At 44.2% G+C, this 121896-nt stretch overlaps 1 protein-coding gene across 3 annotated transcripts; it reads left to right on the top strand.

Moving 5' to 3' along the window:
- Positions 1-1376: 1376 nt before the first annotated feature.
- Positions 1377-84717, top strand: NDFIP2 (Nedd4 family interacting protein 2). 3 transcript variants are annotated; one of them, XM_075918832.1, is made up of 10 exons: positions 1377-1604; positions 30980-31066; positions 38548-38701; positions 43526-43659; positions 44419-44478; positions 49841-49928; positions 63341-63465; positions 68274-68340; positions 79625-79730; positions 82851-84717. In XM_075918832.1, exons 1-9 carry the CDS (start codon positions 1578-1580, stop codon positions 79726-79728), a joined length of 846 nt encoding a protein of 281 aa, XP_075774947.1. In that variant the 5' UTR covers positions 1377-1577; the 3' UTR covers positions 79729-79730; positions 82851-84717. The 3 variants fall into 3 exon arrangements, with proteins under 3 accessions (XP_075774947.1, XP_075774948.1, XP_075774949.1); XM_075918833.1 differs by lacking the exon at positions 44419-44478 and having other exon boundaries at positions 1400-1604; XM_075918834.1 differs by lacking the exon at positions 30980-31066 and having other exon boundaries at positions 1408-1604.
- Positions 84718-121896: the final 37179 nt, after the last annotated feature.

The raw sequence follows: 121896 nt of genomic DNA, 5'->3' as shown, positions 1-121896 counted from the left end.
TCTAGACGCTCTTTTCCGGCTTTTTTAAAAGCCGGAAAAAAGCGGCGGACATTTTTATTTAAATGCCGCGGGGGATATTTAAATCCCCCGCGGATTTCCCTACGACGACTGCTGAAATTTACATGCCCCTTCCGGAAAAGGGGCCAGTGTAGATGTAGCCAGCATGTCCCTGCATTTACGTTGCCCCATCTCTTGGGAAGGGAGGGAAGAGCTGTGCAGAGGAAGCTCCTATTGGCCAGATTCTGCACAGTGCTCTCCCTCCCCCCAGAAGCTTTCCCCTTTGCTCCCATGCCATGGGCTAGATTCTGACCCATGGGAACAAAGGGAAAAGCCTCCAGGGAGTGCTGGGAAGCTGTCTAGGGGGTGGAGTAAAGGAAATGGCAGCATGCACAAGCTGCATCTAGCAGGGAACTTGGGGGCTTTCTTTCCCATGCACTGATTTCCAGATTTCACTGTTGTAGAGAGACACTGGGCTAGGAGTTTTAAAATGGGAATTGTCCTGGAAAAACTGGGACATATGGTTTGCATAGGCAAGAAGCCACAAAATGAATTTTGGAGGATTTCTGGTCAAAGAATAACTAATTATATCAGAGGAAGTTTATAAAAAGGCCTCTGACTGAAAGGGGTGAATGCAGTTGGTTTTTCAATTAAAAAAAAAACACCAAATCTTTCCTAAAAGGAGTCGTCATGGATCTTTTCACCCCACAGGCTAGTATTATTTTCTATGTAAACCTTTGGCTGCAACAAAAAACAGGAAAAAATAAGAAGGTTGTAAATCCTATCTGGATTAAGACTGGAAGTTAGGATGAACGGTCTCAAATTGTTTTTAGCTGAAGTCAGTGATAGCAATGGCATCACCTGTTTGTTAAAAGGTATAAAAAGGGTTCATTGCTAAATATATTGGAGCAGACCAATGTGCGTGTGAGTACCACTGGGTTCAGCCATTTGTGAGTACCTTTAAGTACTCATGAACGCTTTTTTTCATGAACGTTTTGTTACTGTTTGTAAATTGCTTATGCGTGAGGCCTGAAACCTGTTTAGAGCCAATGCATATATATGTGCAAGAGCAAGCTAATCTGCATAAGAGGTAAAAGGCCGGGAGTGGGTGCGGGGGCAGCGGAGTACAGGGCGCGTAAGCGCTGCGGCGATTGGTATCCGCGCTGCGGCGCAGAGCGGGGTGCCGGGAGGCTCAAGCAGCGGGGCAGGGCGGGGGGGCAGGACACACGCCAGTCACCTGGGGGGCGGGGGGAGAGCTGCAGGCAGGGGCCGGGCGGTGGTGATGCGTGTACTCGCTTCCCCTCCCCCGCCTCTTATTACGTGCGTCACGGGGAGGGGGCGGCGCCTTAGTGCCCCTCGGCCGCGGGGGGAGCGGCTGTCGCGCGGCGCCCGCCCCCGGAAGGCGGGTCGGAACCCAGGCCGCATCCGGAGGGGGAGGGGCGGTGGGCGGAGGAGGAAGGTAGGGCCCGGCCGCTGCGGCAGGGACCCAGGGCGGCAGCCGCGGAGGGATCGCGAGCAACGAGCGGGTGCGGAGGAGTCGGTGGTTGGGCCGCGCCTGTGTGTGTCCGCGGGCGGCCGGGATGGAGCCCGCCAGCCGTTACCAAGTGGTGAGTGACTGGTCCGTCTCCTTCCGCCGCGCGGCCCGCGACCCCCGTTGCGGCCCGGGCGGCTCTGCGGCCACCGGCCGGAGCCTGCCTGCCTTCCCGGCTGTGCAGAGACGTGGGGCCCGCCGCCGTGGGGACTGTGCACAGCGAGCCTGTCACGGAGCAGCCGGCCTGGGTCGCGGTGTCGCCGCCGGGAGAGGCGGGGAGGGGTCGCTGGGCCGGGGTCGGGGCGGTGAGTGCCCAGCTCCCGCCAGCCTCGCGCATTTGGGGGCCTCAGCGAAATGGCCCCGCAGCGCTTAACCTTGATCCCGTATCCGTGCCCCGGCCGCCCGCCGAGGGGCTGGCACTCGCCATCGCCCCGCTGGACTCGGCCACTCTCCCCCTGGCTGCCGGGGCGGGGGGTGACTAGTGCAGGTTAACTCGCAGGCCCACGGCTGCAGTCGACAGAGCTTTTATCCAAAGGGGAAGGAATCTCAAATTAACGACATTGTTATGTCTGCCCCACCCACCTTGAGAACATGGAAGGGAAGCGACGAGTGACGGGGTAATTTCCCCAGTTCCTTCCTATGTGGGCTGGCCTGAGGTGGTGCATTTTTTTTTCTTAAACGCTCTTCTGAGTAATCTGTGGTTCTCTGGTTTGGGGATGTAACATGGGGTGTAATCTCTCCTTGGGAGACCCATTCTCCAGTCTTTCAGAGAATCCCCTTCATTAACTTCTAGGCGTAATGTTCCTTTCCCACCGTGTGGCTACTTCCTTTCCCAAAGCCAGAATCACAGATGACAACCCTTCAGTCATGAATTGTGTTGTCTTTCTAGTCACAGTACCTATATTTAACAGCACATAAATTACAGTTGTGAAATGGAGGCTCAGCAATAATCACAAGACTGACTTAGAGGAAGTTTTAACCTTATTGCCCTTATCCATAGTCTTGTGTTTCGTGGCTTTTAATCATATTTTTAAAGGACCATAATGTTTTAAAAGGTTAATTTGTGTGACCAGTCATAATTCAAATTAATAAAATGTAATTTTATATTCAAGGTTTCAAACTCAGAAGTAAATAATGAAAACAAGTCAGTTACACATACTTTTAGTCCATTTCCTCATCTTTCTGGAGCACAAGACCTAACCTGTTTGAATGTAAACATTTCTTGTGTTTATGTAATGGAAAATAATTACAAATATTTGTTTAGGTATTTTTTAGGACTGCATCAAGGTTGTTTGTTCAAAACTTACAAAGTGATAGTTAACTCTTCCTTTGATGGTAGCTGTGCCTTTCATGTTTTACTTGGGTGCTTACTATAGGGCTGTGGTCACCAACCCGTCAATTGCGATCTACTGGTCAATCCAGGGGGCCCAACTAATCGATTGTGAGGCTTTTTGGGGGGGGCTCTCACGGCCCCCACCCCCCAAGATGAATGTTGTGCTGTTGCTATCTCCAGGAACAACGGAGGTAGCACGGACTTCCAGCGGGGTGGGGAGAGTTGAAGTGTGCGGACTGCTCTTTCTCTCCCCCCCCCCCCCCCCCCCAACAACCGGCACCTAAAACCGGAACCTAAAATGCCGGTCCATTGCACGCTGGGGACTTTGTTCCCCTGCTGCCTTCCTGCACATGGGGAAGGGGTTGGGTGTCTTGGACTGTGCCGGTTCTGGCTGCTCAGGCAGCGCTTACTGCCACGCGGAGGGGAGGAGTAAGGCGCAAGCTTCGTGAGAGGTTGCAGTCTGGGACTCCCCCCTCCTCTGCAGGCAGGCAGCAGGAGAATAAAATCCCCAGCATGCTGGCTCCAGCTGCTCAGGCAGCATGTGCTCCCCAAGCAGCTGGAACAGGCGTGCTGGGGATTTTATTCCTCTGCTTCCTGCCTGGGGGGGGGGGGGGGGGGGAAACAGGCTCGGAATGGGGAGTCCCAGATCACACCAGCCCCAACCACTTGGGACGCTCATGTTGCCTGAGCAGCCAGAGCTGGCGCAGTCCCAGACCCCCTGCTGCCTTCCCGCACGCGCGGAAGGGGTTGGGTAACAGTCCCCAGCGCGCGATGGACTGGCATTTTAGGTTGGGCCTGGTGCGGTCTGGGACTCTTTCTTCTCGCCCCCCTCCCCTCTGCCCTCGCCCTCCCCCTCCCCTTGATGGAGTTTGTGCTGTGATTGGCAGGTGGAAACTGTTGGCTTCTAATTAAAGTTTGAATTCTAGAAGCCTCTGCTGATTGGCTGAGCCTTGGTAGGGGGAGGGGCTTTATAAGGCAGTGGGCAAGTGACCAAGGAGCTTGCGAACAAGTGATTGCTAACAGGGAGTTTTGAGAGGGAGATTGGAAGGGGAGAGGGAAGGGTGGGAGGTTCTCTTGCCTTTCTTTTTAAATCCATTTTCCAGGACAGCAGCGATAGTTGGTGATGGGTCTGCGGTTGTTACCTGCACAGCGTGTGCCATGTTTGTCTTACTCCCGGAAGAAAGAACGGATTTCATCTACACCAAGTGCAAGCTGGTCGACACTTTGGAAGAAAAAATTAGAGGACTGGAGGCCCAAGTGTCGACCCTACGCTTGATCAGAGAGGGTGAAGACTTCCTCGATAGAAAGCAGCAGTTAATCCTTCAAGCACGGCAGGCAGAAGAGCCAGAGAGGGCAGTACGTGACCAAGAAGAGAACTGGCAGCATGTAACTTCTAGAAGGGGAAAAAGGCCAGCACGGGAATCCCCCGATGCTATAGAGGTAAGCAATCGCTTTCAAGCTCTCTCCGCAGGCTCTGAAGTGCTGAAAGCTCTGGAAGGGACCTCACAAGGAAGAAACCAGAAGGGAACACCATCTACTGGAAGGCATGGGATGCGTAGTCCTACGGATGGAGGTTCCACGGCCACCACGCCCAAAAGGAAACGACGGGTGGTGGTGGTCGAGGACTCCCTCCCAAGAGGGACTGAGCCATCCCTCTGCCGTCCGGACCTGGAATCTCGAGAGGCGTGCTACTTACCGGGAGCTCGCATTCAGGATGTCACTGAGAGGTTTACCAAGCTGATCAAACCTTCGGATCGCTACCCCTTCCTGCTTCTCCACCTGGGAACTAATGATACAGCCAAGAATGATCTTGAGCGTGTTACTGCGGATTATGTAGCGCTAGGAAGAAGGATCCAAGAATTTGGAGCGCAAGTGGTATTCTCCTCCATCCTCCCTGTTGAAGGGAAAGGACTGGGCAGGGATCGTCTAATTGAGGACTTAAATGCGTGGTTGCGCAGATGGTGTCGCAGAGAGGGCTTTGGTTTCTTCGACCATGGGACTCTGTTCCGGGTGCAAGGATTGTTAGGAAGAGATGGGATCCATCTAAGGAAGAGAGGAAGGAGCATCTTCGCGGGCAGGCTTGCAAACCTAGTGAGGAGGGCTTTAAAGTAGGTTCGTCGGGGGACGGTGACCAAAACCCTGAGGGGAGTGGGAAAGTCGGATACCGGGAAGAAATGCAGAGAGGAAGGGGCAAGAAAGGAGGACCCATGTTATGAATGGAGAAGATAGGATAATCAACTGGTTACCTGAAGTGTTTGTACACTAATGCGACAAGCCTGGGCAACAAACAGGAAGAACTGGAGGCCCTGGCCCAGACCAAGAAATATGATTTAATTGGGATAACAGAGACTTGGTGGGATGACTCGCATGACTGGAGCGCTGTCATGGAAGGGTATAGACTGTTCAGGAACAACAGGCAGGGGAGAAAAGGAGGAGGAGTTGCACTATATGTAAGAGAGCACTACGATTGCTCTGAACTCCAGAATAAAGAGGGAGAAAAACCTGTTGAGAGTCTATGGGTTAAGTTTAAAGGAGCAAACAACAGCATTGATGTTGTGGTTGGTGTTTGCTACAGGCCACGGAATCAGGTGGATGAGGTAGATGAGGCTTTCTTTGGACAACTGAGCGAAGCTTCCAGATCGCAGGCCCTGGTTCTCGTGGGGGACTTTAATCACCCTGACATCTGCTGGGAAACCTATACGGCAGTACACAGGCAATCCAGGAAGTTTTTGGAGAATGTTGGGGATAACTTCTTGACACAGGTGCTGAAGGATCCGATCAGGGGCCGTGCGCAGCTTGACCTTCTGCTCACAAACAGGGAGGAACTAATAGGGGAAGTGGAGGTGGGTGACAACCTGGGAAGCAGTGATCATGAGATGGTAGATTTCAGGATCCTGACGAAAGGAAGAAAAGGGAGTAGTAAAATACACACCTTGGACGTCAAAAAAGCAGATTTTGACTCCCTCCGAGATCTGATATGTTAACATCCCAGGGGATTCTGCCTGAAGGGGAAAGGAGTCCAGGACAGCTGGCAGTATTTTAAAGAAGCCTTATTGAAGGCACAGAAAGAAACCATCCTGATGCGTAGCAAGAGAGGCAAACCTGGTAGGAGACCGGACTGGCTTACAGGGGAAATCCTTGGTGAACTTAAGCACAAAAAGGAAGCTTACAAAGAGTGGAAACTTGGAAAAATGACCAGGGAGGAGTTTAAAGGTATAGCTCGAGAATGCCGGGGGGTTATCAGGAAGGCGAAAGCGCAAATGGAATTGCGACTGGCTAAGGATGTGAAGGATAATGAGAGGTTTCTACAGGCATGTTAACAAGAAGGTGATCAGAGGGTGTGCGGCTCCTAATGGATGAAGGAGGTAACCTAGTGACTGATGTGGGGAAAGCTGAAGTACTCAATGCTTTCTTTGCCTCTGTATTCACGGACAAGGTCGGCTCCTGGACTTCTGCGCCAAGTGACACAAGATGGGATGAAGATGGACAGCCCGTGGTGGGTAAAGAACAGGTTAGGAGCTATTTAGAAAAGCTAAACGTACATAAATCCATGGACTTAGTGCATCCGAGGGTACTGAGGGAGTTGGCAAATGTCATTGTGGAGCCTTTGGCTATTATCTTTGAAAAGTCGTGGAGATCGGGAGAAATCCTGGATGACTGGAAAAAGGCAAATGTAGTGCCCATCTTCAAAAAAGGGAAGAAGGATGATCCAGGGAACTATAGGCCGGTCAGTCTTACCTCGGTTCCTGGAAAAATCATAGAAGGGATCCTTAAGGAATCCATATTGAGGCACTTGGATGAGAGGAAAGTGATTAGGAATAGTCAGCATGGAATCACAAAGGGCAAGTCGTGCCTGACCAATCTGATTAGCTTCTATGATGAGGTAACTGGCTCGGTGGACATGGGGAAGTCAGTGGATGTTATATACCTTGACTTTAGCAAGGCTTTTGATACGGTCTTCCACAATATTTTTGCCAGCAAGTTAAGGGATTGTGGATTGGATAATGGACGGTAAGATGGATAGAAAAATGGCTAGAAGGCCGGGCCCAGCGGGTAGTGATCAATGGCTTGATGTCAGGATGGCAGTCGGTTTCTAGCAGAGTGCCCCAAGGTTCGGTTCTAGGACCAGTTTTGTTCAATATCTTTATTAATGACCCGGATGAGGGGATGAATTGCACCCTCAGCAAGTTTGCGGATGACACTAAGCTGGGGGGAGAGGTAGATACGCTTAAGGGCAGAGATAGGGTACAGAATGACTTAGACGAATTGGAGGATTGGGCCACAAGAAATCTGAGGTTCAACAAGGACAAGTGTAGAGTCCTGCACTTGGGACGGAAGAATCCCAAGCATAGTTACAAGCTGGGGACCAACCGGTTAAGTAGTAGTTCTGCAGAAAAGGACCTGGGGGTTACAGTGGATGAGAAGCTAGATATGAGTCAACAGTGTGCCCTTGTAGCCAAGAAGGGCATATTAGGTTACATTAAGAGGAGCATTGCCAGCAGATCCAGAGATGTCATCATTCCCCTTTATTTGGCTTTGGTGAGGCCGCATCTGGAGTATTGTGTCCAGTTCTGGGCCCCCCACTACAAAAAGGATGCGGACGCATTGGAGAGGGTCCAGCGGAGGGCAACCAAAATGATTAGGGGGCTGGAGCGTATGACTTATGAGGAGAGGCTGAGGGACTTGGGTCTGTTTAGTCTGCAGAAGTGAAGAGTGAGGGGGGATTTGATAGCAGCCTTCAACTTCCTGAAGGGAGGTTCCAAAGAGGATGGAGAGAGGCTGTTCTCAGTAGTGACAGATGGCAGAACAAGGAGCAATGGTCTCAGGTTGTGGTGGGAGAGGTCCAGGTTGAATATTAGGAAAAACTATTTCACTAGGAGGGTGGTGAAGCACTGGAATGGGTTACCTAGGGAAGTAGTGGAGTTTCCATCCCTAGAGGTGTTTAAGTCTCGGCTTGACAAAGCCCTGGCCGGGTTGATTTAGTTGGAATTGGTCCTGCCTAGAGCAGGGGCTGGACTTGATGACCTTCTGAGGTCTCTTCCAGTTCTATGATTCTATGATTATGTAACTTTCTCTCTCCTAGGACGTGTGTGATTGATACTGTTCTTTCTGCACCTCCCTTTCTGTCATCACTTCTGCTGGGCTGTGAACAACTAACTGCTGGGTAGGATTTTGTCATCCTCTCCTATGAGGATATGACATCAGAGATAAACGAGCCAATTGTCACCCTTTTTGTGTGTGCGCTTTCCTCTTCTCCCTTCAGTATCTTGTAAACTGCAATATTACTGGTTCAAGTGCTTCACAATTCTAAAGCCTCATTATGCACATGAACAGCGCTGCTATGCCTTTTCCTGTTTTGTCTGTCTCCCTTTTTGCTGCTCTGTTCATTATTAGGTAATTGAAGTCAGACACAAAATTCCACTAGGATTGAATTCAAAAGGAGACAAATTTCTTTAGCTATCAGTTTTCCCACAATGTCACATTCGTATGTTCTTCTGTAATTTGGAGGTTATCTGGTGTTAATTGGCTTTTAATTTTTGTATTCAAACACATTGCAGAGATGTGATCTGAATGAATTTTTTTTAGTCATATTAGAGGAGAACAATAGAAATGGAGTAACTAAATGCAAATGAATAGACGCAACAGATCAAACGTCTCTAGTAAGACATCCTTGGGGCCTGACTGATGCCAAACTGGAGAGTTGAGAGTTCAGTATTGTCTAGGAGCATTACCGACACTTGCACTGTTTATTGGGCTCTTAGAGACATATGGGCCGTGTCTACATTGGCATGATTTTGCACAAAAACATGCTGTCTACACTGGTGGGGAGTTCTTGTGCAAGAACACTGACGTTCTAATGTGTGAAATTGGTGCTTCTTGCACAAGAACTATGATGCTCCTGCTCAGGAAAAAGCCCTCTTATGCAATTGTTTTGTGCAAGCGGCCAGTGTAGACAGGCAACATGAATTTCTTGCTCAAGAAAGCCTGATGGCTAAAATGGCCATCGAAGCTTTCTTTCAAAAGAGAACGTCTACAGTTGAAAGTAGCAGGAAGTTCTCACTGAACCCAGCCTTCAAGCAACTAAAGAATATAAGGAGGCTTAATTAAACATTTCACTCTTGCTCATTAAGGGCCAAACCTGCTTGAGTGCATAAGTAAACCAATCTCGTTGACTTAACTGGGATGACTTAAGGGAGTAAAACAAACCCAGTTTGGCTCTATGATTGTGAAGAACTCAAGTCAGGAACATAATTTTGTTTTAAAAATATTTGCACATCTATGTCATTATAAAAATAATAAAGGCTCTGGCAAAAGCTCTGCTCCTGTAGATTAGTACGCAAGACAGGTCCTGGAGTCTTTCTCTGGTCCTTTTTATAAGCTCTGTAGTTGTGGTTGTAACAGATACTTGTGCCTGTTAGAAATTCTAATCTTCCTGGTGATCAATTCCTTTGTCTCAATTTATCCTCCTGTCTTCCAAAAACTATAAGCTGGTGCTTTCTTTCATGGAGAACAAACAAACAAAATACATTTGGAGAGCCTGAGTGCAATGGGGCTAATCCCTATGGCCAGGAGGGCCATAACCACAATCCACCGGGAGATTTTTCTAAGAACAACCCTAGCCTTGGAGGCAGCTCAGTTGCAGCCCAGACCTGGAAAGAAGGGTGTCGGGGTGGTAGCTGCCTGGTAGGCAGAACCAAGGACAGCTCAGTTTGGGGAGCTGTTAGAACATTGGTGCCTCTAAGGCTTCTCCTCCTGGAGACACACTCCTTCTGATTGAGAAAACCAACTGATAGAATGAACTGGACTATAGAGGGTACCAGGATGGGCCTCTGTTAGAGGTGAACCCCAGATAGGGTTGTGATTCCACAGTGTGTTGCTTGATGGGAGGGCTGAGTAGCTGCAAGGCTTTTAAGATGGACAGAGTGCAGGAATCTACCCTTGGCCAAATGGGAGTACTCTCGGGAGGTGAGTGCCAACCCCATTACACTAAGCCAAACCATTTTTGAAACCGAGAACTTCACATTTACAAACACATCAGGAATGGAGATTGTTCATAACCCTTAACAAAATATTACAGTTAATTTAAAAGCTTAAATCTGAACATTAAATTAATAAAGCTTTGCAACAGCAGTAATCAGAATAAAAATGCTGCTTTCCCTTTTTTAGTAATTTATATTTAGCATCTTCTTATACTGTATTTTTTTCCCCTCTGATGTCTGATTGTTTACTTAATGTCGAATAAGGTGTATGATTGCCTGATGAGTGTAACTCTGAGGTTCTACAGTATGAACTGGGGAGGAGGTTATTTTAAACCATGACAAGCCTCTGTGTTTTCATACTTTCAAATCCATCATCCTGTAACTTTTAGTTAGCTTAAAAGTATTTAAATCAATAAACTATGGTAAAGTACTATTAACAGATTTTTGGAGATGTAGTAATAACAAAAAACCAATGCACTACTCATGTAACTGCTTGTTATGAGTTTATGAAATGGTATTGGTTGTGGTTCTTTTCCTTATTTTAATCCTGCAGGAAGATAGACTGCTTAGGTTTCATACTAAAGACAATTACCTATCAGATGCAAGTTAGTAAATGTAGACCTGTAGATTGACTACAGGTCTAGTTTGATATAACCAGTCTAGTTAAGACTTGCTAAATATAGCTCAGAGTGCCCCCGTGGGCTCCCAGAACTCCTGCTTCTGCAAAGAGTAAGGGAAGCTGCTTGGAGCATTTGCTTTTGTTGGCCTCTCACTGTGGGAACTGGGGTAAACTCAAAGCAAGGTTTGTCAGCTCCAGCTATGTAACCTTTCATTTTATCGTAGACCTGGCCTAAGTCAAGTTAAAATAGATCCTGGATCTCAGTATTAACTAGTTTGCTACCAATGAAGCCAGTATGGCCATCCCCTGCCTCTTGCAAACTCCAGTGTTTCAGAATTGTTTTTATTTCTAAGTATTTGAATGTTCCCCAGACTTATAAACTACCCTATCCCCCTATTTTTTTAAATGTTCTGTTCTCTTTCCCCAGATACTTTTATTTCACAAACATTTACTTGACACATCCCAAGAGAAACTCTGAACCCCAGCATCACAGAGATACTTGTTGATAAACAATCAATCCTCAGTGTGGAACTCTGCATTTAATGAGTTTATAATTTTTTCACTTACCCAGATTGTCTGCCTGTCAAAGGAATGTGTCCTCATTGAGTACTAAGTGGGTGGGTGAATTTTATGTTAACTGGGGAGCTTGTTTTATTGGCATGTGTTTTTAAATTGCAGTGTAACTCCACTTGATCTTGCATAAACTTACCAAAAATATTTCTTCAGAGGCTAAAATATGAGAAGTTTCAGCACAGCCTTTTTATTGAATTTAAATGATTAGGATAGTGTTTACAGTTGGACTCTGACAGTGTTATTGATTATAGGTTTAGGGAAATTAATCATAGAAGCATAGAATACTAGAACTGGGAGCAACCTTGAGAGGTCATAGAGTTCAGTCCCTTCCCTCATGGCAGGACCAAGTACTGTCTATCCAACCTACTATTAAATATCTCCAGTGATGGAGATTCCACAACCTCCCTAGGCAATTTATTCCAGGGTTTAACCACCCTGACAGGCAGTTTTTCTTAATGTCTAGCCTAACCCTCCCTTACTGCAATTTATATCTATTGCTTCTTGTCCTATCATCAGAGGCCAAGGAGAACAATTTTTCTTCCTCCTCCATGTAACACGCTTTTAGATTCCTGAAGACGGCTGTCATGTCCCGTCTTCCTGCTCTCTCCCCTCCCCCCCCATCTTCTCTTCTCCAAACAAAATGAGCCCAATTCTTTCAGCTTTCCCTAATAGCTCATGTTTTCTTGAATCATTTTTGTTGCTCTTCTCTGGACCTTCTCCAATTTCTCCACATCATCTTTGAAATGTGGTGCCCAGAACTGGACTCACTGCTCCAATAGAGGCCTAATCAGCACAGAGTAGAGCGGAAGAATGACTTCTCATGTCTTGCTCACAACACTCCTGTTAATGCATCCCAGAATCACATTTGCTTTTTTGCATCAGTGTCACACTGCTGACTCATATTTAGCTGGTGGTCCGCTATGACCCCTAGATGTACTCCTTCCTAGACAGTTGCTTCCTATTCTGTATATGTGAAACTGGGTGTTCCTTCCTAAGTGGAGTACTACGCATTTGTCCTCATTAAACTTCATCCTGTTTACCTCAGACCATTTCTCTAGTAGGTCCAGATCATTTCGAATTTTGACCCCATTCTCCAAAGCACTTGCAGCTTGATACCATCTGCACACTTAACAATTGTACTCTCTCTGCCATTGTCTAAATTGTCAATAAAAGTATTAAACAGAACCTATCCCAAAACAGACCCCTACTTGTTGTTCCCTTCCAACATGATTGTGAACCGTTAGTAACTACTCTCTGAGAATGGTTATCCAGCCAGTTGTTCTGCGAAGAGTGTCCCTGTGGGTGCTCCACCTTAGGTGCTTTAGCACTGCTGAGCCCAGAGACAGAGACTTGTGACAGCCGTACTCCTGGCCAGCTGCACATGCGGAGTTAGTGAGTGTTCTGAGGAGGCAAATGCACACGTGCAGCCATTTCCCTCCTCCTTCCCCCCCCCCCCAGTTCCTTCTCAACTTTCGCAGATCAGCAGTCTCCCTTTCATGTAATTCAAGACTTATTTCCTCATAGTTTATACAAGTTCAGTTATAGTTTACATTCTCAGAGATAGTGATAGTTTCTATTACTAAGGCTTTAAAAAAAAAAAGAGAGAGAAGCGATGATTGCTTCATTACACTAGCAGCGCATAACAGCTGCACACTACTGCTGACCCTCTGGGAGATGCTGGGTTTGCCTGGATTCAAGCAGTGTACCATCTGCAAACTTGCCTTTTCAATTGCCGATGGCCACGACCAGTGCCTCCGCTGTCTTGGGCAGTGTCACGTATCAGACAACTGCCCACATTGCCTGAAATTGACTAACCGCTCTAGGAGAGCGAAGGGGCTGCAATTAAAAATGTTCCTAATAGAGAGTAGCTCAAGACAGCCCACTGACCCTGATGGATCCGTCCCTCCCAGACAGAGATCACCTGGGATGGGGTCGGAAAGAGTGGCTCCTCCCGGGTTGAGCCCAAAGGAGTGGCAAAAGACTAATGTTAATACAGTAAAATTCCATTAGTCCGGCATCCAATGCTCCGGGACTCCTGATGGTCTGGCACCATCAGGAACCCGGAAGTGCTGGGGCAGCCGGACAGGCTTCCCCCATTCAGCTGCTGCTGAAACTGACCAGCAGCTGAATCGGGGAAGCCGGGAGCAGAGCAGCTGGGGTGCTGCCGGGTTGGTCTGGTAGCGCTACCTTTCGGCGCTGCGGGACCAACCCAGCAGCACCCCACCTGCTCTGCCCCAGGGGTCCCCCATTCAGCCGCTGCTGAAACAGATCAGCGGCTGATTCCAGGAAGCCCGGGGCAGAACACCTCTGCCCCGGGCTTCCTGGATTCTGCCCCGGGCTTCCTGGAATCAGCCGCTGATCTGTTTCAGCAGTGTCTGAGTTGGGGACCCCTGGGGCAGAGCAGCTGGGGTGCTGCTGGGTTGGTCCCGCAGTGCCGAGGGGCGGCGCTACGGGACCAACCCGGCAGCACCCTAGTTGCTCTGACCCAGGGGTTCCCAAGTCAGCCGCTGCTGAAACAGATCAGCGGCTGAATCGGGGATCCCTGGGGCAGAGCAGCTGGGGTCCTGCCGGGTTGGTCCCACAGCGCCGCCCCTCGGCGCTGCGGGACCAACCCGGCAGCACCCTAGCTGCTCTATTGCAGGCATCCCCCATTCAGCTGCTGCTGAAATTGACCTGCAGCAGCTCAATCAGGGACGCCTGGGGCAGAGCCGGACTATCGTAAGGGGGGGCTATGAGGAGTCTGGGGTGGCATCCCCTCCCACCTCACTCCAGACCCCTCATTTCCCCCCTTCTGATAGTCCGGCATATCTGATAATCAGGCACCCCCTGGGTCCTAAAGGTGCCGGATTATCAGAAGTTTACTGTACAGTGAACCCTCGTTTATCGTGGTAGATAGGTTCCAAACCCGACCGCGATAGCTGAAAATCCGCGAAGTAGGGACACCATATTTACGTATTTATTTAACATGTATATTCAGACTTTTAAAACCCTCCCTTTACGTAGTACTGTTAACAAACCACCCTTTAATGTACAGAACACTTAATGCATGTACTACTAATTATTAATGGAATTAACGAAATATTTGGGGTCTTCATATATCGCGGCTATTTTCGAAATTTCCGGAAAATCCGCGATATATTTCTTTTATAATATATACATACGTAATGAAAAAAGTCCGCGAAGTCGTGAATCCACGATGGTCGAACCGCGAAGTAGCGAGGGCTCACTGTAAATGGTCTTGCTCCTCCTCGGGTACTGAATTGCCATCCATCAGTCTGTGCTAATGCTGCACCTCTACCACAAGCAAAGGTGTTGGACAAGCAGCAATCAAAAGACACTGGCACGTAGAAGAGCTGGGATACCAAACAGATGCACTGCGCATCAGACAAACCACTGACAGAAGCGAAAAGTATAGCCTCATTGTCAGCACGAGCAGGGAAACCCACGCCGACAAGTGAGGCGTGAAACAAGCAGCATTTGCACACAGCACCGAGCTGGAGCGCATTACTTGAGGTGGCACTGCTGAAATAACGTGGTACTGATAGCTCATGATGTGCAGCCTCCCTTACAATTAATGCTGCCACAAGCGCCTCCCACCCTCCTGTACTGCCTGCCCCTCCCCAATGCCTCAGTTCACAACGGCAGCTGAACTGACACCAGGAACTTGGTACCAGGAACGCACCTATTCGGTACCAATGGTACCCCAAACACTCAGCGGGGCACTCTCTCTCAGCCACTCCAGCCAGCTCTATAGCAGCAATCGTTAGTGACGATGAGGAGGAGATACATAATCCATATCCTGCATCAAGGCATTCTTCTCATGACAGGCTCAGAAATGGCAGCCACCACAAGGTATGCTACCACCCATTACGCCTAACTGGCCATGCTGGGATCCTTGGGCTCTTTATAGGTAACAACAGGTTACACAGCCTCCCATGACACCATGGTCCCATTCATCAGTCAGCCCATAGAGCATAACAGCTGTGACACGGAGGACCAGGATGGAGATACCACTGGGGAAGAGCACAGATCACAGCCTTCCCCACCTGCACATACTTCTGCCGTGTCTACAGACAACATGTTAATGCCTCCACAGTCAACAGCAGGGGAGGATATAAAATGGTTCCAGGAGCTTTTCAAGAGAATCATGAATGCCCTGGAGATCCCTCTCTCAGATGCTCCGCAGTTGCAGCATACACTCACAACTATTTTACACACATCTCTTCAATAAAAATTAGCCATCCTCATGAATGAGGCCCTCATGGATTCAGCCAAAAACATATGGAACCCTCCGGCCACAATTTCATCAACCTACAAAAGAGCTGTCAAAAAATAGTTTGTAGCACCTAATGGAGCAGAATTTCTGTTCTCCCACACAACACCAAACTCTTCGATTGTGGAAGCAGTCAATCAAAGAGGGAGGCAACAAAATACATACACAGCTTCCGACGACAAGGATTAGAAGAGGCTGGATACTATGGGGAAAAGAGGTGTATTTCTTAGCAAGCCTGCAGATAAGAATAGCTAACTTCATCACATTATTAGCAAAATACACACACTGCATATTTGACCAGATTGCATCCTTTATTGAATCTATGGCTGAGAGAACAGAGAGAACAGTTCAGAGCAAACATTAAGGAAGGTACACTGATAGCTCGCACAGCCCTCCAGACTATATTGCACTCCACAGACATAGCAGCCAGATCTTTGGCTTCAGCAGCGGTGATGAGGAGGGCATCATGGCTTCAGCTCTACCATTTTCTGAGAGAGGTCCAATTCACCGTTGAAGACCTCCCCTTTGAAGGCACAGAACTCTTCTCTGAGTCCACAAACATGTCCCTCCATACACTTAAGGGCTACGTCTACACTGGCCCCTTTTCCAGAAGGGGCATGTAAATTTCACCAGTCGTCGTAGGGAAATCCGCGGGGGATTTAAATATCCCCGCGGCATTTAAATAAAAAAATAAAATTTTTTAAAAGCCGGAAAAAAGCGGCGGACATTTTTATTTAAATGCCGCGGGGATATTTAAATCCCCCGCGGATTTCCCTACGACGACTGGTGAAATTTACATGCCCCTTCCGGAAAAGGGGCCAGTGTAGACGTAGCCAAGGACTCTAGAGCCACACTTAGAACATTGGGCATCCAGGTACCTGATATAAAATGGGGGAAAAAATCCAGATCATTCCAACAAAGATACAGACCTTCATTGTTTAACAATGGCAGTATGACAACAGGTGACGTCAGCGACAGACCAGACATTGGAACCATCATCCACATAGCAACCATGGACATCCAGACAGCTGTTTTGAAGTCCTGGTCGAGGGTCAGACAACCCCAATATTTCCAAGGCAGCAGCCAGGATCATCAGCACCATTTGGCAACAGACTAAACAATGTCTATGCAGCCTGGTTGAACATCATGACTGACAAATGGGTGCTAGAAATCGTAAAAACCGGTCGTTGCATCCCATTCACAACCATTCCCCTTACCCCCTTATCCCATCCCTCAAACTGTACTTTTTCAGGGATCTCTCTCATAAGCCTCTACTTCTGCAAGAGGCAGAGCACCTCCTTACCACGGGGGCTATAGAAGAGGTGCCGAAACAACATGGGAAAGAGTTTCTATTCACATTATTTCCTTACAATCAAGAATTCGTGCAGATGGAGACGTATACTGGATTTCTGTAAATTCAACCGCTGTGTCAAATACCAATGCTTCAAGATTGTTACCCTTGGCTACAATTATACCTTTCTTGGAAGAAGGAACATGGCTATCTACCCTCGACCTCCAGGATGCTTATTTTCACATCAATCCACCCGTCACACAGAAGATTCCTCCATTTTATTATCAAGGACAGGCACTTCCAATACACAGTGCTACTTTTCAGACTGTCGACCACACCTTGAGTATTCTCAAAAGTACTGGCAGTGGTAATGGCGTAGTTACACAAAAAACGAATTACAATTATTTTCCTATCTAGATGACTGCCTAGTAACTAGACCTACACAACAAGAAACACAGCAAGTAGTCTCACCAATCAGAATCCTCTTTGCCTCTCTGGGGCTACTTCTAAATGTGGCAAAATGTACTCTCTCCCCTACTCAAACTCTAGAGTTCATAGGGGTACACACAGACTGTATAAAAGCAAGGGCTACTTACTACGCAACAGATGGACCTCACTCAAGCTCTTGAGAGAAACAGCATGGTCAAGTCCTTATATAACATCACGATTATGCTTGCAAATACTGGGGCACATGGCAGCAGCCACACTTGTAGTACCACATGCCAGATTACTCATGTGACCATTGCAAGCATGGCTATGCACAACCTGTCAGCCTCACATCCACCCTTTGAACAAAAGCCTATCCATGCCCAACAGGATAAAATCTGCCCTTACATGGTGGACAATACACAACAATGTATGTATAGGAGTCCCCCTTTCAACAGATTAACCCCTCCCCCCAGGTTAGCAACAATTACTACAGATGCTTCACTACTGGGTTTGGGGGGCTTTCCTACAACAAGAGCTCGTGCAGGGTCAATGGACCCACGGCGAGACCAGGAACCACATAAACTTACTAGAACTAAGGGCCATAAGGAATGCTTGCATGCACTTTCTTCCAGTGATCTGAAACAAAATGGTACAAATACTAACAGACGACATCTCCACAATGTATTGCATTGTGGCAAATGTCATTGCAACGCCTTTGGCCATTATCTTTGAAAATTCGAGGAGATTGGGAGAGATCGCGGATGACTGGAAAAAGGCGAATATAGTGCCCATTTTTAAAAAAGAGAAGGACGGTCCAGGGAACTACAGACCAGTCAGCCTTACCGCAGTCCCTGGAAAAATCATGGAGGGGATCTGCAAGGAATCCATTTTGAAGCACCTGGAAGGGGGGGGGGGAGAAGTGATCGGGAATTATCAACATGAATTCACGAAGGGCAAGTAATGCCTGACCAATCTGATTAGCTTCTATGATGAGGTAATGGGCTCTGGTTATGGGGAAGTCAGTGGATGTGATATACCTTGTCTTTAGCAAAGCTTTTGATACAGTCTCCCACAATATACTTGTCAACAAGTTAAGGGAATATCGATTGGATAAATGCAAGGTAAGCACTTCTCAGTCAGTGCCTGCTTCCCACCCTCTCTCCCTCCTCTGCCCACCTGCTTCAGGCCACCACCCAAGCACTCTGCACCCCTTTAACTCCTTCTGTTGTGTTTATAAGAAGCACATGGGATCTTTTTCAGGGGAAAAGGTAACACGCCACGTTAATTGAGAATATGAAGCATTTGTTAACTGTTTTTCTACTGTAAAGACAAGCCCTCCTCCCAGTCTTATCACTGCTTAAGGTTACCAGTCTGTTGCTCACATTAACTTACTGTCCAGACAAGTTAAATGTGAGGGAAATGAGTGGGGGCTTCTCTCAGTCCAGACTGACGGTCCCATGTTGACAAGACGAGACCCAGAGATCTTTGTACCAGATGCTCCATCTTTTATAGGACTTTTCTCCCATTCAGGGCTAAGTATTTTGCTTTGTCAGCTCTTAAACAGATGTTAAAATGGTGATGGATTATCTGAAAGTCGTTGTTCTTTGCCATCTGACATCAGTAGGTTGATGATGTCTTCTTCCGAGTGTTATTTCAAGGCTGTCTTGTTTGTAACAGAGCACTTGCTTCTTAACAGTCCAAAGCCATCCATACATCCTCTGTCAGTGTGCTTTGCATTAGGCCTCAATTTTTGGTACCTTGATGCCTCTTGAGTCTTTGAGCCCCTTCCCCATTTCCACTGTCTGGACTCTGAAACTGTTGAGCTTACAAGTTATCTGTCCAAACAGTCACATTTCATTCACTCCCTCTCACCAGGAACTACACAATCATTTCACACATGGGAAAAGGGATACCTTTTGTATGAACAATTGTATCAACCTAACTCCTAATACAAAGCTTCTATTAGTACAAACTTGTAATTCATTCATTCTGTTTTCTTTACAACACAATCTATATTCTAATGACTCAGAAGAGCAAGTGTGAGCATGCTGATTCAGAAGATTCCTTTTGTCTCTTGATATCAGATACAAATACAATCAGTTTGCTTGATGGTTCTTTATTAAGCGCCTAGAAGACTGTTCTTCCCTGTTAACCAGAGAAAGGGGGCCAGCAGAGTTATAGTTGTTTAACATTCATTCTCATACTGCTCATTAAGCACATTTTATAAAACTCAGTGGTCTACACTTCTCCCAGGTCACAACTCCCTCCCAAACTCTGCACCCCCTCCTACACTCCTCTCACAGGCTAGAATCCTCTCCTGCACCCATAACTCCTCCTTGACCCTGCACGCATTTCCCTGCCTCTTGGTCACCACCCAAATCCTCTGCACTCCCTTCACCCAGGTCACACCTCCCTGCCGGACCTTGCACCACCTCCTAGAGCCCTTCTCCCAGGCTAAAATCCTCTCCTGCACCAATACCCCCTACTGGACCATGCACCCCAAGCCCCTGCCTCAATCATAGCCTCCTTCACCCAAACTCCCTCCTCCACCCCAGTCCTCCATCTCAAGTTCCTTTCTTCACCTAGTCTTCATCCCAGACTGTACACCCCTTCCACAGACATGTGGCCCTTAGCCCTTTGCCAAAATCTTGGAATGGCTCCCCTTTACAGATTTTTGCTCACCCCTCCTTTAGCAACAGTATCTTTTTGATCCTAGTATTAGCAGGGAATTAATGCTTTGGCAAGGTCCAAGACCAACATCCCTGGATATTGAATTCTTTTTGTTCAATGAACAAGTATGAGAATGTAAGGTTTGCCATAGTAGAACAAGACCAGTGGTCTCTAACAGTATCCAGTACTAAGTGGTTTAGAAGAATGTGTATTGGACTGCTAGGAAATAAATTGTAAAAGATGAGGTTTCTTCATAACTCCTGTCAATTAGAAACTATCTACACTGTAGGGCTGCGTCTAGATTGGCATGATTTTCCGGAAATGCTTTTAACGGAAAACTTATCCATTAAAAGCATTTTGTGGAACAGAGCGTCTAGATTGGCATGGATGCTTTTCTGCAAAAGCACTTTTTGCGGAAAAGTGTCCGTGCCAATCTAGACGCGCTTTTGCGCAAAAAAGCCCCGATCGCCTCTTTCGCGATCGGGGCTTTTTTGCAGAAAACAAATCTGAGCAGTCTATACTGGCCCTTTTGCGCAAAAGCTTTGTGCCAAAGGGACTTTTGCCTGAACGGGAGCAACATAGTATTTCCGCAAAAAGCACTGATTTCTTACAGTAGGAAGTCAGTGCTTTTGCGGAAATTCAAGCGGCCAGTATAGGCAGCTGGCAAGTTTTTCCGGAAAAGCGGCTGATTTTCCAGAAAAACTGGCCAGTCTAGACACAGCCTAGCTGAATGAGTATTTCCCAGCATGGGTAGACAGACATTAGGGATGTTAAATATAATTGAATAGTCGATTAACAACATAAATTCTTACCAGTTACTTGACTATTCTATAGTCCCCAGGGGTGGGACTGGCAGCCAGTGGACTCTGAGGAGCTCCTTGCCAATCAACACTGCTTCCTCTGTGCTAGGCAGTAGCTGGTCTGAGAGGGGAGCCAGTTTAAAAACCAGCTCCCCTCGCAGACCAGCTGCCTGTTGCTCTGCACTGCTACTTCTGATACAGAGTCAACAGCATGAGGTGGCAGCCGCCCCTATTGAAGGGTGCGAGGGCTGAGCTCCTGGACCTGGTGCAAGATGATGCTGAGCCGGGCTGCCTGCTCAGCTGGCTCCTAATACACTTGAAATACAGAGCCACAATGGGGGGTAGGTCCTGGACCCGGTGTGAGCCAGAACTGACCTGGGCTGCTGGCCAGCCTGCTAAAAATTTAACTAGAAGGAGGATGACAGAGAAGGCATGTAGTCTATAGCATTACCCAATACACAAAAGCTTATGGGTTAATTGACTAAATTATTACATCCCAGCAGTTACTGGCTAGTTTCAGTCTCATGCCTGGCTCGTTTGGATTTAAACGCTGCACCTCATGTAAAGAGCCTATCCCTATATCCAATGGGCTTTCACAATGCATCCACTGCCTCGAAGAGCAGCATATCTCCCAAAAATGCTCTCATTGTGCAAAGTTGAAATTGAGGGCGCGGAAAGACAGAGACCTCCGTCTCAAGCTATCTTTATTTGAAAATTCTGTCAGACCAGCTTCAGCCGTGGTCCCAACAGCCTGAGGAACATAAACAGCGGGGAACCAAAAAGCCCACTGAAAAGTGAGCCGCCTCTCTACCGCGGGGGGCTACAGCACTGAAATGGACATCTCTCTCATGACCGGTGCTGAGTGGGGTGGCGGCACCGTGCTTCAGCACTTACGACTCACTGGGCATCTCAGGAGTCACCCATGCAGCTAACAATCAGATATGCGCTAAACTACACTCTAAGGTGTCAGGCTTCGAGTTGCCTGCCTCATTAGCTGCAGTAGCATCTGGCACTGTTACAATCTTGCTAGCGCAGTGTAAGAGTGCGCACCAACCATATCAACAGGCGCCTCTGCCTCTACCACAGAGATGCCTAATGCGGCGCTAGTCTCTCCTCGGCACTGAGGCATGATTCAACACCTCCAATAGGTTTCATGCCTCCCATTACAGCACCTGGGTACTACACTCAGCACAGAGACTTGTTAATCTCATCTACCTTTAACTCACCATTTTTAGACCCTGATCACTCTCCTGCTATGTTAACATCACAGAGATCACTTTCTCAGGAATGATTTTCATCCGAATCTGAAGATGAATTCTCTAGGGGTTTTTCCCCAGAAAATTCTCCTTTCACAGATTGGACTGTTTACTCTTCCAGACATCACCAAGAATTTGTGAATATGCCTTCATATTATGGCACTCTCTGGGTACCTCTTCCTCTTCCCCATGCCCCCTCCCCCCATGCCATACTCCCACTGGCAATACTAAGACAAATGGCAATATTATCAAAAGCACCAGCATAGCTGGAAATGACAGAGTGCAATATTCCTCTTCTAAACAAATACACAAAGGGGACCCACCCACACAAAAGGGGGGAGCCTCTCTGGGCCTAAATGTTCTCCCCCACCCCCACAGTGGAGGGAGGGTCTGTGACCCCAGCAACAACTACCTCAGATGACGTTGCACATTTCCAAGACCTTTTAAAATGTGTAGCTGCTGAATTAAACCTTCTTCAGGAGGTTGTGGAAAATCACCATGAGTTAACTGAATATTGCACTCAGTAACACGGTCTAAAATAGCACTGCCAATTAATCCAGCAATACTGGAATTGGCAATGATGGTGTGGCAAACTCTGGCATCCATCTCTTCTACTGCCAAGAGAATAGATGAGAAGTATTATGGTCTACCTAAGGCATATGAATTTTATTTACTCACCCAGTACCTAATACCCTCGTAGTGGAGGCGGTACAACAAAAAAAACCAAGTAGCAACAATTTTGGTCCACTCCATTGGACCATGGTAGCAAAAGACTTGACTCATCTGGATGCAAAATATACACTTCTTCCACTTTACAATTTCACGTTTCTAACTATGCGGCTTTATTAAGCAAATATGACTACAGAAATTACACCAAACTTAATGACTTTATCGCCGATATTCCAGAGGCTACAAGACAACAGTACAAAGCACTGGTATCGGAGAGTCACATGATTGCTAGGACAGCATTGCAAGCTGCATTAGACGCTGCTGACATGATCCACAACAATAGTCATAAAAAAACGCGTCAAGGTTTAACTCCACTTCTCAGACAGATTCAGTCCACAGTGGAAGATTTTCCTTTCAACGGTTAAAGTGGTTTGCAGCTAACACCAGCTACATTCTCTACTCCATTAAAGACTCCAGAGGAATGCTGTGGTCCCTGGGAATCCTCAACCAGGCACCTAGAAGAAGAAAATATAGTTATCAGCCCTACCTGAGATCTCGATACCCTACATATACCCAACATTACAACAGGCGAGATCAACACCAGTAGAACTAAGGAAGAGGCAAAATATAATGACAACACCTTTCTTGTATCAACTCCCAACAGTTGCAGCAGTCCAATAAGCAAATTTGAACATGAGGTCGAGGGTCATAAGAGCCTCTCACCTATTCCAGCGCTATTGTCGCAAGCAAACTTGTTCCATCACAAACTGCTACCCTTCTTTAACAACTGGCAACATGTAACCTCTGACAGATGGGTCCTCCAGATAACTGAAAAAGGCTTTCTTACCCCTTCATGTCACTACCCTCTTCCCACTCCCCTTCATGGTCCCTATTCAGGGACCCCTCTCACGAAATTCTACTTCACGAGGTAGAGCACCTTCTGCACATAGGTGTGATTGAACCAGTCTCCCCACATTTTAAGGGCAAGAGTTCTACTCCCATTACTTCTTGACAGAAAAGATCAGGAGGTTGGAGACCAATCTTAGACCTTCGGGCCCTCAAATTCTTTCAGAAACAAAAATTCAGGATGGTAATGCTTGCCACTACAGGCAGTCCCCGAGTTACGCGGATCCGACATATGTCGGATCCGCACTTACAAACAGGGCTTTCTCGCCCCGGAGCTCGCAGGCAGCGGGACCGCCCAGAGCGCAGCGGTCCCGCCACCTCGACCTCCGGGTGCCCCTGGTCTGCTGGGGACCATCTCCAGCAGACCAGGGACACCTGGAGCAAAGCCGGGGAGGCGGAGGGGTCCAGCGCCTCTGAGGCTTTGCTCTGGCAAAGCCGGGGAGGGACGGGACTCCGCCACCGCTGCGGCTTTGCTCCCCGCGTCCCTGGTCTGCTGGGGGGGAGAGGGGGGGCGCAGCTAGTAGCCCCCCCCCCCAGCAGACCAGGGAGACGGGGAGCAAAGCCCCGGGCCTGTGGTAGAGCAGGTGGGGTGCTGCTGGTTGGTCCCGCAGCACCGCTCCTTGGCGCTACTGGACCAACCCGGCAGCACTCCAGCTGCTCTGCCCCAGGAGTCCTGATTCAGCCGCTGCTGGTCAGTTTCAGCAGCGGCTGAATCAGGACACCTGGGGCAGAGCAGCTGGGGTGCTGCTGGGTTGGTCCAGTAGCGCCGAGGAGCGGCGGCGCTACTGGACCAACCCAGCAGCACCCCAGCTGCTCTGCCCCAGGCGTCCCCAAGTCAGCCGCTGCTGAAACTGACCAGTGGCTGACTACAGGAAGCCCCTGCCCTGGGGCTTCCTGGAATTAGCCGCTGATCAGTTTCAGCAGCAGCTGACTTGGGGATGCCTGGGGTTCTTAAGTTGAAACTGTATGTCAGTCAGAACTGGCGTCCAGATTCAGCCGCTGTTGAAACTGATCAGTTTCAGCAGCTGCTGAATCTGGAGGCCAGTTCCGACTTACATACAGATTCAACTTAAGAACAAACCTACAGTCCCTATCTTGTACGTAACCCGGGGACTGCCTGTATATTACCAGCATTGGAAAAGGACGATTTGTTCTTGCAAGATGCATATTTTCACATTGCCATCCACCCTGCTCACAGACATTTTCTTCGTTTCATTGTAGATTCTCAGCATTACTCATACAAGGTGCTTCCACTGATTCTATAGCCCCTAGGGTGTTTTCAGAGGTCCTGGTGGTTGTCACAGCATATCTGAGAAAACATAAGGCGTGCTCACACAACGATTTCTGCCATTCTCTGTCAATCACAAGATACCTATTTTGGACACCTTGGCTTCCAAGTGAACAAAACCAGATTGACACGGTCTCGTACACAGAAGATAGAATTTATAGGTGTATGCCTCGACTCAACAAGGGCCACTATCCCTCCCTATGGACAGTTGCCAAAAAATTGTGGCCTCAGTAAACACCTTACAATCCAGTCCCCACACGACGGCACTTGAAAGTCTTCAGATGTTTAGGCACATGACAGCGTGCAATTTCGGCGTCAGCAGCGCTCGCCTTCACATGAGATGTTTACAGAGCTGGCTGAGACAGGTTTACAGACCCAATGTCCACCCACTATATTCAAATCCCTAGTAATTCCAATGATGGTAAAGGAATCCTTACACTGGTGGCTAAATTTGCAGAAACTTTGTTCCGGAGTCCCCTTCTACCTACCAGAACCATCCATCTCCATGGTGACAGATGCATCTCAAGAAGGATAGGGTGCCCACCTATGATATCATATGTTCCAGGGTCTTTGGTCCAGCACCGACAATAACCTACGTATAAACATCCTGGAACTTGCGCAGTCAGGAATGCATGCATCAAATTCCTCCTGTTCACCACCACCAGCCATGTAAGACTATTCATTGGCAACATCACAGCAATGTTTTATAGAAATCATCAGGGAGGAGTCCAATCTCGAGCACTTTGTGCAGAGGCCATAGCACTTTGGAACTGGTGCCTGAATACAACATAAATATTACTGCAGTACACTTTCCGGGCACCCAGAACACAATGGCAGACACACTCAGCAGAGCCCTTCCGACTGAACACAGTGGGAATGAATCCACACGTATTGGCAGACATCTTCCAACAGTGGGGTTATCCCACAATAGATATGTTTGCCACACAGTCTAACAAGAAATTTCCCGTATTCTGTTCCAGGACGGGCATCATCAAGAGATCAATGGGAGATGCCTTTTTCATCAGCTCGACATCCCACCTAATGTACATTTTTCCTCCCAAACCCCTGTTGAACAGGGCAATCCACAAGGCAAGGAGAGACAAAGCTCACCTAATACTTATAGCTCCAGCATGACCACGCCAACCATGGTTCCTCTTCCTAATGGCAATGTCCTGTGCACCACCAATGCATCTACCTTACAGCAAAGATCTCCTTCAGCTGGGCCCCCACGTCACTGAACTGAATCTTCACTCACTACACCTGAAGGCGTGGCTACTGGATGGTTCTCTGAGTTAGAACTGACTTGCTCACAAGTATAGTAGGGTGCAGAGCACCCATAAGACATACCTTCAGAAATGGAAAAAGATTCTCAACGTGGTGTGTACACCACCGGGTACCTCATTCAACAGCCTCCTTACCTACCACCCTTGACTATCTTCTACACCTTAAACAAATGGGCCTTGCAATAAATTCCATTAAAGTTTATCTTGCTGCTATTACTACCTTCCACTCTAAGATAGATGACTTGTCTGTATTTGCACATCCACTCACCAAGAGGCTTTTAAAGGGTCTTTAGGTACTCAATCTAGATATCAATCCACCAGCACAACTGTGGGACCTGCATTTAGTATTGAATGTTGTAACTCGGCCGCCTTTGGAACCAATGGCCACCATCTCCATTATTGCACTTATCCATGAAAACTGTTTTCCTTGTAGCCATTACCTCACTGAGATGGGTGGCACAGATTGCAGCCCTAATGGCTGATCCCACATACACCACCATTTTTAAAGATAAGGTCACTCGACCTATCCATCCCAAATTCCTCCCCAAGGTATGCTCATCTGTCCACCTCAATTAGACGATACACCTTCCCACTTTCTTCCCCAAACCAGTTTCTTCAAGGTGAAAATGCACATCCTTGACCTGCGTAGAGTGCTCTTTTTACTTGCAATGAACTAAACCTTTTTGAGCATCTCCAATATTATTCGTATCGATAGCAAACCGCCTCATCACATAGACTATCCCACTGGATCTTGGATTGTATCAAGCTCTATTACTTAGTCAGATGTGCCCCCTCCAGACAGTATAAGGGCACACTCCACCAGAGCCAGGGCTACCTGAGTAACATTCCTTCACAAAATACCCAAAGAGACACTTGCGCAGCTGCTACACGGTCCTCCGACCACACGTTGGCAAAGTACTACACGCTTACACAAGGACCTCTCTCTAACCTGAAGCTAGCTAAGGTGGTTCTTTCCACCGCTTTTCTGGCAGATCCGAAGTCCCTGTCTCCTTAAACAGAAATAGCTTTGTAGTCATTTAATGTGGGGCACCCACAGGGACGTGTCTCTCTCTCTCTCTCTCTCTCGGAGGCTACTCACCTCGGCAGTAGCTGGTGTTCTTCGAGATGAGTGTCCCTGCAGGTGCTTCACAACCCTTCCTCCCTCTCTCTCCTCTACTTGAGGATTCTGGCTTCCTCATGGCATTATTCTGGGAACTGAGTGGGAGGAAGGAGGCTCGTACATGCATGATGCTGGCAACCTAAGAGTGCGTGGCCCCAGGGACGCTGCTCTGAATTCTCCAATGTTAGATCGGTGCACCGCCACCGAGCCTTATGTGAAGCACCCCCAGGACACTCAGCTTGAAGAAAGTCAGTTACTATCGAGGTGAGTAACCTCCTTTTACACTGTGTAACTGGATAGTGTTAATTATTTTGAATTGTATGTAGTAGCTCATTTGGACCCAAATGTACTAAGGGATGACCCATCCAGTTTTAAGCCTCTAATTGATTATAGTAGCAAAAGTGATAACATACAGTATCGCATTATGACAACAGGAAAATGCTAGTGTTTGAAACCATGTTAGAAGCAGTTTGAGGACAGGCTTGACAAGTGACAACTAAGGCTGTTAAGTGGGTAACTGACTAATTGTGTCCTCGATACGATTTGTATCGAGGACACAATTAATCAATAGGTTGCGGTTCTTCAGTTTAAATGTAGTAGCACTGCTCTCCCCCCCTCTGATAGCGAGGCAACAAGGGGAGAAGAGGAAGCGAGTAGTTGAGTAGTGACTCAACTAACTCAGTAAGCTTAAGCTTATTGGGTAGTCCACGACCCTAATGACAACCACATCCTGTATGACTTTGTAATTAGTTAGGAAGATAGCAAAAGTCTTGTAAAGTATCAGAGGGGTAGCTGGGTTAGTCTGAATCTGCAAAAGCGGCAAGGAGTCCCGTGGCACCTTATAGACTAACCCAGTGTTTCCCAATTTTTTTTGACCACAGAACCCTTTCAAACTCAGAAAAATTTCAAGGAACACCTCCCCGCCCCCCCCCCCCCCCCCCAGCCAGGGATTAAAAAAACAAAACACCCAAACACACCCAAACTGCCAGTACACCACAATTGGTAGTAATAAGATGCTAAATACGGTCATGAGATCACCATTCATTTAAACATATTGAATATACGTATTGAATATAACACCATTCATTTATATTCAACAAAAATCATATTAAATATGTAGAAAAATAAAACTATCAAATAATATTAATTATATTCATAGTTTTCAATGCGAAGAGTGGTTTTTCTTCTTTTCTTGCAAATTCTTTTTATATTTGGTTTAATACTAAAAAGTTGGATTCGCATATCTGGCGCAGCATTCAGTCGACTTCTGTATTTCGTTTTCGTTGCTGCATAGTTCGAGAACCCAGTTTCGCACAAGTATGTACTGGCAAAGGGTAACAGCTGACGAATTGCGCGTCTTGATAAAGATGAATATTCTTGACTTTGACATAAGTCATTCCAAAATGTAATCAGAGAAACTTCTTTAAATTTTTTTATTAATTGGCCATCTGAAGTGATTTCAATTAGGTTTTCATAATCTTGTATAGAAAAACTGACTGGCTTTTCTGTTAAACATAATGGATTTCGAATCCAGTTATTGTTGTCATTGATGTTTGGAATATACTTAATGATGTTCGTGTATAAATCGCGGAGATGATCTGCAATGTTGCTGCGAATATCTTCATCAAGTTTGTATCCATTTTCTTCAAGGAAATCATTCAGAGTTGGTAAACAATCCAAATCATTTCGTCCTACAGACGAGATCCAAAACTGTAGCTTCCGTGACAATGACAAAATTTTCTTTCACATTAAAAATATTTACATTCTTTCCTTGCAGTGACAGATTTACTTCATTTAGTTTTGTAAAGATGTCTGCAAGATACACAACTCTCGATAACCACAAAAAGTCTGTTAAACGATCAGACAGTTGGAATTTGTGATCCATCAGATATGCGGAGAGCTCATGACGCAACTCATATAATCTAGCCAGCACTTTTCCTCGTGATAGCCACCTGATTTCTGTATGTAGAAGCAGGGCTGTGTGCTGACTACCCATATCTTCACACATAATTTTGAACAGTCTTGGTTGTAATGGTTGAGTTTTTATATAATTAATAATCTGTACTGCTTTGTCCAACACATTTTTAAGAGAGGGAGAAAAATTCTTAACTACCAGAGCGTGTCTGTGGAGAATGCAGTGACTGCTGGTGCAGTTTGGTGCTACATTTTTTTATTCGTGTTACAGCGCCAGCCACTGTTCCTACCATTGCTTTGGCACTATCACTGCACACATCAACACATTTTTCCCAGCTTATTTGATGAGTTTTCATAAAGTTATAGATACAATTAAATATATTCTCACCAGTTGTATTGGTTTGCAAAAATTCACATAAAAGTAAGTCGTCTTCAATAGAACTATTAAAATCATAACAGACAAATACAAGCAGAACTGCAAGATCTGCAATGTCAGTGGACTCGTCTAATTGTAATGCATATGCATCACATAAATGCAGCCGAAAAATAAGCTCCTTCTCGATGTCAGCAGCAAGATCGTGAATACGATGTGTGACAGTATTGTTTGATAGTGACACAGCCTCAACTTTTTTACTAGACTCCTGATCGAACATACACATTACAATATCTTTTGCACATGGTTTTATGAGTGATTCCCCAATAGTGTGTGCTTCTCCAGCGAGTGATATACGATAGCTTCCTTTGTAAGACGCCTCTTGCATTTTCATTATCAGATTTGGCATGAATTTTTGACATGAAGAGTTTACTTTTTTCAAGCAATTCAAGCTTTTGCTTAAACTGTCTTTATCTTTGTGTTCTGGATGATTTGTTTCAAAATGTCTTCGCAATTTAGCAGGTACTAAACAACTATTAGATAATATTTTGTTGCACACTACACACTGGGCACCTGGAGCATCTTCATTTCCATTGCTTGTGAATCCAAATGCCAAATAGTCCTCACAATACCTGCATTTCTTATTAGTCAGCTGAAATTTTTCATAATTAACTTGAGCTGCCTCAGTATTTTTCTTGCTGGTTTCAGTAAAAATATTGGAGTTTGAAGTACTCCCTTTTCTCTTTAAAGTTCCTTCTTTTAACTAACGATCCATGGGGAATTTTGATATTAGATTGAATTCTTAAACTTAGTCTCACACAGGAGCCACGTGTCCTCTCAGTGTGTATGGGGATTTGTTCCGATCCTCACAGTGAATAGGAGTTCTGGTGTTCCACTCAATGATAGTACTCTTCCCCCCCCCCCCCCCCACATGCTGCTTTTACCAAGGGACCTAGCAGCAGCAACAGCTGCTTGTCCCGCTTCTGCCCGATCAACCCAAGATCCCTGTCCCGCGTCCCCCGCTGCCGCTCTGCTTTTACCACCAGACCTAGCAGCAGCAACAGCTGCTTGTCCTCCTTCTGCCCATCAACCTGATTCTTCTCCTGTGTTCTCTGCTTTTTCCAAGGGATGTAGTAAGTGCTGCTAAGTGCTAGGTCCCTTGGTAAAAGCAGAACGGCAGCGGGGGATGGGAGATGTCTGAAAGGGCAGTGGGGAAGGAGCCAGCGTCTTTGCGCACTGGGCTCCTCTTTGTCTCTTTATGTGCGGGGGGAGGGGAGCGTTCGGGTTCTCGTGGAACCTTTATGTTCACTTCGCGGAACCCCACGGTTCCGCGGAGTACCATTTGGGAAACACTGGACTAACCAAAGTGTTGGAGCATAAGCTTTCATGGGCAAAGACCCACTTTGTCAGATGCATGTGATACAAGATGAAACCTTGTAAATATCAATGATAACATTAATCTCTGCAACTACTAGCTCCAGTGTACTTAGATGTGCCCCAGTTCATCCTCGTGTCACAGGATATGTTCAGTTTTCTCATTGTATAATTCCTCTGTATTTTTTGGCTGTCAGAGGATGTAATTGTGCTTAAATCAGCAAAGCGTCACTATTCTCGAGAAGCTGAGAGTTCAGTGTACTTAAATGAGATCCTCATTCAGCTGCATTGTTCTTTCAGCAATCAGTCAGCATTACAACAGAGGAGAGGCAGACTCAAAATATGCAAGTAATGAGAGATACGCAAAATGCATGCAACCTTCTGAAGGTAAATGAAAGGTATAGACAGAGTATATGATGTAGATGTTTGGTTTGTATGTAGAAGCAGGTCATCGGCAGCCATTTCTTTTTCTTCCTTCACCTCCCTTCCCCACTTAAAAGATTTCTTCAGGAGTAAGCAGATGCCATCTTGTGTATCAAATGTTCTATTTGAAGTCATAAATCACTTGATCACATCTGGTTGCTGTAGAAATATGTGTCAAATAGAAAATGAGCATGTCAGTTAGCAAATATAGTAGAGAAGGAGATGCAGTGTTTTTAAAGACACATGATTATTGTAATCAGAATTGAAGTGCAAAAATCACAGGTAATATTCTTGTCATAGATTTTATATAGTGTCTTTTATCTCAGAAGATTGAAAAACACTGAATTTCTCTCACTGAAAAACGACCTGGCCTGAAATTGAGCATGGCTGATAATTTTAAGTTGTGTGAGGTACACGTTTTAACCAAACTTAATTATTCAGAGGGGAAAAAAAGAAACTAGTTGTGTGTAAAAAAGCTATTTTATGGGGTAGAAATGAATTATTTGTACTGTATATTGTTCTGCAGTGATCTTTCCATTGTCTCTGAACCTTTGATCCCAGAAGAATGTCTGCTACACCTAAGGGAAGATTCATTTCGAGATTTTAGTTTATGTAACATGACTGACGCCTTCTGAGCATGCAACTTGTGGCTGCTTTGAAAGGTGGATTGTAAATCAGGCATCATATACTCATACAAAAACAGTGTCAGCACATTTAGTTTCCTCTTGAAGGGGGCATGCTCTCCTGTAACTGTCAGCTGACTTTATACAGTCAGCAAGATATCTTAGTATGTGACCTGCCATAATATGCTTATTAATTGTTGTCAAGCAAGTTGATTTGTATAAAGTGGCAAATTTAATTAAGGTTAGGAAAACAAAACCATATTCTTTTATTTGCTGCTTTTAACTATGAGAAAAATGTAAACTTGACAAGAGAGGATACCACTGTTCAAAACTTTTACTTAAAATGCACAGAAAAAAATCTAACTATATTTGTTCCTGAAGTTTTTTTTTTTTTTTTTTTTTTTTTTTTTTAAATCATAGTGGATTGACACAAAATGGTTAGCACAGAAAATAATCTTTGTAACTGCTTTTATGATGGTGAAAATAAAATCTGGTTTCTTTTAATAGGAATTTGATTTATGCCATTCTATTTTAAAGAAGTATTCTAATGTATTTCTGAAAAATGTTACTATTAAATATTAACTTACTAGAAATTACCGGTGGCTTAGCCAACAGAGGAATTGATATACCATATCTAATCATTTAGCCCAGGAGGATACTGTGTCTGCCAAGGATGGCTTGAAGTGCTTCAGAGAAGGTGCAAGAAATCCTGTGGTGAATCATCACGGAAAAAAGCATTGCCTTAGACTTCTTGAACCAATCATTAACTGATGAGGATTATGTCTTGAAGTATAGAAGAGGATATGATTGCATACCTTCAGATTTTTCTGGCTAATTCTTTTGATCATACTAAGCTCTGGCCTCCGTGATACATTGTGGCAGTGAGTTTTGTAGGCATTGCTTATTTAAGTGTGGCCTTGTATAATTTGTTGTCTTTCAATTTCATAGACTGAGCCATTGCTTTTATAATAAAAAAGAAGATAGATGTGTTGAATGAATGAGCAGAAAATTATATACCTCCATTATGCCTCCTCAAAACACTGAATAGCTGCAGCCTTTTCAGTCTCTTTATAGGGAAGTTTTTCTTTGTTGCCTGTAACGTTTGACACCTTTGTATTAGACACCTCTTATTTTCATTGGTTTTTGAGCTAGGATCATCAGAACTGCACAGAGCATTCCAAATGCGGGTATACCATCAATATCTACAAAACAGATTTCCTGTATTTCCCAACACTTTTTCTTCCCTTGGAACTCTCTCCAATATAGTACCCAGATATTTCTTCTGAAGTCAGTCAATTCAAATCCTAGCAATATGTATTAGTACAGTCTGGTTTGTTCCGCTTTGCCCTAATAGTTGTAATAATAAAATTTTGTTTTTCAGTTTTCTCCCATATACATAAGTTGAGTCATTCTGAAGTTCCACAGGGTTTTTTCGAGTCCTTACTTAGAATCCTAGAACTGGAAGGGACCTTCAGGTCATTGAGTTCAGTCACCTGCCCTCACAGCAGGACCAAGCACTGTCTAGATCAGTGGTTCCCAAACTTTTCAGCATCACGCCCCCATTTTGGTTTTTGAGAAACCCTCACACCTCCCTCCCCAAAATAATAGCAGCAAAATTTGGGGTGGGATTGATGGGGAGGGTGTGGCTGGGTCGCCTAACCCTCCTCCCTCTCCTTCCCCCCCCCGGAATTTCTTCATCCTCCCCAGGGGGGCACACCACCCAGTTTGGGAACCCATGATCTAGATCATCCCTGATAGATGTCTGTCTAACCTGCTATTAAATATCTCCAGTGATGGAGATTCCACAACCCTCTAGGCAATTTATTCCAGTGTTTAGGAAAAACTTCCTAATTGTCAGGATGGTCAGTGTCCTACCTAAACCTCCCTTGCTGTAGTTTAACCCCATTGCTTCTTGTCCTACCATCAAAGACCAAGGAGAACAATTTTTCTCCCTCTTCCATATAACACCCTTTTAGATACTTGAAAACCCCTGTCATGTCCCCTCTGTCTTCTATCTTCTAAACAAAACAAGCCCAGTTCTTTCAGTCTTCCATCATAGGTCATGTTTTCTAGACTTTTAATCATTTTTGTTGCTCTTCTCTGCACTTTATCCACATCTTTCTTAAAATGTGGCGCCCAGAACTGGACACAATACTGCAACTGAGACCTAATCAGCACAGAGCAGAGCGGAAGAATGACTTCGTGTCTTGCTCACAGCACTCCTGATTCTGGGATGCATTAACATGTTGGCTTATTTTGCAGCCGTGTCACACTGACTCATGCTTAACTTGTGGTCTACTGTGATCTCTAGATCCCTTTCTGCAGTGCTCCTTCCTAAACAGTCGCTTCCAGTTCTGTATGTGTGACTTTTTTATTTATTTTTTTACTAGGCTAAATAATGTTGTCTTCTGTATATTTTTCACCATAATAGTCGTTCACCACATGTGACGAACCCCCGCCCCCCCATGCTTTATGAAATGGACTCATGGACATGAATATATATAACTCAAAGGTGGTTTGTGCAAATTATTTTATGTAAGCCCATCGATCTTCATGTCATGATCTGCTGGCTCTGTTTCTTACGCTGTTGTATGTATCATTTGTGTGCGTAAAATTAGAGACATGGAGTAGGGAATACTTTGTGAGGTTTCAAATGTGTGAATGGGAGACATGGAAGGTGTTTCCTGTATCTTCTAGATGTGCCACTGTTAAACAATCTTTTGTCCTTAAGTCTGAGCAGTGGTTGGTAGGAGTGGCCTCAACTCCTTAACAAAAGGACTAGGAAAGGAGAGGCTGGGGTCTTTTGGCTGGGCTGCACCTGGAGGAAGGGCCGGGGACCCCAGGGTGTGGAGGAAAGCCCTGGTTTGGAGGGGCAGCTGGAAAAGAAGTTTTACGGTAAGTTTGATTGTACTGAGGTTTCAATGTAGAATTAGCCAAGCAGTTTTGTTTCTTTTGATTTGTAACCTACTTTGCTCTGCCTGTCTTCACTTATTACTCCTTAAATCCTACTGCTTAAACTTAATTAAACCATTTTTATTGTCTATCAAACCCAGTGTAAGCAAATGTTACCTTTGGGGGAGGGGGTAACCAGTGTGCACATTCCCGCTTTCATTGTTAAAGGTGGCTTACTTAATTTTTTGGGGTATGATCCCATCTGGGGAATGATAACCCCAGATGGGATAGGCTGGGCCCTAAACTGCGCACTCCTTAGACCTGAAGAGGTTTGGTGTCTGTACTGCTTTTCAGTGGGGGCAGGGACCTGAGCTCGGGGCCTTTCTGGAGGAGACCAGCGAAGCTGGCCCAGCGGTACTGGGCAGTGAGGAGCCCCAGAGAGCAGGAAGGCGACTGTCAGTGGCCATGTCAGCACCCTGGGAGGCACCCCGAGAGGTCATCTGTGACCGCACCCCGTCACAATCCAATCTTTTAGAACAATAATAAGATACTGCAAGTCTTGCAATATATCCTTGTGTACCCTAGTATTAATCCTTTGTCATAACAGTTGATTACATTACTAGAAGGAGACAGTGAACAGTTAACTAGCATTACTCTTTCTTGTTGACCCTCCTTATCCATTAAGCTCTGATTGTGCTGGTCCCTGCGACTCCAGTCTCTTTCCCTTTAATCCACTAATTTAATTTTAATCATCTGAACAGTTAACTTGTAAAATTATGTTTATATCCCTAATTCTTACCTATTTTCTGTTTTTTACCCACTTCCTAATTCATGATGGTATATTTACTTCTCATCTGATGCATAAGTAGGTACTTAAATAATAAGTCGTGAGGGATTCTTGACCAAGGCTTATTTTGAAAATCTATATCAAATTTTATGAGTTACTTTGTGAAACATTTTAAGAGTTTTAATAGTTTTCCTTTTCTGAAATCACACTAGCTTGTCCCTGTATAATTTTCTTCAAGGTGTATTGAAATTCTTATTTCATACAATGTACCTGTAATGGAACTAAGTTTTATTAGGTAATATTGGGGGCATTACAGACTATTGCCTTTAAAAAAAAAAATTACTGAAGCAATATTTGCATCTCTTTAGTACTCCATGGTATATTAGGTGATGTCTTTTATTTTTAAAGTTCCTCCAAATGTTTGGGGACTTTGTTATCCCTTACCAAGTTTGTTCAACAACCACCTTTTTTGACACATCTATCTCCAACAGCACTTTTTCTTTCTTAAGAGTAAGACTGAGAGCCATCTCAGCAATCTATCTTGCGTTGCAGACTGAAGTAAAGATGTAACTTGTCTTTGTCTTCCTTATTCTGTTAATCCAAAAAAACCTCACCAATCTTATTTTTTGCTTTTTGATATAGTTTATATCATATATTTGGTGTCTCTTTAGCTTTTTGCTCTTCAAATCTTGTAGCTCTCCTAATTCACCTATTCTGCCTGCCTGACACAGAAAGGACAGCAAGCTGTTAAATTTAACTTGGATTTTTATTTTCTGAAGAATACTTGTTTTTTGGCTCAAATCACCAGGATGATTTTTTTCTACTTAAGGGGATTAGCGCAGCATCATGGCCAAATAGGGTTTACTCTTTTTTCTTAAGTCATTATACTTTCCCACGCAAATTCATTTCTTATAGATCCTGTTGATTTGTGTACTTTACTTTAATATAGCTCTAAAATACAAAGGGTTTTTTTGGGGGGCGGGGGGAATCCTGCTATGCTTTAGGTGTTGACTATAAACGTATGTGGGAAAGATTATTGGTAGAGGCAGTGTCTTTAGTAAGACAGTTGACTGAGAACTTGAGAAGACCATAAAACAAAATATGCAAGGATTCCAATCCCAAATAGTCATAACAAAGAAACAGACTAGGGTGTATTACCTATCTTTGTATTAATATGGTGAAAGGGTAAGAGTTGTTTTTTGTTTTTAAATGAATTCATTTTGTTCCTCTACACCATTGGTTCTCAAACTGCAGTCCGCAGACCCCCACCTTCCAGGTGGTCTGCAGCCCACCTCCTCTTTGTGCTTCCCCTTGCAACAGAGAGCCTGTGCCAATGCTCCAGCCTCATGGCCTCCCCCCCTCCCCCAAGTTGGGATGCCAGTTCTGGCTTCCCGCTGGTGAGGCAGGTAGGAGAGAGGAGACAGCCCCCAACTTTCCTTCTGGATCTAGCTCACAAGGAAGAAGCGGAGCCAGGAGCAGCTCTGTGTGCTGCTGCTCCCTCTTTTCAGGTGGGGGGAACAGCATGGATGTGCTGTCTGGAGGCTTTCTTTGCTACTCCTATTGGCGGAATCAGGGACGCATGACTGGGAGCAGCGCAGCATGTGAAAGCAATAAGTGTGTCCCCCATCCCCCCCCCATTCTCTTATGCCCAGACTCTGTACCCCTCCCCCTTTTTGCACCTTCCTCCCGGCCAGACATTCTACCCCCAGCCTGCTCCTAGACCCTGTTCCTGGCCAGACACCCTGCTCCCCAACCTGCTCCTGCATCTGACCTCCTACCCAGCCCTTGCACCCTCACCCTCTCCTGCACCCCACCTCCCACCCAGATCCTGCATCCCTATCCCACTCACTGGCAGCCCTGTCCTGCATGCTGAACCCGTCATTTTTTGTCCCCATCCCAGAGCTGAGGGGGGGAGGGGAGAGAGAGAACACAAAATCCACTAGCCCTAGAACCCTGGAAGAGTAAATCTGACCTATGGGCATAGGCGTGTGGAGGGGGTGTGCTGGGTGTGCCCAGGCACACCCTAATGTCTCAAAAAAAAAAAAAGCGGCTTTGTGTTTTGTTTTAATTGCACGATACGCTCTTTTAAATAAAGTTTAGTTGTTTAATTTTAAAAAAATTAAAGTTCAGTTGAGTTTAGTTTCTTTAGTTTGTTTGATGAATAAAAATAATGTCCTTTATGACTGAGTATTCAGGAAATGTTCGCCTTTTAAAAATAAAATTCCCTGGGTTCACACCCTAATGAAATGTGCTATGAACACCTATGTCTATCGGAACACTGAACCGCAGTCCTCCCTGTCTCTCCCCCTCACCCTATGGGGCTAGAGCACCTGAGGAGTGAGGTGTCTCAATTGGGAGCCATATGAGTGAGGATTGGGGATTTTTGGAGGAGTTTTGTTTTTTGTTTTTTTGTTTTTGTTTTTTTTGCTTCTCACTTATGTGGTTCCCATCTGATTTTTCTGTTGGTCAGTGGTCTCTGCCATAAATAAAGAAGACATTGAAACATTTTGTGTTGGTCATGAATTAATATTTTTCTTTGGTTAGTTTCCCAAACTTCATTTTAAATAGAGTTAACACTTCATCTGTTTAATATTTTAAATTAAACCATTCTCTCTAGCTGCGTCACTCGCAGAATGGCTTGGGCATAATTATGTAGCTAATGGAGAGTTTCCATTAGTAACTGGTGGTCCGTGGAAAGGTTTGCAGTGAGCCAAGTGAGAACCGCTGATCTACACATCATGAATTCTTTAATGATTTAGAATCTTTAATACTTTAAAAAAAACAAAAACAAAAAACCAAGGCTTTGCACTTCAGTGTTTAGTGAAACCTATTTTAAGTTTCAGAAACTAGCAGGATAGGCTTTAAAATAGAATGGAATTGTACTGAACACCTGAGGTACTTTTGAAGTGATTGTTTAAAGGTTACTTTTGGAAGCACTTTGATAAAAGCGTCTTGTGTCTGTTAAATCTTAACTGTTGGGTATATTAGCATAATCCCTGAATTTATTAGTAGAAGCTTTAAATGATTCCAGTAACCTAAAAATAGTGGTAAATTGCTATTCTTCAATAAAATCTGAAGAGGTTAATGTCAACATTTAACTTGTATGTAAAGAATCTTCTGAAATGTGGATTTTTTTTTTAAAGCTTCACAATGAAGATGATCCTCCAGAATCTACAGTTGAGCAACCATCCACTTCTACAGAGATTGCACAAACTTCTCAGCCAGCAACTTTATCTGAAGCAGATGTTTCTCCTCCACCTTACTGTAGTATTTCTGGAGAAGCAGCTGTGACCTCAGGTACTTTTTCTTGGTTATGTAACCGCTTTAGCTAGTAGTACTGTTTGAGGATATCTGCATCTCTCCATCAGCTACTCATTGTGGGGTAATATGATCCCATCTTTTTCATGCTTACTATTATCTGATATGTGTATACTTTTAATTCCACAATTGCTTGTTCGCTCTTGTTCAGAGTAGTCCCGAAGTATGCATTGCGGCCCTGATCCTGCAAACATTTCCCCTGTGAATATCATGAATATGTGTCTGCACATAGGAAGTATTTGCAAGAGAAACACCTGTGCTACCATCACTGTCAGCTGCAGAAACCTGTTATATGCTGATGCTGCAGTATAAAGGAAAGCAAATCTATACATTTTCTAATATTGCTTGGTTTTGCAATGAATTAATATTTTGTACACTTGGGTATATAAGTTAAATATCTTGAAACTGTTGTGTTTGTTAGTATGTGAATATGGAGCAAATTAAGGAATCTGTAGTGCAGGAAAGCGATACTCCATCTTGCACAGTACTGCAAATGGTGTTCATCTCTGCTGACACAGCTGTGAGAGCAACTGCAACATCTATTGTGATGAGGCATGTGTTGTGATTACAAGCAGTAAGGGTCCCCAAAGAGCTCCAGACCGAAGTGGAGGATCTACTATTTGAGAAAGATAAGCTCTTTGTGAAAAAAAATAGATGAAGTCTTTCACTCCAGCAAGGACTTGCAGACCACCTTACACACTTTGGGGATGTATATGCCCCCATGTCGTAGGAGACGGTGTACTTCCTGCCAGAGAGAGAGAGAGAGACTTGACATTTGGTAGGCAGCAATATCAAAGGCCATTCGACTGTAATCGCGCCAGGAAAAGAAACCAGCGCCAACGAACCAATAACACTCATCCAACCTCCAAGCAGCAGGTTTGAGGCTTTGGTTGGTGGCCTGCACAATCTCTCCACTCAACCAGTGTCTTCTGAATATGCCATATTCCATCACCATTTGTGCCCTTTTTACATCCAGTGGGCAGCAATTACCACTGACCGCTGGGTCCTAGAGATGATAAAGTGCAGATATTCTATTGCTCTGATTTCAGTTCCTCCAACCTTCCCCATCTCTCTTCAGAGATCCCCCTCTCGAATTCTGCTCCTTCAAGAGGTGTCCTACGCATAGGAGCTATAGAGAGGGTACCCGGGCAATATCAGGGCAGGGGATTTTACTCAAATTACTTCCTCACAGAAAAAAGAACAGGCATCTGGAGACCCATCCTTGATCTCCGCCATCTAAACAAATACTTCCGCAAACAGTGATTCAAGATGGTCTCACTTGTGGCAATTACCCTGGCACTGGAGGAGGGAGACTGGCTTGCAGCACTCGACCTCCAAGATGCGTATTTTCATATAACCATATATCAACTCTCAGACACTTCCTCCACTTTTCTCTGTCTTCAGACCAGTTACAGAGTTCTGCCTTTTGGCCTTTCATCTGCTCCCAGAGTCTTCTCCAAGACCTTGGCTATAGCAGCAGCAAAGGCATCATTATATTTCCATACCTAAAAAATGTCTCATTTGCAGCCCTTCACAGGAGGCCACAAGAGATGCTCTTTACCAAGGGCTTTTTCAAATCTCTCGGCCTGATTATCAGTGAGCAGAAGTCTACCCTCTGACCGACCCAATCCCTAGAATTCATAGAGCTTGTCTTGATTGTACCACAGCATGAGCCAAACCAACGCGTTGAAGCAATAAAAATCTTGGCTCCAGCCAGGGTATTGAGTCCCACGATCCCAATACTTACCTGCCTTCAGCTTATGGCACACATGGCTGCTACAGCATACTTCATCTGACATACGTGTCTGCACTTCAGGTGCCTTTAACGCTGGCTTGCCTTGGTCTGCACGCTGTCCAAACACTGTGTGCACAGTCACATCTCAGTTCCCCTGAGTGTCGTTTTGTTCTTGCACTGGTGGATCAATCTAAGGAACCTCATACCTGGTATCCTATTTCATGAGACACAGGCATCCAGCCACATTACCATGAATGCATCGCACTTCGGCTGGGATGCTGTTTCCAACGTCGCTTTGCTTAGGGCAAATGGTCTGCCAATGAGTCCAGGCTCCACATCAGTCTTCAGGAGCTCTGAGCTGTGCACAACACCTGCAAACACTTCCTTCAACACATCCAGGGTTCCATGGTACGCATCCTTACAGACAGTTTCACTACCTCGTTTTACATCCATTGACAGGGAGGTACACATTCTTGCGCTCTGTTCAGAGACTGTATGCCTGTGGAACTAGTGTATCCACAACAATCTTACCATCACCGCATCATACCTACTTGGCGTCAAGAGTGTTATTGAAGATACCCTTAGTCACCAGTTTGCAATAGAACATGAATGGGAAATTCATACTAGGATCCTGCACAATGTCTTCCACTGATGGGGTTGGCTGTTGGTAGACCTCTTTGTAACATGCCACAATACCAAGTGCCTTCAGTATTGCTCCAGGGTAGGCATGTTACCCAGATCTTTGGGAGATGCTTTTCTTATTCCATGGAATACTCACCTCGTCGACACCTTTCCTCCCATCCTGCTCATCCCCAGAGTCCTCCACAAGATAGTCAGACAATGCCGTAGTCATCCTCCTATCCCGGCATGGGCCAGACAGATCTGGATTCCCTGTTTCTACCCCTGTTTCTCCAATCTCCCTACCCTCTTGCAACCTGCCCAGATCTCCTTTCGCAGAACAGAGGCACCCTTTGCCACCTGCAACCACAGACACTACATCTGATGGCATGGCTCCTCTCTGGTTCTCAGAGGCAGAACAAAGGTGTTCATAATAAGTAAGGAATGTCCTACTCCACCGTAGACATCTGACCACTTGCCTCTATAAGTGGAGGCAATTTATGGCCTGATGTGAGAGAAACTACATCCAAGCCTTGACTACCTCCCACCATACAGTCCTCGACTACTTTATGTTCCTGCAACAACATGGTCATCAGTTTCATCACTTATGCTTGCAGTGTTCCACCCTCCAGTTGATGGTTCTCTGCCCTCTTCCTTCCTTCCTTCCTTCCTTCCTTCCTCCCTCCCTCCCACCCACCCACCTACCTACCTACCTACCTACCGTTTCAATTTCCACATCAAGGGCACACTGTTGACTCATATCTAGCTCTATCGTTCTTCTGGCTTTCTGCCCAAAGCCTCTTGCTCCCTGAGAAGAGGTTATTCTAGACACCCTGGATGCCTGAAGGAGGGTGTTCTATATAGATGGTACATGGCCCTTCCAAAAATCACAGATGCCATTTGTTTCACTGGCGGAGCATTCCAGGGGAATGCCACTCTCATTGCGGTGTGTCTCAAAATTGGTAACATCTTGCATTCTCCAGTGTTATTCCCTCCGAGGCACACCTCTTCCTATGCCCCTTAGGGTGCACTCCACTCGAGTGGTGACAGCATCAAAAGCCTTCTTAAAGGGAGTTCTGCTCAAAGACATCTGTTGTGCTGCTACCTGATCCTCTAATCATACTTTCATGAGGCACTATGCAATTTCTACAATAGAGGACACTAACTTTGTGGTAGCCAGTGCGTCCTTTCATCGCACATAAAACCTAGCCAAAGCCCACCTTCCATCTTTGTGTACCGCTAAGTAGTCATCAACACTGGAGAACCCGTGGGAACATCAGTCGAGGAAGGGGAAGTTACTCACCTTGTGCAGTAACAGTGGTTCTTTGAGATGGGTAATGGCGCACCCACCAGGACACACATCTTGAGGAACTGCCATTACTGCACAAGGTAACTTCCCTTTTATATATAATCAAATTTGATAGCAGAGGACAAAGTTGGCTAATATTTTGTTTTTAAAAATGTGCTATCTTTATATTTAAAAGGCCCCCAGGGAACTTCAGTACTAGTAAGCAAGTTAAAAAGAGTATGGTAAAACTCCTTGCATGAATAAATAGCTACAAACCAATATAATCCCGGTTGCCACGCCACGTGCTAGGGGTGGGGCCAAGAGCTGTGAGCCCTTTCAACTGCTTCTATTCAAAGGGTTCGTTCCTTCCTGCAGGGAAGGCGCAAGCCCTTAAATAGAAGCAGTTGAAAGGACTTGCAGCTCCTGGCACTGCCCCTTCTGCCTGAGGCCCCAACCTTTCTCGGGTGGCACTACCCCCCCTTTCAAAAATGATTGCTCATACCTGATCTAGGTAGTGCTTGGTCCTGCTATAAGTGCAGGGTACTAAACTTGATGATCTCTGGAGGTTCCTTCCAGTTCTATGATTCTTTTATGTAAAGTATTACTTTTTTAAAAGTAACATATCAAAACGGAAACATTTGAAGAGCAAGCAATTGTCTTGCCTCTGATGTGATATGTCCAGGGTAAGCATGAGTCTATTTTTTAACATTAAGAACCTCAAGCTCTTTTTTTCTGATGTTTCTTTGCACCCTTGTTCTACCATCAGATAAAATAATTGTGTATGAGCGGAACACTTGTTTGCTTTTTAGCAAACTGTAAACTTAATTCCAAAACTCTTCACCCTTTTTCTACAGAAAGTTTCTAGGTCAGACTTTAATGAAATTACTTTTGAGTTGTCACTCTGGGCTTCTTTAAATTGTGAATCACTCTTGCCTGTTGGGTAAACTTTTCTTAAAAAAATAACCAAAAAACTTCTTGCAATGTCTGCAAACACTTATAGGTCAAGTTGCTGTTAAACAAAGAGACTGAAATTAATGACTCTACAGTTTAAATGTCACCAGCCCTTCTGTTACTTTAGTGCACATTAATATTGCTGTAGACTATTTTCTGTTTTTTCTTTTGAGATACAAAGCATGAATCTCATTCTTTTTGTTTTTAACAGAAACAGAAACACACAATGAATTTTACCCTGTACCACCTCCATATAGTGTAGCTACCTCTCTTCCTACTTACGATGAAGCAGAGAAAGCCAAAGCTGCAGCAATGGCAGCTGCTGCAGCCGAAGCTGCACAAAGAGTAAGTTGAAATATCTGTGTAAAAATCTTTGGGGGAATCTGTAGATGAAGCTGATTTTAAAAATGTATAGTTCTCTAAAGTTATGTAAAAAGAATGTAGGCCCACGTGTTTGGGTTTTTTTTAAATAATTTTTGGGTGATGTCTTTTGGTTGCTTAATATCTTTTGAAGTTATAGAACTGTAGAGCATTTATTTAAGTACAGCTGTTTGTTAAACTCCTCAACCCCCTCCCCCCCCTTCCCATTCTCTATAGTTAGTATGTACCAGCAGGGTGGGGATGAGAGGATTCATTGAGTTAACTATTCCAATTCCTGGGATAAAAAATTTATGTTGAGTCAGAAATGTGGTGCTTTTTATTGCTGACAAAGAAAAAACTGACAAATTGAGACAAGAGGAGGTGACTGGGGAAAAAAATATATATGGCATTTCCTAACTTTTGAGTGCTTGACTTTGCAATTTTTAATGTTTATTTTGGTTTTTCATTTTCATTTCGGGTTTTTTTGTGTATGTGCTACTCTGCCCTCTCTATCCATAGGTTTCCCCTCATTAATTTATCCCTTTAGAAAAATTCTAATTGCAGTCTTAGTTTAGAATATTAAAAGGGAAATAGGTAATGAAAACCAAGTGATATTTATAAGATCTTTTAAATGAAAAAAATAATTTTCAGAATAGTTTAATGATTTGTTTGTAATAAATGGCTTTCTTGTAACACTCTTCCTTAGTTCTTTTGTCTTATGTTTTTTCTGTTTTACATGCTTAGCACGGCCAGTTTAGGGAATCTAGGAGTCTGTTTGATGAAATATTCCTCAGTCCACCAGAGGTATGGCACAGTTCTATCTAGTTTAGACATTGCTATGAATTTTCATACTGGTAAACATTGAGTTGCCCGTACCCACTTCAGAAGTATTTTATCACCATTGAAATATCAGAAATTGTTACATATGCGAAATATGTGCCATTTGAAAATCTGTATTTGAATTATGTTAATATTTACGACAACTCTTTTTCAGGGGATTATAAATTATGTTTATGAAAAGATATTATACAAACCTTTTGCACTGTATAAAGCTGCAGCAGCTGTCAGACAGGTTGCTTAAGACTCAAATTTCTTAATTGATTAGCCAGTTTTTCTCAGGATAGATGCTAAATACCTGTTGGAGAAAATTATAACCCCCTGAAAAATATTCATGATGAAGCTGATGACAGAACTGTAACCATAGTGTCAGTACCAGATACCTCTATAACTGAAGATGCTGGAAGATTAGCACTTTTCTGTTCACAGTATATGCTATTGTATTTGTGATGCTTATTATTTATTTTATTTCCTTAAATGTTATCCTTGGATTCTGGTCTTAAAAGCCAAATTAGTTTTTTATAGTAACAAGTGTATCATAAAATCTGTAGCAGTTACAAAAAAATGTGTGTGAATCTTTCAGGCTGCATGATCCGCTTTGTGAGCTAAGCAATTAAAGGGGGTAAGTGAATTAGAGCTTTTGTTTAGAGCTCTAAATGCCTCAAGTTGAGAAGCAGGGACATGTCCTTAATTTTTATGGAATGCTATTGATTCAACATTGTGTTTGTAGAAGTTTCTAGCTACTCTAAAAATCTTTTAATAAAGATATTAAGCAATATGTGGTATTCAGTTCAGGTTAACACATGACTATTACATTAAACAATTCAGAGACCCACCCCCCGCACTAAAATACCATTAAGAGGCTGGCAGTATTTACCTATAAGGAAACACTGCAACATATAAAACAAAACTATACAAACAAGATAATCTGCACGGGGCAAACCTACATTAGTGGAGGCATGACCTCTGGCTTGAAAGAGGTATCTTTCATATGTTATTTCTGTGATTATAAAATATTATTCAAGCCATTTGGCAACATAATCTGGGGTCAGTTGAAAACTTTCTCTGGCTATAACCAGTTGATTTAGGATTAGTATCAAATACCCATTTGCATAATTTAAGGCCATTAATATAATATGTAACTATTATGATAGTTAATACATCTTGGTCTTCTATTGCACTGCTAATAACATAAACCTCACATTTAACAAAATATACTAAAATTATTAGTACTGTGTGTGTGTGAATTTCTTCTTTCAAATTCCCCAGGAAAGATCTTGATTTCTGTTTGTATCTTTCCTTTCATATGAGGGAGCTAGATAAGTAAATATACCAGAATCTGAGTATAAAAAGCTTTCATGGATCTAGACAGAATTTTACTTTCAAGTCTGTAAATAAAAACATAAGCAATCTGCTGTTGAAAATATTTTAATGTGTCAATACACTGTGCTGTACTGTGGTTAAATAATGCCCAGGGCATTTTCAAAGCAGAGTGATTTCTCTGCATCCAGGGTATTTTTAACATGAATTTTTAAAAAATGACTCTGGACGTTTAAGGCATGTCTACACAGCAGCGTTATTCCAAAATAATATAGTGTGCATCTACACAGCAAACCTGTTACTTTGAAATAAATTCTAAATAACGAGCTTCCTACTCTGACTTCTGTAAACCTCATTATATGAGGAGTAAGGGAAGTTGGGGCAAGTGTGCTCTATTTCAGTGCTCTGTTTGAAAATAACTGCTGTGTAGACATGCCCAAAGTTGAAATAAGCTATTTTGACTTAAGCTATGCAATTGACTTAGCTCAAGTTGCATAGCTTATTTCGAGTTTAGCCCTGTTGTGTAGACATGTCCTTAGTGACCATCATATGGCTTTATGGAGGGTGAAGCTGACCACCTTTTTAAAATTTTCCCAGGTGTGTCTCCTTTCTTCTGTAATGTAGCTTACTTGGTTTAAAAAAACAAAACGATAAAATGTTCCTGTTCCTCCTGTTAACTTGACGTCTGACAATGCTGTTTCATCTACAGATCATGTAATGTTATTTTAACACACTTAAATAATTTGTTTAGCTGTCGTGGAAGATGTAAAGCAAAGGTTAGAGCAGCTTTGGGAAAGTGTTTTTTTTTTTTTATCAGACCTTCCTCAAGTGTTACTTTATTTCTAAAATAAGTTTATATTTTGGTTTGAATAAAAACTGTAAATCTTTCTAGTTAGGTATTGTATGTTTATTTCCTTCTTAATGTAGATAAACTAACATAATATAATATTAGGGATGATGTGAGTGGGGGACACTCTCTTTAAGGAGCTATAGGAATTTATATTTTCTTCCTTGATCTTTATGCAGTTTTCCGCAAGAGGAAACCCATCTTGTAGCTGTTTAAGAATGGCATCATCATTTTTAGCTTTGCCTCACCTTCTATGCACTTAGCCTTATGTACAAATCTGAAATACACGTTTCCAAACCTTCTATTAAAACTCCTCAAAATAGTAATACAGATTTTACATGGTACAGATAGGAATTCTTTTGTGTGAAAATTGCTGTTTCTAGCTCTAGAATTTGAAATTGGGTCTGGAATAAGGTCAAATAGCAATGAAGGGCTCTAGGTTTAGGTTTCGAATGTTAAATTAAGTGGCTTTAAACTATGTGTATATCCTGTATTTGAGAGAGGACCGTTGACTTTTTTCCCCTCAGTTACAACTCTGCATATTGCCCTGTAAATTCATAATTATCAAATTAAATGTTTTTCTCAACGTATTATGACACCTATAGTTCTGTATCTAGACAAGAAAAATGTGAAACCATTTATACATCTTGTCTCCTATCAAAATTAAAGATTGAGGTGAGACATTTAAATCACTGAAATCAACAACAAAGAATTGTTAGGGATTTCAGAGTTTTAACATGACTGAGGAATCTTGTGAATTATTATCTTGCAGGCATCACCATGTATGTGTCTTGACTTCATTATGAACTTAGTAAATTAATTGTCGTACTTACCCGAGAACTAGTTTACAGTCATTGTGCTAGAGGTCTGCTGTGGCCAAATTTTGAAGGCCAACCTGGTTTTTCTACCCACCAAGAATCTGTCAGCAACATCTTCTCTTCTTTTGGGCTCTGCCCGATGGTGACTTTCTGTGCTGGTTATCTGTCACAGGCTGCCTCTTGTCTGTGGGTTTGGTGCAGCAGCAGTTGTGCGCCCTATTCTGCACATCCACACCTCAAGGCACTGCATGGGCTACAGAGTGAGAGGCAGATTCATCAGGACATTCAAATTAACACTCGTAATTGGTGCCTATTGGATTGCAGAGCCCTGGATAATGGCCCCTGGTGTCACCCAGGGAATGTCTAGAAAAGTGGCCTTTTTTCGAAAAACTTCCCATGCGTCTAGACTGCTGCTGTGTTCTGTTGACAGTAAATCGAAAGAACGGGGCAGTTTTTTTGACTGCAGAAAACCTCGTTTTATGAGGAAGAATGTCTATTTTTTTTAAAAGTGCTCTTTCGAAAAAAGGCACTATGTAATGCAAACTGGGCTTTTCCAAAAGAGAGCATGCAGACTGCCTGGGTGCTCGCTTTCAAAAAAGTGGCTTGCTTTTTCAAAAGTACTGGTTGTAGTCTAGATGCTCTTTTTTGAAAGATCCTTTTTCAAAAGTATATTTCGAAAAAGGCTCTTTCGAAAGAGGCTTGCAGTCTAGATGTAGCCCCAGTGGTTCCCTCTAGCTGCAGGGCAGCATAGCTTCACAGGTGATTAATCAGCTGTGCCCATTCAGAGGGTTAGGGCTCCATGCACAGAGCTGACTGGGTGGGGCTGATTAATCACCTGTGAAGCTGTGCTTCCCCTAGTTTAGCGGGAACACTTGTGTCAGGATGTTACTGAAGCTTTTACTTCTCTTTGCTTTATTTTGAAGCATGTGGGCACATGTGAGATCATTTTGTTTTTGATAGAATTTCCCAGAATGTTGATCAGGAAACCCTAATGCAGTGTAGTTAGGGACTATCTGTTAGCAAAGCTAAGTATTTTCTCAGGAAAAGACAGCTCTAATATAAAATGTGTACTGGTTAAATTTGGTTGGATATGTTTAATGGTATAGTCATTTTATTTAAACTTTAAGTATTTAAAAAGTGTGTGTACAATCATAAACTTCTGAATTTGGGACTCTGTAAGTTTAGCATCTTAGGAAACCAAAGTATTTAACTGTGTGTTGTACTAAACTGACTTTTCTTATTCCAAATACAGTACTTACTTTTCAGTTTTAAAGCTTCTAAATGTTATTTCCGTTTATTCTACTTGGGTAGTGTAAAATGTTGTCATGTCATCCTCTACTCTACCCCAAAAACTGATCATGTGAAGCTCTCACTTTAAAAAGATAAATTAAAATGCTTTCATGCTTCTTGCATATAAATTTCTTAATACCTATTATGTTCGATTTTTATAGGTCTCACAATTTGAACAAATACAAACTTCTTGCTAACTCTGGGATCTGAAACTTCCAGTAGAGACCCTTAAAATCTAGTCTTCAACCATATTTGTGATTGAACTGTAGTTACACGAAAATGGCTTAGAAATATGGAGCTAAAATGGTGATAATGGGAATTATTTAAAAATGTCTCTGCAGTATACATCCCTGTTTGTAGAGTATGTTGTGATGGAAGATGGCATCTTTACTTTAACACTCTCTCCCCATCCTCAAGCCTCAGAATTTTGTGGCTCTGAAAATAAGATCCCTTGAAATTCAGGAAAAATAAGTCAAGTGTGTCTAATGTGATAAATATTATTAGTCACCATAAAAATGTGAATACCTTGGCAACTTGGAGAAATTCTCTGTTTTGAAGAAAAGAACTATATAAATGATGAAAATAGACATTACTTATTATGTTTACATATTTTATTGGCAATTATAATGTGAATATTTTCTTCTGTTCACACTGAGTATATGGATGAGGAATGTTAAAATACATTGGGCTAAATTCAATCATAGTATAACTCTATGGATGGATGTTTTTCTGCTAACTGTTGAACAGAATTTGGCTACCAAGTAACATGTAGCTCAATTTAAATTGAATGTACCGCTTCCAATTGTGCATGTTTCAGTTTATCTGAAGTTTATAGATCAATGTTATTGATACCTGGGCTTTATCATAGTAAAGCAATAGACTCCATTTGAATATAAGTTTAATAATTTTAATAATTTTGCTCCGAGTTTTTCATTTATTAAATGGCTGTCTCACATGTTTTTAAAAACACAATTAACGGTTTAAATCTACAAGACAATGCATTAGTCTGAAATTAACTTTCCTTCACTAACGTGTCTCCAATGTGTAAATCCAGGAAGAAGAATATCCACCTCGGGATGACTTCAGTGATGCAGATCAACTTAGAGTGGGCAATGATGGCATCTTCATGTTGGCATTTTTCAGTAAGTTATTTCATATCTCAGATGTCTAAGATGTATAATCTCCATTGGAATAGCAGAATATGAAAGATAGTAACACTGTAACAAATGCGACGAGGAGTCCTGTGGCACCTTATAGACTAACTGAAGTGTAGGAGCATAAGCTTTCGTGGGCAAAGACCCACTTCGTCAGATGCATGTCATGTCATGCATCTGACGAAGTGGGTCTTTGCCCACGAAAGCTTATGCTCCTACACTTCAGTTAGTCTATAAGGTGCCACAGGACTCCTCGTCGCTTTTGCAGATTCAGACTAACACGGCTACCCCTCTGATACTGTAACAAATGGCATCTTTGAGAAACTGTTGAGTTTTCATTATGAATGCAAATTTTTTCTGCTTTTAAGAAATTCTCTAAATGTTTTCAAGGATACAAAAATTGCCCATACAAAGAAGCAGTACTTTCTTTCTTGACTCTTTACTGGGCTCCTTCATTTAAGAGACTGGCATACTAAGACTTTATTTTTCACGAGTTGGTACATGCAGCAGTTTTCATGGAGGTATATGCTTACATTGTGTTCATTCACCAGTTAGGTAACTGTATGTGTTAATAGGCATTTGTGTGCACAAATATTTGATTAGAAAATGAAATTTCAATAATACCTCCATTTCACATAAAGTGCAGACCCATGGTGTTGGATTCTGAGTAAAACTTTGCTTGAAAGTTGGAGGACCTAAAGGAATGATTAGGGGGATACAGTAATGCTTGAGAAGACTGAGCACATAGATAATTTAATTAAGTTAAGGGGGAATATAAATGTACAAAAAAGAGAAGAGTTTACACACCAGGGAAGAGGGAAATGGTTTAAGTTAGGGATGTTAGCATTTAATCGATAATCATTTACCCGATAAACTCAGCTGGTTCCTGTTGAGGCGTTTTTTGCTGAAGCAAGGCAGTGAAGGCTCCTCCCTGGGAGCTGAGAGAGCAGGGCGGCCTACTCCATGCCCAGGGAGGAGGCTTTGATGCAGTCTCTGCAGTGTAAAAGCTAAACTTAATACTGAAGAGCCCACAGTGTATTTAACCAATGAGATCTTTAGTAGATGAATGGTTACCTTATTACATGCTTTCCAACATCCCTGGTTTAAGTTCTGTAAGCGTTATATTATGGAGGAATGGGATGAAATAAAAGGGTACTGTAAGAGCTTGGAGGGTTGTCCTCATTGCTTGGGGTATGTAAAACTAAATTGTTTGGCTTAGTTCCCTACACTACACTTTCTTGTGGTTTGCCTTAACAGGGGCACAAGAGAGAACTCCTTTTCTGTGGCTATGTCTACACTGCACATCACTGGCGGCGGTATGTAGGGTATGTTTTTATACACACTAGGGATGTCTACGTGTAGTTGACTGTACGATTAACTGATAAGCCTAGGCTTATCTCTTAATCTTCTCGACTACATGCATTTCTTTCCCTCCCCCACCTCCCCCGCTGTCTCTATATCAGAGGCAGCAGCGGGTGGTAGCAGGCAACCTGTCTGTGCAGGGAGTTTTTTTTAAATTGGCTCCCCTCGCAGCCCAACCCCCTGCCGCCCTATGCTACTGCCTCTGACACAGTGAGCAGTGTGGGGCGGCAGAGGGCTCCCCAGGAGTGGGGTTGGGAATGCACTGGCACCTGCCCCTAGGGACTATCAAATAGTTGTGTAACTGCAAAAATTTCATGTGATTACATGACTATTCAGTTACCTGACATCTAACATCCCTAATACCCACCACAGTGAAAACTAGTTTGCGTATCCTTTCTACCGTGTAGCAACATGCTTCCATGACAGGCTCTGGCAGGAGGAAGCAGCAAGGAAAGTCTTCACAATGGGGAGCTGTTAGAGCTTTGTCTGCTGCTCGAGCCTTTCCCTGTGGCAGGGGAAAGGCTGAGGCATTGGGGAAATTACGCTGCTGAAAATAGGAATGTAATTGGTTAACCTTCATGGTTACATGCAGGCCACACCCTCCCTGTGTGTGTTAATGTGTAACTGCTGACAAAATCAGCGATTACATGTTTACCAAAATAAACACATTTTAATATCCCTACTAAAAGTAGTGCTGAAGTAGACACACTGCTTGAGCGAGTAGAGTACATACTCATGGGTTTCAGGTATGTCTTTAGTCCACTTGCCTAAGCATTGCCCCTGTCGTATATAATGCTGTTGAAATTTGTGTGGGTCATGTAATGCATGTGCTCTACACACCACTGAAAGGTGTATGTGGTGTAGACAGATCACAGACTGTAAGTTTCCAGCTGTATGTTACAATTTTGAAACCAAAGATCCTCCAAAATCAGATTTGTCACTTGTAAGTTTTGAGTAAAACAAGTCATTCGTTATCTAAACTTGTTCTATTCAAACTGAGAGATAATACAAATAAGATTTTAAGAATTAATGTATGATCTGTAACGTCCTTCCCCAGGGGGAGTGAGCCCCAAAGCAGGAACCCAGCCCCCTTCTCCAAAGTTGCTGGCCCTCTTGGGCCCTACCAGGCTCCCGTGCTGAGGGCAGCCAGCCCCCTGGTTGTGAACCCGGCTGTGCTCTTCGCAAATGGGACCCTGCCATCTCCAGTGACCAGCACAGCCAGGCTGCCGTGGTCCTGATTCTCACCGGGCCTGCCCTGGCCCTGTCTCAGCCTTTTCCTGAGGCCCGACTGCGGGGGCTGGCGGTGCTGTGAGCACGCCTGGAGGAATCAATGTATGATCTGTAGCTACCACCTAGTGGTGAAACTCTTTAAGTTGCACTAGGAGTTATGTTTCAGAGAGGTAGCCATGTTAGTCTTGCAGCAAAAAAATGAGCCTCATGGCTCTTTAAAGACTAAGAGATTTATTGAGCTATTAGGGCAGAAGCTTGTGTGAGAGAGAACTCATGAAAGCTCCCCTAATTCATTTGTAGTCTTTAAAGAGCCACCAAACTCTTTGTTGTTTTTGTTTTGTTCATTGAAAGTCATGTTTTCAAGCCATCTAGTGGCCATGTCTGTATTTTTATAAAAGGGGAGAAAAAACTTCAATGCCAGTATATTTATTTTAAAAAAAATCCATATAATCTGGAGTTCTAAATAAGCAAACACATTTCCTTGTAGAAATATAAATAGAGCATATGCTGGTAATGGTACATTGCAGGAGTAAAATAGTGATTCATATAAATTAAATTGATAGCAGAATGTAGAATAAATACTTCATAGAAGAATCAAAAAACAGGACTATGTAGCACTTTAAAGACTAACAAGATGGTTTATTAGGTGATGAGCTTTTGTGGGCCAGACCCCACTTCCTCAGATCTGGCCCATGGAAGCTCATCACCTAATAAACCATCTTGTTAGTCTTTAAAGTGCTACATAGTCTGGTGTAGCTGAATCAAAAAACAGGACTAACACGGCTACATTTCTATCACTATACTTCGTAGAAGTAACTGCTGCCTTTCCTTGTTAACTCCCATTTCTCTCTTTTTTTTTTTTAAGTAACACCTTATTTTTATACTGTAAAATTCCAGAAGCTTCCTAGCTGAATAGCAAATCTGGACATAAATTAAAAGTAATACTGAACACAATTTATTTTTTCTTCATCCAAAATACATAGCAAAATTGTGTGTGTCTCCAAGTGAGTTTATTTTAGGATTCCATATTAATGTTAGTTTGGTTATACTTTGAATTCCATATTCAAATATATTAGCCAAAAGTAAGATGGTATAAGGGTAGAAATGACCAAATATGATGGTCAGGATTAGTCATGTTAAGAAACTTGGCAGTAGTTTGGAACAATAAATTAGCCAATCAGACCAGATTGTCCAAATGTAGATAGAAAATTGGCACATACTTATAAAGGAAAATGCTGATGTTAATGAATATAAATGAATAACAAGAGAAAAATGCAAGGCAATGAGACTCTAAGGCACATTTTAACACAATTGGGAATGCCTCTTAGGCATTCCCACAATTTTTACAGTTTGTATTTCTGGTTATCTTAAGCTCAAGAAGAGTGGCTAGATTTTGTTTGAGTAGCGTCCCTATGGGTGCTCCACTTCAGGTGTATGTGTAACCCATGTACCTTCTATTAGAGATATTTGACAGCAATGCTCATTCAGTCCGCCCATGCATGCAAGGTATCCTCTTCGCCTGTGCAGAGAGTATTTAGAACTGTGACAGCTGAATTGCCCCAAGTTTCTTCTCATCCATGTTGGGAAAGGTGGAGCATGCATAGTACTCAGTACTTGCCTAGTGATATCTCACATACTGGGAGTTTCCAGTTTATGATGGCAGTTTTCAGAGATTCACAGATGCTTTCAGACAGGAAACAGTGCAAAGTTGAAAATCTCTATTCGTTTTAAGAGCTGCTTCAGAAGGGACAAGGAGATATAACAGACCACACATTTCCACCCTGCCTAGTACAGTGGCTTTATTGATCTCAGTCAGACCCCTTAGTATTTACAACCTCCACTATCTGTAGTACCTCCCCTGTCACTGGTATTCCCTGGTTCTCTGATGCCCATGCATATGGACAGACAAATAATCACTCCTCTTTTGTCTGTCCTTCCATGAGAGACTATGCATCAGAGCTCTTCAGACTCTCAGGCCTTCTCTACATTGTCATGTTTTGTGGAGAAACTGTCTTTTCTCAAACTTCTGAGCTTCCATATTACAGCATGACAAATGTCATGACATGTGGCTGTTTTTCGTGACCGAAAACTTCTCCCTCCACAAGGGATTCTAGTGTACACTGTTGACAATTATGCAGTATGTGTCAAACAAGATTTTTGTTGAGTTGATTGGACTCCAGCGTGTATCCTGCACTGCCCTGTTTGGCTACTCTGGGCATCCGCTCGTCTTTAAGCGCGTAATGTTTACAGGTACAGTGAACCCTCGCTACTTCGCGGTTCGACTATCGCGGATTCACGACTTCGCGGACTTTTTTCATTACATTATGAATCCGCGATGGTCGAACCGCGAAGTAGCGGTTACCAAAACTTTAAAAAGCCTCGGGGGAAGCCGGCGGGGGGGCATCCCAGGCGCGCCTGGGCTGCTCCCCCGCCGGAGCCCCTCCGCGGCTTTCAAAGCCTCCGGGGAAGCCGGCGGGGGGGCATCCCAGGCGCGCCTGGGCTGCTCCCCCGCCGGAGCCCCTCCGCGGCTTTCAAAGCCTCCGGGGAAGCCGGCGGGGGGGCATCCCAGGCGCGCCTGGGCTGCTCCCCCGCCGGAGCCCCTCCGCGGCTTTCAAAGCCTCGGGGGAAGCCGGCGGGGGGGGCATCCCAGGCGCGCCTGGGCTGCTCCCCCGCCGGAGCCCCTCCGCAGCTTTGAAAGCCTCGGGGGAAGCCGGCGGGGGGGCATCCCAGGCGCGCCTGGGCTGCTCCCCCGCCGGAGCCCCTCCGCGGCTTTGAAAGCCTCGGGGGAAGCCGGCGGGGGGGGCATCCCAGGCGCGCCTGGGCTGCTCCCCCGCCGGAGCCCCTCCGCGGCTTTCAAAGCCTCGGGGGAAGCCGGCGGGGGGGCATCCCAGGCGCGCCTGGGCTGCTCCCCCGCCGGAGCCCCTCCGCGGCTTTCAAAGCCTCGGGGGAAGCCGGCGGGGGGGGCATCCCAGGCGCGCCTGGGTTGCTCCCCCGCCGGAGCCCCTCCGCGGCTTTCAAAGCCTCGGGGGAAGCCGGCGGGGGGGCATCCCATGGGCTGCTCCCCCGCCGGCTTCCCCCGAGGCTTTGAAAGCCGCGGAGGGGCTCCGGCGGGGGAGCAGCCCAGGCGCGCCTGGGATGCCCCCCCCGCCGGCTTCCCCCGAGGCTTTGAAAGCCGCGGAGGGGCTCCGGCGGGGGAGCAGCCCAGGCGCGCCTGGGATGCCCCCCCGCCGGCTTCCCCCGAGGCTTTCAAAGCCGCGGAGGGGCTCCGGCGGGGGAGCAGCCCAGGCGCGCCTGGGATGCCCCCCCGCCGGCTTCCCCCGAGGCTTTGAAAGCCGCGGAGGGGCTCCGGCGGGGGAGCAGCCCAGGCGCGCCTGGGATGCCCCCCCGCCGGCTTCCCCCGAGGCTTTGAAAGCCGCGGAGGGGCTCCGGCGGGGGAGCAGCCCAGGCGCGCCTGGGATGCCCCCCCGCCGGCTTCCCCCGAGGCTTTGAAAGCCGCGGAGGGGCTCCGGCGGGGGAGCAGCCCAGGCGCGCCTGGGATGCCCCCCCCGCCGGCTTCCCCCGAGGCTTTGAAAGCCGCGGAGGGGCTCCGGCGGGGGAGCAGCCCAGGCGCGCCTGGGATGCCCCCCCCGCCGGCTTCCCCCGAGGCTTTGAAAGCCGCGGAGGGGCTCCGGCGGGGGAGCAGCCCAGGCGCGCCTGGGATGCCCCCCCGCCGGCTTCCCCCGAGGCTTTGAAAGCCGCGGAGGGGCTCCGGCGGGGGAGCAGCCCAGGCGCGCCTGGGATGCCCCCCCCGCCGGCTTCCCCCGAGGCTTTGAAAGCCGCGGAGGGGCTCCGGCGGGGGAGCAGCCCAGGCGCGCCTGGGATGCCCCCCCGCCGGCTTCCCCCGAGGCTTTGAAAGCCGCGGAGGGGCTCCGGCGGGGGAGCAGCCCAGGCGCGCCTGGGATGCCCCCCCCCCCCCCCCCCCCCGCCGGCTTCCCCCGAGGCTTTGAGGATCCTACTTCTACTTCGCGGATTTTCATCTATCGCGGTAGGGTTTGGAACCTATCTACCGCGATAAACGAGGGTTCACTGTAAAGAGATGCTCCCCTCCTACCTGCAAACCCTGGGAAAATTAAAACCATTGTGTAGTGGTCCTCATGGTGTCTTCTCAAGGAAACAGGGCTGGTAGCGTTAAAATGATCCTCTGCTTGGATCATTGCAGAGTTTTTGGATCTAATCAGTGTGTGGGGTGAAGATTTGGTGCAATTGGAACTGCAAGTCTCCTGTAAGAACTGAGGCATATATGGTCATATTTCTTGAGTGCTGTGTGCCAGCAGGGGTATGAGCAAGACACCTTACAGTGCAGTGCCAAGATCAAATAGCTCCAGCAGGCTTACCACAAGGCAAAGGAGGGAAACCGACAGTCTGATACATCCAAAACATGCCAGTTTCATAAAGAACTGGATGGAATTCTGACTGGGGACCTCATGACCAAACCCATGGATACTGTGAATAGTTCTAAGAAGAGAAGAGAGCCAAAAATATGGTCCCAGATAAACAAAAAGCCCAAGTTGATGAAGAGACTGAAGAGGGCCAGGAGGCTAGGGTCACTATGGTGGCAACCTGAGAGCCAGGCAGTGAGGAATTGTTCTCAAATGATGTTTGTGAGGACATTCAGGAACTCGTTGTTATGAAGATGCCACATGTTGAAGCAACAGAAAGGACATGGTATGTTGCTGTACAGGTAGGCTGGATTGAGGACTGAACGGATGGTGGCCATGCAGGGCAGCCTATGTAGTTGGGGAGGGGGAACCTCAGTTTGGGACATCCAGAGGCTGTATTTCACTATGGCCAAACACAGCATTAATGCAAGCATAGAATAACAATAGAATCTTCCTTGAAAATGATATAAAAGATTTGCCTGATGTAATTACTGGTTTTTGTCATTGAGATTCCATGGCAGGGCTGCCTTTGCCCCACCCCTCTGGTATGACACTTTCCCAAACCAGCCCTCAGCGTGTGCAGCCAGAACCAACGGCAGCACATTGTTGACCTTCTGCAGGGTTATGTCAGCGATTGCAGTCCATGGATAAGCGTAGGATAATCAAAAATTGTTTCCTTGTACAAGTGATGCACAAGTGATGTTTCTTGGGGAAACATCAACTCTCCCCCTGCACACACGCACGCGCACACTCTCTCCCTCTCATTTTTAGGAAATCACCATGATATAAGTGTCTGCAGAGATCTGCTTGCCTCCACGATGGTCGAACAAAGTGGGAATATATTTCCAGGGCCTTGCATGGTATAGAACTGTAACAATCTTTATCATGAAAAATACAGTCACTATTGGTAATGGATGGTTACGTTTTCAGGCCAGGACTTGAGGAGTCAGCCATCTTGGACACCATCAAACAGAATATACCAACTAAGGTGTGGGAGTATTGGGGAGAGCCACGGATGTGTGATGATCTGGTGAAGGATTTGCTGGGTCACTCCACTGCTCAGTCAATCAAAAGCGAGTAGAGACAAGTTAGGGAGACAGAGTGAAGAGCACAGCCTCTACCTTCCCAAATCATGCATGACTGCAAAGGTGAAATTCTGCATCCAGCAACCATTCCTTACACTCCACTCCTTACATTTCCCCCCTTACACTCCACTCCCTGCAAAACCAACTTGGATAGCTGGCCATCAGCACAGCGGTGAGGTTGTAAAATACAATTAAAAACAAATGTCAGGTATTTTTTCATGAGTTTTTTTTTTTTATTTGTGTTGAACCCACACAAAACTCTGGCCTGAATGCCTCGCCTACAACCCAAACACAGAGAAACCTCAAGTCCCCTCATTGTCAGAGAGGTTCCTCAGAGCCTCCCTGATATTGATGGCCAACATAAGCATTCCTCTTAATAGCTCAAGTGTCTGGTCAAAGTGTGAGTCAAAATGCTGTACCTCAGTGCTCCACTCATGGGATATCCTTACTCTCACAAATGATGTAAGCAAAAGAATGCAGCCACCACCTTGGGGATATGATCCTCCTAAATGTCCAGCCTGCTATAGAGATCCTTCCATCTCTCCTTCAGTCTGCCAGAGGCACATTCAACAACCATTTGGCAGTGGCTTAGCCTGTTGTTGAACTGCTCCTTGCTGCTGTCCAGGTGCCCCATGTAAGGCTTCATGTACCATGGCTATAAGGGGAAGGCTGTATCATCTGCGATCACTGTGGGCATTTCCATATCTCCTACTGCAAATTTCAAGTCTAGAAAAAGTGGCAGTATGTACAGGCCACTGTTCCTGCCACAGTTAGAAAAGGCCTTTTCAACAAAGCCAACCACTGTCATCCATATTTCCCAAAGTCACTGTCCTGTCCAGCAAAATGTCATTTATCACACTTGCAGAAATACTGCCCCAATGGTAAACTTGCCTACTCCAAAGAGATTCGCAGCTGAACAGTAGCAGTGTGGTGTGGTCAGCTTCCATACTGCAATGGCCACACGCTTCTCAGCTCTCATTGGGGTGTCCTTGCACCACAGTTCAGGGGCCAGCTCAGCACATAGCTCCAGGGAGGTTGCTTTACTCATTCAGAAGTTCTATAGCCACTTCTCTCATCCCTCTTGACAATGCGGTCCCACCACTTAGAACTGGTTTCCCTAGCCTTGGCATGGTGCACGCAGCTGCCTGGAAAAACCTGGAGCCCCAGTGTGGCACATGTGGCTGCCTTGCGGGTCCCAGCAGTGGTGGCTGCCTAGCGGGGTTGGCAGGACCAGCAGGACGTGAGGAGCTGGCCAGCAGGCTGGGCAGGGGGTTTGGCAGCAGGGGCTAGAGAAATTACCTTCCCTGTTCCAGCAAATCTCTTATCCGGGACCGGTCAAGTTCCAAGGGTGCCGGACCAGGGATACCCAACCTGTGCAAATTGCAGCAGCTAATATAAAACTGGTCAGATGGACTGCAGAAGTGAATATAGGGCTAAAATAAATGGCACCAGCCCTCAAAGAGATCAGGGTCTAAGTACATTAGTGAGAGAGTAGTTGGATTAAGTAAAACAGGGAGAGTGCTCTAACTTTTTGTTCTCATTGAGAGCATAAGAACACAAGGGCAGTATGCCTGGAACCCAAAAGTTTTATAAGAAGGAACATGAAGGAGCTGTTCTCTCAACTTTTGCCAGTGTGACTAGATATTGTCATGGAACCACTACTGTACAGTGATGCACCAGAGGGCAGTCCAACTGGCTGGCAGTGGGGTGCCTGTTGTGCTGGTGGCACGAACTGGCCCTCTGATGGAGGGGCTTGGCTTATGCACATTCTGTATCCTACAACAGTTACTCCCATTGTAAGGCATAATGGAGCAGCTGTTTCCCATTGTCCAGCAAATGGCCCAGACCTGCACTTCTAGTTCTGTTGCCTGGGACGGGGGAGGGTGGTTCTGTGGAGAGGAATTACTCTGTGCTTTTATACTGTCCTGCCACCAATAAAGTTATTGCAATTGTCACATCACAATATAGCCTTTAAAGAATTGTCTATAACAAAGATAGCTCCTGCGACTCGCTGTCTGAGCTTTGCTTTGTGACCATGATGTCTTCAGGGCAGGGTCTTCCTTGCTTGGTGAATTTTTTAACTTGTGGGACAGAAGCCAGTGTTGCTGCTGAATCTGTTTTGGGGGAAGGAGGAGCAAGAATCAAAATTCAAGGCTGGAGGGGGGGAAAAGCCCCATGAAGGGAAAGTGGGGTTCCCTTTACCTGGAAACCTTTAATTTAACCATGGACTTGGGGATTCAAGGACCTGCATTGTGGAATAGAGCAGGCAGAGGTCACAGACCTGTCTTGAGTCTTGGGCTACTGTATATCTGGAAGATTGGGTGAGGGGGCAGACGCTAAAGGTAGGGGGAAAACTGTATATGCATTTACCTTCAGTGTATTCAAGTATCCAGAAAGCAAGCATTTCAAGTGCTGTTTTCCTGTCAAACATTAACTATAGCTCTACTCAGCTGATTTATGGTGCAAAATGTATTGTTTTACACTGGATTTAATTTACAATTAGAAATTCTAATTTCTGAAAGACTGCTCCCTTTGGAATGTACTAGACAATAATCCAGGATATTTGTAAGGAGACTTCACTGATCTCCCTTTCTTTAAGCTAAGCAAGCATCCTGGCAGACAGACTTAGCCTTTGTGGCTTTTTGCAGGTGGTCCGTGAATCAGGAAATAAGACTCAATATGTCTGTATTAGGGATGTTAATTGGATAACTGGGGAAAATTTCTGCAGTTACATGGTAACACGCACCAGCACGGGGGTGTAGCCAGCTCTCCAGCAGTGCAGCAGTATCCTTGTTGCAACTTTAGTACGTTGACGCAAACAAATGTAGCACATGTCTGGCTGCCTGGGCTAAGATGCCCCGTCCAAGCTGCAGTGCAGACTAGAGATGTAAAAGTATAACCATTTACACCATTAACTGATAAGCCTGGGTTTATCAGTCACCGTGAATGATTGCAGGCTCCCATCTGCTCCCGGCGAGCTGGCTGCCTCTTACAAAAATAAATGGCATTACATTTTCATAATATCACTTATCTGAATAATATACTGCAGATTGCATTATGCCCCCAGAGCCCGGTATGAAATTTCATTGATATCAAATCATAGTGATCGAAAGCCCTATTCTTGTAACATGTCAGGTTCCCAATATAATTTTTTTGACTTTATCAGTTTTATAAACCAAAAAGTAATTTTTTATGCAGACAAGGCAAATCTCTGTATAGAATCGATTTAAGTGTTTGTAATCGTATTTTCCTTACTGATAATCGTGCTACACTTTTCATTGTTCTAAGATGAATGTGTCACTTCGTGTATTTATCCAATTCATAGTGCTTATTTGGTGCTCTTTTCTGAGGTTCAGTAGCTTCTAGTAAGTTCTGTAGAGCCATGGTCACCAACAGGTCGAGTGCGATCGACCACTCGATCATGAGGCCTCGACCCGTCGATCGTGAGGTGTCCTGTTCCCCCCCGCCCCCAAGAAGCCCCACTACCTACCTCAAATGAAAATGGAAGTAGTGTCAGCTTCCCGGGGATGGACAGAAGTCCCACAGTTTAGCGCTACTTCCGGCGGTTCCGGAAGTGCGCTTGCTGCTCTGCCGGATGCAGCGTGGGAGGGAGCATCGGCTCCCTGCACTGCACAGAAGGGGTGAGTCAGCCCCAGGTCAGGCGTGCGCGTGAGGATTCCCTGCGTGAGGGGGTGTTTATGTATGTGCTGGGCAGGCCCCAGAGCAGGCACGCACGGGGTTTTCCTGTGCCGCACGGGGGAAAAAGGGGGGGATGTTTCAGCCCGACGCGGGCATTTTCCTGTGCCACGGAGGGGCAGGTGCGCGAGGGGGTTTCAGCCCCGGGGCAGGTGCGTATGAGGGGGGAGGGTTGCCTGAGTGGGCTTCCCCACTTGGCGGGAGGGGGCGGGGCCAGCAGAGGTATGCAACGGGTCTTCCTTCCTTCGCGGGGGAGGAGGGTCAGCACTGGAGGAAGTCCGGGATGGAGGCTTCCCTCCGTGGCTGGTGTAGGGTACCCCCCGTCCCTCCCCCATGCTGCCGAATCCTGTCCCCCACTGGCACCCTGGCCCCTGCTGCAGAAACCTGTCCTTCTGGCACCCTGTTCCTTCTCCCCTCCCCCAGAACCCGCTAGCATCCCTCCCCAGTACTGTGTCCCCTGCTCCCGACTGACTTTTCTATGGGTTAGTGACCCCTGTCTCAAGGCAGGTTCCCTGACATTCTGATTAATAAAGACAATGCAGAAACTTTTTGTTTGACCTAGTATTTTATTTAAAAATGAAACCTTTGCCAACAAACCCCCAATTGGGGCCAAGCCCCCATCTGGCCACAACCACTCCTGCATTCCCCCTTCCCCAGACCCTAGATTTGAGCCTATCATGCACTGGAACCCCCTGCCCTGAGCCCCATCACGTACCCCAACCCAAATTCCTGCACCCTCACATCCACAAGCCTGTGGCTTGCTTAGTACCCCAACACTGCCCGGCCTGAAGACCCCTCCCTGAGACAGTGACCCCTTCTCCACCTCCTCCTGCATCCAGATTTCCTCCCAGAGCTTGCACCTCTCACCCCTTCCCACCCCCAAATCTTTCATTCCCACCCCAGAGACTACACATCCTGTCTCAACCCAGCAAGGGTCCGGCTAGACTGCAGGAGTTTTTCAGGATTCTGGAGATATCCCAGAAAAACTCTTCTTCTTCCAGGGTTGCGTTTGTTCTTCCACTAAAAAAAGCGGAAGAGCAAACAATCTCTTTCGGTCACCCCTATATTCCTCTTTCCATGAGGAATAAGGGGGCTTCCAAAAGAAGGGTTTGTTTTCTGACGTTTGGTCCAGTCTAGACAGGCCAAATGTTGGAAAGCCCTCTTCCTACAGCAGAATTTTTTAAATTTTTTTTAAATTTTTAAAGCAGCAGTATAAGGCTTGGGGATAGCAAGTGAAGGAAAGGAGGAGAATAGAGAGGGCGGGGCTTCAAGGAAGGAGCGGGGCGGTAGATCTTGACTTGGTCTGTCATTTAAAAAGTGATCTTAGGTGTAAAAAGTTTGGAGACCACTGCTGTAGAGGATATAACACTTGCTCTTTTAAAAAAGAATCTACTTTTATTTGTCTGTCTTCTCTATTTAAAATAACTGGCTTGATGGATGTTAGCTAGTGCACTTTTTAAACTGTATATCGTTAGGAACATTTAGATTTCTGAAGGATATGATTTTTTATCTCTAATCTTGTAAATATACTCATTTATTCATTAAAGTTACTTAGTTTGTATGGCTAAAGAAGAGTAACTAATACAGCTACTATTTCTCTTGGTCGTAGTGGCATTTATTTTCAACTGGATTGGATTTTGTTTATCCTTCTGTATAACTAACACCATAGCAGGAAGATATGGTGCAATCTGTGGATTTGGCCTATCGCTGATTAAATGGATTCTCATTGTACGGGTAAGGTTCCAGATGACTATTTTATGACTGTCTCTACTAAATGAAACTATGAATCAAGATTGTTTCAGTGTATCTACTTTATTTAAAATACCACTTAAAGTGGTATGTATGCATTTTTATTATATGGTTCTAATATTTAACAGTTAATGCAATAAAATATTGACTAAAGTAGACACTGAAAAATTTTGTCAGCTAATATCTTTTTATTCAATTAATAGCTTTTACTGTCCTTTTAATGTGTGGGTTATTGAACATTGGCGTTGCTTTGTATCTGCTGTAACAGTTTTTACCTTGCAGTGTTCCTATTTCTATCAAAAAGGATTTAACTGTGAAAGATTATGCAAGAAAAAAATAAAGGTGTATTATAAACTTAGGTTCTTACATTCCATCAAATCAATTGATACAAGTGTCTCGACAGGGCCTCCTTGGAGCTTTTGGGAGGTGAAGAAATTCCTTAATAGCCCCATTGTTGTTCTCTGTGACATGCCCGGAATCTATTGACACAGCTCTGCCAGCAGACTTTCATCCCACGAGGATGCGTACTTATACATCTGTATTTAGATTTTTCCCCAGGGAGCACTTTCCCATGGTTCCTGCACTGTTGAAGAGGGGAGGGAATGCTGCTGCCATGCCATAACCCCTCAGAATTCCCCAAATCCACATCCTTGTGAGAGAGTCTGGGGGCGGGGTTTGGAGAATGGGGACTCCCAGGCAGTTTGCCCAATGGCTCTGGTCAGTGATTGTCCGTGGGTTGGGAGATTGAGATCCTGCGTTAAATGAAACTGTAAGGTAGAAAATTTAAAAAGAGAAATGCTTACTAAAAAAAAAAAACCAACCTATGGAACTCATTGCCAGTCTGCTGTTGAAACCAAGAATTTGGCAAGATTCAGAAAGGAGTTGGATGTTTATGTGAATAACAAGAATATCCAACGTGAATGCCAAAAAGGGCTTGGAAGGGATAGTAGACTATTCTACAGGGCTTAAGCTAGTCTCTAAAATGATTCCTTTTGTATATTTAGATTTAAAATATTTACAATGAGATTCACTTGGCAAGCTGGGTCCATTCAAACAATGTTTTTAATCCAGTAAAATGTGAAGTTATATATCTAAGAACTAAATACAGGCCAACCCTACAAAATGGAGGATTGTAACTATATAAGTGGTGACTCTAAAAAGCATTATGGGGCTATGGTTAGAAGCCTGCAAATCCGCAGGTGTCTGCATCTGTGGATGTGGATGTATACGGATGATTTTGCAGATGCGGACACACATTCCTGTTTCTGTACCATGAAGGGCACTGGTTAAGGTAAGCAAGCAATTTAACATAAACTAGCTGTGCAAAGAGGGCTACTGCAGTCCTAGGATTTATACACAGCAGATGAGAAGCTGGGAGGTGATCCTTACTTCTTCCTGGAGTACTGGAATATTGTGTCCAGTTCTGTTGTCAACATTTAAAAAAAAAAAAAAAAGTGGTTTCCAAAAAATTCTGGTGTGTGGAGAAAAGAGCTGCAAAAATGATTCATGTAAGGCATTTTCTCCAGTTCAATAAGAGATTTAGACCTCAGTCTTTTTAATAAAAAAAGTTTGAAAGATGCTTTGATAAGTCTGTCTTCAAAAGGTCTTTAATTTAGTGGGAACAGGCGTAATAAGAACAAAGGGCTGAAAGCTGAAGCAATACAAATTTGGGGGTACAAAAAAAGGCATGTTTTTAATAGTGAGGATGATTCACCACTGGAACAAACTACCAAGGGAAATGGTAGAGTGTCCTACTCTTGATGTCTTTTTCTGGATGCTGCTCTGGGGAAATGCTTAAAAACAGCACAAGTTACCGGGATCAATATAGGGTTAACTGTGAGCAATTTAATGTCCTATAATATACAGGACAGATAACCTAATAGTCCCTTCTGTGCTTTAACTTTGAATCTGTGGTACTGGAGCACGTGTTCACAGGCACAGAACTTTCAGCTCAATCCAAATAAGGTGGGAGCTAGGGCATCTTTTGTGCTCTCCCAGTTTGGAGCTGTTATGGGGCTGCAGAAGCTCTTGGTGTGATTTCAGCACTGCAATATTATCTAGCCAGTATATGGCAACCTCATTTGGTTGCCCTGAATGTGGCATTGTTGCCAAGAATCTCTATAACACTGTGTGATGTGGCCTCTCCCTAATGTCCCAGCTATGCCTCCTCTCCAGTACTTGGTATGGGGCTCTTGAGGAAAAACAGCCTTACAGCTTTTTCCTCAGTTTGTGCCAGGGGAATTTTCTCTTGGCTAATTTGGGGCTTTTAGGTCCCTTTATGTTACACTGGCCTCTTTTTACCTAATGTACAAAGGCTGAGGAGAGGGAGTTGAGGAATCTCATCCTTTCTAGAAATTAGAAGGCATCTCTCCTGAGATTATGCAAAATATGCCTATTTTTGGTTCCTAGCATATACATGTTGGGTTACTTGGTCCCACTGCAATGCACTGGGCTGGATTTGTGGTCTCTTAAAGTCACAAATGCAGGCAGGAAGGGACCTTATGTCTCTGAAGCAACTGATGCTAGATATCTAGGAATCCAAGATAGGGATTTGATAACTGAAACAATTATAAAAATGTTTCAACTCTCAATTCCAACACTGACTCTACCTTACATGAATACTTGATTTTTTTTTTTAAAGAAGTTACTTGTAATGAGTGCTGTTAGAGACCAAAGACTTTTTGTAATGAATTTTAACTAATGAATGAAAAATATTTCTACTCTGGAAAAATACTAATGAAGTTCATAAACCTAATCCTCAGTAGTCTAACTCTATAGAACTCCATTGATTGGTTTATACCAACTGAGGATCTGACCTCATATCTTAACTTTAGTGTATGTGATGTCTGGGCTTTTATAGTAGGGCAATGGCTACACTACGTGCTTTGCCAGAAGAAGCAATGCAAATGAAGTGTGGATTAGCATTTTCTCGTGCTTCATTTGCATAATCTCTTTTGGTCACTTTTTGCGCAAGGGGTTTTTGTGCAAAAACCCCTTGCGCAAAAAGTGACCGGAAGAGAATATGCAAATGAAGCACAAGAAAATGCTAATCCACACTTCATTTGTATTGCCTCTTCTGGCAAAGCGTGTAGTACAGGCAGTTCCCGAGTTACGCGGATCCGACGTAAGTCGGATCCGCAGTTACGAACGGGGATTTTCTCGCCCCGGAGGACTGGAGCGGCGGGACGCCTGGTCCCGCCGCCCACCTCCTCTGGGGCGAGAAAAGCTGCTCCCCGTCTCCCTGGTCTGCTGGGGGAGCCAGCAGACTAGGGAGACGCGGAGCAAAGCGGCGGAGGACCCGGGCCGGACCCGCGGCGCTGATCTGGAAGCGCCGCGGTCCGGCCCGGGTCCTCCGCCGCTTTGCTCCACGTCTCCCTGGTCTGCTGGGGGGGGGGGACGCAGCTATTGTGTCCCCCCCCCAGCAGACCAGGAAGACGTGGAGCAAAGCCCGGGGCCTGTGGTAGAGCAGGTGGGGCGCTGCCGGTTGGTCCCGCAGCACCGCTCCTTGGCGCTACTGGACCAACCCGGCAGCACCCCAGCTGCTCTGCCTCAGGTGTCTCCAAGTCAGCCGCTGCTGAAACTGACCAGCGGCTGACTACAGGAAGCCTGAGGCAGAGTTGCTCTGCCCCAGGCTTACTGGAATCAGCTGCTGATCAGTTTCAGCAGCAGCTGACTTGGGGACGCCTGGAGTTCTTAAGTTGAATCTGTATGTAAGTCGGAACTGGTGTCACAGATTCAGCCGCTGTTGAAACTGATTAATTTCAGCAGCGGCTGAATCTGGATGCCAGTTCCGACTTACATACAGATTCAACTTAAGAACAAACCTACAGTCCCTATCTTGTACGTAACCCGGGGACTGCCTGTATAGACAAAGCCTAGCTATTCTACAAAATGTGCTGTAAAGGAGTGTATGGGTAAGCTCTGTGACAGTATGCATCAAACAAGCTGAACAGCGGTAGGAAGGGAGTATACAGAACATTATTGAATTATTACAGCTTGCACAAATTATTCTGTTCCTTTTTAATAACTACTAAGGAAGAGTTAAAAATAGGGGTAAGGAGAGCTGATGTGCACTCTGGGGGCATTTAATTAACCTTTTTATCAGTGAATCACTCAGTCTGGAGTCTGGTTAAGGAAAAGATACCAGTCTCAAATACCCTCACACCCAGCCCTCCAGCTGCCTGTTCATATTCCCACAAAACAGAGAGGACAAGACTGTCTACCATGGTCACTAACAGGAACTGTTGAAATGCACTTCAAGGTTCATTGTAGCTGTGTTCAGTTCACTGCTGTGAACTGAATGCTGGAGCATCTAGTTTGAAAATGAAAAGGCTTTAATGAGTTGGAGGTCTTTATGGGGCTGGTATTCTTGGTAGCGATTAACAGTAGGGGGTATACAGAAGGTCAAAAGCTCTTCTTTTGAGGGGTCAGCAGAACATCCCTGTCTGATAAGATTAAACTAATGTGGCTTTTGGTGTTTAATATCTAAAGCAGCAGGCTGCTGTAGTGTGCTTGGGATTGCAGACATTAAAAAGAGGTGACAGTAATTCATTTTAATAGAAAATGCGAGATGATTCAAATAAGTATTATATTTTTAACAAGTTTAGAAATCCTTTGTTAAAAAACACTAAACTGACACCGTTTGTGTATTTTATAGCTTCTTGAAATAATTGTTTGCTTTTCTACTTGAGTGTATTTTATATTTTAATTTGCTAGTTCACTGTATCATATCTACATTTAAAATATATTCAAGATACTACCACTTAAAATTGATTAATCCTTGTATTTTTCAGTTCTCAGACTATTTTACTGGATATTTCAATGGACAGTACTGGCTTTGGTGGATATTTCTCGTACTTGGTAAGTTACAATTCAAAACAAATCTTATATTGATAGAGAATTTCTTAATGAGTTCTGTATATGTTTTTAAAAATCAAAACATTACAATATGTACTAAAAGCTGTATGCTTTTGTCATCTGTTAAAAATCATCTTTAGTATTTTATTTGCATTGCTTTTACCAAAGTCTTAGATGCACTCCTATTCCTGTGTGAATCTCTGGTTAGTCTGATCTTCAGTTCAGAGTTCTATGCTGTTAATATAATTGTGCACATGTCTGATTTGTAACTTGTGTGTTTAAAAACAAAAATAAATAAATGCGGCTGGTGAGAGTGTAGAAATTACACAATTGGAAACTATAAGTTTAAGAAACATGGTAGTTATAAGTGTTAATTTTCAATGTCTACATTGATGATCAAAGTGCTCAGAAGATACCACCATCGAAAATCAGTCTGGGTGATCTACGAAAGTATCCTTTTTTTGTCTTTGAAATACATATTACATTAATCATTAGTCAGGCAAAGGGAAAGGCGTCATGCTTTTTGATCACAGTACTTCCGTTTAGTCTGTTTTCTTTGACTAAGAAATCTGTTCAGATTCATAAGATTTCTGGTTTTTGCTCTTTAGTTTCTGCTTTAGTTAAATATTGACGAACATACTACCCTTGTAGTTTTTGCGAGAGTTCAGTCTATACCATTAACTTATTTTAATTCCTGCTATTTTCTAACTGGAAACGTACTAAAATGTGATGTGAATCAGTAGGTGGCACTCTTTCCACTTGAGATGTTAGGGGCCTTACACTGGTTGAGTGAGATGTAGAAAAGAGATCTTAACTGTTGAGGAGTAATAAAGATCATTGGAATATGCCAGTAACCGAACATTTTTCTTCGTGCTTTCTACTGAATATGAGAAGTATTCTTAACTTTTTATATTTAATTTGTTTTTGCTCTGTTGCTGTGCACTGTTGGAGAAATCAGTGGGAATTGCAAATGGTGAAAACCTGAGCACCAGGCCTTTTAAATAGCTTTTGTATTTTATCCCAGAGGCGACTTCATTTCAATAGTGGGTGAAATGATTCTGTATAAAATTTTGGGCCAAAATTTTCAGACGTGAGTGCCTGAAGTCAAGACATTTAACTCATTTTTGCCCACCTATATAAAAGATGTGCCTCAAGTTCCCATTGATTTCAGTAACATCTTGTGAGTAAATTCAAATTGAGAAGCTTAACTTCACTCTCAAAAGTTGGAAAATATTAACCTTATTTTTTAATGTTTATAATATGTTTTGGGATAAAAGGCATTTAAATGTATTGAATAATTATAATTCATTATTCTAAAGATAAATAAATGTTTGGACTGACATAATTGTTTGCATATTTTAAGATTACAGTATTTAACATCTTAGGCTATGTATTGCAGTGACTAAATTGTGACCCTCCGGTTTTTAAGTGGAGACTCTTAACAGAACACAGAAAAGAATACTCTGAGTTTGAAGGGACACAGATATAAATGATTTACTACTTTCTGGCGAATACTATTTAATGGGCATAATCTGTTTTTTTTTATCTTTTGAACAAAAAAAAAAATACGAAAGTTTTACTGCTCTCCTGCTTCTGTGCAAAAGGATTTTTTGAATGGTGCCAGCAAACATGCTAAGGCCCACCCATCTTTCCTTTCCTTCATGGTGTAGACACCAGCTGCATATTCAGTTCCTTTAAGGCCCTGGAGAGATGGGGAATACTACCGACAAGAACCAGACTGACTACTAACAAAATACTGTTTTGAACACTGGAGGGGAGGATGATTTGGGCGTGGGGGAGGACGTGGAAGGGAAAATACAATTGTATAAAAAGTTGCTTTATGATTCTAAAAAAAAAAAAAAAAAAATTCCACTACTGTTGGCTAAGTCTCCACCTGGAAGAAATTCAAAAAGTTGATTGAGCTTGGATCTGCTGCTTAATATGTATGCTATCAAAAATTAGCTTTCAGTTGTGGTTCCTTGAAAGCCTACCAGCCCTCTCTTGATGCTCTTGCACAGCCCTTACAGCTGTATGTGGAAGCAATTTGTGTTGATGACTGCAGGTTCATGCAGTAGAATGCCAGTCTTACCTTCACCTCTCTGTTACCTCAGCATTCAGCTTAGTAATAAAACCATATGACCTACTTTTAGTTAGAGCCAAACGAAATGTTCTGGTTAAAATACTTTTCACTGAAAACGTTTTATCAGGTCAACCAAAATATTTCATGAATTTGTGTTGATTTAGGTGAATAGTTCCAGTTGAAAAAACAAAATGCTCATTGGATAAGAGAGAGCAAGAGAGACTTGATAGTCCAATTCACAGGGTCTGCACCTTATGAATTGAGTGGGAGACATATGGATTCTTCTTTGAGTGCTTGTTCATGTCCATTCGACAAAGGTGTGTGTGCCTGCCACGTGCACCCGTGCCAGAAACTTTTCCCCTAAGTAGTACCTGTAGGGACCAGCGTCTCCAGTGCCCCCTGGAGTGGCGCATGCATGCCGCACTATATAGGGTACCCCCGTCCCTCCATCATCCTTAGTTCCTTCTTACTGCCAGTGACCGTGCGTGGAACAGATGTTCTAGCCTTAGCTGTAGCAAGCACTCCCTTTGCATTGTGATAGTCATTAATGAACTGGTGAAGTACTAGTGAACTGTTGGACTTCGGTCCCTCCAACAGACTCTGTCTGGGGGATGAGACTCCCTTCTTCTGGCTTCAAAGTCTGCGTAGCATGTCGCAGGCCCATGCCAGTCAGCAATCCACATTCTGACTGCTTTTTTTGCCTGGAGGAAAGACGTGTGTTGGACACGTGTCGCATTTGTAGGTCCTTCCATCCTAAAACTATTAAAGAGTGGAGCATTTATCTGAAAGCTCTCTTAATGGATCAGCAGTTGGACTCGGCACCAAGTGACGGTGCCTTGGTGCGCAGTGCACTGCCGGCGTCAACAGCTTGGTGCCAGTCATCACTCACAGCCTGCTAGGAAGCCAGTTAGGGTATGTCTACACTACAAAGTTAATTCGAACTAATGGACGTTAGTTTGAATTAACTTTGATAGGCACTACACTAGCGCTCCGCTAGTTTGAACTTAATTCGAACTAGCGGAGCACTTAGTTCGAACTAGGTAAACCTCATTGTACGAGGACTAAGCCTAGTTTGAACTTACTAGTTCGAATTAAAGGGTGTGTAGCCCCTTAATTCGAACTAGTGGGAGGCTAGACCTCCCCAGCTTGCCCTGGTGGCCACTCTGGCCAACACCAGGGAAACTCATATGCCCCCCTCCCGGCCCCAGACCCCTTAAAGGGGCACAGGCTGGCTACGGTGCCCGTGCCAGGTGCAAGCCTGCCAGCACCCAGCCAGCAGACCCTGCACCTGGCACGGCTCGAGCCAGCCACCCGATGCCCCCCAGTCCCCCCCCTCTTCCCGGGACCAGGCTGGCGGCTCCCGGGAGCTTGCCCAGGACCGCAAGAGGCGGGCACCCGCCTGGTCCAGTGCAGACATCGTGGACCTCGTCCACGACCTCTGCACTAGGCACAGGAAAGCGGCCGTCTAGGGCAGGAGAGCTGCCAGCCTGGCCACCCAGGAGCAGGTTTGCATGAAAATCAAGGTGGTCCACTGAGACCACCGACCCTGAGCCCTGAGCTTAGAATGGCCGCACTGGGTCAGACCAAAGGTCCATCTAGCCCAGTAGCCTGTCTGCCAACAGCGGCCAACATTAGGTAACCTGGAGGGGATGGACTGAAGCAATGACCAAGCCATTTGTCTCGTGCCATCCCTCTCCAGCCTTCCACAAACTTTGGGCAGGGACACCACTCCTACCCCCTGGCTAATACCACTCCATGGACCCAACCTCCATGACTTGATCTCACTTCTCTTTAAACTCTGTTCTAGTTCTAGCCTTCACAGCCTCCTGCAGCAAGGAGTTCCACAGGTTGACTATTTGCTTTGTGAAGAACAACTGTCTGTTACTAGTTTGAAGCCTGCTACCCATTCCTTTCCTTTGGTGTCCTCTAGTCCTTCTTTATGGGAACTAATGAAGAACTTTTCTGTATGCACCCTCTCCATCCCACTCATGCTTTTATAGACCTCTATCCTGTCCCCCCTCCGTCTCCTCTTTTCTAAGCTGAAATGTCCCAGGCTCTTTAGCCTCTCTTCATATGGGACCTGTTCCCAACCCTTGATCATTTTAGTTGCCCTCCCCTCTCCCAGCCTCTCTCTTCCCCTCTTCCATCTCCTTTTCCCAGTCTCCCCCAGTTTTGTTCAATAAAGACAGATTCCATTTTGGAAGACACGTTATCTTTATTTTGTACATCAAGAAGAGGGGCTAGGGAAGGGTAAGTGGAAGGAGGTGAGGGAGGAATGGGGCACGAGCCCCCGATGGGAAGGACTGGGCTGGCTCTGCGGGCTTCCGGGGGTGGAAGCTCTCCTGCAGCCCCCCAATTGTCCCTTCTCCCCAGATGGCAACCTGCGGCAAGTGCAGCCGGGCTGATGGCTGAGTAGTGTGATGTGCCCATTGTGGGTAGTCCGGGCAATCCAAGCCAGGACTGCCTTGCAAGCGGGGCACCCCTGAGAGCTGTCTGTCCGGGGTGGGGGTCGGGACCCTTTAAGCACAGCCCTCGGCTAGCCTGAGACAGCATCTCCACGCTCTAAGTCCTCCTCTGTTGCCCTGCCGGCACTGCTTCCGGCCATCCTTAACCCCGGTTCAGGGTCCACTTAATGTGGACATGCTAATTCAAATTAGCAAAATGCTAATTCGAACTAGTTTTTTAGTCTGGATCCGTTAGTTCGAATTAGCTTAGTTCGAATTAAGTAATTCGTTGTAGCGTAGGCATACCCTTAGAGACAAGTGCTTTCATAAGGATAAGTGGAAGAAAGATGACCAGCCAGTGGACAGGCCAGAGAAGCCCCAGAAGGCACTGAGCCCAGTGTCCAGGTGATCTTCATCTGTGCTGGAGATCCGTCTTCCCTCCATGCCGGTGGTCTTCAAGGTCGCGCAGTACAGAAGTACTGTGTTGGTACCGTTCCCTATGCCAATGGGGCCCTGGCACAGGGGCAAACTGCCATTCAGCCCTGATCTCCTGGCACAGTCTGATCACTCTCCTCCAGTGTCTGAGGAGAACAGTCCAAAGTCCTCATTGGTCTACATGTGAGAAACTGGGGCACGATGCCCCCTCAGTGCAACCAGAGTGTTGTGGACCCTAACAGGACATGGGGACACCAGTTCCTTCTCTCTTTCCCCGCTCTTCCCCCCCCCCCCCCCAACAGGTAGTGGGAGTAAGAGAGTAGTGGGTGTAAATCCATGGGTCCGGACTTAGTGCATCCAAGGGTACTGAGGGATTTGGCAAATGTCATTGAGGAGCCTTTGGCTATTATCTTTGAAAAGTCATGGAGATCGGGAGAAATCCCGGACAATTGGATAAAGGAAAATGTAGTGCCCATCTTCAAAAAAGGGAAGAAGGACGATCCAGGGAACTATAGGCCGGTCAGTCTTACCTCGGTTCCTGGAAAAATCATGGAAGGGATCCTTAAGGAATCCATTTTGAGGCACTTTGATAAGAGGAAAGTGATTAGGAATAGTCAGCATGGATTCACAAAGGGCAAGTCATGCCTGACCAATCTGATTAGCTTCTATGATGAGGTAACTGGCTCGGTGGACGTGGGGAAGTCAGTGGATGTTATATATCTTGACATTAGCAAGGCTTTTGATATGGTCTCCCACAATATTCTTGCCAGCAAGTTAAGGGAATGTGGATTAGATAAATGGATGGTAAGATGGATAGAAAGATGGCTAGAAGGCCGGGCCCAGCGGGTAGTGATCAACGGCTCGATGTCAGGATGGCGGTCTGTTTCTAGTGGAGTGCCCCAGGGTTCGGTTCTAGAACCGGTTTTGTTCAATATCTTTATTAATGACCTGGATGAGGGGATGGATTGCACCCTCAGCAAGTTTGCGGATGACACTAAGCTGGGGAGAGAGGTAGATACGCTTAAGGGCAGAGATAGGGTCCAGAATGACTTAGACAAATTGGAGGATTGGGCCACAAGAAATCTGATGAGGTTCAACAAGGACAAGTGTAGAGTCCTGCACTTGGGACGGAAGAATCCCAAGCCTAGTTACAAGCTGGGGATCAACCAGTTAAGTAGTAGTTCTGCAGAAAGGGACCTGGGGGTTACAGTGGATGAGAAGTTGGATATGAGTCAACAGTGTGCCCTTGTAGCCAAGAAGGCTAATGGCATATTAGGTTGCATTAAGATGAGCATTGCCAGCAGATCCAGAGATGTCATTATTCCCCGTTATTCGGCTTAGGTGAGGCCACATCTGGAGTATTGTGTCCAGTTCTGGGCCCCCCACTACAAAAAGGATGTGGACGCATTGGAGAGGGTCCAGCGGAGGGCAACCAAAATGATTAGGGGGCTGGAGCATATGACTTGGGTCTGTTTAGTCTGCAGAAGTGAAGAGTGAGGGGGGATTTGATAGCAGCCTTCAACTTCCTGAAGGGAGGTTCCAAAGAGGATGGAGAGAGGCTGTTGTCAGTAGTGACAGATGGTAGAACAAGGAGTAATGGTCTCAAGTTGTGGTGGGAGAGGTCCAGGTTGGATATTAGGAAAAACTATTTCACTAGGAGGGTGGTGAAGCACTGGAATGGGTTACCTATGGAAGTAGTGGAGTCTCCATCCCTAGAGGTGTTTAAGTCTCGGCTTGACAAAGCCCTGGCCGGGTTGATTTAGTTGGAATTGGTCCTGCCTAGAGCAGGGGGCTGGACTTGATGACCTTCTGAGGTCTCTTCCAGCTCTATGATTCTATGAGAGCAGCTCCCGCCTTGTTAAGATGCCGAACCAGCCCTAGCCACCTCCTCTTCATCGCCAAATGAGGCAGTTGTGGCTTTTTCCCTGGCGGTACCCCAGGAGGACTTGAGAGCCGACCAAGACTTCCTCAGAGGTGGCTAACAGCTTGGGCCTCCAGGCCAAGGAGGTGCAAGAGATCTCAGGTTCATTGCTTGGGGTCCTTATTCAAGCAGGGCCTAGCAGGGTGGCATTACCCTGGCATGAGGCGGTTGCGAAGATTGGCAAGATACTACAGCAGACTCCCTCCTCCATTCTGCCGATAGCCAACAGAGCTGAGCAGAAGAAGTTTGTCCCAGCAGGGGATCATGACTACATTTATATCCACCCATCTCCCATCTTTCTTGTGGTGGAATCGGTGAGCCATAAGGAACATGAAGGCCATCCAGTACCTGCCCTTAAGAATAAAGAGTCCAAATGACTGGACTTGTTTGGTAGAAAGATCTGTTCGTTGACTAGCTTGCAGTTAATGGTGGAAAACCACCAAGTCTTGTTCACCAGGTATGAAGTGAATGCCTGACAGGTTCTTGCTAGGTTTGAGACCACATTGCCTGAAGCCTCCTACAAGGAGTAGAAGGCCCTCATCAAAGAAGGGTCCTCCGTAGCTCTGGCTGCCCTGAAGTCAGAGTCTGATGAAGCAGACTCAGCAGCTTTCTTTATGGCCTCCACCATCACTGTGAGGCGGGTGGCAAGGATTCCAGTTAGGCCTGTCTCTAGAGACACAGAACTTCATTCAAGACCTGCCTTTTGATACGTGGGCCGTGTTCACAGAAAAAATGGACGCGAAGTTGCACAGGCTTGAAGGACTTCCATATGACCTTGAAAAGCCTAAATCTGGATTTCCCAGGATCCGAGAGGAAAAGGTTTAAGCCCCAGTCCTCTCAACATAAGGTCAGTATCCCCAGCCAGAGAGAGCCCCTTCATGGCCTAAGCCCTCAAAGGGAAATCAGGGCTGCCACCCCCAGTCTGGCCAGCAATCGACCAGCCAGGCAAAACTCCAGGGCGAGCATTCCTTTGGAGGGTGTGCCTGGGGACAACGTACTGGACTCCCAACATACTATCCACCTATCCTGTCCCTTCCTCCTGTCATGGAGGGACATTACATAGGACCATTGTGTCTTGGCCACTGTCCAGTGTGGCTACATCCTCCAGCTCTCCTCCACACCGCCCTCCGACCCTCCGCCCTTATCCCTCTTTAGGCACCATTCTCATGAGCAGCTTCTCAAGCAGGAGCTATCCCATTTGCCCCAGGTGAGAGCAATGGAGAGGATGCCTCCAGAGTTCGATAACAGAGGGTTCTACTCCCACTACTTTTTGATCCCTAAGGCAAATGGGGGCCTATGGCCTAATATTTGGTCTACTTCAAGTTCTGTATGGTCTGCCTAACCATTTTCATTCCCTACCTGGATCTCAGGGACTTGGTATTCTGCCTTCAACCTCAAGGATGTGTACTTCCATATTGCCATCTTAGAGGGTCTGAGAGAGGTAGTGGGAAGGAACCATTACTAATTTGCTATCCTGCCCTTTGACCTCTCTATGGCCCCCAGGGTTTTCACCAAGTGTGTGTCAGTCGCTGTGGCATACCTGAAGCATCAGCATGTACAGTTATATTCATACCTGAATGACTGGCTCATCAAGGGCCTGTTGAGGCAAAAGGTCCATGCTGGACACATGCCGCCAGCTCTGTCTGCTAATAAACAAGAAAAAGTCCCTCTTGGCACCTACTCAAAGGATAGAGTTCATAGGGGGCAGTTCTAGACTTGACCACAGCCAGAGCATCACTCCGTCGAGAGATTCTAGGCCCGTGGTCACCAATCTGTAGATTGTGATCAGCTGGTCGATTGGGAGGCGCTCAGGGCTCCCCACCCCAGTTCCCTCCACCCCCAAGAAGCCCCACTACCTACCTCCAGCAACAATGGAGTTAGTGCCGGCTTCCCGCAGGGTAGACGGAAGTCTGGCAGCTGCCGGGGACTTGCTGCGTGGGGGGAGGAGGTAGGAGTTCCAGGGGAAAATGCGCTGGGGCTTCCCTCCTCTGGGGGAGACGGGCTAGAGGGGTTAGGAGTCTCCAGAGGGGAGACACGCTGGAGCTTCCCTCCTCTGTGGGGGAGGGGAAGGAGTCCCGGGAGGAGGCGCTTGCCGGAGCTTCCCTCCTCTGCAGGGAGTTCGGAGGGGGAAGGTGCGTGCTGAGGATTCCCTGTTCTGTGCCCCAACCAACAGTCTGCCCCCACTGGCACTCTGCTCCCACTGGCATCCTTTCCTGTCCCCTGCTCCCACTGGCATCCTGTCCCCTGCCCCAGCATCCACTAGCACCCTGTCTCCTGCCCCCACTGGCAATCTGCCCCCACTAGCACCCTGTCCCCACCCCAGCATCCTGTCCTCTGCCCCCACTGACACCGTCGCCTGCCCCAGCACCCGCTAGCACCCTTCCCCAGTACCATCTCCCCTGCTCCCACCACCACAGTTGGGGCCACATTAGTGAGGCTTTGGGCGGGGGGGGGGGGGGAGGGTTGGAGGAATTTTTTTTTTTTTTGCATCTCATTTGTGTGGCCCCAACTGACTTTTCTGTGGGTCAGAGACCCCTGACTTGAAACAGGTTCCCTGCCCTTCTCATGAATAAAAACAATGCTGAAACTTTTTGGCGTTGACATTTTATTTAAAAATGAAGCCTGGCCAATAAACCCCCCATCTGTCTGCAGCATCATAACACTCCTGCACATACCCCCCTCCCCCCGACCCTAGATCTGAGCCTATCATACACTGGAAGCCCCTGTCCTGAGCCTTTCACATCCCCAAACTCCTGCACCCCCACATCCTCAGTCTTCGGTCACAACACTCCTACACCATCCACACACCACAAATCTGTGTTCTGAGCCCATTATACTCACAACCTCCCTGCCCTGAGCCCCTCACATCCCCCAACTCAAACTCCTGCACCCTCACATCCACAAGCCTGTGGCTTGCTCAGTACCCCAACACTCCCCAGCCTGGAGCACCCTCCCTGAGCCAGCAGCCCCTCCTGCACCCAAATTCCTTCTCAGAGCTTGCACTTCTCACCCCTTCCCACACCCAAATCCCTCATTCCCACCCCAGAGCCCACACATCCTGTCTCAACCCAGTGAGGTTATGGCTAGACTGCAGGAGTTTTTCAGGATTCCAGAGGTATCCCAGGGAAACTCTTCTGCGTCCAGAGACGCGTTTGTTCTTCCACTTTTTTTTAGAGGAAGAGCAAACATGCTCTTTCGGTAACCCCTGTATTCCTTGTTCCACAAGGAATAAGGGGGCTTCCAAAAGAAGGGGCTTTTCTGACATTTGGCCCAGTCTACCCAGGTCAAATGTTGGAAAACCTCTTCCTACAGAGGAATCGAAAAAAAGCGGCAGTGTAGCAGTACCCTTAGAGTGTATAAGGGCTGTGGATAGTAAGTGATGGAGAGGGGGAGAACAGAGAGGGCGGGGCTTCAAGAAAGGGGTGTGGTCTTGGGGGAAGGATAGGGCGGTAGATCTTGGCTTGTTCTGACAATTAAAAAGTGATCTTGAGCGTAAAAAGGTTGGAGACCACTGTTTTAGGCCCTGTCATCCTCCTTCAATAATTCGCAGTTGCCCCCATGATCATAGCTTGAGAGTGTCTCAGATCCTAGGACATATGGCTCCGCAGGTATATAGTGCCCTGGCCGGGCTCAGAATGAGACTACTCCAACTGTGGCCATGCTTATCACTTTGGTCTTCAGCCTCCTACCTATATGCCTCAGCAAGTCTAATGCTGGCCCTGGTCATGGCCCCCGAGAAGGTCCACATCCCCTGTTGAGAACCACTAATCTACCTACCTTATACTCCTTGATAGTGTGGCCTAGTCTTTTTGTTTTAGAAATGTCTAGTCTGTCATTGTCATTAAATTTCGAATCGTCATCAACATCATTTGAAAGTGAGTTCATCTAATTATGCATTGAAACTTGAAAAATAACTTCCATTGGACCATTTTGAACCTACTGTTATAAATAACTCTATGAATTATTATAACTAAATGATGAGGGAAAATACACTGTTTATTTCTAAATGACTTGCACCAAAAAGCATGCATTTACAACAAATGCTCAACAGATCTTGTGCTAATCAGCACTGTGCCTCTTTATCTAGCTAAAAAATGTCGTGTGTCCAAACATCCAGCAGTCATCTACTGCCATTCATTATATCTTTCTGCTAGAGCATTTTATTTATTGGGCTAGAAGTATACTTTAAATATTTAGTACCCTGAAATTCATTGTAAAGTCTTTACTGATGTTTGATTTATCATTTTGATTTAATTCATATATATATAAATATAATGGGATGAGACACTAAATTTGAGACACAGGGGTGGTTTGTGGAAGATTAGGGTTATGCAAATAATGACTCTTATCTTATTTTAATATGATGGGTATCTTAGCATTTCTCATGTTTCTTTTAAATATTTTCAGGTCTTCTCCTGTTCTTCCGAGGGTTTGTCAATTACCTTAAAGTCAGAAACATGTCTGAAAGCATGGCAGCTGCTCATAGAACAAGATTTTTCTTCTTGTATTAGAGGTAAGCAATTTTGTAAACATTAAGACTTTTGTCTCTAAAAGGTAAATCTTGAGCACAGAGTAGCTGAAATGAAGGAGCATTAACTCTCCAAAGTCACCAAAAAAGAGGATCTTGTACCATATATTCTGAAGGCATGTTAGAAGTATTTGGTGATACTTTTTCCAAGTATGTATTTTGAAAGTAGCGTTTTTAAGATAAAACCAACTTAGAAATCAAGATTAAAATTGTTCATCTTGCATGATCTATCTGCATCCAATCAGGATAAGTCATTAGCAAATGTGAACTGATTTGGCTCATCAGTCAGGTCAGTGCTTCCTTATTGGCTATCTGAATATTACATTTGACTGAGTTTTCTTTGAAGAGGTAAGGAATAGATGTGTATTCACTTATGTATATGACTGTTTCCAAGCCACTTGTGAGCCAAGATATTTATTATATATCTAACAGTATGCTCTGTGTATCCTTGAGTTAGCTGGCTAATCAGTCTGGCACATGTATGCCTTTTTACTCTTGTAACACTTTTCATCTATTAGGTAGATCTTTTGAATTCTGTTACATACTTAACACAGGGAGACACCTTCTCCTGTAGTGTTACTAAACACTGTCTTCATGTTCACAAGTAACTGTTGTAGTTAGGGATGTTTGATAGTATCAGAGGCAACAGTGCAGTGCCAAGCAGAACCAGTCTGTAAGGGAAGCCAGTTTAAAAATCAGCTCCCCACTCAGACCGGCTGCCTGCTGCCCCACATTGCTGCCTCATATCAGAGGCAGCAGTGCAAGGTGGCAGCAGTCCCTGTCCAATGGGGTCTGAGCACCCCACAGACAAAAGCTGCTGCAGAGGGGCGGGTAAGGGGGAGGAGGCTGCTGTTCACAGTGGCTCAGGCTGGCCACAAAGAGAGACTCACAGACAGGGACTCCTACCATGAAGCAAACTCTGCCCAGGGCAGGCCCAGGCTCAGCATAGACAGAGGCTGCTCCATGGGATGCAGTGGAGAGTGGGCGAGGCAGCACCATGAAGCCTGTGTTGGGGAGAACTGGCTTTTGACGCTGGCTCCCCCCAGAAGCAGGGGCGGGGTGGATGTGAGTAGTTGAGAAGATTAATCGATAAGCCTAGGCCTAATGGTTAATCGTATACTTGACTAATTATTTACACCTCTGATTGTAGTATTTTCCTAATTTTGTGGAATACTTGAAGTGTTTATTGTTGGGCTTTTTTATTTCATTTAGAAACTATATGTAACTTAATCAAGAAGTCTCAGGAGGGTAGCCGTGTTAGTCTGTAACTATAAAAACATCAAGCAGCCCTGTAACACCTTAGAGACTAAAAACTTTAAGTGGCATAGGATTGCTCTTTATTAAAGAAGACTTTTCAAAGATTGGCAGTAGAATCAGTATGACATACTCAGCAGTACAGTATTGGAAGTCCAGGGAAAAAGATGGAAACAGTCTAGAAATGATGGGTCTTTTATTTAAGATGATAAAATCCATTTAGACACATTCTGATAAAATATGGAAAATAATTATTTCGGCTATGCTTTACAGATCTTGATCCAAGAAATATATCTTCATGAACAAAATTGCAACGTGTTATGTTTAACTTTGTGTCATTTTGTCAAAACATGGCATTTTGCAGTAAAGCGGTAAAGCAAATTCTTAATACTAAAGAGATAGGCTACTCTTAAATGTCAAATAAATTTTGGTGGTGTCCACACTACAATATTTTATTCTTTTCCTAGCAATAGCATATCTTTCATTTTCTGAGCAATACAACCACCTTTACAGAGTAAGTAAAAGTATAGTAAATGCTGCATGAAAACATATACTATCTCTTTACTAAATAATTACGTTATGGCGTTGAATAAAAATACGCGCAGGCATATAACGATCAAAACCTATGGGCACTAAAAATTAACTGCCCACATTGTGTCTGAACATACTGGCTTGAAGAAGGGTGGCTTGGACTATGATTCTTTCATCTGAGACCAAAATCTAATATAGGATGAAAGCTGAGGGATATATGCAGCACTCACTGAAGTCAGGGAGTTAGCTTCAGTGGGTGCTGTATTTGTCCTCAAACCTTTGACCTTTCAGGCTATATATACGCAGCAGCATTATTCTGAAATAACATAGTACACGTCCATACAGCAAGCCATTATTTCAAAATAATGGTGAGCTGGAGGACTTCTTACTACTTACTGACTCCTGTGACCCTCATGTTCTTCCTTTGACTCCCTGTTGTGTAGACAGCACCAAAAGTCAAATTAAGCTATTTTGACTTCAGCTATACAATTGATGTAGCTCAGGTTGCATAGCTAGATTCGAGTTTTTCTCAGCTGTGTAGACATACTCTCAGGGTATGTCTACACTTGCACCCTAGTTTGAGGTAGGGATGCTAATGCAGGCATTCGAAATAGTCAATGAAGCATGATCTCACCGGCACGTTACTCTGATCAACAGCTGTTTCGAAAGTGAAAGTGTGCACCGGGACGCGTTAGGTCAAACCAAACCCCTTGGTTTGAGGAGTAACGTTACTCCCCAAACCAAGGGGTTTGGATCGAACTAACGCGTCCCAGAGCGCACTTTCACTTTCAAAACAGTTGTTGATCAGAGTAACGTGTTGGCAAGATCATGCTAATGAAGCACGGGATATTTAAATCCCTGCTTCATTAACTATTTTGAATGCCTACATTTGCATCCCTAGTTTGAACTAGGGTGCAAGTGTAGACATACCCTCAGAGAGTACGGGGTGGGGGAGAGGAGAGGAGAAGCTCTTCCAAAGCTGGAGAGACTTAATATTTGTTCAAACGTTTTATGTATTAAATTGAAATAATCACACAATCAAAGCAAATGTGTACATAAATCAGTGAATTTTATTCATTTAGTAGAAGGGATTATTGCACTAGACAGAATTACTAATTTGTCAATGTTAGCTGAGAGAGGCACCTTGCAAAGTATTCTAACAGTCTTAAAAAAAAAATCTTGTCATCTGCTTAATTACCCTGATTTGGGGGAGGGGAGTTGCTGCACTATCTCTGTATAACCTTGCGTCCCCTCCCAACCTCCAGCATTGTTTACAGGTAATTAGCCTGAACTGAAGTAATATTCTTTCTTTATTTCCAGACTGCATCAACCAGACATTCCTTCCCTTTACCAATGTGAAATTTCCAGATGATCAGTAACCCTCCAAGTTAATAGGATAGAAGACTACTAAAAACAGAAGACAGATTAGTGAAGAAAAAAATACAGCTTCAAAAATGAGTGACAGGATGGTTTTTGTTTAAGTGCCAGTTCTGTTCATTCTAGCAAATATTTATATTCAGTATTGCCTTTAATTAGCGCACATACAAATGTGCAAAAACAAAGGATAAGATTGAAATGAGAACAAACCATGCATACAGTCGGGTGATAGATTAAGTACAGTCAGACATGGTTAATCTGTGCTTGTTGTTTGTGAAAGATTTAAGTGATAGTTAGTTTCATAGAATGTATGTACCACTGTCTTGGTTATCTGAAGTTAAATTGAGAGTAAAAATGGTATATACTAAATGATTCAGATTAACCAGGTCTGACTTTGTTAGCTTTTTATGTAATTTAGGTTCATCTAATGATTGTGCAACATACATATTTCTTATAAAATTTACTAAAACTTGCAGTTCCTGATTATTATAAGCCTGTATTGATGAACTTTTTATCAAACTTTCTGACCAAAATATCAATTGATTTAAAAATGAAACACCCCTTCTAGCTCCTGTGTAAATAACTATGCATAGATGACTGGTTAGATTGCTTCTTAGGAATTATGTCAAAATATATTTGTAACCACAATATTTTCTCATTCACTGTAAATTGTGTTTAATCTTAATATGGACAATGTATATATACACTATTTTTTTGCTAATTTGAATGTTCAAGTATAATTTTATTTTAGATATAATTCTAAAAGAGGGCAAAAGCCTTTAAATGTCCATCTGAAGAATTAGTTTTCTCCTGGTATGATTTGAACAATTTGAGCCTAAACCTGAAAACACATACTTGTATGGATAGTCTTATTGCTTGTGAGAGGAGCTCCAACCCTTTCAAGCATTGGGCCATCAGGGCATCACTCTGCATGTGTCCAACTGTAGTTGGACCTCTGCTTCTGCATAGATGCAATTGCAGATCAGTTCCTTGGTTTGTAACGATCATCTTACTTAAGAAGGTTTTATGTGAGAGAGACACAATTTGTTATGTTGTAATTTTCTCAAAAGGGCTTTTGTAGCTGTCTTACGATGCTTCTTGAGAATAAATACTCCAGTGTTACATTAGAATGAAGCTGATGAGTAAATTTTAATGTCACTTTTGAAATGTCTTTTTTTCTTCATGGGTGTTTTATTTTTTTAGGCTGTACTGGCAAAAGTAAAACAAAGCTCTCTTGATAGTATTTACTTAAAAGTAACGGTATTACTCCTTAAAATATATCATCTCTAGAAGGGCAGATTCTCCTATTCATGTACATACATAACTCCTACTGTTTGTGAGAGTTATGCTTCTACCACAATGGGAGAATAGCGCTCTTAATTCTTTAATACAACTGGAATCTTACTTGCAATCAGTAATCAGTATATTTTACATCTTTGAAAAACATTTATTTTTTTCTTCCTGTTCCTTTATTTTAATTAGAGCTTTGCTTGGTTTTAATACCAACATTAAAAGAATGAGATTTATTGTCTTAAGTTAGTGTTATATTCAATTTTGTATCTAATAACTGAATTTTTTTTAAAAAGCATATTAACTGGTCACATTCATTATTCTTAATCTTGCAAAACTACTTAAAAGAAAAATGAATATAGACTAACATGTCAGGGGAAAACTCCCTAGCTTTTCTTGAAAAAAAAAATCATTGTTTAATAGTTTATTTGCATTTCCCCATGAATTTCAACTGTTTTTTTTTTTTGCATTCATTGTCGTTATGAAAAAAAGCAAATAAAACATTGTTTTGTTTTGCTAATTATGTTTTTCTTTTATGTTTTGCACCTTACATTAGAGAATTAACACATTTTAGTATTCATGCGTGTCATGTGAGCATGTAATACAAGTAAATTTATTGCTAAATGAGTATGAATCCCAGCGTTCTGTATTTACTCTCTCCCTTCATTCCAGTCTTTATTATGTAACTTACTTAGTACAAACACAAAAAGCACGTATTGCTAATTTCCTTATAATTTACCTTTGTCACCTCATACAGTAAATACCAGTTTTCCCAAGTTAAAAATCAATTGGAAGATTGATATTTTTCTGTTTATTCCACTACATTTTACCATATTCTTTCTTCTGAATCAGGATATTTATTTCCAGATGAGCATGACAATTTTCGCCATTTATTCTGACACAAATAATGTGTATAGTTGAAGCCTACATATTATCTAATCGTCTGTAGTTCATGTAGCACTTCAGTAGCCTGAAATCTCATCAGCAGGAGGAAAGGAATTGGGACAATATTTTCAAAGACTATGCAATCTCTTCCAGATGTGTCTCATGCTGCGCACTTTTCTTGCTATTTCCTGTAAGTTGGGTAGGAGCAGCTGCTTCCATGGTTTGGAGGCACTTGGCCATTTTTGCTTTTGTGCCTTAAAGTTGGAAAACAAGCTTGACTGTAAACAGTTTCTGAATGAATGCTGAATAGAGGTTTGAAGTTTGAGAGAGGAAAAACCATTAATTTTCTAGTAACTTGTACAAAATCTATTTATGTAGCTTTCTTCTTGCATGTTTCTTTTGTCCAGTAATGTGTTAATAAAGCTGTGGCCTAGTTGAGCCACATCTGGGAATCTGATAACTTATCCAATGTAAATCATCTTTCCATAATCAGTACCAACTGCTGAGGGCTGCTTTTATCCATTCTCCTCAACCCATTTAAGCTGCTCCCATCACGGTTGCTGGGTCCCCATACTGCCGTGTACAGTGGTTAATGAGGAGGAGGAAGAGGGGCTGACCCGTCGTAATAGTCAGTAGGAGTCCCATTTCTCACCACCTTTTGGAGATTACCTAATCCAGTTTCAGTTTATTGAGGAACCAGATTTATGCTGGACATCTGGCATACTGCATAAACTTTACAACTGACTTCAGCTTTTGGGTCCTGGGTTGCTGAAGGTAAGGTGAATAAGCCTCACTCCATGCAGGCTGATCTGGCAGTGAGGGAAATATTCTTTCCAGGCCAAAAGCAATTAATATGATGCCCACTGTAAGAACTAGAAACCTAATCACACACTTTTCCCAAAGGGTGAAAGGATGATAGCTGTTGCTCCCAAATGCAGAACAGTTCCTGAGTCAGGGAAAAGGAGTTATAAAAACTTGTTCCTAGAGGTGTGGCAGCTAGTGGGTTTCTGATGTGACCTTCCACTCAGCCAATCCGTTAGGAGCCCCTGTGTCCCAGATGCCCATTTTAAAGCTGATCTCCCATAGAGTGGAAAAGGAATGCAGTAATCCTTACAGGTGCACCAGTGTTTACTTTCCTCTACTGCCCAAGACAACGTCTCTGCAGCACCAAGGCTTGGAGTGGGGAACATATCTACTATCTGGCATGTGTGTCTTGGATAATACTTTGGGTGTTGTGATATCCTAAGGGCAGAAGGAGCAGTCAACCACTGTGCTGTATTGTATTAAAACATTTCAGCCATTTATAAATATTATTTCCAATTTCTAGATTTGTTTTAATTGCATAATACTTAAGCTAACATCATACATTGGTAGCTAAAGTTAGTCTCCTAGATCCATAGACACTTTTGAAACTTTAAGCCACTTACAGGGAATTTGTGGGCCCTAGATATGGATTTGAGTGCTTAATTTTAAATTAATTAATTCTACTACTAAACATTTTGCCTGAGTTTTAAGGGGGAAACCTTTCATACAAATGAACTCTGGTCTACAATCTGATTTTTATCCTTTTTTTTTGCTTAGTATAGCGACTATACTTTACAAAGTAATTTAGGAAGCTCATGTCATATGTTCATGTGAGTTTCACAATAGAAAGTTAAACCATTCATGCATCTCAGTGCTATAATGCCAATAGAATACTTGTCAGCAAAAATGTCAGAAAGGCTTGTAACCATGCAAATATTTCCAAATAAGATTTGTATGATGGTACATGGGTAGGAGTAGTACCGTGGATATAGTTAAATGTTTTTCCACGACTTGGACAGTTTTTACAAAAATTATTGGCATTTCTTATTTTTATACAGTTTCTTTAGTCTAAAAGGGCATCTTTCAAACAAGTGACTTTCAAACTAGTGGAAATTTTACATCTAGCCCTCATATCGTTGCCATTCTTCACATCCTAGAGTTATGTATGAGTGTGTGACGACAAAACTCTGCAAGTCAGTACTGGCTTCAGAATTCTGGATCTGGTGAGTTTGACCATGGAGCAGAAGCAAAGGAAATCTCATGCCTTTTTCTGATACCATACACAGGAAAAAAACAAGCAGGGACACATTTCATACTCTTCTGTGTCTAATGCTTCCTGTTCATAACCTCATGCTAGTCTAGCAAATTAGTTAACAGTAAGATTTTAAATTGCAAATAGCAAAGGCTGTGCAACTGGATTAATGTCCATTCTCATTTAAAACGAGAATGGACACCTGTAAATAGCACATTTTAAACTTTTTGATTTGATATAGCAAATACAATGTACAGTAAACTTCCGATAATCCGTCACCTTTAGGACCCAGGGGGTGCTGGATTATCAGATATGCCAGACTATCGAAAGGGGAGGCTATGAGGGGTCTGGGGTGGGGAGGGGAAGATGGGGGGGTGGTGGTGCTGCGGTACCAACCTGGCAGCACCCCAGCTGCTCTGCCCCGGGCGTCCCCAAGTCTGCCGCTGCTGAAACTGACCAGCGGCTGACTCAGGGAAGCCTGGGGCAGAGCAGCTGGGGTGCTGCCAGGTTGGTCCCACAGTGCCGAAGGGCAGCGCTACGGGACCAACCCAGCAGCACCCCAGCTGCTCTGCCCTGGGCATCCCCAAGTCAGCCGCTGCTGAAACTGACCAGCGGCTGACTCGGGGAAGCCCGGCACAGAGCAGCTCCAATTGTCCAACTGCCTGGAGCACTTCTGGGTTCCAGGTGGTGCTGGACTAGCAGGAGTGCCGAACCACTGGATGCTGGACAACTGGAGTTTTACTGTAATAGGATACAATTATCCTAACTTTATACCTTTTCTCCTGTCTGCCTTTCTTCATTTTTCTTTCCCTGTAGCCTAAAAACCACTGCTTTTTGGGTGGGATCCTTAAACAAATGAACATTTTCACGATTCCTCATTATACGTGACTACACAGATGGATGTCCTTCTTGCTTGTAGTTTTGTAGATTGGTATCGTACTGTGATTTGCAAGTGTCCAGATGTGGTCTCATGAATACACAGACTGCTGCTGACAGAAATTGTTCTGGTTAAAAATAACAGCTATAAAGAAAATTAGCACATGTACACATTCATTTGCAATACTCACTTGGCATCCTTCTGTTGCTGGCCTTGTTAAATGTGCACCCCTTCTTCCTTCTGTCTGCTCTAGTGTCAGTCAGCTGCTGCCATTGTAGTGTTCTTGGCAGCTTCATAGTCTCTATTCTTCTGAAGTGTGTATTATTTTTTCTATCAGTAGCTTCTGGCTGTTTCAGAGTTATCCGTCTCAGAGGGGGGTAGTTGTGTTAGTCTGTAACTTAAAAAAAATATAGACCACTTATTTTAAGCTTTGTTGTTGTTACAGGATCACTCGTTTTTTAACTTTTTTTCCCCCAGAGTTAGCAGTCTTTCCTAGGGCATCTATTGGAAGAACTTGCTGCTTAATGATTGTAAAACTACAGATGGTATTGTCTGGGATTAGTCCAGCTAGTTTGTCTTCTGGTTTTACTCTTACTTTTAATCATTAACTTTCCCCTGCATTTGTGTCTCATGCAGTTTTCTTAGAAGCATAATGTGCAAGTTTATTTTATATTCTATATGAATGAAGGGAGAATGGTGCTAATTATTTTACATGGGTCAAGTTCATCTGTGACGTAACTCCAGTTAAATCAGTGGCAAAGCACAACTGCTGAATTTGGACCAATGTTTTAATTTTCTGTGTGCTGCTTGGTTTTCAAAGCCATGCTGCATCTCATTAACAACCCAGAGACATTACTGTAATTTGTTGTGAATTGAGAATGAAGTCTATTCCAGGTCTCATTTCTGAGCTTAATCTGGATTCGGTGTGATCTTGAATTTGCATGTTAATTATCTTGCCATTAGCTAACAGATTTTATTTCCCTGCGCTTTGAAGTGGTGTCATTTTTTCCATTAACATGTTGGAGAGTCAAGGGTTCAGATTTACTAGTTAGAGTATCCATTGGGAATACCCAGGTTGCTTAGGTTGGTGCTCAGCACTGCAACACTTTAATGAAGTCCCTAATATTTGAATTTATAAAGGCATGTGTTAAATGTAATACCGTGGTTGAAGAATCCAAGCATAGGTATTCAGGAAAAGCACCAGGTAGAATTATATCATGTTTGTATTTGCCACATTGATTCTTGTACATTAAGTTTGCCATGGTACACATCCTGAATATGTTAGTGTATTGCAAACCTAAGATATTGCTGTTTGTTTTCTGCCTTTTTTTTTTATATTGAGCTGTGCAAGTCAAATAATTTGCAGTAATTTTGATTAGTTGGAGACCAGCAGCTAGAAAACAAACTTTCCTGCATTCTGGAAACTGAGGAAAGTCTCTAATTTGTTGCCCAATGATACTCCTCTGAGGCTTTGTCTATATGGCTATGTCTAGACTGCAAGCCTCTTTCGAAAGATACTTTCGAAAGAGCCTCTTTCGAAAGAGAGCGTCTAGACTGCACGCGGAACTTTCGAAAGAGCAAGCCGCTTTTTCGAAAGAAAGCACCCAGTGAGTCTGGATGCTCTCTTTCGAAGAAGCCCTATTTACATTCAAGAACGCCTTCTTTCGAAAGAAGCACTTTCGAAAGAAGGCGTTCTTCCTCGTGAAATGAGGTTTACCGCCGTCGAAAGAAAAGCCGCGTTCTTTCGATTTAATTTCGAAAGAACGCGGCTGCAGTCTAGACGCAGGTGAAGTTTTTTCGGAAAAAGGCTACTTTTCCCGAAAAAACCCCTGAGTCTGGACACAGCCTATGGGAAGAGTTTGCTGCTGTACAGAGATTATCCAGATCTGCCTGCCAATAGTAGAGATGGCACATTGAAGGCAGCTGACTTGACTGGGCATGCTCAGCACAAGCCAAGCAGGAAATTGGGGAGAGGGAAAGGATACATGTCCCCATATCTCCCCAGACCTATAATCTCTGCTGGTATGATACACAGGTAAAACTGTAATAGCAAACTTTCTTAGGGAAATACAGCTTGTAATGCAAAAAGCACTATTTTGCTGGTATAGGTTACACTGAATGAAATAATCTATACTGGCAAAAGGACCCTGTAAATATAATCCATCGAACGTTGTTGTTTTGGTTTCCTGCATAGGGGTTGGGTAGGAATGTGATTTTTTTTTTTCTCCCCACTCCTCAGCAACCATAGCTATAATGGCAAAAGTTTTAGGTGTTTGGGAGCTATGTTGTTATACCACTGCCTCAGGCCTTATCCAGCCCTTACAACACTATAAATTACATTGTAACTGTATTATATACTAGAAGATCTGCAAATTATACCATACTCATACTTTTCAAAACTTTTCCAGTATCAAGGTATACATTAACAAAGAAAACAGTGTTGCCATTTCTTGTAACTGTCACAAGTATCGCAATTCCTGGTGATTTTTTTTTCTCAATTCCTGGAGCCTAGTGGTAATGTGAGAACGTCAGGTTTATTTATTTTTTTTGAGTGTTGAGCCCTTGTGGTTGTCAAGAGGCGTGGAAATACAAACTCTAGAGACTTACAAAGAAGACTAATACCTCCTTTTTTCCTTCGCCTACCTCAATGTTTTGGTTTTTTTCTCATACAATTTTATACATTTTATTATGGTTTCTCTCATACCATTGAATATTTGATTTATCTGTTGATATATCCAAACAGCAAACACTAGTTAATTTTGAGTTCTTTGTGTTTATTCTGCAGTTACTGTCTCTTTCTGAGCCAAAATTTTCCAAGCTTTGAAATGGGAAATGGGTTTTGTAGTGCTGTCTCTAGACCTTCCTGCTGAAATGGCAAACATTTTGTGGTTGTGGTGCCCCAAGGAGCTATTATGATGCAGCAGGTCAAAGAAGATAACACAGGCCATAGACCTGACTTGACTTGATTAAAAAAAATATCAGAGTGGGGACCATCTATTTGTTCTGTGTATGTACAGCACCTTTGATAAGAGTCCTGGTCCTTGATGTGAGTTTCTTGGCTGTATAGGAATTCAAGCAATGTGAGACTTGGCTGAGCTAATGTTGCCGCAGATGTCAGTTTTATGAATTTCTTGATGTTTGAGTTCTTGCTGCTTGTCTACTCAGCATTCACTTTTTTATTGCGTTTAATTTCCCTGAGATTTTTCAGGGAAAAAATACTAGAGTGGATTTACACCTCGATGCCCTCAAGTGATATACCATTCAAATATTTTAAATGTAGCAGTTCTTCAAAATGTGAATGTAAATATGGGAGGATTCTAGATTCACAATTATTTCAAAAAACATATTTAATCAAATGAGTTTTTTTCCAGAGTTGCCAGCCCTGCAAAACTCACCTGAGTTCTGCAACTTGACTTCTTCCCTCATCAGGATTAAAGATCCTCCTGGCCAAAGGATGTCCCCGATTATACTTGAACAGATCAGTTGTGTTCCGATTCTTCCCACAAGTAACACCTGTGTAATCTGTTAGTCTAAAAAACTGTACTGGTAATTTTGTAACTGAGGGAAGAATTCTGCCCTGCAATAGGAGCGATCATATCATTAATTAACTGCATATAACCAGCTTTGATGACTTCCTTGAATTACATTTGTTCCTTGAGAGAGCTCTGGTCAAGGGACCAGTTGAGTGGGTGGAATCCCTAAGATAGGCTTGTGCCAAACTGGAGTGTCAGACATGATATTTAGCATGCCTAATTCTGTTGACAATGCATAAAAAGAAATAGAACCCAGCTATCTCACCTTTAGCTGTGTTGACTTTGCAATAGAGTAAAAGTTGCTGTGGGTTTGTTTGGTTTTTTTTTAAATCACAACACAAAAGGCACCTCTTATAATTGAGCCTGTAATACAAACTCTACACTCAGGCTACGTCTACTCTGAGTTTTCTTGGCAAAATGGTAATAGAGTCATGAGTCATGGTAATTTGCATGAGTCATGATCTCATTTGCATATTTTCTGTTGATCTGTTTTTGTGCTAGGTGTTTTTGCCCCCAAAAAGTAGGTATACCAATCTTGTGCAAAAATAAAATGTCCACGCTGCTCGTTTTGGCGCAAAAATGGATTGGCAGAAAATATGCAAATGAGATTGCAGTTCATGCAAATGAGTCCCTCATCAACATATTTTTTGCCAAGAAAACTTGTAGTGTAGATGTAGACACACACAACAGATTTCTTGAGCAGTAAGGTGTCCTTTTTTACATACTAACAAAACATGCAGATATTAGTCTTTAAAGTGTTACCAGACTGTGTGTTGGGTTTTTTTTTTTAAGTTTTTCCTGTTACAGACTAACTAGGCTACCCCTCTGAAGCTTTTTTACGTGGTCACTTCTCTGGCTATCACACTCCAATGTCTTAAGAAGTTAAGATTCAACTCAAGTTCAAGTGACTCAGTGCATATCTATGATTCTTGACTTCTTCATGTTCTTAATATTTCCTAATTTCAGCGGGAAGGTTTGGGGACTGCACTAAGACACATCCATTTTCTCATAGACTCATAGACCAGAAGGGACCATTATAATCATCTAGTCTGACCCCCTGCACAGTGCAGGCCACAGAATCTCACCCGCCTCTCCCAGAATAATCCTCTCACTTATATCTCAGATATTAAAGCCTTCAAATACTTTGAAGACCCCAAGATGCAGAGAATCTCCAGCTGTGATCTGTACCCCATGCTACAGAGGAAGGCGAAAAACCTCCAGGGCCAAGCATGGAAAATTTTCACTCAAAGGGATAGTAACTGCAGAATAGACTCAAAGACCTCAAAATTACTTTGGAAATATCAGCAGACAAATCAAGTATTTTATGAACTAGAGAAATTATAAAAATGTATATTCTCTTTTGATATTGTGGTATGTGTGCCAAATCATTCTCACTTACATAGTAGGCTGCCTTATAAGCATATGCAGAAAATTAACTTGAGTTGTTCTTGGGGTCATTATCTGAGGAAGTGAGGATGGAATAAAAAACAAAACAGCTTAGTAAAAGTAGTTCAATGCTATGGTTTATTTCATGGATTGTACATGATAGTATATGTAAGTGTGCATGTGTTCCACTACATTGTCTTACTTTCAAATACAGCCTCACATTTGCACTTTTATTTATTGTTAACATACAGACACCTGTGAATCTAAGGTACTGGTTGATCCTCTGCTAACCAGGACTCCCTCGTCCAGCAACATCTGTGGTCCAGCAGGACCAGAGTGTCCTGGTGGAAGGCTGGAGGCTGGGCTTCCCGGCTTGCCACAGCTGGGTTGCTACATACAATCCAGTGGGGGGCTGCCTTGTGCATTCGGGAGCCTGGTACGCAGGGAGCTGGGCTGCTTGTCTTAGCAGGGATAGGGGGAGGATTGGTGGGCTGGTGGCAGAGGGGAGCAGCCAGGAAGCTGGTGGCCAGTCCAGGACTGGGGGGCTAGTAGCAGGGGGACAGATATGACCTCCCTGGTCTAGCAAAATCCCTCATCTGGGACTGGTCAGGTCCTGAGGGTGCCAGACCAGGGAGGTTCAACCTTTATTGGACTTTTATAACATAATCACTATTTCCATGTATGTAAGTGGTCCAAAATCCAGATGAAAACCAGTTAAAACCAAATTGCTTTACTAAAACCTGGAAATTATTCAGTAAAAACTGAAAACAAAAAGGCCAAAACTGCAGCCTATGCAAAAAGAAAGATGGTCTTTAAGACACCAGACTGAGGCTCAGGAGATCTGGGTTCACTTCCCAGAGTCTCTGAACTCCTACAGGTCATATCTGTGCTACTTTCCTCCATTTCTAAAATGATAATACTCCTGTAGTCCCCTTACTAAAGGTGCCTCTGACTTTTCTGGGAGGATCCTATGTGCTGCAATCTAGCCGTAGAGACTACAACTCCCATGAGCTCTTGAGGAAACCAGGAAGAGAGGACTTGTCCAGGCATGTTGAGAGAGGGTCTCAGCAGTCTGGGGTGCTCCATTTTTGGAGAGAGGAGAGCCAGACTGCTGTGGAAGAGCCTTATATCCAGCCCAGGAAGTGTTGTGTTGTGGCTACAGCCTGGGACTGAAAGTCTGCGGTGCTTGGATCTAGCAGGCTGCTGATTGCCCTAGAGGGGAGAGACTCTGGCTGCGCCTATGGCTGAGGGAGGACTACAAAAAAACCAGCACACAGAAGGTGGCTGTAAGTAAATGGGCTCTTTGGGAAAGTGTTGCCTGGGACAGACCTCAGAGCTATAGACTAACTCTGGGTCCAAAAAGAGGCAGAGTGTCCAGCCCAGTCAACCAGAGCTGCTGGCATTTGGTGGAGCCTGCTCCAGTGACAGAGGGAGTTTGCAGCTGGCTGCACAGCTTGGACTCACACACACACACAACCTACAGAGAACCTCCAATCCAGCTGCAGATCTTCAAGCATGCCCATGCAAGCAAGTGTCTGGGACTCTGAGTCCAGAGGAGTACATGCTCTGGCGTGGGATAAATAGTGGCAGTGCAAATGCCAAATAGATAAGTTCCTATTATTTCTGTGTACTTTGTTAATGTTATTCACAGTTAATCTGTTAAACCCTGTTTCTTTACGTTGTAAAGTAAAGGTGTGTGCATTCTAATGTAATCAATCAGATGTATATTATTTATAATTTGTAATTGTTGTTCTGAAGTTAGATCCAGATTATTGCTGGAAAATTTTTATTCCTGGAGGCTCCAAAGGCACACCATTAAGTGTGTACAGGGCCAGCCAGGTAGAGGCACCGCCATTGCATATTCTTTGAGCCAGGGACTACAGCAAGGGTGTGGATAGGGAATTCCCAACTAAACATCACCACTGGGGTATTCAGGATCTCCTTTTATGTTTAAAACCATCAGGTGCCCAGGCACACCTGTGAGTGTGACCTCCCTCCTGAGTAACCTGGGGGGGGGGGGGAAGCGGGTTACACTCCCTTTCTCCCATCAGTTTTAGATCTTCACGATTTAAGATACAAGGTTTTCACAGCAAAGACTGTTTTTTGTACAATACTTAGCATAATCAGTCCCTGATCTTACTAGTCATCATCTTCCCTGTGTTAATCCCATCCAGGGGGATCCACTCTGAGTTCTGTCTCTCCAAAGTTCTCTGTTCAATGTACAATATATTCTCTATCACACCAAATGCTAATATATCCTTAGGTGCCCACAAGGTTAGGCAGCAGCTGAGCCAGTGGTTTACGAATGCCAGAGATGCCTAAATGTTGGAGTTGGGTGTCTAAATTCTCCATCGTGAAGCTAGTCTTGAATCATAAGACTGGAAATTATTCTAATTCAGTACAGTGCACACCTGGCAAGATCAAGAATTATCTGAACCATTCTTGAGAGTTGTCTGTCTGTTTTTCCCTTAATTTTCAGTCATGGAGATTCCACAACCTCCCTACACAATTTATTCCCAAACTTAATCACCCTGACAGGAAGTTTCCAACCTAAACCTCTCTAGCTGCAATTTAAGCCCATTACTACTTGTACTTTCCTCAGAGGTAAAGGAAAATAAGATTTCTCCCTCTGCCTTGTAATATTCTTTTATGTAATAATATTCTTTTATGTATTTGAAAACTATGATGTCCCTCCTCAGTCTTCTCTAAATTGATCAAACTCATTTTTTCAAACTTCCCTCATAGATCATGTTTTCTGAAGTTTTAATAATTTTTGTTGCTCTTCTCTGGGGCTGCTCCAATTTGTCCACCTTCTTGCTGAATGTGGTACCCAGAACTACACACAATATTCCAGATGCGACCTAATCAGTGCAGAGTAGAGCAGACTAATTACTTCTCATGTCATGCTCACAACGCTCCTCTTAATACATCCCAGAATGTTTGCTTTTTTTTCTTCTTCTTCAACAGTATCATACCATTGATTCATCTGAACATTTTGTTCTTTTACACGAAATGAGAGCAAGGTCAGGAAGCATGAAGTCAAATGAATATACTGTCATGAAGGATGGAGAGACGTCAAACTGTACGCCAGAAGGGTTAATATGGTACACAATCCAGGATGACACAATACTTTAAAAGATTGCAAAATGCAAGTTGGGTAGCAGGAGATGCACATTGTGCAGTTTAGATTGACAGGCAGTCGCATTTAATTTACCACCAGGCTTCAAATCATGTTCCTGTAGTGTCAATTCCTAACTTGTATTCTCAGTGTAGAACCTTGAGTAGTATGAATTTGTCACAGCCTCATCAAATTCAGTGGAGCAGCACTACTCCTTAAGTCTTTGTTTTGGAAGTATGTGGTGTAACTAGAAGTCTTGATGTTTTTCAAATAAGGAAAGTTTCAGATTCCATTGTGAGGCCGATAGCTAGTTTCACAAACTCTAAGGCCTCCGTCCTGCAAACACTTACCCTCATGCTTAGCTTTATATATGCAAGTAGTTCTGTTGATGTCAGTGAGACTACTTGTGTGACTAGACTTAAGCACCAAGGTAAGTGTTTGCAGGATTGGGGCCTAAATTGTTAAGGTCATTCCTTTGTTTTTCAGGTTGCTTTATAACATTCTCTTATTGGTAAGAAGCAGCATGAAGGTGACTTGTTTAAGTCTGTAGCTGAGTTTTACTACTTAAGGTTTAGGTAAAGAGGAACAAAAATGAATTACTAAGTTGTTTGCATAAGGGTAAATAATAACTTAATGCTTACTGAGTGGCTAGATAAGTATCTGAAAGGTAATGTTTTATGTAAGCTTTGGATTCTGCCTGATGGTTGTGCCCACCCAGAAGGCTCAATAAAATCCTTTTTTCTTTACGGTTGTTCAGCTTAGAGGTGGCCTTCCTGAATTCAGCTATATAAACTTTTAATGAGTGACCTATTTGCAAAACTCTTTTCCGGATTGGCAAATAAGAATTGATATTGAACTCCTAATGCCTTTTGTTTTGTAACCTCCCTTTCCTCTATTTCCCCTCTGGCTGGAACATGACCAAAGCAGGAATAGCATAAAGTAAACTTAACAGCAATGAAATACGGTGCTGACAACAGCTGTCCACAGCATTTCTGCACTTTGCGCTCTCAGTGCAGCAAATTAGGCACATTGTATTGATCCTGATGTGTGCTGTCGGCGTCAGTCTATGTGGAAGTTTTTAGGCAGAAAGTAAATAGCTCTTGCTAAATGCTGGGCCCTGTGCAATTGTTGATATAACGATAAAGCAGCATTCATAAAGTACAGTGTTTTCTTTCAGTGCTCAATTCCTTTTTTTTTTTTTTTTTTTTAAAGGAGTAATGACTCCTGGAACTAAAAGAGCAATGGCTTTGGAGTTGGAATGTGTTCTTTAAACGGAAAACACTAATGTTAATCTTGATAGGGATAACAGTGTTTAAAAACAGTCTCTCTCTTTCTCTTGCAAACTTAGGAAACATTTTTTTAGTTTGTCCATATAAAGAAAAGGCACTTTACCTGTAATACTGTTTACTGTATGCTTATATTCCTCGGGTATTGTATATGAATTGCTTCAATGGGAATTGTGGTTCATAAATAAAAAAAATGAAAATAATGGAGAAAGCGTGACTTTATAAAAACAGTTGCTGCCTTGGCACATGTTTTCAAACCTAAATGGCTCGTGGCCTGCAATACAACATGGTAAAAGTAGTTTCTAATGGAAAAGTCAACATATCCTGTGGCACTCCAGCGAAGAATAACCTCACTGCATATGTCCTTATATTAAAGTATTTTGAATCCATGGACAGGAGATTGGGTGTCTTATTCCCTGACTTGCTTTGGGGTTCTACTGATATAACTGATAGTAAAATGATATTTTAAATGTCCACTGAAACACTGGCTTAGTATCTAATTCTCTCCAGTCAACTGTCCTGTGTATCCATTAGCAAATCAGTAAGTACATCACAAAAATATTTACTCTGGGAGTATTAAATGATGAGTTGCATGCACAAGTGATTGTGTCTGACTATTCCTTCAGTAATTAACTGTAGACACAAAATGAGATTCAGTTTTGAACATTTGGTCCTAAAACACCACTTCTGGGTCACTATGTAATGCCAGGTTTTCATAGCAGTCGATCACCTTGGAACTTGAGTTCAAATACTAGTTAGGTCACATGTCAGAAAGGGTTTGCTGGTTTAGTTGTGTGCCTCTCAAAACCACTGCATAATTTGGCACAGGACAAGAATAGCTGAGATTTTGCAGGTCAAGAATTGAGGTCAATTGGCAGAGCTATGAGGAAGCTTGCACAATACCTTCCCACAGTGTTTCTGGCTCTCGTCAGTACCAATAATCCCTTACTTTCAAGAAAAAGAAATTCTACACCCACAAATAAAAAAATTTAAAAAACAAAATAAGGAAAACCCCCAGCAACTTTGTAAAAATGTATATAAAACTGGAAAAAAAAATAATGGTTTCTCCATCTTCAGGTTAGAGGGAGCAGGAGCGAGAGAGACAGAGACATTCAGCCTTTTTGGTCCCTTTCTGTCCTGCTGTGTGTATGTATTTGGATCTGTGCAAGGTCTTCTGGAGCTTCACAGACCAAAGTCTTTGCAAATTTCTCTTCAGGAACAAGAGGTAATGGAGAAGAGGTTCTTTGAGAAAACTGAGGGGATACAGCTAGATTTAACCCATCTGGCCCTTCTTCCATGTGTTATCATTAGCTGGCTGAAGAAATGAACTATTGCGCTGATATAGCTGATTTTACTCCACACCTATCCCTTTGCCCTTTTCTCCACTGCCCTGATCCACAAACCCCCTTCTTCTTCTATTCTTTCTATTTAGCTTATCCCCTCTTAATTAGCTTTCCCACTCCACCCCCAAAAATTGTGGAACAGCAAACATGTTTGCTGCCATTAAATTGAATACTCTGTATGTTTGACCCTTTCCCTCACCCTTTGTCAGGGGTGGGCAAAAGGGCCTCCATGGGCTGGATCTACCCCACCAAGAGGGTGGATCTGGCCCACAGAAGCCCTGCTGCTGCTCCGCCCCCAAGCCAATTAGGCTCTGGGGTCGAGGAAGTGTGCGAAGCCTCCTCCCACCCTGTCAGGAGCACGTGGTGCTTTGAAGCGCCATGCTCGCAGGGCAGGGGGGGAGACCAGAGGAGGTTTCGTGTGCTCCCCCACCCCCAGGCCAATCAGGACCTGGGGGCGGAGGAACTGCATGAAACTTCCTTCACCCTGCCCCAGCCCTGCAAGTAGCCTGTGGCACTTCAAAGTGCCATGTGCTCCTGGCAGGGCAGGAGTAAGCCCTGATTGGCCTGGGGGTGGGGGAGCAAGCCAAGCCTCTTCCAGGGCATGGGTGCCTAGTGAGAAGGGGGGGGCACAGGGGCTCTCACCCCCAGACCAATTGTAGTCTGGGGGTGGGGTAGCCCTGTCCCTTCCTGTTTAGCTCTGCCCCTTCCAGGGTGGCCCGAGGCTACTTCAGAAATTGCCCACCCCTGCTTTATGTCCATCTTGTCTATTAAGATTGGCATACAAATATGACTGGGAAAAGATTCATAGTCCTTACCTTTATGTGAAATTTTCTATTAGCAAACAAAATGGAGGACTCTGAGACTTCAGAAATTCTTTTGATTCTCTTTTCCCACTATGTCTAAATGTTACTAGTTGCAATACAGATTATGCATAAATTAGAAAGATAACCAATGTTCTTTTCTGACTTTATATTTACAGTAATTCTGTAAGATGTTTGTTTTTCAAATTTTGCTTTCTTCTCTGCCTCATTTGATAATTCACTTGGTTTGTTTCATAGTAGTCCGTAGGACAGTGACCGCTAGTGTTAAGAGATGTTTGTCAGTCCACTTAAAACAAGTCATACCTCTTCTTTACCTACGATTTTAAACTCGTGGAATAAGAACATTCAGTTTGCAAGAACAAGATCCCATTGCCCACAGCAAGAACAAATTCCTGTTGCCTCTAGAGATAAAGTGATGCCAATGATAGATTCAGTGCTATAGATCTATTCTATAACAACAACTTTCCACTAGGCTATTGGGGGGAAAAAAAGTCATCTTGAGCTTCACCTGGGTAGAAAAACAAGTTTAAGAACATAACAGCCCTACTGGCCGAGACCAATGATCCATCTATTGAGGTAGCCTATCTTCTGACAGCGTCCAGTTACTGTAGAGGGAATGAACAGAATGGGTAATCATCAAGTGATCCATCCCATGTCACCCTTTCCTGGCTTTTGGTAAACAGAAACTAGGAACATTACAGTGTGTGGTTTTGCACCCCTACTCGTCCTGGCTAATAGCCCTTTATAGACCTATCCTCCATGAATTTATCTAGTTCTTTTTCTGAACCCTGTTATAGTCTTGGACTTCACAACATCCTCTGGTAGCTAGTTCCACATGTTGACTGTATGTGGCATAAAGAAATACTTCTTTTTGTTTGTTTTAAACTTGCTACCTATTATTTTTATTTAATAACTGATAGTTCTTCTTCGAGTGGCCCCGTGGGTGCTCCACTCTAGGTGTCGGGTCCCGTCCCGGTGCTGCGGCTCGGAGACTTTTCATAGCCATGCTCTGCCGGCTCGCGCATGTGTGGTTCACCAGGACAGCGTTCGCGCCTTTGATCAGCCGTGTGAGAGCCGGCAACCGTCAGTTCCTCTCAACCGCCTCAGGTTGCGGTCGGAGCTCCCTGATCTCTCTTTACTGATGGTTTTAGATAGTTCTCTACTGTAAATAGTTAGTTAAAGTTTAGTGTTAGTCGTGTTCCTCTTTCTTGTTCTTCTGAAAAAAAAAAAGTTTTCTCTCAAGACTGCTCAGTGAAAGCCGCCGCAGCTAAGCTGGTGAAATTGACTACCCATACGGGGATTACACAGGCATTCCTTAACTGTGGTGACAATGCCTGGCTCAACTGGGTTCAAAAAATGCTTAAAGTGCTGTGAAGCCATGCCAACAGCTGACGGCCATGACACTTGTATCAGGTGCCTGGGGGAATCTCATGTCCCTGACAAGTGCAACCATTGTAGAAAATTAACCTCAAGAGCCCAGAGGGAGCAGGAGATGAAGGTCAGAATGTTGATGTTTGACAAGGCATTGCAGCCTGATCCGATCCCTCCTGCGACCACAAAAACCTCGGGGCATAAGAGGAGAGCAGCTTCTCCGGGATCGGCTCTCTCCAAGACAGCAAAGCCATCCCCAACACGCTCTCTCCCTGCGGCAGCCACAACGTCGGCGGGAGCTTCCAAGGTGACCCCCGGGGGGTCTGGTAACCGTGCTGGGGCTGGTAGGAGAGAACCCCCATCGCCCAGAGGGAGATCGGCTTCAGCACTGACATCGGGAGCGGCGCTGCAGCTGGCCAGCAAGTCTGCACCGGCTTCAGCGGCGCGCTCCCTGAAACTGACAGACACGCCGGTGCCGCAATTGACTAGCCTCTCCGCACCGGCTTCAGCGGCACCTAATGCACCGGTGCCTATCCTGCCTGCCCCGGCGTCAGCACCGCCCCTTCCAGCACCGGCATCTGAACCAGAACATGTTGATGCCTCAGGCACGGCACCGTCGTTAACCTCGGCACCGGACGACATACCGCAACAGCTGACTTCTCCAGCACCGCTTCACTTTCATTCGGTGCCTGGCTCCCCCATGCCTCTGGGGATGGATGGGACTTCTACACCTAGAAAATCATTATCCAAGACCCATTATAGGGACAGATCCTTTTCTCCAGCTGTTTCACCAGGAAGACATGATCGCTATCGTGCTTATGTGTCTCCTTCACGGATTATGTGCAGCCGGCATGACTATAGGGATGCAGTGTACTTAGACACACATCGGTCCCGTTCACGATCCCGTTCACCCTCCCGATTTTCGAGGTATGGGTCTGTTAGACGCTCTCCATGTCGCGTCTATTACATCCATCATGGTAGTGCACGTTCCTCTCGGCACTCCTCCCCGTCATGGTCCGAGTGCTATTATGACTGCTATCATAGATCATATTATGATCGTCCCCAGCGTGACTATACTCCATCATCACGCAGGGGATCTTCCTGCATCCGCCAATCACCAACAGCAAAATACTTATTTCACCGATCACAGCCATTACACTCACCTTCTCCGGCTAAGAGTCCAACGATACAGCTAGACCAGTCTGAACCGGAAGAGGGACAGTTGTCTGAAGCAGAAGACCCTAAGCCGGAGATTCCTCCAGCAGACTGTTCCTCGTCTTCCCCGGATGAGGCGATATGCCCGATTGACATCTCCCCCCTGGATGATCTGAAACACTTTCAGGATCTCTTCAAACGAGTGGCGGGAACACAGGAAATACAGCTGGCGGATGTTCCGGTTAAGAAATACCGCCTCTTGAAAAACCTCCATCCACAACAACGTGCAAAGATCGCGTTACCAATTGATGACGCGATAATGGAAGTGGCAGATGAGATATGGCAAACCCCAACATCGGTTACCCCTACGAGTAAAAAGGCTGACACATATTTTGTTCCGGTGAAAAGATTGGACTTTTTATTCAATCACCCCCAACCTAACTCGTTGGTAGTAGACGCAGCGCAACGTAGGAATAAGGTGCCACAGTACAGAAATACCCTTCCAGACAAGGACAATAAAAAATTAGATATTTTTGGCAGGAAAGTCTACTCCTCAGCCACGCTGTTGTTGCGGATTGCAAACTACTCAGCCCATCTATCGAATCATAATTTCGATAATTATTTGAAGTTAACAGAGCTGCTGCACCACCTTCCAGACAGCAAGAAGCCACTCCTGAAAGCAGTAGTTCAAGAAGGCTACGCATCATGTAGTACTGCACTACGGATTGCCATGGATGTGGCTGACACAGCAGCTCGAGCCACTGCTACAGGTATTGCCATGAGGAGATCATCTTGGCTTTCATCAGCAGGGGCTCCAAAGGAGTTGCAAAATAAGGTTGAGGATCTACTGTTTGACAAACTTAAACTCTTTGCGGCAAACACTGATGAGGTCCTCCATTCGGGGAAAGATTCACGTACAACTCTATGTACGCTTGGGATGTACACACCTTCCTTCAAACGGAGACGTTATTTCCCTTACCAACGGAGATACGATTTCAATTTTTCTAGACAGCAGACACGTCCCATCGACAACCAGCATCCTAGACAGTGCCCTCAGCGCAAGTGGCCACAACAGAACCGTTCGGCTAATCAGTCGTCGACTAAGCAGCAAATTTGACTTGCTTGTTGAGGATGCAAGCCAACTGCCTTTAATCAACACGGAAAATCATCATCTTTTTCACCATCGTCTATGCTCATTTTATCACCAGTGGTCTGCAATCACCACGGACAGATGGGTGCTAGAAGTAGTTCAGTCCGGCCTCTCCATCCCCTTTCTCTCTATTCCCCTACCACTCCTCCTACCCCATTCCTCTTCAGGGACCCCTCTCACGAGAAACTGTTGAAACAGGAAGTTCAACGCTTGCTCGCCATCGGAGCGATAAAGGGAGTTCCCAAACAGTTCTGGGGAAAGGGGTTTTACTCCCGATATTTTCTCACACCAAAGAAGTCAGGAGGTTGGAGACCCATCCTAGACCTTCGAAAGCTAAACCGGTACCTTCGAAAGCACCGTTTCAAGATGGTAACCTTATCAACCATTATTCCATCATTGAACAAAAAGGATTGGTTTGCAGTCCTCGACTTGCAGGACGCCTACTTCCACGTAGAGATTCACGTGGCGCACAGGTGTTTTCTTCGTTTCCGGTTGGGGAGCGAGCATTATCAGTACAAGGTCCTACCATTTGGTCTAGCATGTGCTCCCAGAGTTTTCACCAAAACATTAGCGGTGGTCGTGGCCCATTTTCGCAGACTGGAGGTGACAATATATCCTTACTTAGACGATTGTCTCCTCAGGGGTACGACGTATATGGAAACATGTCACATGGTTCGGACAGTATCCGACGAATTTGCGGCTCTGGGTCTCCTCATAAACTCAAAGAAGTCATCGTTAGTTCCCTCCCAAAAGCTCATGTTCATAGGTGCGCGACTCGATTCAACTGCAGCGCGAGCATATTTACCAATGGAACGTTTTACGGCAATCAGAGAGCTGGTACACACTGTGGTGCATGCTCCAACAATTCCCACATGTTTCTGTCTACAACTGTTGGGACACTTGGCTGCCGCCACCATTGTAGTGCGCAACACAAGGTTACGTTTTCGTTGCCTCCAGCATTGGTTGGCCATGGTTTACATCCCGTCAAAGCACACTGTCCACAGGCCGGTAGTGGTGCCACAGTTATGTCCGGGATTCCCTACAGTGGTGGGTCAACCCGGCCAATCTTCTCATGGGCGTTCCATTTCATCGCCCACAACCCACAGCACAAATTACTACAGATGCCTCCCTTACGGGTTGGAGAGCTCACATGGGCAATCTCACGGTTCAGGGACGTTGGTCGACACAAGAGATGCTGCTACATATCAATGTGCTTGAGTTAAGAGCGGTACGACATGCTTGCAAACATTTCCAATTCCACATTCAGAATACAACGACCAGGCTTCTAACGGACAACATGGCGACTATGTTTTATATCAACAAACAAGGGGGTGCCTGATCCCGTTCTCTTTGCTCAGAGAGCACTCGTTTATGGAATTGGTGTATCGCCAACAACACCATTCTCACAGCATCCTACCTTCCAGGCATCGACTACTTAATAGCAGACTCTCTCAGCAGGTGTTTTCCTCACGACCACGAATGGGAGGTACGCACGGACGTGCTGACTCGTGTCTTCGCTCGATGGGGATTTCCAACAATAGATTTGTTCGCGACAGAACTCAATTCGAAATGTCCCACTTATTGTTCAAGAGCCGGACTAGGACGCCACTCCCTGGAGATGCCTTTCTTCTCCACTGGGGGACAGCATTACTATACGCCTTTCCCCCGGTAGTATTAATTCCCAGGGTTCTGGAAAAGATCAACATAGACGAGGCCCAGGTAATCCTCCTGGCACTGGCATGGGCTCGTCAGCCTTGGTTCTCAATGCTCCACCAGATGTCAGTGAGAGCGCCGTATCCTCTGCCTTCTCTTCCGAATCTGTTGACCCAGGACAACGGATCCCTCAGGCACCCGAGACCTGAAGTTCTGCACCTCACCGCATGGATGCTTGCTGGTTCACCGACTCTGAACAATCATGTTCTCAGCGAGTCAAGCAAGTGCTGATGCACAGTCAAAAAGAATCCACACGAACCGCTTATGCGGCTAAGTGGTCGAAGTTCCAAGCATGGTGTACGGACAACAATGTAGACTCGCATTTTGCAACCCTACCTTGTATATTGGAATACCTCTTGCAGCTACATGACAATGGCCTGACTCTTGCATCTCTACGAGTGCACTTGGCAGCAATCAATGCCTTCCACCACAGGGATGGCGATTTTTCCTTGTTCGCTCACCCTACTACAAAAAGATTTCTGAAGGGGCTCTCGAATCTCCATCCCCCGCGGAGGCCTCCTCCACCCTTATGGAATTTGGATCTAGTCCTTCAAACTCTGACTCGTCCCCCCTTCGAGCCCTTAGCTACAGTGTCATTACACCTACTTACTATCAAACTGGTATTCCTCCTAGCCATTACTTTGGCTCGCAGGGTGAGTGAGATAGCAGCTTTTATGGCCTCACCACCCTATACAGTTTTTTCGAAGGAATCGGTGACACTGAGGACCCATCCGGTGTTTATTCCAAAGGTTTCCTCTGAATTCCACATAAACGAGCCGGTGGTTTTGCCATGTTTCTTTCCGAAACCCCATACCTCAACACAAGCAGCACAGTTGCATATGTTGGATGTGAGAAGATCCTTAGCGTTTTACATTGACAGAACACGGGATTTTAGGAAAACAGACCGTTTGCTAGTATCATTAGTGCGACATTCAAAAGGGCAACCACTAACTTCTCAGCGCATCTCAAAACTAATAGTTTCATGTATATCCATGTGCCATTCGTTACGGGGGAAGCCTCTCCCTTCTCTTCCAAAAGCTCATTCAACTAGGGCAGTTGCTACTACTACGGCCTTCCTCAGTGGAGTGTCCTTTCGTGACATTTGCAGAGTGGCAACATGGTCTTCTAATGTGACTTTTATGAAGCACTACGCTATAGTCGATTAGCTTGCTTCAGATTTTTCTGTGGCTACAGCGGTACTGAATCGTGCTGGTAGTCTTGATTCCGGAGCGCTCTGATTCTGTTCCGTGTACTGCTCCGGAGTCACCTAGAGTGGAGCACCCACGGGGCCACTCGAAGAAAAGGAAGTTACTCACCCTGTGAAGTAACGATTGTTCTTCGAGATGTGCCCCGTGGGTGCTCCACGGCCCACCCTTCCTCCCTGCTCCGGAATTTTCTTCTTAATTTGTCTTTCAGATGAGCGGCTGAGAGGAACTGATGGTTGCCGGCTCGCGCGCGGCTGATCAAAGGCGCGAACGCTGTCCTGGTGAACCATGCATGCGCGAGCCGGCGGAGCACGGCTATGAAAAGTCTCCGAGCCGCAGCGCCGGGACGGGACCCGACACCTAGAGTGGAGCACCCACGGGGCACATCTCGAAGAACAATCGTTACTTCACAGGGTGAGTAACTTCCTTTTCTTATAAGAAGGAATAAATAACATTTCTTTATTTAATTTCTCTGTGCCTGTCATGATTTTATAGACCGTTGTCATATTGCCTCTTATTTGTCTCTTTTCCATGCTGAAAAGTCCCAATGTTATTAAACTCTGCTCATATGAAAGCTGTTCCACACCAATAATCATTGTAGTGCCCTTTTCTCTACCCTTCCCCAGTTCCAATATAACTTTTTGTGAGATGAGGCTACCAGATCTGTATGCTTTTGATTGTACAGAGGCAATATGATATTTTCTGTCTTGTATATCCCTTTCCTAATGATTTCCATCATTGTTAGCTTTTTTGACCACAACTGCACATTGAGTGCATTTTTTTCAGAGAACTATCCGATAGGACTCCAAGATTTTTTCTTGAGTAGTAACAGATCATTTTAGACCCAATCATTTTATCTGTATTGTTGGGATTATGTTTTCCAATGTGCATTACCAGGGGATGACAAACTGCGGTGAAATCCACTCGCCAGCCCCGCACCGCACATGCACCAGACCCGCATTGCACATGCATGCGCCGCAGGTAAATGGGGTGACCGGCTGAAATCTACTCGCCCCGGGCGAGTAGATACACTGATTTGTCAAGCCCTGTGCATTACTTTGCATTTATCAATATGGAGTATGATCTGCTATTTTGTAGCCCAACCACCCTGTTTTGTGAGATTCCTTTGTAACTCTTCGCAGTTTACTTTGGACTTAAAAGAAGTGGGCTGTGCCCACAAAGGCTCATGATACCATCTACATGTTTTATTAGTCTAGAAAGTACTACCAGACTATTAGTTGAGTTTTAAGTTTTTCCTTTTACAGACTAAGTCGGCTACCCCTCTGAAACTATCTTGAGCAGTTTGGTATCATCTGCAAATTTTGTCTCCTCACTATTCACACCTTTTTCCAGATCATCTATGAATATGTTGAATAGGATTGGTCCTGGTATAGATCCCTGTGGGACACAAGTAGTTACCTCTCACCATGCTCAAAGCTGACCATTTATTCCTACCCTTTGTTTTCTACCTTTTAACCAGTTAGCAATCCATGAGAGGATCTTTGCTTAAGAGCATCTGGTAAGTATTTAGCCTTTATAAAACTTTGTTGACTCTTCCCCAACAAACTGTATTCATCTGTGTGTCAGATGATTCTGTTACTTACTCTAGTTTTAACCAGTTAGACGGGTTCTAAAGTCACACTTACCAGGCTGTAATTGCTGGAATTGCCTCTAGAGTTTTTTAAAAAATGGCATCACATTAGCTATCCTCCTCATTTGGTACAGAAGCTGGTTTAAAGGATAGGTTACAAACCGCAGTTACTTGTTCTGCAATTTCATATTTGAGTTTCTGCAGTACTCTTGGGTAAATATTGTCTGATCCTGGTGACTTATTACTCTTAAATGTATCTGTTTGTTCCAAAACTCCCTCTAATGACTCCTCAATCTGGGACAGCTCCTTAGATTTGTCATCTAAAAAGAATGATTCAGATTAGAGAATCTCCCCCACGTCCTCAGCCATGGAGATCAATGTAAAGAAATAATTTAGTTTCTCTGCAATGGCCTTATTATCCCTGAGTGCTCCTTTAGCAACTCAATTGTCCATTGAGCCTGCTGGTTATTTAGCAGGTTTCCTGTTTCTGCTGTGCTCAATTTCTTTTGCTGTTACTCTGAGTCTTTGGGGAGCTGTTCTTCAAATTATTTTATGGTATTTGTAATTATATTTTTACACTTCATATGACAGAGTTTGCTACTTTCTATTTTCCTTAATATGATCACTACATTCCTTAATATACATCATTTGACCTTACGATTTCTTTTACATACAGTTCCATTCCCACACCAGTACATTCTATTCTGGCCTTCCAATATATTTTGTATCATGTCGCTTTGATTATCTTCATTTCATCAAGTTTCTCTGGTGCCTATTGTATTAATATCTTCATTTAATACGAGGCACTCAAGTTCCCCCATGTTAGCATTTAGGCTTCTAAGATTTGTATTTAAGCACTTTAAAAAAGTAATTTTTTAGTTATCTGCTATTTTGTAGTGTAACAGAATGGGAGTTTTTTCATTTGACTTTTTTTTGTCATCAGATCTTACCTGTATTTTATCATCTTCCATCCTCTACTCCTTACTAGGATGTAGAGAAACTCCATTAATAGAACTCTCCTAACAGATGTCTGAGCCATGCGCTCTTCTACACTTGTCAGCTTTCCCCTAGACCTCCATTTAAAAACTGCTCTAGGACCGTTTTTAATTCTAAGTTCCAGCAATTTGGTTCCATTTTGGTGTATGAAGCCAACCTTCCTATATAGGCTACCTCTTTCTACAAAAGTTCCTGAATTCCTAATAAAGCATGGATGAGATGTTGGATTTAGATTTGAGACCCTGCAGTTTTGTCTATCTAACTAGCCCTGTATGTGGAACTGGAAGCATTTCCCAGAACACTATCATAGAGGCCCTGGACTTCAATCTTTTAGCTAGCAGCCTAATTTTAGCCTCCAGAACCTCTCTCCTACTCTTTTCTGTTTCTATGGAACATACATAGATCATGACCAGCAGCACCTCCCTAGCACTACACATATATCTATCTATATGTTTTGAGTCCATAACCTTCGCACTTGGCAGGAAAGTCACTATGTGATTCTGCTGGTCATTGCATACTCAGCTATCTGTGTTTATAATGATTGAAAGCACCATTATTTTTTACCTCTCTCTCCATAATTACTAGAGATCCTCCCCTGAAGAGTGATCCTCAGCACAAGAGAATGTTATGCCATCATCTGAAAGGAGGGTTCTAATGTATCATTTTCTTCTGCCCCGGTTTGTTGTTCTCCTTTTCTGAGGCTTTCATTCTCCTCAACAGCACAGATGTGGTCAGACCAGGCATGGGGCTGTTCTACTGCACTTTGCACAAAGAACTAAAATCTATTAAAATGACTTGTGCTGCCATCTGAGAGATCAAGCATTCAGGAATGATTTACACCTTTGCTTTTGGGTGTGGCTGGGTTCAGGGGAATTACTGCTCTCAGTGCCAGACTAAAACAGGAGGTTGCACCATAAAGAGTTCTTTTTTAATAGTTGAGGGACAATGAGGGTGAGGACCAACTTATGTTGGTGAGAGAGACAAGATTTTGAATTACATAGAACTCTTCTTCAGGTCTGGGAAACTTCTCTACCACAGATTTCCATATGAGACCTGAGATGACTTAGTCCAATCCTGGATGTGCAGATCGGCCTGCAGATGGTGTAAGACATGTTGTGGTGGATCAGCTGCTTGCTGGAAGACATTTTTATTTCCTTCCCTTTCTCTCTTTTCAGCGTTGAGGGTTATCTGTGAATATCCCAACTGTGTCCTCTTACGTTTTCCAATACTAATGGTCAGCATTTGAGTGTCAGTCATGAAGGACATCCCCTTGAGTTTCAGTAGTCTGCATGGTTCTCTCATTCTCCTCAGACTTCTCTATAAACTTAACATTTGCTGGAATGTGAGACTGTGTACTACATTTGGGAGAAGGGGAATTCAGATTTATAGAAGTAGTGTGAGGCTTGTACATGTTGGGAGCAAAGACTGAGTCATTATTTCCTGTATTACTTTAGTTATCTATAGTTAAGAGTGTCATATTTTGTCTAGCATTAGTTCTCTAAGGATGCATCATTACAACTCTCCTTCATGCAGATTGCCTTTCCCTTGCCAGGGACACAGACTGCAGTTTGTCCTCATTATGAAGTCTTTTCTATCTGAAGAAAGGCTGCTGCAGTTATAAGTCCAATGCAATGAATGTGCCATCAAGGGTTGAGGGAAATTGCTTGGTTGCAAGACGGTGTTTTGTCTTGATCATTTTGTATAGTGGAGAAAGGAGAGTTTTATTATTGTAAGCCACTCTTCTCGAGAAACGTCAATGGATCCATATTCCATTGGAATGCATAGAGCTATTAAAATCAACACACTCATGAAATCAAGACAAATTTTCTGGCATTTCATTTCAGAAGAAAAGTGGGTGGAGTATCTCTAACAGTATCCATTTTTTTTAAGTGGAGCAGTTCCATTTTTTTTAATGACTTTGTTTTAATTTTTTTTGAGTTTGTATTAAAACAACAAAATAAAAAAGTTGAAATGAAAATTTGCTTGAAATGTTCCCTCACAGAGAATTTAGAAAGGTTAGGGATTTGAGCCAACTCATCACTCAGCCAAATTCTGAGATCTCAATCTCAGAATCCTTCACAAAAGAGAACTTTCATTCTCTGTGTTGCGTTGATTGCAATTACTCAGTGCAGGAGCAGCCCTGTGTTTGACCCAGAACTGCAGTCACTTTGCAGCAGCAAAGAAGTTCATCTGACTGTACGTCGTTTGGATATATTGAAATACAAATGGATATTGCTATTTTTATTATCTGCATTAGGGACGTTAGCTATCAAGTAATTGAATAGTCATGTAACTGCATGAAATCTTAGCGATTACATTAGTATTCCATAGTCCCCAGGAGCAGGGCTGGCAGCCAGACACACCCATCATGCTCAGTTTGAACTCATGATTTTTGATCGTGAAGTTGGCAATATCATACCTTTGGAAATCCCAGCTTCTTTAGTCAGCTTACTTAGGTCCCTGGGTCAGTCTGGGTTCCCCCAAACATTTCCCCCCACCACCCACACACACACTCCTTGAGTTAGTGTTCCAGTTTGTGTTCGTCATTGTCAGGAGGTGGTCCCGTGACTGCCCCCCGCACCGTGCCTCAGTGCCCCAACCGACTGTCTTCACTCAGTCCATCGCTGGACTGCCTACAGTCTGTCTCGGGTGCTCATCACCGGCATCACCATCACCCTCCCCTGAATCAACCGCAACCTTCTAGTCCCCGTTTATAGTGCTGCCACGACACCCTCGTTATGGCGACAAAGGTTAATGTGAGGGGAGAAGAGGGGCCCGGACCCGCCCTCGCTCACAGGCCGCAGCCCGGGGCCCTAAGGACTCAGATCCATGAAGGATCCGGTCTGGTCAGTGGGGCGAGCTGCCGAAACGCACCGACCCACCAACCACACTGGGTTCCACCCTGGGCTACTTCCCTTCCCCCGAAAGCCCCTCCACCACGGACCTCACCTTCCCCTTTGTGGACAGGATTGCTGGTGGAGGCGCAACGGTTCCTGGTTGTGGCTGGCTGCTTTCTCCTGGCCTTGGGCCTTCCGCTCGGGCTCGGGCTTCTCTCCCGGGCTCGGTCTCCCTGGTCTGGGCTTTTTTTTTTTTGAATGACCGCCGCCGACCTGACCATCCTATCATGGGTGGGGGCCGTGCCGGCGGCTTGCCCCGGCCCTGCCCAATGCCGGCATCCCCGCATCACGTCTCCGGCCCAGGACGGTGAGCACCCCGCCTCCTTCCTTGGGGGGCGGGGCCATTACTCGCTCCCTCCGCTCGCCCCGGGGCACCCCTGATGTCGCCCCTCCTGATGTCAGCCCGGGGCAACGGCTGAGCAGTGTGGGAGCAGGCGGCGCACGGGTGAGCCTCCCCGCCGCGGCGGCTGCCCAGTGCTTCCCTGGCCGTGGAGAAGAGACGGGGTGAGGACGCCCCGTCACAATCATACATCTGACGAAGTGGGTCTTTGCCCACGAAAGCTTATGCTCCGATACATCTGTTAGTCTATAAAGTGCCACAGGATTCCTCCTCACTTTTGCAGATTCAGACTAACATGACAACCCTCTGATACTTGTTCCAGTTTGGTAGGTTAACTGCACTGGAGGCAGAATCTCCAAAGTTAATAGTCCTGGTTAGGGATGTTAAATGGTGTTTAATCAGCTAATCAACTAGTAGATAGAATTTCCATCAACTAGTCGATTAGTTGAGAAGGGGCGGAAACTGTAGAGCCTCAGTGGTGTTAGCTCCTGGGTGCTAACCCTGCTGCGGCTCTTAATACATTTAAAAGGCTGAAGCGAAGCAGGAGGGACTGGGCATGAGCAGATCCCAGCTGTCACCCGGTGCCCCGCTACACCTGTGCCTCCCTTGCCTGCCCCCATGGAGATGGTGCTGGGACGGAACTGGCTTTTAACTGGCATATGCTTATCGGATAGTCAACTAGTCGCTTACATCCCTAATCCTGGTATTGTCCCTTAACAATCCTCAAATGTTTGCTGAGGAGGGGCTGCTTATGAGCTTCTACCTCTTTCCTGCTTTTTTTTCTTAAAACACCCCCATTACATTAAATCAATATATTCGTACAGTAAAACACCCCAATAATGAGGCCAACTTGTGATATTCACAAACTGTTTCAGAGCAGCTCCACATGTCATAACCTCTAGGTGCTACTGTAATGCAAATAATAAAGAATCATGTAGAGATAAACCCTGTCTGTAAGATCTATTTTGAAACACCCATATTTTTGAAATTTGGATGTATTCCTAACTTGGGAGTCTAGCACATTGTAGAGGCTGCCTTATTCCATTAATTTCACAGTACTGAAATATAAATCTGAGTACAAATTTAGTTTCACTTTGAGAAACCCTTAGAAAATTAGTGGGAGGGAATTAGTTGGATCTGGGATTTTAATTTGGTCCAAATTCTGGTTTAGCTTTTTTCCCCAAAAGTCTTTGACTAATAGTGAGGAAGAACGTAGCTCAATGGATCAGTAACCTTAGAGCAATTATTTTTATTATTTCTAATGAAAATAAATGAAAATGCAAACCATTGACTGTCGATACATTCTGTTGAAGATTGGGGTTGGGGCATGTGTATAGAAAAAAATCCCACTTCCTCCCTCCCCAAGAGAAATCTCCCCCCAACCAAAAGTCTCTTCTGTTAAACATACGATGCTCTTGGAATTTCAGAAGACTAAAGTATGATGAAATGAGACATACAAAATAAGTATTACATCTGGCTATGAACATTTTGACATGTGTGACTCAGTCTCTTGCTGCTCTGGGGTTTTCAGATTTAGCCCTTTGAAATGGTTCGTTTTATACTATGAATTAGTCATGAGATGAAAAAAGTGACATCTCCCAGTGTACAGTCTTTTCATGCATTACTCTGCATCTTTTCTAATGGTTAAAATAGGCTATAATGATAGAAGCAGCATCATTCATAATAAGCTGCAAGCTGTCCAACTAAGTTCTCCTTTCTCACGCTATTTCCTGCAGAGTGAGATTGTATGGATAGCCACAAATATCTAAACTTGGGGCAGTGTTTGTACATCCCTATTACCTTTCTGAGCTTTAGAGCCAGCTCTTTGATTTGTTCTCTCAAGCTCCTTAAAGCTACTTCTCTGCCAGTTTAGATGGTATGTAGGAGTCTGTGATGAATACATTCATTATCTAATACAAAGTGGCATAGAACACTCATGCCATGAACTCCACCACACAACTCTACCCTGTTGCAATTCTCTGATTCATGCTGTACAGATTAATAGCATTTATGTTATTCATATATCTTGGTTGACCTTGCTCTGCAAGAAACTCCCTCCTTTTTATCTCTGTCCCATACTGGGGAGGTTTTGTCTCACATTAACAATAGATCTTTTGTACTTCAAAGCACATTTCCCCCCCGCGCACACACCCATCATGCTGAGTTTTAATTTTCCTTACATATATATTTGTTCCTTTCTCTTTCCCGCTCAGATTCTTACCTATGCTTAGCAGACTGATAATATCTCGTGAGCTGAGAGCTTTTATTTTATTTTTTAAAGCATTAATTGTTAACCCTTCAGAAGCTGAAGAAAGACATAGATCTTGTTTTCTTTTTCCTTCTAAAGCAATATGCACATCTTTTCTAAATGAAAAAGATCTTTGCTAAGTTTTCTTCCTAATATTTTTGGGACTATATATTATGTCATATGGTAAAATGTACAGTAAGGTGTATGGGTGTGGGATGGAAGAGAATGCCATGCATATGATTACTCATGTAGCCCCTTGGGCAACTCACAAAACTCTAGAATTTTTGTGTTTCTTGTTTTCCACATGCGCTGAAAGGGGAGAATTATTCTTTACTCATTCAGCTTTCACCCTCTCCCATTCCAAGCTTGCTATCATCACGTCTACCAAAGGCAAAACTCTCTATCCATTGTAGTGAGAGTTGCTTCACATTCTATCTGTCTCATGAGATGACAGTTTGGGACAGTCCTTCATGGGGCATCTCCATTGTTGCTGCTGCTCCAGGAGCAATGTTCATGCCACTATTTTCCATCTGTGTATGGATTTTTTCCATACATGTGCGGAATAAATCTTTTATGTGCACCAAGGCATGTGTGAACGTGTACCCCAGTAGAAATGAAAAACTTAGCTGTGAGTGCTCTGTAAATCAGCTGGGCAGCATTCGAATTTCTCCTGAACAGCCAAACAAGCTCTCAGTTTATAAGGAGCACTATGCATGAGACAATGTGGACTCTGGAGCATGCTAGCAGGACTTTGGAGGGTGGGAGTGGGGGTGGGAGGAATTGGGGTAGGGGCACTGCTACTTAAACAGAAAAGAAAAAAAGGCATGATGGGCTCAGTGACTTTCTTCAATGCTCAGTACATGAGGAGTTGGCCTAGACAGCAAAACAGAGCTGAGTGATTGCTATTACTAGAAGTCATAGGCAGTCAAGCCTAGGATTGGAACTGGGGCTGGGGAGAGTGTCATTATGGACAGAGCTTCCCAGATGGAGATTTTGGGCAGGGTGCTGTGAAACACTTGTCATGCCCAGCCAGCAGCCTGAAACCAGAAGCAGAATAAAGTCTTGCAAGCAGAGTAAGTGCTGAGTGATCACTGACCACTGTGGTGGGCAGGAGCTGCTGAATGAAGAGAGGACCTGAGAGGGAACAGTCCTGAGTAGCATTGAGTTGGGCAGAAACAGACAAAGAAGGATGGGAAAGAAACTGAAATGAAGAGCAGAAGTAGCACTGGTCCCAAAGGTCAGAATATCTTCTCAGTGAGGTACGATATGACAAAGTACAGTGTACAAAATAAAAATGGAACATTTAAATAAAGGCCAGATTCTGTGCTAACCTCCCATGCTTGCCAATGGGGGGCTCAGGTTTTCATTGAAGATATTGTGCAATCCTACATGTATACAGGCCACTGACCAGAATTAAAAATGGAATTCCACTCCTTCCATTGAATGAGCTTGACACCCCTCATCTAAGGCAATTGCCATAACCTCAACAGTGGTACAATTAGGAATCCTAGTTCCAGTCTCCTTTCTCTTCTCCTCAGCATATACCTGCATTTGCAGCTGTCAAAAACAGGTATAGTCCTGCATCAAAAAAATGTAAAACTGGCTCTAGGCAGGTATCCTTTCATTCTTGACCTGAAGTTATAACAAATTAGAAGATCAGCTTTCTGCTTTATTTATTTATTTCTCTAAGCTCTCTGGCTCATGATCAGTGGCTCATTAATTTTTTATTTCCCATGTACTTTCTAAGAAGTTGGAGCTGTTAGAAGAATTATGACGACCCAGAAAGTCTGATCCCATATATCTTGTTTTGTAAGAGCTTGGCTGAAAACCAAGAACTCTACCTAGCAATTAATATAGATCCTGCTAGTATTTCACTGGAGTGAATAAGGAACCTCTGTACATGTGTCCTATTGTCTTCCAGCAATTGATAGTGCATGACTTACTGTGACCAATGATTCCAAGTAGATAGGATTTTTGAAACCATTTAAGGTCACCATGTTTGAAACTTGCATTAGAAACTTTAAGTACCATCTACACAGTATTCAGTAAAGTTGAAGGAGAAAACCCAAATAAACATACCATTTAATAAAAAAAAATGCATTTTAATTCCGCAAAAGAAATATGATTCTTTCTAGAAAAAAAATCCTTGGGCGATAACCTTATCAGTCTTAGACAAATAGTTTAACTGTGCTGTGTCCGTTAAGGATTCTGGATTTGAAAACAGAGCCCATATTACTTTCACTGGATTAGAAACCCATATACGTAGGTCTTGTGGAATTGTTTTGCTTTCTGTGCATGTTCCAACATATTGGGGAAGTGAACGACTGTCTCTGTGAAAGACTCTGCTGACTTCATTTCTTTGTGCTTCAGGTTTCTTAGAAGAGCTGTTCTTTGTTCATTTCAGATTTATTTATACATTTGTAACACACGTTATTTGTGAGTCTTCTCTTTATTTTGGCTCCCTTTTTTTTAAACATTCTCGTATTTTCACAGAGCCAAACCCTCAAATCCTCCCTCCAGGCTAGACTATTCCTTTATGGCACAGCTCTGCAGTAAGTATGTAAGAGAGTGCAAAGAGACTATTCTGAAGGAGCTCAAGAAGTGTGCTGATTGACACAGCCACCATAGCGCTGGGGCCCTTGGGGAGCTCTGCTCCCTCCCTGCTCAAGTGCAGCACATGAGACTTGTCCTAGATTAGACACATGTTTTCTTAATCTGTGATTCGCTTTAGGCCTGACCAATGGGTTTCAGATCAGGCCCTTTAAACCCTGTGCATATCTGAGTTGAACCAGTGGCTCAATGTGTAGGATTCCTGCAAAACTGCTTATCCTCTTGCAGTGAGACTGAATCCAAATCTTAATTACAATTCTTAGCACTGACATAACATCTTGCATGTTTAATACTTGTAGGGGAGCCTGGATTACCCTGCCTTAGCAATAAATGGTGATGTCTGCTTTGTCCACAGTGTGGATTTCTGGCCTGTCTCAAGTCTGGTGCACCAGAGCATGCAGGCATGGTCAAGGGAAGCGGTGAGAGTCAGGAAATGTTTTGAATAACAATGCAGATTAAGCATGGTATGCAAGATCACGTCAAGAACACAGGACAAGCGGCCTTGTATTGGTACTTCTGTTCTGATAAGCAAAAAGTACAGATGCAGCCACAAAACTGTCAACTGCGCACATAGTTTAGGTAACATCCTGGGTAGCAGGATGTATTCCAAATAGGGGCATTGGGCATTTTACGTATCCTACACAATACGAAATCAATTGGTAAATATTATTAGAATGACCAAGTCTCTCTTTGCTATAAAATTGGGCTTAGTAAGAACAACGATGGAAGGGAATGGGCAGGGTTGACCCACAGGTCCTGTTCAATATAACTAGAAGTAAATAGGCCCTTTACACCAGCAATCCAGGGCATGGTCCCTTCCAGTTCTAGGAGATAGGCAATCTCCAGTAATTTATTAAAGGGGGAGGGATAGCTCAGTGGTTTGAGCATTGGCTTACTAAAGCCAGGGTTGTAAATTCAGTCCTTATGGAGGCCATTTAGGAATTTGGGGCAAAAATTTGTTAGGGATGGTACTTGGTCCTGCTGTGAAGGCAGGGGACTGGACTCAATGACCTTTCAAGGTCCCTTCCAGTTCTAGGAGATAGGCAATCTCCATTAATGTATTTATAACTTTATTTTATTGCTTGGGAAGAAAAGGAACCACCACCTCCTGCCTGGTACTGTAGATAGCAAACGGGTGACGTGTTAGTGAATTAGGCTTTATTATTGTATTATAGTAGATCTTCTAGTAATTGCTTTTGCATTGCTTTGTGCTGTATTAATTGCTTAGAATTTATAGTATTTAAGGTTTAAATTGTATAGTAATTGTTTTTTAAGGCTTGTAAAACTTAAACAACTGTATTAACAGCTTTAAGCTTGCAATAAATAAGAATCAGAGGGGTAGCCGTGTTAGTCTGAATCTGCAAAAGTGGCGAGGAGTCCTGTGGCACCTTATAGACTAACTGAAGTGTAGGAGCATAAGCTTTCGTGGGCAAAGAAAGTGGCTAAGTAGCCCTGGCGTGTCCTGGTTTCCCTTGGATCTAAAATAAATCATACTACACAACAATACTGCACAAAAGCATTAATTAACCCTCAAAAGCCTCTGCAAGGTAGGTATATAAAACGCATGGCCATTGATACGAGGCTGAGTCAAGCAGCTCTAGTTTTGTCTAGGCTCAGAACACAAAGAGGAAAAAAGACAGCATTAAGAGAACATAGTAAGACGGTCACCCATCTGCTGAAATTCAGCTGAATGATAGCAACGCCCTGAACATTGGCTTCCCGTTCTAGGAGCAATCAGGAACACAGTCTGGGTCTTTCTTTAGCATAAGTTGTTTTATTTACATACATGTGACAATTCTGGAACAAAGGTGGTCACAAAAGGGAATGCAGGCAAGCCCCCTCTTTTCATAGCCAAACGCCAATCAATGACCTTGCTGGCTTGCAACAGTTCTCCAAAAGACTCACCATCAAAACTGTTAACACCACTGGATTCACTGAAAAATTAACACAGTTCATGCTCTAAAATTTAAAGAAATATATATCACCATCATTGGTGAACCCCCCTCCTTCCAATAGACTGTAAAACCACCAATATATTAATTTTTCTTAAATAGTTTTAAACAAGGTTTTAACTCTTCCCCCAAACAAGAACAAAAAACCCCCCAAACAAACAAACCAAAAAACAAAACCACCCATGGACATGCCCACACACATTCCACCCACCAAGGACAATCTAGTTTACTATCCTCTTTCTGGCATATAGCTTTTCCAAACAGCCATGTTTGAGTAATTCAGTTGGTTGGTCTTCCCTTGGCATTCTGTGTGCAAAAGAAAAATGTATATTTTTATTCATCCTATTGCTAAATGTTAAGAAGCGACAGGGGATTCTAGTCTAGGAATATTGGTATAAGTGTTTTCCCAACATTTGCTGCACTGTACTTCTAGTGACCTAATAGCAACTCTCAGAGTGATTATAGAACATTCGCTTGCATGGATATAAATAACCTTCATAGACTTAAAAAAAGCTTTTGACAGTGTTGATAGAGATACTTTGTGGAAACGGCTGCAACACCGTGGTATCCCATCCAAAATTATTAACCTGACCCATTCAACGTATGAACCCTCGACACACCAAGTTGTTCACAATGGTGTCTTAACAGAATCCTTCAGCATACTCTCAGGAGTGCAACAAGGGTGCCTTTTGTCACCTTTCCTGTTCTTGGTCACAATGGACTGGATTATGAGCAGGACAACAGATGGCCATCAATGGGGTATTCGGTGGACACCTTTCAAACAGCTAGAGGACATTGATTTTGCTGACGATGTCGCCCTCCTTTCACACCAGCACGAAAGCATGGAAGAAAAGGTCATAACACTAGATAAAACTGCTTTAATGATTGGACTGAGTGTTAACAAGGGAAAGACCAAGACAATGAGGATCAACCAGTCCAACAACAATGCCATCACACTGGGAGGGCATGAGCCGGAAGATGTGGAGCAGTTCACCTACTTTGGGACTATTATGGGCAGAGACCGAGGGACAGACAAGGATATCAATGCTAGGATAGGAAAAGCAGCAGCTGCATTTAAGACATTTAAGCAGCTGCATTATCCCATATAGAGCTCACAAATAATATCTGCGAAGACGAAATTGTGGATCTTCAACACAAATGTGAAGTGTGCTTTTGTATGGATGTGAGACCTGGTGTACGAAAGTCTTCAAAGCACAAGCTACAGACATTCATAAACAGATGCCTGAGGTACATCCTTCACATCAAATGGCAAGACTTTGTCACAAATGAGGAGCTTTAGAATAGACAAGAACCAATTGGCATTCAAATCAAGAGAATAAAGTGGGGATGGCTAGGCCACACTCTGGGTGTGTCTAGACTACATGCCTCCTTCGACGGAGGCATGTAGATTAGCCAGATCGGAAGAGGGAAATGAAGCCGCGATTAAAATAATCGCGGCTTCATTTAAATTTAAATGGCTGCCCCGATCTGCCGATCAGCTGTTTGTCGGCAGATCGGGGGAGTCTGGACGCGATGTCCCGACAAAGAAGCCTTTCTTCATCGACACAGGTAAGCCTCGTGAAACCAGGCTTACCTGTGTCGATGAAGAAGGCTTCTTTGTCGGGGCATCGCGTCCAGACTCCCCCGATCTGCCGACAAACAGCTGATCGGCAGATCGGGGCAGCCATTTAAATTTAAATGAAGCCGCGATTATTTTAATCGCGGCTTCATTTCCCTCTTCCGATCTGGCTAATCTACATGCCTCCGTCGAAGGAGGCATGTAGTCTAGACACACCCTCTCAGAAAACCATTATCCAACATAGTCCATCAAACTCTCACATGGAATCCTCAAGGCAAATGCTAAAGAGGAAGACCTCGGACAATGTGGAGAAGATCTACTGAGATTGAAGGACAACTGGAGTACTCCTGGAGTCAGTTAGAAATTTTGTCTCGAGACAGAGTGAAGTGGAGGAGACTTGTAGATGACCTATACTCCACTCGGAGTACAAGGGTTTAAGAAGAAGACTTGGAATGGATTATATACAATATATTCAGCAACATTATTACAGAAATCAAAAAGAAATACATCCAGTGATGACAGTATGTGTATCTAGAAAATGTCTATCAGAAGTCAATACTTATAGGAAGCCTTTGGGCAGGGTTTTCAAATGCACTTGGCTTTGGCCTAACTGGTTCTTTAGAAGTGAATGATTAAGTTCTCATTGACTTCAAAGGTAGGTCAAATGCTAAGCACTTTTGAAAACCCCACTTTTCCATTCAGTTGAAAGAGCAGAGAGAGGCTGATTTGTCATATGCTACCAAATAAGAATTCGGGAGAGTTAATTTTTCTCTGAATCTTAAAAATGGTCCAGTTTCTGATGCAGAGTCTCGCATGTGAACCAGAATGGTGAAACATTAATGAGAACATGTTTTTCTGTTGAGGTCTCTTATTTCTGCTTCTCCTCAGCACCCTCCCTATCCCTTGTTCCCTCACCTCCACCTTTGTTGACTTTTGAGGATCAGATCCACAAACATCCTTTATGCCTTTGGGTGTCTCTAGACATGCTCTTTCCAACTGGTCATTTAGCTGGATCTTCCAGTCAGAACTTTCCCTCTCAAAGCGGAAAGACAGGCTCCCATGGGCAGTTAGTAAATCCAGCATGCATATATGGGCCAGGGAGAGTGGGGATGGTAGCATAATCTGTTTCCCACTGCTTGCACCACTAACTGGAATTGAAAATCCCAGAAGCCCTTGCATGGCTCTCAGAAATGGCCGAACAGATTACCTTAAGACTCTTGAACAAAAATTCAGGAGTAGGCAGAGGTCACAGACCAAACCCCAAAAGAAAATTCTTCACAAAAGGGAGTGAAAATGGGGGATTTTAGGAGGACTCTGACTCACTACTTTGTTTTCCATTATTCAGTGGCGTAATTCCACTTAAATCAATGGAATTACATGGCATAACACTGGAGTAATGCTTCAGTGAGGCAGGCCCTTTAGGGTGCCAACTCTATAATATAGATCATTTAGCATGAATAACATTTTTGGTAAGAAATTTCAGGAAATGAGCTGAAGTGGATTAACTGCAATTTCCATGATTGTACTGCATTGTTGTGTGTGTGTGTGTGTGTGTGTGTGTGTGTGTGTGTGTGTGCGCGCGTGCGT

This window comes from Pelodiscus sinensis, chromosome 1 (genome assembly GCF_049634645.1).
Source record: "Pelodiscus sinensis isolate JC-2024 chromosome 1, ASM4963464v1, whole genome shotgun sequence".
NCBI lineage: Eukaryota > Metazoa > Chordata > Testudines > Trionychidae > Pelodiscus > Pelodiscus sinensis.
Note: the sequence above shows the minus strand (reverse complement) of the source record. Positions and strands in the feature narration are given on the sequence as shown.

Coding starts and splice junctions, on each gene's coding strand:
- NDFIP2 (XM_075918832.1), top strand. CDS start 1,578: ATGGAGCCCGCCAGCCGTTACCAAGTG. Junction 31,067..38,547: donor ATGCATGCAACCTTCTGAAG/GTAAATGAAAGG, acceptor TTTTTTTTAAAG/CTTCACAATGAAGATGATCC. Junction 38,702..43,525: donor AGAAGCAGCTGTGACCTCAG/GTACTTTTTCTT, acceptor TGTTTTTAACAG/AAACAGAAACACACAATGAA.